Raw genomic sequence first — 144,179 nt, 5'->3', positions numbered from 1 at the left:
ACCCATATGGAAGCTATGGTACTGTTAGGGATGTGGCTAAATCATGTTTCCTGTTATTCAAGATGAAATCCTGGGATACTGTCAGGATCCATTGATAGAGTAGTTTTAGCTTTTGATAGCACTTTCAGGATTTGATCTTTTCCTACTGCTGGTAGCAAGGCAGTGTCAGATATTTCATGTGAGATGGGAGAGGGTAAAGTTTGAGCTGAATTTACCAGCCATTAGGTTAGCTATATCTTTAGCTTTGGTGTAGGTATCATCATTTATAATCAGCTCAATACACTGTTGCATTGTGCTCCTGAGATTACAAACATAACTAAAAAATGTCTTGGGACTGTCCTTTGCTTTGCTTGCTGTTTTCACCTCAAACTTGGCTTTGATAGATTTAATTAAGCACTTGAGTTGCTTGTTTAATTTAATGATAAGGGCTCTGTCATTCTGTGCATTGCTCTTCTTACTTTTAACCAATAATCTCTTTCTTTTATTGTAAAGCTTGTTAATAATAAAGTTTCACCAGAGGTGTTTGTTTTTGTTCTATGCCCTTCTCTTGTTTCTACTGGGTGCAACCACATCTAGGCATCTGTTTACGAACTGGCATAGTTTAGTGGTTTATATTTCCACATACTCATTTGAGATAACTGGGTTTGGTGGGAATTTGAAGTTTGCCAGTCTATCACTTAGGAGTAGGTAGTTTGTCTTGAAGAAAATTTGAAAGGTACCAGGAGCTGAAGTGGTACCTAGATTCAGTGCCACAGATGCCTGTGGACTGCTGAAACCCTGAAGAGGGCACATGTAGGGGCTGCAGTTCTATGACATGGTTACTCATTAACTCATTTAATCCTATATTCACTCTTATTATTATTTTTTATTACTTCTCTAGCATCTTGGAAGAGCGTACTCCTCAAGGGAAAAGAGGACCCTTGAGTCTTGAGACCATTATACTAGTCATTAACGTTGTGTAGCAATAAAAGTTCGAATACCACACACATATACACTGCAAATCATTCTGTATTTATTGTTTTGTCTGTGTTAAGTATGTGTAGTATTTTAAAAATACATGTTCTAGCCCCCTACCATAATGCAGATGGATAAAGCCCTTACTGCAATCCAGGCAACCCATGTTTGTATAGCAGGTACATCAGCTGGGGTGAGAGGGGCAGGGGAATGGGAGTGGAGTGACACATGGCTCACCCACCCTTAGGTGAGGGAAGCAGCTTGGCCTGTGGCTTGCGTGATACCCAGTGGGAGCTCTTGGTGATGCAGTCCACAGAGTCTGGGTTAGAAGGACATGCTGCCATTGCATAACAGTGTAAATCAGAATGGAATCACATGAGGAAAGCTCAAGTGCACCTCCCCTTAATTTAGCATCATTCAAAGCTGTTGCAAGGGTGGTAGGAACTCCAATGGTTTGGGGGAGGAGACTCCTATGTATCCACATGAGTGACGACTGTGACTGACTCTCACAAGGATCGTGAAGGGATGTCAGAGGCCTGCACACCTGTGAATGATTGGGCCAATTGGTCAATGGAACTGATGGCTGGCAGTGAGTAGCTGTGCTTTTACTTTCAAAGCAGTACATAAATACTACTGTGCTGAAGCAGAAGAGGTAAGACTCTGGCATTCCCCAGTTAGGTCTGTTCTTTGTGCAGATCTTCATTTTCTGGTTCTGTGGTATCATTAGTAGAACTGAGACTGACAGGAGATCACGCTACTAATTAGACAGGCTGGGTGGTGTACAGGAAAAAAAACAGAGAAAAGGCTGGAGCAAACAGTGTGTAGGTCTGAATCAGAATCCTAGAAATAATAAAAGATGCAACTTCTTTTTAATAAATAGACATTGTAATATGTATTTTGTACCATTACAATTTTCATAGAATGTATTGTAGGTTCCCTCTCTGCAAAACACAGCAGCTTAAACCAATCTGCTGTAAATCAATTATGTTTTCTTTTATCTGCTGACTGTGTTGCACTTTGTTGAAACAGTGGAAATGAAAACTATGTACTTAGCAAGGGTCTACTTCAAAACATTGAAATCTCATAACATTGAAATTCAAAACACTGAGAGTATAACATCAAAAACCCAAAACACTGAAAACCCAAAACAACGAAAACTCAGAACACTGAAAGTGTGCATTATAACATAGAAAACTACAGTGCACATGTAAATAACATCCCCTCCACCTATAACAACACCAAAGTAAGAAACAAACTTTTTACTAAGTTTCTGCAGGGGGCAAGCCCCCCTGCACCTCCCATGTGGGGGGCTCTGCCCCCCCATAAATTAAATATACTAACTCCAAGATCGCACTACAGTGGAAAAAAAGTTAATTTCCTAACTCCACTGTATTGCGATCACCATAGAGAGAGTCACCCTGGAATATCCCCCTTTGGATTTTAAACTTCTTATTCTTTCTTTTATGCATTTAGCATCATTGTTATGTTCCGCAGGATCTTCATAGACACTTCTCCAAAATGTATCTATTGATTCTTTTTTTGGTGGTCTTTCAATTCCTTTTACCTTACTTCCCAATTCTCTATAAATTTTTTTTGGGTCATCAATAAATTGCTTATTTTCGACTTTTACTTTATATTTATTTATGTACCTTCTAAGTTTTTCCCCCTGTGCTGAGATTTTTAGTTTATTATTTGCGATAGTGCATGATAGATCCTGATCTGTTCTAATACTGCACATTGCTTTTATCATGTCTATCTTTCTGAGTATTTTTGTTCATCTTTTCCATCTTCTATACTCTTCTAATAGTCACATTTCTTGTCTTAGTTGCTTTATAGTTTTTTTCTATTCGATAATTCCATGGTGGTATTCAATTTCTCCCCTTTATCTCCTTCACTACCTTATGTTCTTGTGGTAGACCTTTATCCATTATTATTTTAGCTGCACAGTAATATATTTTGTTTACTTCTGTTACATCACATGAATCTCTATGGACAGTTCTAATTACTATGTTCATTTATTTTATTAAACTTCTGACTTTTTGGGTTTTATAAACCTTCCACAGTCTATTTCTTTCATTGATCTTAATGTGTCTATCTATCTCTTTTAAGTCAACAACTCTTCTCTTAGCTTGATTTCTTGTAGACTGAAGGCACACTTTTTTTGTTGATTTCCATTTCCTGCAGGCATTCTACAGAAAGTTCTATTACATCTTCCTGTGGCACATTCTCTTCAATTTCATCCTGTGCCATCCGTTGCTCTGTCATATGAGAACTCAATGGCCTATTACTCCTCAATATTAACTGCGTCTGAGTTTCCACAGTTTCCCATTCCTTTCCTTATTGTCCAGCGTCAAATGGATGTTTATACTGTTTTTTTGTGGAAGGCTCCAAAATATCTTCATATGGCACCTGACCAATTGCTTCCTGTTCCACTGGTTTCCCCTTAATTTGGAGGGCCATTACTCTATCCTCTTTTGGTGGTTTCTGAATTAGATTTTCTACACTGAATCCTTCATGTTAGAGGTACTTCATAACCTCAATTTCTATTTCTTCAACTTCTCCATTACTAATCAAACAGGAATCAGCGTCCCTAAAGTCGTTCCAGGACAAAAAGAAAACCGGAAGGGGATATTGCGGGCATGCCAAGCACAAAGAAGGTAATGAGAACCGGAAAAATAACTTAATTTGGAATTTATCATCCTATGAGCTAACAGATACAGAAACGGATGTTTTAAAGAAGGGATTGTCATTTATACCTACTTAAAACTCGGATTATGTGGCGGTAATCCTAGGTATAAAGACTTTTACTAGAAACCTTATGTTGAAAATTAATTATAAGACTAATTCAGTTGTTGAAGATGTTTGTTCTTTTAGAAAACCCAGTGTGTATGTTTCAATTTTAAGTCCACTAGTAAATGCCTTTGAAAAGTTATGTATAGAGGAATTATATAGGATGAAGATTTTGAGAAGAAATGTGTTAGACATTCTAATTTAACAAGGGAAGAGATTAAAGCATTGCAGAATTTACAGAATAATACTGACATTGTTATAAGACCTGCTGACAAGGACAGGCCTATTGTTATACTTGATATTGAATGGTATGATTTTGAAATGAGAGCTATGTTGGCTAATAATGACTTTTATGTTAAGATCCATAAGAGACATAATGACCTTATGGTTAATTGTTGCTGGATGAAATTGGTGTATGGAGCCTTTGTCCATTTATATAGAAAAGGCCCTTAGACCTATATTAAATTTAAATACATATTTTTGAGTGATTTATTTTCTTTCATTCAGGAATATCAGTAGCAAAGGAGTGTGTTGTTGGTTACTCTTGATGTAGTGTCTTTGTTTACGGTAATACCAAAATATGTTGGTATTTCTGGCGTTAAACAATTTTTGAATTTTTATGCAAATTTTACTGAGGACAACATTGAGATGTTTTGTGTTCTTCTGAAATGTATTTTAGATAACAATGTGTTTGTATTTAGGGATGCGTTTTATTGGCAGAAGAATGGCATAGCTATGGGCACATCATGTGCCAATAGCTACACCAATGCCATTGTAGCTGTGTGGGAACAAGATTATATTTTAAAACGTCCCTACAGTAAGCATGTATTGTTTTATCGTAGGTTTGTGATGCTGTGTTCCTTCTATGGGATGGCTCTTGGGAAGAATTTCATGAATTTGAGTAATACATTGCCACAACCACAACATTTTTATGTTTTTCCTCAGTGATTTCAAATGAAAGTATTAACTTTTTAGATGTTAAGGTTATGACTGAGAGTACAGGTAGTATATCCACCAAATTATTTAAGAAACCATGTCATTGTAACCATTTGTTATTTCATAAAAGTATGCATCCATCCTATATTTTCAAAAATGTGGTAAAGAATCAGTTTTTTTAGGATGTCTAGATTGAATGTGCATGACAAGGATTTTCTAAATCAAACAAATGACCTTCTAGAAATTTTTGCCGATAGAGGGTATGAAGAATATAAAGTTGGTAAGGCCATAGAAGAAGTCACACAGCTAAGAATTAGTAAGGCAAAACCATATTTTTCAGAGAAGTGTGCCACCAATACTGAAAGGAATGTGCATAGGAAGGCAGGCAAGTTAAAAGTATCCTTGTATTATTCCAACAATGTTAACTTGTATACGGATGTTATTAAAAAGTATTGGCATGTACTGACTACAGATGAAGGATCAAAGAGATAGTAGATTCTCAACCTAAGTTTCTGTTCAAAAACATGAAGTCTTTGAAAAGGTAACTTTGCTATCCTAAAGGCAATGTAAGTTCAAAGCCAATACTAAAATTACTGTGCCGTGTAGCAAATGGTTAACCTGTAAGAATATAGATACTTCAGGTACTTTCATACATCCAGATCAAAATAAGACTTTCACTTTTAATACCTATGCCACATGAGTCTGCACACATAGTATATTTGGCTTGTTGCTTAGTATGTCATAAATTCTATGTAGGCAAAACTGATAGAGCCTTAAGAGATAGGATAAAAGAACACATATATCATACTGGCAAATGTAGTAGCGTCAATGCTTTAGCCAGACATGTTATTGAGACAGATAGTACACATAGTTTTAAATTCATGGCCACTGGTAGAGTGTATGGGAATATTCAAGGGGGATATAAGGAACCTAAAAGAGCAGCTTGAGGCTAAATGGATTATTCGGTTGAGAGGTGATTTTGGACATGGTTTAAATGACAAAATACCCCTTAAACCTATGCTAAAAGCTAGATCTCTGTTCAGGTAAAGAATACATATTTTATGTATATACATATAAGATTTCTTTTTCTTATTATTATTATTTTATTTTTATCTTTTAGGATACATGGTAGTAATGAAGTAAATGAATACACATTTTTACTAGAGTTGAACTTATATATGTGTATTTCTTACCTATGTTTGTAAAGATTTTTATGTTGTGTGGTGCTTTTAAGTTGTGTCTGTTATGTGATTAGTTAATTGTGTAGAGCATTAGGTATTTAATGGATTTTAGCTGAGTAGTGCATTACATCTGAAGAAGCAGTCTAACTGTGAAAGCGCTCATGTTTATTTGTTTTTAATAAACAGAAGTTTTACTTGGAATACTGAATCGTCTGGTTGTTTCTGAGTCCACTTGCTTATTTGGAAATGCTTACTTGGTTATATTCTGTGGACTTGGGGTCTGGCAACTGTTGGTGGCTTTTTGTTTTACTGCTATTCTTATTTTTTGTATTTTAAAGATTTCCATGTCTGGAATGCCTTTGCCTGTATTTCTCTTCAAATTTCTTTGGTGCTGCTCTTTTTGTATTGATTAGTTTTGCTTTCTCCTTTGCATAGATATTACACCATATTAAATCTCTTTCTTTCCCATGTCCATATTTCTTCTTCAGATGTCTCCTGATCTTCCCATTTCTCCTTACTTTGGGGACTCGTTCCATCGTGCTGTGATGTAGTCTGTGTTAGACTTTCTACACCAAATCCTTCACTTTGCAGGTATTCCATAACTTCACATTCTATTCTTTTAACTTCTACTTTACTAATCTTCTTTTCTGCATTCCCTTTTTGATATTATTTTATTTATTGTGAAATTTTCCATAGCTGGATGCCTTTGTCTGTATTTCTCTTCAAATATCTTTGGGGCTGCCTTCTTTATCTTAATTAATTTGGCTTTCACCTTTGCATAAATACTGCGCCATATCAAATCTCTCTTTCTTTCCCATGTCCATATTTCTCTTTTATACTTTTCAAAAATATCTAGGTTTTGTTGTTTATATTTTTGCACTTCTTCTGATGCTTCTTTTTCCAAACAGATCAAAGTTTCTTGGTCTGTATACTGTTTTTCACAAATCTGTTGTATTAATAACCACAAATTTTTATTTGAAGCTTCTGACAGTTTTTCTTGTGGAAGTGTTTTTCTTTCCTTTTACTTCTCTCAATTTTTTTATATATCTTGTGTCTGGAAATTATGGGCTTTTTGCATAATAGTAACAATGCATAATTTCTTTCTTATCCTCAATAGTCCACTGGTTCAGTGTGGGTGATGCCATTTACAATAAGTTCTGTGCCTTGTTGCATATATCCCTTGAGGTTAAGGACATAGTTGTAAAAAGCTTTGTGGTTGTCTTTTGCCTGAGAAGCTATTTTTTCTTCAAATTTAGCCTTTGAAGTATTAATTACCCCTCTTAGCTGGCTGTTTAGATTGGTTGGGGAGGTGTTTGTATGTTGGGCTTTGTTCATCCTGCACTTGGACAGGATGTTTTTCTTGTGTTGTATAACCGATTGATATTGTGATTCAACCAAGTAGCTTATCATTTGAGTTTGTCTTATTCTGAATATCATTGGGTACAGCTCGCTCTCTACAGCTATCAATATGGCTGTACAGGGATTTTGTAAATAACTCAGCATATGCTATGGTATTTACTGGATTTTGGGGTGCTTGGCATTTAGCCAAGGTGTCACTTAGTAGAGAGAGGTTAGCTTTGGAATAGTTCCTAAATGTTTTTGGTTTCTCTGGGTCCCTAGATTTAATTTTTATTTCAAGCAATACTGCCTTATGGTCAGATCTGATGAGTGAGGACATTACATTGGGTGAAGAACATCGCTTCCCCACGTTTATGAATATAGGATCAAGGATGTTTGTATCCCTGATAGGAAAATGGACCAACTGTTCCAGAATGTTGATATTAATGATGTTTAGGAATCACTGATCTTCTGCATTACAAGGAGCGTAGGATTCCTAATCTACAGAGGGGTAGTTGAAATCCCCCATGAAGATTATATTGGGTTGAACAATGAGGGACTCTAGTACATTGAGAAAGGTAATATGGGTTTCCTGGGACATGGAGAGGGGTCCTTTAGGTGCAAGGACATGATGTGAGACCCTGTTTATGGTGAGTAGCACATTTATGAGTTCCAGTGGGTCATACACTTTGTTTTTAATATGTACTGAGACTCCTCTGCATTTAGTTCCATCCTGTGCAGTAGCTGGTCTAAAGATGTGAAAAGCATTATAACCCTGCACTGTCAGGGTACACTCCATGTCTTTAAACCATGTCTCCTTTACTACACAGATGTCTACACTTGGCAGGAAGAGGCAGGCTTGCAGGGTGTGGGGTTTCTTGTTAGACTTATAGCACTGAGCAGTACCAGCTTCAGATATTCCTTGATAGATTCAGTTAAGTCAGGGGGTTTATCAATTTGGCATTGCCTAAAGAAAGCACTATGAAGGTGAAAAAGGACTTTGCCAATATCCAAACGTCTATAGGGGATAAGTGCAGACCATCCCTGGTAAATCAGCATGGTCTGTCAATCATGCAGCAGGGTCTCATATGTCCGAAACGGAGATAGTCGAAACACACAATATCCCCCCCTTTTTGACCCACAGTAGCTCTTGTTTAGGTGGTAGAGCAGTCGGAAATGTCGCATTTGGTGTTTTGTACAACATTCCGACTGTTCGCTACTTTAAAATTCAACATTCTGGTTTGGAAAAACTAATGTTCAGAGATTGTTTCAGCGACTAAATGCATGTATACCCTCATTCCTTACTTAGTCTGGTGGGGGAGACATTGGTGTGCCTCACTATAGAATCACCAATGACCATGAAATTTGACGGTGCGCTGGTTTGCCTAAAGGGCGTAACAGCAGAGGCACTGGATACAGTGTTACTATGTGTATCTCTGGATGGTATTTTAACAAAGTGTTTACATGTTTGCTGAGGACCCTTTTTCTTGATTGTGCTGTGCAGGAGGTCTTAGTGTTTTAGGAAGGTTACCTGTAAGTGCCTCAGCATAAGCAATTTTATGTGTAGGGTCATAACTCTGTGCAGTAAGCTTGGTGCAAGTGACACTAGCAACCTCTATAGGATTAGTTTTGGTTGTATGAGAGAGTTTTGCCTCTAGTGTTAGTGTATTTGCACCTCTCGCATACTTTATCTGTTTTATTAAGAATAAATGAGTTGTCACTTGTCAGTGTACATAAGGCAGTTGCTACAATGTCTCAAAATATTCATCCCAACCAGACTGGCTACAGAGAGAGAGTCGGGAAGTGCATATCCATGGCTGCTGATCTACTACGGAGGAGTGAGGGAAATTTAAATATTGAATAGATCAATAACACAAGGAACTTGATGAGTAACACTCAGATATGTGCAAACTAAATGTTGTAGTAGTTAAAAAAAATCTATCTAGACATTGAGTACTTTAAGGGAAACTTACACTGTGAGAGATCAGCATCTACACAGATTACAAGGGGGAATTATGATGAGAGATATCACCATCTATACAGATCACTCTAGGCGCTGCTGCACAGAGAGCAGCAGTTCTAACTAAAGACTGTAAAAAAGGGTATAAAAGGTGCAGATATTCAACACAGAAGCACTCAATTAACACAGTTGTGACAAAAACAATGTGAAAAACAAGTGCCAGAACAGTGGATATGGTAATGTTAAGTCTTAGCTTGCTCATAGGTTATGAGACAAGCATTGTACAACAGAGATTATTAAATAGCAGAGGAGAGTCAATTAAAAAAAAAAAACACAAACAATCCCCTGTGGCCAATCAAAAACACCATACTCTTCTTTCCTTTACACAATCCCAGGCCAGAAAATGACTCCGGTTCCCTCTGCTCTAACTAAAGTGGAACCAAGGCAGTTCTAACTCAAGTCTGTAAAAAAAGTTTAAAAAAGTGCAGATATTCAAGACACAAACACTCAATGCAGCAAAAAAACAATTGCTGAAATAGTGGATATGATAATGTAAGTCTTAGATTTCGCAAAGTTTCATAGAAACCAGTAACACTCTTCTTCTTAAGTAGCGTGGTCGTCAAACATCATCAAATGCCTCAGGCCCAGATATTTATTTATTTTTATTTATTTCACACTTGTTTATCAGGATAGTCTGACTGGCATCAGATATTTATTTATTTTTATTTATTTCACACTTGTTTATCAGGATAGTCTGACTGGGCAAGAGCCCATTTTCATTTGAGGCCCAGGGAGAAAAGCTCCAGTGACAAACTTCAAAAATGACAAAATTGCAAAATTACAAAACAATTTTAACAAGAAATTATACACTTCATGAAACATAAGAGATGCATAAGAGATACACAGATTAATACAAACTGAAATATATCACACTGTGAGCGCATAATAGTGCAAATTAATTAAAAAACAGGAAATATATACATCATAAAGTGAAGAAACAGGAACTATATACATCATGAGGTGAAGAGGAACATTGTTAAAGTCATATAATTGACATCATAGTATAAGCCCATCTTAATTATACAAGGGGATGAGTTGAATGCAGGTAACAGATATGAGAATAAGTAAATGCTTGGTCAATAGTTCAGACAATGCCACTGGATGGACAGTTATAAACATGTCTGAGAGGACACAAAGATTCGGGTGCATTAGAGAGTTGGTAAAAAAGGTTAGAGAGTAGCGTACAATGTAGAAGGGAGGGGGAAAGTAGAGAAGAGAGCAGTGGGAGAGGAGGAATAGTATAAAAGAGGAAGGGCAGTAGAAGGGATAATGAGGAGCAGTAGGAGGGAGGGTTATTGGAAGAGATGATGAGGTAAGGAAGTGGGAAGTGGGGGATTTAGAGGGGAGGGCTGTGACAGGGGATAAGAGGTGAAGTAATTAGTTAAATAAGTACGTAGTCTATATATGGTAGACATTAAGTGGAAGAAGAGTAAGCTAGTGTGAAGACAGATGAGGAAATGGTTTAGCCAGGAGAAGTACAAGAGCAGAGCCAGTTGTTACTGAGAAAGACCCATAACAGGTTTTTGAATTGGTATGGGTCAGTTGTATTTATGATGGGCTGAGGGATCTTATTCCATATTTTGGAGATGTAGTTGGAGAAGAGGGAGTCTCCAGCTTTATTGTTGGATTTGGAGACCTGCAATAATGATTTGTCTGAGGAACAAAGGAGGTGAGTGTTTGTGTAAGATTGAAGCAAAGGTTGAAGGGCAGATGTTTTCCTGGGTAGGTGTACCAGTCTTTTTGTGAGAGTGAGGTGAGTGTAATATTCATAAAGGGAGTCAGTACTTCTGCTGTGGCCTAAGTTGTAAATTCAGCCCACATAGAACAGTACATTTTCCTGGTGCCTGGTCTTAGCACTAGTTGGAATCTGGACCACCTTTGTAAGGTACAAATGGTCCATTGCCATCAATGAAGGCGGCGATAGGAGACATTGTAAAGGGAAAGGGCTTTTAGCCTATCTGCATAGGACATGTTGTTTTCACTCTGTATTTTCTTTGTGAGGAGCCTTTACAGTTACTTCAGCTGTTGAAGGTGTTTGGTCAAGTATATACCAAATGGCACATTGTAGTCAATTATTGTTCTAATGAGGGCTTCCTGAATCTGGAAGGCATACCTTTACTTATAAGTTGTGCCACACAGAATGCCTTCCTTACCAAAGTGGATACATGACAGTCAAAGTTAAGGCTACAATTTACCTGGGTACCCAGATCTCTTACCCCTGGGACTACTCTTAAGGATGTGTTATCAATGCTGAAGTTAGTAGGGGCATTTGTTTTCCCAAAGGCTACAATAATGCATTTTTTGCATTTAGCTTCAGGTCATGGTTCTAACACCAATCATTTGTCTAGTTTAGACCTTCCTGAAGTATATCTACATCACAGGGGGATTCAATGATAGCCCCCAGCTTACAGTCATCTGCAAATTTTGTCATCTAGAGGCCCTCTACATTAGCCTTGGCATCTGCAAAGTAAAGTCTGAACAGGAGTGGTCCCAACACTGAGCCCAGTGGCACAACACTAGTAACTGGCCTCTTGCTGGAACATGAATCACCCACTTTGACCACACGTGTCCTGTCTTCCAGCCATATGGCTATCCATCTAGTGACGGGATTTATGCCCGGTTCTGTGAGTTTATTTATAATACCTGAGTGGGGCATTGTGTCAGATGCCTTAGCCAAGTCAAGGTAGCAGTATGCACTGTTTACCCTCATTCATGCCCTTAGTGACCTTCTCAAAGTAGTTCACCAAGTTTAGCAGGCATGACCTACCCTTAATAAAGCCGAATTGGGGCAGGACCAGTGTTTGGTGGTTTCCTATGTCTTTGTTTATCAAGTCCATGATTATTCTTTCCATGATTAGTCAAGCTTATGGGTCTGTAGTTACCCGAGTCAGTTGACGTTCCACCCTTATGCAGGGTTATGACCATAGCTGTTCTGCACTCTGTTGGAATGAAGCCTGTCCAGAGGTTATGGTTAAATAGTGATCCTATTGGGCCTGATAGGTCACTATTCAAATTATTTAAGAGGCAACCTGGTATATCATCGGGCCCCAGTGATGCTATGTTTTTAGCTTTGAAGAGTGCTGTAGCGACCTGTTCCGGAGTGATAATTGGCAGAGGAGTGATGGAGTGTATTACCTTGTGGAGAACAGGGGGTGATTGAGGAATGAAGTTTGAGTTAAATTTATCACACAGCAGATTAGCTATATCAGCTGGCTGAGTGTAGGAGATGCCATTGATAACTAATTCTGCACATTGTGGGGTGTTGCCGTTAAGACTGCGGACATAGCTGAAAAATGCCTTATGGTTATCCTTAGCTTTAGAGGCTATTTTTACCTCAGCTTTCAGAGAATATAATAGCTCCCTAATCCAATTATTTAAACTAATGAGGGATTTATTGCTCTGTTATGCACATTCACTCCTATTTCTTGACAAGCTTTTCTTTCTTTCTTTCTTTTGTTATACAGTCAATTAAGACCAGGGGTCCACCAGGGTGGCTTGTTTTTGCGATTTGACCTGGGCTTATTTTGGTTCAGTACCACTGTTTCTATACAGCTGCTTATGTGATCATTTGGGGATTTAGCGTACTGTTCTACATAGGCTGCTCTGTTTTCAGGGTTTGGGGTTCTTGAAATCTAGCAATGCCATAGCTTAATAGGGGATATTTGGCTTTAGAAAAGTTTTTAAAGTTCTTGGGGTTCAGTGGGGGGTGTCTAGTCATACCTTAATTTCCTGGGAGACCACTTTGTGATCTGATCTTACCAGTGAAGACATCACACATGGGGTGGGGGGGGCAGTGATCTCACATATTTGTGAGTATCAGATCTAGGATATTTGTTCAACTGGTGGCAGTGCAGAACAGCTGCTTCAGGGTGTTTGTGTTTACAAAGTCTAGGAATCTTTGGGCCTATGTATTACTGGTTGTGCATGCTTCCCATTCAATAGAGTGGTAATTAAAATCACCCACAAGTATGGTATTGGGCTGTATGGTGAGTGATTCATGTAGCTCTATGTGGGATGTGGTGGTATCTTGGTTCATGGAAGGCAATGTAGCTAGCAAGAATTTGGTAGTTTTTTCCCATAGATAGTTAGACATGGAGCAGCTTTAGTATACCATATTGTTTGATCAATCTTGAGGTGTGTTTATCCTTTATGTAGATAGATATACCTCCTCCTTCAATTCTTTCATATTCAGTGGGTTAATGGAAGCTATGATAGGCATTATAGCCATGCACAGCTGGAGTGCTTTCCGTGGTTTTAAACCATGTTTCTGTAACTGCACAGATGTCAGCTTTCTTTAGAGTGAGAAGAGCTTTCAGTGAATGCAGTTTCCTGTTGAGACTCCTAGCATTGAGCAACAGCACCTTCAGCTTGTCCTGAGTATTGTTTGTTATCTTGGAAGGTTTTGTCTGTTTGGCAATGCCTAAAAAAGCCAGAATAGGGCTGGATAATGTTTTAGCCAATATTTGAATGCCTAGAGGCGATAGGGGAGACCGTCCCAGGCAAATCAGTGTGGTCTGTCGACCATGTCCTCCCAGGCTGACAAATTCTGGACCCATATGGGATGTTACCAGTAGCTAAGCCAATTGTTAAAGCCTATCATTTTCTGTCTGTATTATAGCATCATCTTTAGAGATGGCAGAATGCTGCTCAATGTTAGGCTCATACCTGCCTGTGACACATATTCTTAGAGTTCAATCATGTCTCTCTTCATGTTGTCCAGGGAGGTACGTCTCAGGTCATTCACTACCACATGGACTATGACAGACTCATACTGGTACTTAGGGATGTGTGACCTGAGTGCATGCATGATCTACTGGATCCTGGCCCTTGACAGGCAACTAACTGTAACCATCTCTTTATCTAGCCTTGTAAGGGGGACATCTGTGTGTCTCACAATGGAGTCACCTATGACCAGAATGTTGATTTGTGAACTGTTTCACCTTATGGGCTTGGTAGTTGAGACATGATGAGATGTGGCTGTTTGTGTTGTATTGGTATGTGCCTTGTTTATATGAATGTGGGGCTTCTGATGACTGTGCCTGTGAGGCCTTTGAGGCTTAGGAAGATATATTTGAGAACCTCCACATATGTAAGTTTAAGTTGGTGGTCTTTAGTGAGTGTAGTGAGTGGTGTTTGTGAGTTATTGACAACCTGTTTGGTGTATTTAGTGTCTGTATGTGAGAATGTGTATGCACATATCTCACATTCTGTATTTGTCTGTTTAAGAATTAAGTGGTTGCCAGTGTGCATGAGGCAATTGCTACATTGCCTCAGGATACCCATGTCCACTAAGATGGAAACAGAGATGGTAGGAAAGCACCCATCCATGGATGCTAGTCCTAGTATACCTACAAGGTATATGAGTGGTGGCTGTATATAAATGGAACAAGGTGGGGGGTGCCTGCTTGCTGTAAGTTCAGCTGACCTAGTCTGCAATGCTGCCCAGCACCAAAATTAGCTGCTCACTGCACAGTGATAGTCCTGGGTGCTAAAATGAAGTAATACTAACTAAACAATTCCTAGCTGAATGCGTAAGTGCTGCTGACTGTGCAAACTTGTCACTTAGTGAGTGCCACAGAACTGAGATAAAGTTCTAAGACAGTTTTATGGGGAAATTTCAATTTTTGGCATTTGCCTATATACAGCACACCTTAAATATGCTTAGAAAAAAAAACAAATTTAACGCTACCTAAGCCCACAGGCCAATCAGATAAGCACACAATAAGTTCTAAACCAGTAATTTCCAGTTCAGATGAGTGACATCAGCTCTCTCCTGCTGAAAGAATTCAGACTTATACTCTCTTAATATAAAATGACTGGTTAGGAGGCCAAATGTTGGAAACAACAAACAGATGAATAAGCCAAGACTCGAGCAAATAACAGGCTCATATACTCTCAGAAAAAAACAAGTTTAACACTACTTTATCCCATTGGCCAATCTAATAAGCACACAGTAAGGTTTGTACCAGCAATTCCCATCTCAGATGAGTGAAATCAGCCCTCTCCTGTCTCAACAGTGCAGACTTATACTCTCTTAATGTAAAATGACTGGTTAGGAGGCCAAGTGCTGGAAACAGCAAACAGATGACTGAAACTAGCTTTACAATTCAACTAGTACTCTGTAGTTATTTAGAACAGCAGCCTTACAGCAGAATGAAAAACAGGTGGGATCTTCAAAAAAGTGTAGAAAAACAATTAAATGATGTGACAGACTTTCACAGTGGATGAGAATAAACAGTGCACGTGCAAATGTATACTTATATTTGTTTTCTTAGCATTGGATGGCTTCTGAAGCTTGTAAAATCACTCATCACTCAAAAGTATCTGGTATTGTCACCAGATGATGAACTACTCTAGGTAAATAAACCTGTCCTTTACAGACCCACCAAACAAAGAACCACCCAAAGGTCATTCATGAACTGATTCTCCACGTTCACTGGAAAGTCCAAGAGGCAGAGACAGGACTGACGCCCAAGGGTAATGCCAGTATCTGACATCCAAGCAGCTTCATCAGCAGTACTATGCATGACATGGGTGGACTGATTGATGATGGAAGCTGAAGTTACTAAGCAGGAAAAGAGTTTTGTTTTGGCTTCCAAGTCTGGCATAACTTCCAGAGTCTTGTGCATTTCATCTAAGTCCCTTTGGATCCTTAGGATATGAATCTGGTAGTTTAGTACCATGTTAAAAAAGTACAGGGTGTGAACACCTCCTTCCCAATTCATCTAAGGATCACTGTTCTCAAATAGGAGGGTAAATGTTCTTAGTCTGAGGCTCATATGACTCCTTCAATGTGGCAACTACCATCAGAGTCCACCGGGTTTTGAACCCAGCTGGGAGTATCCTTGAGTGGATGTAAAATTTTGTTGGACCTTTTGGGGATTGGGGCCACCACACCCAGTTTTTTAAAAACATTCTCTAATACCAGTGTAATCATCTTATCTGTAGGTGGAACTACACAAGTGGTAATCATGGGTGAGATGAGGGCCTTCACCAGGATATATTTAGAATCAGAGGGGACATCTTGTGACTAGTTTATTCTAACCCTGATTAATTTTAATATGTCCACAAATTTAGGGTCATCATAAGAATCAGTCTCTGGATGCTCATCATTGTCAGGGATGTCCATGTGCTTCATCTTACATGTAGCCTTCCTGCTCTTACCTGGGTGGGGAGAGTCCAAAGTGAGGGAAGACTGTGCCACTGACAAATGCAAGCCATAATGTGAAGGTCTTGTGATTCCTCTTTCCGGGAAAGGAATGGAAAGCAATGCTGATCCAGGACCAGGATTGCTGTAATTCTATGATGTGATTATATCCCATGTCTTTTATTTTCTGCTCAACAAACAGTATGTGCCTGAGTGTGTGTGCATGTGTGTGTGTGTGTGTGTGTGTGTGTGTGTGTGTGTGTGTGTGTGTGTGTGTGTGTGTGTGTGTGTGTGTGTGTGTGTGTGTGTGTGTGTGTGTGTGTGTGTGTGTGTGTGTGTGTGTGTGTGTGTGTGTGTGTGTGTGTGTGTGTGTGTGTGTGTGTGTGTGTGTGTGTGTGTGTGTGTGTGTGCCTGTGTGTGTGTGTGCACATTTGTCTGTGAATATGTTTTGTGTGTGTGTGTGTGTGTGTGTGTGTGTGTGTGTGTGTGTGTGTGTGTGTGTGTGTGTGTGTGTGTGTGTGTGTGTGTATGATCAGTCAGTTCTGTAAGGGTGAGTTGTCATTCAGTTAGTCAATGCAGCTGGTCACTCAGTATGCCTTTGAGTTACTGCTGGGAAGTACTGCCTGCATTTCATTTTTAAGTGTGAGGAGTAAATTGTAAGGACTAAAACTGCAATCCACAGGAAGGCACAACTACTGGTGCACACAGGGGAGTATATATATTAAGTGCAAGGCTGAATTACCTTGGAGCATTCCACATTACTCAGAGGTACTGTAATCTACAGGTGCATGCAGGAGAATATATACTAAATACAAGGCTGCAGTACCTCAGGGTGGTCTTATTTCTCACTGGTACAGCCATCTTGGAATTAGTATGTATAAGTAGTAAGTCTGGGGGCAATTTGATGCCAGTACTGCAAGGTGCAGAGTTCACTGTCTATTTGATATTTACATTTTAAGTTTCATACTGGTAGGACTGACAGTTTAGGGTCTCACACTTCTGACTAGGGGAAAGGATTGCCCCTATTCTGCCAATTCTTTATTCTACTATCCATTCTGCTTGGAGAATCTGTGTGCTTGAATATATTGGCTAGTAATTTCCTATGAACCTATAAATAACCTTTAATACATAACTATATTGAATGTTGGCTCATTATCTCCTAGTGTGTATGTTTCTTCTTTTTTTTAACAAGAAACATCTTTACTAAATTATCACATATGACTTAGGCAATCTTACATTTATATAAATGAAAATAAACCATACCTACACAATCTCATTTGCAAACATTCTACATTACAAACTATGCCAACACAACTGTAGTTGCAAACATTATACATCACTTATAATATATCCAGTCATTGCCAGTTAACCATTACATAGATCATTCAAATCCTGCCTTCCTTTAAACCCCGTTCCTCCTCTGCATGTATTGATCCCAGAATTCCCATTTTTACTATGTAATTTGCTCCTACCCTTTTCTAAAGATCCCAATTCCATTTGTTTTATCTCTGTTACTATCTTTGCTACTTCTAGTTAAGTTGGTTTAGACTTTGATTTACATTTTCTAGTAACTGCCTTTTTTCCGATTCTGTATCATACCTCAAAAAATGTTTTCCTTAGTTACATCAATTTGCTCACCCTGCATCTCTGACAGAGCAGTCTGCAGGGAATCTTTAGTCTGCCAACTCATTACACTCCCAGAAAATATGTTCCCAGTTAACCTCTTTCTTCCCCATCACACCTCCAACATTTGCTGTCTACCTGAGGAAAAAATGATGGAGTCTACTTGGGGTATAAAAATAGGGTCTATGTCAGAACAACGAAAACGCAAAGTCTCAAACTCAAAATTGGTATTGTGGGGGGCTGTGCCCCCCCCCCGCTAAATATATATTTCTACTCCGAGATCGCACTACAGTGAGAAATGGGCAAATATTCTGATCTTCACTCTACTGCGATCCCAAAATACCAATTTCGAGTTTCTGATTATTCGCTCATGTGAGCGTTCGAGAGTTTGCATTTTCATCGTTCTGAAGTAGACCCTAAAAATACTTATGCAAACACATCCAAAAAAAGATCCTAAATTGTCTAGACTTTGTTGCATATTTGGAAGATTCTTAAATCTTCCTGATCTGCTTTTTGGCACAAGCATTAGTCTAGCCATACTGAATTGATCAAAATATTGATCAAAATAAGTAATTCACTTCAATTAAAAAATGTAGACCTCTATTAACACATATAACTATAAATTCATGATACATCTTAATCTGAATTGTGCAAATACCATACATTCTGGTTGCTTTATTGTTAAGTCAATTAAGAATGCTTTTTCATATTTTTCCCTATGTAAACTTTTCTGTGGAAGTTTTATCCCCTGACCTCCTTTCCCAATATCTAGCTTCATTAAATACTATAGTTAATACTAGCACTACGGTATAGTGGGATAAAGATTTGACTATGACCTAGACAGAATGGGATTGATTAGCGTTTGCAGCTGAAGAGGTGGGTCCAGGAAAAGAATAAGGGGCTAAGCCTTCTTTTTTCTGTTTAGGTGGGATGAGATGCATTCCTTAGAATTTATGCCTTGTCTGAGTTTCTCTGTGGAGACCTGGAGAGTACAAAGCCAAGAGAGGCATTTGCCTCAGGGTGGGCTGTGCAATCTACAGGTTTTCTTCACTTGTAGAAATAAGTGACAGTTCTATGCAATGTCCATTGCATGCCCAACCCTTCAGAAGTATCATTAGGCATACATAAGGAAACATGGTCAAGTAAAAAAAATGCTCTTTCATGTGGATAATGGAACCACTCCTTCATGCTTGGTATCACTAAGGGAGTGGATGGTAAATAGGTTCATAGGTTCATAGGTGTTTACTCGGCTAACAACTACAAGGGCCTTTATAGGCCTAGCCATGCATCCCAAATCTCTGACAAGTTCTCATACCATTGATAAGTGTAATCAGGGGCCTGGGAGATGAACCATTTATAAGCTGTCTGTGTTCATTAGCGACATAGGTGACAAACCAAGGATGAATTTCCTGTTCCCCTTCCAAATTCTCCAGGTTATACTTGAATTGGGTTAAGGAGGAACTTTGCTTCACATGGATGGGGAGCTTGTTCCAGAGAAAGTGTCATCTCTGGGATACATACTTGTCTTTCCAGCAGCTCCTATTTATATCACAAGTAAGGTTTAAGTCTTTAGAATGGGCAATTCTGGTACTGTTTGTATTGTGGATATGCAGGAGGTCCAGCAAAGTGGGGTCTGACAATGCCTTGTATGCCAGGTATAGATCTACCCTCAACAGCCTGTAGGAGACAGAATATAGGTATAGGGCCTTGATGCGGTCTGCATAGAACATTTTACTTACTCCCTGTATTCTTTTAGTGAGGAACCACTTTGGACATTCCAGTTGTTAGATATGCCTGGTTAGGTAAATACCAAAGGGGGCATTGTACTCAGTGATACGTCTGATGAATGCCAAATACAGTGGAACAATGATTTCCTTGGACATAGATGCCATACCTTTGTTTATAAGTTGTGCAACATACAATGATTTCCTCACTGTTGTAGAAATGTGATGGCCAAAGGCTAGATTACTGTCTATATGCGTCCTCAAGTCCCTGACTACTGGGTCATCTCTTAGGCGTGTGTTGTCAATATGATAGTTACATGGGTGGATGACTTCCCAAAGGATACTATTATGCATTTCATGGCATTTAGTCTTAGTCCATAGCTCTGCCACCAGTTATTTGTCAATGTCAGCCCTTCCTGTACAACATTTGTGTCAGTGGGGCATTCATTGATAGCTCCTAATTTCCAATTACCTGTAAATTTAGTCAGCCAAAGACCATTGACATTGGCCTTGACTTCAGAGAAGTTAATACCAAAAAGGAGCAGTCCAAGGACCGATCTCTGAGGAACTCCACTTGTGACTGGCCTCTTTGTAGAGGGGGACTCCCCATTTCTAACTTCCTGGGTCCTGTGTCTGTGCCAGCTGGCTATCCATTGGGTGACATAAGGGTTTGTACCTAACTTCCCGAGTTTGTCAACAATGTCCGAGTGGGGAGAAGAATGACTTTTTTAATTTTTGAAAGAGGATGCAGTTGCGGAGCGTATCACTCTTATTATTAACTCTAGTAGTCTTACGTGACTGGTAGTAGTCGTTTTGAATGAAACCCCAAAAAGATTAGCCCATATCAGAAATTAAACCCAGGCCACCTGGGTGAAAACCAGGAATCCTAACCATTAGACCATATGAGACATCCAAGAAGTCAGCACTACCCACATCTGTGGCAAAGTACAATGGTGTGTCCTAATATAAACAATCACTCAATAATCCACCCTTTAAAGTACACTGCAGTAGCAGAAGTCCACCTACATGATATGGGAGTAGAACCCACAGCCTTCTGCAGCAAAAGGAAGTATGATACCTGCTGTGCTACTAACACTAAATAGAACAGCTGGGGTGGTCAGAAGAGAACCAGAGCAAAAAAAAAGCAAAAATATTCTATTTAATCCTTTCTTTATTTCCACTGAAATTGGATCTGTTATCTGCAATTACCTCCTGTCCTTGTTTTTGAAGCACTGCAAACAGGGGTTCTTCAAGAATCCCAGGTGTAGTCATATGATCCCTAATATTTGGGATATACAGAAAAAAGGTCAGATTTAGTTTACTGTTAGCTTTGAATCTGTAATGAAAAAAAATCACTTCTCCCTTAGTCAAAAATTAAAAATTTCAGACCTAACACATCTAATCCTCACCGTGATAGCAACTGTAAGTTTCATCATCCACAAATCTGTTCTATACTAATAAGCAAGAACCCCTTGTACTTTCCTAATGAGGGTTTTTATCCCCACATCCCCATTTGCTAAATATGCTACCTCTGAGGTTGCACAAACTCAGAGACAAGGGAAAGGTTCAAAAATAAATAAAAAAACAGAAGCTCACCTTTTTCCTTTATCTCTAAGTCATCCAGCCTTGGAGATAGCATTATATGGCATCTATAACAAAGTAATATCCAACGTATTGAAATGTCAACAGCACAGACAAATTCACTTAAAGATATATTACACTTCAAGATTCAACAAAACATAATGCAGCAAAACTGTTTTCCCGGTAGTGTGAACTCGAAAGTAATACAAACATATTTCTTTTCTTAATGTTTAGATTTGTCATGTTTAGGCTTTACTTTGTCAGTAAAATAAAGCTGTGAGCCAGAAAGGAAGATTAAACGTGGACAATATGATATATCAGACCTGTGTATAACCTCCACTCCATAAAATGGCACTTGCATTGATAAAGAGTTCTTCACTGCTAGAATTACGAGACTCATATCTACCAACTTTTATTAGTTTCCTTTCTCCTTCAGAATTCAGTTGCCAGTTTAATAAGTCAAAGAAAAGAGGTCCATCTCCATTTCCATCAAAAAATACTTCTTGGCCAGCTTTATTCTTAAAGAAGACTTTCTTTACATAGTGAAAAAGCTAAAGTATTACAAGAAAAAGAATTACATTCATTTCATTATTATTTAGCTTAGCAATATCTGTTTTGCTTGTAAACACCAAATTATACATATGCATTTCATATATTTTTAGTCACTGCTGCTGACTTCAGGTCCTGTCTGCTCCTATAGTTCCAATGCCCACAAGTCCCATCCTGGCAACTCCCTTGTGTGACTTGCACTTGGAGGGTCTCATTGGCCTGACAGCACCTAAGTATAGAGTCCTCCTTCTTTATACACAAGCTAATGGGGGTTAGAGGTTTGCCACACAAGTGGAGCAAGACAGGCAGTGACCATCATTCTGTGGCTTTATGGGGTTTTCCATGCCCCAAGTCCTACTACATAGGTGCTGGTGACATTGTCAGGCTGGGTGGGCAACAGGGAGTAGCTTGAGTGCATGTCCTGCTCTAACTTCCCAACCCCCAGCCTAACATCATCTCAGATCTCTGTTAGAGAGATGTCTGACACAATCCCTCCACCCATGGATAGTTTATCATCTTACCTTTTTATTAGAAAATAAAATCTGGAAAGTTGATTCCTACAAATACTAGAAATAAAATATATATCAGTTCAAAATTATCTGAAGTTCATTTTAAATCCTTGTGAGAAAATTAAATATTGTTAATATTCTTGTATGCATTTCTAAAACTATATGTAGCACTAAATTAGTACATATCTGCTATTACAACACTCTGTAAATTGAAAATTTAGGCAAAAAGCATTGTTTAGATTTTAGAGTAATATTTATGCTGACAAAAGAATGCAAATGTTAAAATAACAATTGGCACACAAAAGAGATAGTTTGGGAGCAGTCCATTTTGTTCTGGTCTCCTACACTCTGTAGGGAATGATCGACAAACTGGCCCAGCAGAGAAAGAGAACTGAATACAATGGCGGTGAGGAGGTCAGACACTGGTGAAGTGAGAGCCAGTAAGGAAAGGGAAATTTGGTTCTTTTGGATGTATAACTGAACACAGACCAGTCAGGTCTCTTTAGTACAGAATCTGGCAAAGTGAATAATCTTTGTATAAAATTCCATTTTCTCTATAGATCAGAGAATTCTGAGGCAGGACTTTTACTGGTAAGGCTTAGTCTAATTAAGAAGGTAAGACAGGTATTCAGAAATGGCTAGGAAGGGAGGTAGTAAGCATTACTAAATAACTTTAAGAAAGTTGACAATACTGCAAGCAGTTATTGGTAACGTTTTTTTAGGAGCAGAGAGGGCTGATTTTCCAGCCAACTTGAAGTAGACATTTCATGAAATATATGCTGCCTTAGGGATATGGCTCACCCGTGGAGTTTGCTAGAGTCGGTTATATAACAAAATATTTGAATTGTACATTAGTAAATACATTGATATATTTATATTATATTTTGGAGAGGTTAGTGATTAGATTTATTGCGTGTGAAGTGGGTTAGTTAGCTTGCTCTTTTAAAAATAAAATGAAATAATAAAAAAGGGGAAAGGGAAGAAAAGAGTTAGAAAATATATATGGTTTGAAAACAAATGTAGGGGAAAATAACAGCATAATGAAACAGAGAGCAAGTATTGTCATAGGACAGAGCCATTACTATGAGTGTTATTTACAGTACTGTGCACTTCCCCTGCAGTACTGTGTATTATAAACTGTGAACATGTGATAGTAAAAGCCAGACCTGGCCTACACTCACATACACATGTGAACAGGAAGGACTACCATTCCCTCTTCTGCCAGATACTGTGCAATGACAGGGGATAATCCCAAATGTGTATATATAACATCCTAGCAGTTACCATGATTCCCATGTTTGACATGGACTGTCTCTTCCAGCAAGTTGCCTTCCCTCCAGGGCTATTTGGATGGTAAATACAGGCTTGTTGTGTAAATAAATGCCTTTTTTATATTATATATTGATTGTTCCATTTTACAGCTATAAAGACAACTGCTTCCTTTTCACAGATGTTATAGCAATTCAAAATCCTTTCCAAAGTGTGTACAGTTATTTAAACAGGCATTTTCAAACTTTAATATCAACACGTATTCACTCTCTTTAGTTATGTACATTATTTCAAATATATGTCTATGGCCACTTCATAAGAATGAGTTTCTTTTTTTTTTTGTTTTGTAAATACTTTTACAATTAATCCTGATATATTAATGCCAAAAATAAAATTATTGTCTATTCACCTCTGGTAAAGGTGTGCTGTTCAATGAGTTCGTCTTTATTAAGTGTAGAACTTTAAAAAATGGGTTTATTTCATAGTTTCTTGAGAAAGATCTACAATTTTGTCTCTTTAACTGTTGCTTGTTTCGACAGAAGAATAAATGAATTATATTGAGGAGTGCAGATTCTTTTCCAATTTCTTGTGAGGATTTTTTTCTGCAATGCTATAGTCTTGATCTACTTTTAAATTGAAACAAGCAGAAACATTAAATAAAACCAATTGTTTGTTGATGCAAATTTTGTCAGACCATAACATTTGAATAAAAAGTTAACTTCCCCCAAAGTTCTTTCAGGAATGTACAATCATGCATAATATGCTTCCAATTTATTTTATTTAATTTATTATTTATTCTTTGTTGACTGGGTTAGTCCCACTAGGTTAGTGACCTCTTTTCAGGGGATACATGAGGTGGTATTTATATTACTAGAGGAAATCAAGCCAGGTCACCTGGGAACTTCTACTCTTTGGAGCTGCTAGATGGTGCTGGAGGTTTCCTACAGCAGCAAGGAAGAGGCCTGAGGGAAGCAGCAGTAGCAGCATCATGGAACTGATGTACTGGAAAAGACGGTGTGAGAAGATCCATGTAGGATCTGTGTGAAACTGTTGATAATATTGTGAAAGTTAGAGATGAGAGGAACTGATGGAATGGAGGGTGAAGATTGAAAATGGTTTTAAAATGTGAAAACAACATGGTGAAACACTTGCCAATGTTATTTTTTGTTGGCTGGTCATAGAGGGGCATTAAGATATTGCTAGCCTAAATCATGTTTATCTTGTGGGGACTTTTCTCATTTAATTAATGATTACCACAATGTACAATATAACCAGTGTGGAGAGAAAGGACATACTGCAAGAAGGTATGTGCCAGAATGCAGGTTGTGTAAAAAAGGGACACTTTGGGATGGATTGTCAAGAGCAAACAGTAAATAATGAAAAAGAAGGGGAAAGGGAGGAAGGCATACACAAGGAAGGACAACAAGAGGTGGGGGAGAGAATGAACTGGGTGAAAAAGAAAAAACTATGGAGGGGAAAAATGAGGAGACAGAGCGCATGCAGGAAGAGAGGTCAGGAGAAGGGATTGATATTAATAATATTTTGAAATTCTAACCAGTGAAAAATCTGATTCTGAGGATCAAGGATTATTTGTACATAAACTCAGGAGATATATTCATTTGTGGAAAGGGTACAAATAAGAAAACGAAAATTTGAAAATATTTCCCCTAAACATAAAAAGAAGGAAAAGCAACAATTTTTTAGAGTACTTTCAGCAAATGTGAACAGTATTATTAACACTGTAAGAAGGATAGGGATACTGGAATAGTGTGTTAAATGTGATGTGATGTTATTCTGTTAGAGGATGTAAGATTCCTGACCAGTGAAGAAAGACTCTAAACAGAAAAATTGTGGGGTGGAAATATAAAATGTAACTTAGGAAGCGAACATTGTATAAAAAACAGTGAAACTACTAGATGTAAAGTTGGCAAGGATAGGACACTTTGCTGTTGTAGATGTGATTGTAGGTGTGAGGTGGATAGAACATGTTTATAGAATTATAGCATTATATGCATGTATAACTAGCAAGGAAAGAGACAGATAGCCTGTTTCACCAAATATTAGAGAATGTGGTGGTTAACACGATAATTATAACTGCAGAGGACTTTAATTGTGACTTCAGGGAAAAAATGTAAAAAAGAACAGGAAAGATGTTAAAAATACAGAACGTGATAAAATGTAAATTAGCTGTGTGGAACAAAAGTCAATGGACTTATAGAAGAAGCAGATGAAGCTGAACTTAATTTTGTTTGTATTATCAGAAGGTTTTGGGGGTAGCAGATGGTGATACAGTTTTGACAGGTTTTTCAGACCGTTTAGCAATATGGGTGGAGGTGATGAAAAAAATGGAGTATATTAAATTAGGAAAGGGAATAAAAAGAGTAAATGAGAAATTATTGGATGAAATTGGAGAGTGTGAGGTTTTACAATTATGGAAGGATCATATAACCATGAAGAACTTTTATAAAACTGGTCTGAATGGTGGATTGAATTTAAAAGTAATTATAAAATGTGTTTTTTTTCCAATGGCAGGATGATGTAAGAACGGAAGAGAAAGTGAAGTATGATAAAAAATATAGAAATGTATTATAGAATTTAGAGAATAATACAAGAGAGTACTATGGTATGGGGAAAGAAATATATAAAAGAAATCAAGAAAAAATTAAGGCATTACTGTTTAGGCAGACATTTTATTTAAAGGGGAGAAAGGAGGAGGTATTTGCATATTTGGGTAAAATAGTAAAGGAGGATATTAATATAAGGGAAATTAAATGCAAAAAGAGAGGTAAAAATAACACAAGAGCAAATGATGAGTATTGTAGTACAGTATGGGGAATATATATCTATGGATCTAGGACTTTTGAACGAAAGTTCAAAAGCCCAAATCCATTACCACTGAACACACTTTAACGAAAGCACTTTCATTGAAAAAGCACTTTCATTAAAGTATGTTAAAAAAAACACAAAATCTACTTGAATGCAGGGGGGCAAGCCCCCCTGCACCCCCCACACCCCCCTACTTTAATATTCTCACTCTGAGGTTGCACTACAGAGGAGAAAAGGGAATTTCCCCTTACCGCACCGTAGTACGACCGGAACAACAAGCATACTTATGCAAAAGTGCTGCTTCGGTGAACAGCACTTTAGAGCATCTTCTTCTTCTCTTTCAGCTGTTCCCATTAGGGGTCGCCACAGCAGAACATCTGTTTCCATTTCTTCCTGTCCTCTCCATATTGCTGTGTCACACCAACCACCTGCATGTCCTCTCTCACCACATCCATAAACCTTATCTTAGGCCTTCCTCTTTTCCTCTTACCTGGCAGCTCCATCCTTAGCATCCTTTTCCCAATATACCCAGCATCCCTCCTCAGCACATGTCCAAACCAATGCAATCTCGCCTCTCTGACTTTGTCTCCAAACTGTCCAACCTGAGCTGACCCTCTAACATACTGATTCCTAATCCTGTCCATCTTTGTCACACTCATTGTAAATCCTAACATCTTTAACTCTGCCACTTCCAGCTCTGACTCCTGCCTTTTTGTCAATGCCACCATCTCCAATCCATACAACATAGCTGGTCTCACTACCCTCTTGTAGATCTTCCCTTTCACTCTTACTGGTACCCGTCTGTCACAAATCACGCCTGACACTCTTCACCCATTCCACCCTGCCTGTACTCTCTTCTTCACTTCTCTTCCACACTCACCGTTACCCTGAACTGTTGATCCCAAGTACTTAAATTCATCCACCTTCACCAGCTCAACTCCCTGCACCTTCACCATTCCTCTACCCTCCCTCTCATTCACACACACATATATTCAGTCTTAGTCCTGCTGATCTTCATTCCTTTCCTCTCTAGAGCATATCTCCACCTCTCCAGGGTCTCCTCAACCTGGTCCCTACTCTCACTACAGATCACAATGTCATCTACAAACATCATAGTCCATGGGGCCTCCTGTTTGATCTCATCTGTCAACCTGTCCATCACCATTGCAAATAAGAAAGGGCTCAGAGCTGATCCTTGATGTAATCCCACCTCCACCTTAAACGCATCTGCCACTCCCACTGCAGACTTCACCACTGTCACACTACCCTCGTACATATCCTGTGCCACTCTTACATACTTCTCTGCCACTCCTGACTTCCTCATACAATACCACAACTCCTCTCTAGGCACCCTATCATATGCTTTCTCCAAGTCCACAAAGACACAATGCAACTCCTTCTGACCTTCTCTGTATTTCTCCATCAACACTCTCAGAGCAAACATTGCATCTGTAGGGCTCCTTCCCGGCATGAAACCATACTGCTGATCACTAATCATCACCTCCCTTCTTAACCTAGCTTCTACCACTCTTTCTCATAACTTCAAGCTGTGACTGATCAGTTTTATCCCGCTGTAGTTACTACAGCTCTGCACATTACCCTTATTTTTAAAAATAGGTACCAAAACACTTTTTCTCCACATATGCGGACAACAATACAGCACTTTCGCGCAAGTATGCTCACCAAATTGGGATTCGGTGAAAGATGCAGTTGAGCATCTGTACGGATCCGGAATGGAAAGTAAAACAAAAATTTCCAAGATGAGTTAAGGAAACATTTGAAGAAGAAATTATTATCAGTGAATTTGATTACTTAGGAAAGTCAATTCTGATTCAGTATCAGGCCCAGATGGTATAGGATATGGAATGAATAAGAAATGAATGAATTACAAAGTGAGTATTTCATAAATGTGCTGAAAGAATGGTTGAAGGAAGGATTTGTTTATGAAGGGTTATGTAATGGGATATTAAAATGTATCGAGAAGAAAGATGAGAAGAATGAAATAAAAACTTGGAGACCCAATCAAATTAAATAATGCGAAGAAGAATGTAAGGGAAGCTGATGGATTTGACGGAAGAAAGTATACATATATGGTATAAAAGGGAAGGAATGTCAAGAATTGTTATTGGTTGTGAGAGAAATTGTGGATGATATTATAAGTAAAGGGGAGGATGTGAAACTTATGGTATGTGATATTAGCAAGGCATTTGATGCAGTAGGACATGATGCTTTGTGGGGTGTTGTGGAGAGGTATGAAAAGGTAATGGAGTTAGGGGAGTTTGTATGTCACCATATCAAAATAATAGAGTGAGTTTGTTAGTGAATGGGTGGCTGAGTAAAGAAATATGCATGGAGTGTGGTATAAGATATTGATGTCCCATGACTGGAATATTGTTTCCACTGGTAGTGAATATGATAGTGAGTGAAGGAGTTTATAAATGAAAAGATGCTAGCTATCTGATGCAAAAGGAGTTAGTGATCTCAGTAGTTTTTACATACGCAGATGATTTAGTGGTACTTGATAAGAACAAAATATGGATGAGGGAAGTTTTAGTTTGTCTGAGTGGATGTTTAAAGGAAATGAGAATGACCTTGAATAAAGATAAAAGTAAGGGGTAGGGTGATGTGGTAACAATTGGGGATGTGTACTTTTCAACAAATGAAGCGTATTTGCTAGGAATAAAATTTGGGAAAGTTATGATGCAATTTGAGGGTTTGATAAAAGAAATGAAAGAACTATGTCTTCTGTGGAGGACATATAGATTAGCATCTAGGAAAAAGGTTTATCTGGTGAATTCTGTATTAATGGGAAATAGCATATATGTCAATTGTTTATAAGATCCAAGAAAAATATGAAAAGGAAATTATGTAATTAGTGTTTTCTTTCATATAAAGTTTAAGGTTAAATACAGTGAAAGGAGTTATTTTGTATATAAGTGAAGATGAAGGGGGGATTGGGTACTAAACTTGTACAAAGTATTAAAGTGGGTAAAGTAAGAGAATGAGAAATAAATTAACAGTGTGAATATTTAAATATAAGTACAAAAAATTCTGGGAGATGAGAATAAGAAAAAGAGAAAAATAATATACAATGAAGAAATGAAAAAATATCAAGAAAAAATATTAACATGGAAAACAAAAATTGATGATATAGAGAAAGATAGGAGATGTGGCATAATAATGTGATGAAAACAATATTATTATGCAAGTCCATGAGAAAATTACCAGAAGAAATTATTAAAGCCATTAAAGTAACGAGAAGGTGATGTGCCAGGATAGTAGAGTGTCAGGACTTCCTATGGAGACGGATAATAAACAGGTTACCAGGAAATGGGAAAATTTCACATAAAAAGAAACTTAAGAGTGTGTTTATTTTGTGGGGAGGAAGATACAACAGGGCATGTTTTTTTAATGTAAAAGTGTGGTGAAGGTATGGGAAATGTGTGAAAAACATTTTGAGAATATTAATGACATAAGCAATATATATATAAATATGATCATATATAGATATTTTAAGAACTAGAAGAAAGAATATGTGAAAAGGTAGAAAATAATTTATTTTATGTAATATGGTTTATTTGGAATGAAAGACTGAATTAAATTTTGTTTAATGTGAAATGGATTTTGTCAGATATATAGCAAAAAGTTAGATTATGGTTGTGAAAGAAGGAGTGGGGTCAGTTATGGAAGAATAACAATGAGGATTTTAAAAGAAAAATGCTAAGTAGTAAAACCAGAATTGAGTATATATATATATATATATATATATATATATATATATATATATATATATATATGTGTGTGTGTGTGTGTGTGTGTGTGTGCCTGTAAATATTTACAGTTTGTAAATATGTAAATAATGTTTTTTATGTTGCGTTAAATAAAGGACGCCTACTCTTTGCAATAGATGGTGTGGATCATTTGCATCCTCCTGAGCTACCACCAACACAGGCAGATGGGGCCTCAGTATAACATCTCATCCAAATGATGACATACTAAAGAAGCACAACACCCCTCTTAGATTGCACTGCAATGTCAGTATTGGAAATTAATCCATGTACCTAGGGTAGGTATAGAACCCACTCCCTTTTGACGTTTAAGCACCAAAGGTGAGTTTGCTACCAGTTGTGCCATTGACACTGCAGATCAGCTTTAATTTCTAAATTACATCTCCAATGTTCATGTTATTTTTTTAATGTTAGAAATTATTTTATATCATATTATATAACATCAGAAGTTAGTCTATTATGGGTTGTGTACCAAAGGCATAGGAATAATTTGAGAAATCTAGTAAATTTAGTCAGGGAAATTAAGAGTTTTAATCTGTCTGTGAATATGAATATAATTTTATAAGCAGTGTTTATTAAATTGATCTATAAGCTCAGACGTTTGTGGGGTCTTTGCTTCCTGGGTGATTAAAGAATATTCCCATGAAGGTTGTGTCTTAAAATTAGTCTGAATATCTATTACGACTTTATGAAAGAAATGTACTATTTTCTGTGGTAGAATTTTAAATTATTCAGAAATTATACCATCTATTCAAGGGACCTTTTTTATGATTTTTCTTTATTTTGAATTGTATTAGATATTTCTTTATATGTTATAGGTTCAATTAGTTTATTTTTAGCAATTTCTAAAATATTGATGGGACTGTTTTAATGACAAAATCTTCTAGACCAGAATTTATTAAACCAAAATTATTACTGTTCTGATTTAATGATTTATAGTATTCTATAAATTGTTGCAATATTTCCCCAATTTCTGTCTTTAGTTTTTTTGTCTTTTGTACATCTAATTTCTCTTATTTGGTTAGATCTTTCTTATGTTTTTGATCATTTGATTATGTTTATATATATATATATATATATATATATATATATATATATATATATATATATATATATATATATTCCTTTAGAAATTATTGAATATGATGACATTTTTAATTTCTCTAAGGCTAATGCTATTTTATGAGACAGAATACATTGATAACCCTAATAAAGAACATTTATTTGGTCTAGAATAATTTTATCTCCTCTTGAAATTTAGATTTGACTGAGTGAAGTTTATTCTGAATATCTAAAGTTTGTTTTTCCATTGTTTCATTTTTATTTTACACCAAGTCATAACTCTACCATGTAAGTAAACTTTTAATGAGTCCCAAATATCATTTTGCTTACTTCTTCTTTAATATTGCTTTTCATAAAGTCATCAATTTCTTTTGCATACCAAGTCTTAAAGTAATCTTCACTAATATGTATGTTGACATTTTAGAGAGCAAAGCTATTTTCTTGAATTTAGTTGATCTCTTTAAAATTAAGGCATTCCTTTCTGAAAAGGGACACAGTATTATTTTAAAGATTTTGTTTATCTCAGAAACCATTTTATATCATATAATATCAGAAGTTTGTCTATTCTGGATTGTGTACCTAAGGCAAGGAATAATTTCAGAAATCTAGTGAATCATTATCTTTAAGGATAAATTTATCTTTAAAATCTAAAGAATTCAGTCTAGCCAGTTTTCAGTACTTTTGTCAAACATGATATCCTGGGTTTTCTAATTGTGATAGTTTCTGCCTTGTTAAAATGCAATTAAAATACCACCCATAAGTTGGCTACCTTACATATTAAGTTCAAATTCAAGTTTTTTTTTTATTTGCAACTTTAGCTACTATACCAGGAAACCAATTTAAGTTAACTAAAACACATTGGTACCATAGTAAATATGCCATCTTGGCCTTCTTTTTTATAAACAATCTCAGCAAAATTAGGTCCTTTTTCCACATAATTAATAAAACTCTTCTTTTATTTATGAATTAAGTTTGTGCTAGGCCTTAATAATGTAAACATTTCCATCTATCCTTTCTTAGTTGACTTATGTAGGTTTCTTGTAGAACATTTATCTGTGGTTTGTAAATATTCATAAAACATCAACAAAGGGTGCATGTCCAAGGTGGGGCTTACCTTACTCTCAGTCTCTTTGTGACCTTAATGTTGGGAAATAATCCATTTTCAATACTTAAGTACACTGCCCGTTAAAACAGGTTTCAGCAGGCCAAGACCAAGTAAATGCAGAAGAGTTAAGCAAATAATCTATCATTATTTAACCCCATATAAAAACAAAAAAGAAGGTAAGTCTGATGATTATCAAAAATAAAGACAGATTACATGAGAAGAATATCAATGCCAGCAGATGTAAAGGGGATTGCAGGCCATGTTTTTAATTGACTGGAATATTGTCAGAGGTGCTTCTGTCCATAATGTAGCCACAGCTGAAATTTGTGTAACATAAACTGTGAAAAGATTCGTCCAAACTTAGCAGCTCACATATGTATCTAATAAGATAAGTTTATGTACAGAAGAGTTCCTATGTAGCTATCATTTGTTCAGTTAAGATAGATATAATAGGACCAAAAAGAAGCAGAGTGTACTTATTACCTAGATTAACATGTGCTTTGGTTTATTTTATTTATTTACTTAACATTTGTTTACTGAGAAAGTCTGACTTGGCTATAAAGTACCCATTTTCAGTGAAGGCCCGGGGAGAAAAGCTCCACAATCACAATCTTATAGTGTTACACTACAAAACATAGGAGTAAAATATGTTTCATAGTAGAGTGCAATGAAAAACAATAACATGAGATGGAGAAATATGTGAGAAAAAACTCATTTGTCATATTATTAGATATATAGATTAGTATGTGATAAATGAGACCTAAGACAATTCTAATAAGATATTTAAAAGAAATATTAAAGATTACATGATTACAGAGAGTGAGGGGAAATTGGGTGATGTTTCAGTATGAGAGAAGGTGTTCATGTTATAGTTATAGAAGGAAGAAGGATGGAGAGAAAAGAAGATCATAAGAAGAGTGCAGGGTAGTGTGTCTTCAGGTAGCTTAGGTGAGTAGGGAGGAAAGATAAGGATGTCGTGGAAAGTTCGGCAGAGATGACATGGATAAGATAAGGTAGTGGAAAAACAAAAGAAAGGAGTGGAGTAGGAGTTTGGATAGGGTTGTCAGGTGTGACTTAGGTTGAAGGGGGTTAGTGAAGTATAATGAGTAACTTCAGCCAGGATTGACACAGGAGCATGTCCATGATTTTGTAAAATATTCTTTTAGGGAACATTTAAAGGTGGGTAGGTTAGAAATAGTTCTGGTGGTTAGAGGTATGGAGTTCCATTTTTTTGCTACTGAGTACAAGTATAGGCTTTGTCCAGGGGATTTATTTGGTTTATTTATGGTGAGAAGATGTTTGCCTTTTGATCTGAGAGTTTTTTTAGGGAAATATATGTTGATTAAAAGGGTAAGTGATGGGCAGGCTAATGGTTTATGTATGATTTAGTGTATTGTTATATAAGTTAAATGTAGGAGAGGAGGAGGGGGAGTTTCTGCCAGCTAAGGGTATGCAGAGCTTTACAGTGATAGGTAAAGGAGGATGAATTAGTAGCAAACTCAGCAATTTTGCTGTAGCAGCTTTCAAGTCTGTTTTTATGGATGATAGTAAATTGGTTAGAATTTGGGGTCCATAGAGTAGTGGGACAGAAGGCAAGTTTTAGCTAGAGTAATTTTTGTGGGTTTGCTCAGAAAATGTTTGTTTCTGTACATAATGCCTAGTTTTGGTGGGTTTTCTTGATATTGCTTTGGATGTAGACGTCAAATTTTAAGATTATCATCTGTTATGACTCGTAATAGTTTGGTATAGCAGACTAATTCAGTTTCAGTGCCATTTGACAAAAAGATTTTGAAATATACTTTGTTGGGCATGTGTGTTTTTGGGGTAAATAAGAGGAGTTTGGAGTTTTGGGGTTAAGTAAGAGCTGTGCTCTTGTGAGCTTGGAGACAACAGCTTGTTGAGTAATTTCTTGGAGGTGATTTAGGGTGTTTGAAGAGCATTTGATGATAGAGTCATCAAGGTTCCTTTACAAAAAGATGAATGTAGGTTATTGATAAAAATATTAAATAATAGATTGCCAAGGATGGATCCTTATGGGACTCCTGTGGAAGTGGGAAGGTATGCAGAGATGGGCCCTTGCCATTTTGCAGCTTGTTGTCAGTTGATAAGGTAGCTAGACAACCATTGACAAGATAGAGATGATAGACCCAGGTGGAAAGTTGATTGAGAGGCTTAATGTGAGAGACCATGTCAAAGGCTTTTGGTAGATCTAGAAATACTGCAAATACAAGTTTGTTAGAGTTGCAAACTTTATTGACAGTGTCATTAAATTATAATAATGCAGTGGAGATGATGTGGTCTGGCCAAAATCCATATTGCATGTTGATGATTAACATATTTTGTAAGTGATAGCAGAGAAATTGTTGATATATACATCTTTCAAGGATTTACAGAGGGAGACTTGATGGCTAGGGGACAGGAATTTGTAATATGTGCCATTTTCCATACGTTAGGGACACAGGATTCTGTAATTGATCTATTAATAAGAATGCTGATTGGATATATTATTGTATGTGCAGCTAGATTTAGGCATTCTGGGGGGAGGTTGTTTCTGAGGAAGAACAAGGTTTAAGTTTATGTAAAAGCTTTTTTGTGAGAGAGTTATAGAAACTGTTTGAAATCAATACTTCAGTGTAGATGAAAATTAAGCAATGAAAATCCATGTGAAACTGGTATTGCACTACCCATGAGACATGTAGACAACAGTACCTACTGATAATAAAATTGCAAAAAAATACACATTATTGGTTTTAAGATCACATATATTGCATATATTCATGTAAGTCTTGTATCTGGTAGCGATATTGCACAAATTTACTCACAGTGTCACTTCTGTTAAATATTGCACAAGTTCATTGGCGTTTGCATAATTTAATAAACAATATTGATCATATATGAAAACATTACCACTGGATGACTTACTGCAGATGATTATCCTTAAAACAGGCTTCCTGACTAGGGAGTGAACATGGCACATGGGGCAGCAGCAGCAGGAAATGGCAAAGGGGGAGGTGATTACATAGTCTGCATTATAATTATTTGGCAGCCTTGCAATGGCTCTGTATGGAGCTGGTTTAACCTCTCCTGATATGAGCTCAGAAAACAGAAAATAATCTATTGACAGACTCCACAGAAAGAGAAGGAAAAGGGGGGGAGAGACAGAAGAGCAAGTACAGTTTGTTAAATACAGGTATCTTTCCAGTCAGCAAGCAGCTAAATAAATAGTACAATAGTGGCTAGTGGAACACGTTCAGAGAGGCTTTTGGATCTGTGAATAAATTAGTCCAAACTATCTCTCAAGAATGAAATATTAGAGTGAGGGGGTAGGAAGAGATTCCTAGCACAGTCCCCACCTGTCAGGTGAGCTCTTAATGAATTATAAGAGAGAGATTTGTGGAAACTATATGTACTTTATTTATTTATTATTTTATTTTACATTTGTTGACCGGGCTAGTCTAGCTGGATACATGTCCATTTTCAGTAGAGGCCCGGGGAGATAAGCTCCAATACAGATAAATGAAAAACTTAGTACTCAATATACAAAATAAGACTAAATAAAATATTCATATTAAACAAGCAGATTACAGGTACATCAAGAGAAAAAGAAAAGAAAAAAAATGACTAAATAGCAGCATTAGTTGTAAACAATGAATATTACAGGTTACAACATAAAATACTGTGAGGACAAAAAAACTTGTAGTGCAAGAATGCTTATACTATACAATATGCAGGTCTAAAATATAGATAAACAGAAAGATTAAGGTCAAAAGAGGAGACAGGTTAATTATATACAAGTATAATGTAAAGAAAAAATATTCTTCAGTAGGAAGTGTATAGAGTGACTGGGCACAGTGTAGTTTAGGAGGAAATCTATATTTATAGGTAAAATAATATGTATTGGTTTATGAGTAGTGAGGGACAGGCAGAGCTAAGTTTAATTAGGTGGATAGAAGCCTAGTCAGGTTTAGTACAGAGTTAAAGGCAAGCTATGCTTACTGCTTACAGGCTTGGTTGCTTTAAACAGGGATCGGGTCTTCACTTAAAAGATAAGATGTGTTTGTTTTTTAGCGTGAGGAACAATTCTTTCTTGAGACAGTGCTTTTAGTTGTGTACTGCTTGCAGATTTTCTTAAATTGTGTTAGGGGGTCTCCACCTAAAGACAAGCTGTGCTTGAGGGACACAGTGCTTGCTTATTCTGTCTATGACAGCCAGTTTTTTAGTCATTTACAACTTATAAGCATGCTTGCCTTAAAGTATTGTGGGAATCCTTCACCTAATGACAGGTTGTGTTTGCTTTTTACTGTGAGGGGCACGGTGTCTGTCTGTTTTGTCCAAAGCTTTAAGTTCTTTTAGTTGTTCACTGTTTGCAGGCTTGATTGATTTAAACTATAGTAGGTATCCTGCACTTAAAGACAAGCTGTGCTTGTATTTTAATGTGAGGAATAAAGCTGTTTATTGCTTGCAGACTTGCTGGTCTTAAACTATGGTGAGATCCTGTACAGCAGCTGATGATTCTACTTCCTTATAAGCTGACCAGGGAATGTGAGGTGTGAGAGGATGTATTAGATGAGTGGCCACCTCATGATTATGTGAAGGGAACCAGCTGTTTTATGGAATTGTGTTCCATAATGCGTAAGGGTGAGCAAACACTTTTTTAAGTGAAGAAAATAGGTGGGAAGGGAGCAGCACAGCCAGAAAGCCCAAAGCTAACAAATGTGTCTGACTGGCTCTCACTGCATGCTAGCACTTTGGCAAATATCGTATCTATCCCATAGTTCTTTACTCAGATAAAGCTGCCTCTCTACCCCTTAAGTTGCAAACTAGGAACAGCCCTAAATGTCAAGGACACACTTGTGTTTCTTTGAGTTTGTCCCTTCTCACAGAAGATGTATGACCCTAGAGGAGGGTTATATTACTAGGGTGGTGGGCATACAGGATGGATGCACCAATTTTGCTTAGAAAAAGTGATGAAGTAGTACTTCAATGAATTTGCCCTTGATATTAAGGCCCAAATCCTACAAAGCCTAGGAAGTCTCACATTGCTAAACATAGCCTTTGGACTGGTTGTTAATGAAACTGTCTTCTCAAAAATTTACAAATTTTTTTAAACACTTTTCCAAAAGAATAAAGACACATAAATCTGTTTAATTTGTTATAAAGAAAACTTTCACATCACTTGATCTCTTCCTCGAGCTGCATAGTATATACATTTCCAGATGGTGACGGTGAGCAGTGGTACTGGATAAGAGTCACTGTTGAGCTTCAGCCTATTCATTTATTTTCAGTACATGTTTAGCCTTTTTTCTTATGAGGAAACCAGGTTGGCCCACACAGATCATGTCTCAGTGTAGTCTTACTGTTTCTTACTCACTCAGTTATTACCTGCTTCCTATCCTCCTGCTTAATTCTTCTGCACGGACATGCATTTTCACATGAAAGGATTCTTAACCTCCTTCTGCATACTCAAATGCTACTTGATTCGGCAGAGTCCTTAGTTTTATATGCTGGGATTCACGCATTCTCAGATGTTATAAGATTTGATTGACTGTACTATTACAACTTTTGGGGTCTACTTTTTAGTGAGCTAAATGAAACTACAGCTCATTTATCTTTATAAGGGATAATTTATCGTATGTCCCTTTTGGTAATTAACGTTGCTACCTTGACTGCCTCAGTCCTGCAGTTCTTTTTGTTCTGAATTTACCTTTGAAAGTTTATGTAACATGTTTCTTTGTAACCCCACTGTACTTTTAAATGATTTGAATCATTATTCAAACTCTGAATTGATGCTTCTCACAATTTATGCTGTACTTTTAACTTTCACCAGTGTATCCACTCTTCCGATCAGGTTGTAACTCCCCATTTGGAATTTGCAGTGCTCATTCTGTTTTTGTTTTCACTGACCCTACTATGCACCGTATATAAATGACTAGCACTACTGCTACTATTATTAACTGTGTGTATGTTATATTTGTATTGCTGCTGTATTTGTGTTTGTCTATGTCTCTGACCGGGTAATGGTTGTTACAAAGGACATCTTACCCAACTACCAAACATTGTTTAATACTTAATAATATTTAGGTAATGAAAAGTAAATGAAATAGTGAATTGAAAAGTGGCAAGATAAATCACAAAATTGCAAATTAATGTGACCAGTACACAGGAAATACAGATCTAATGCTGAAAAATCAAATTGCAGAATGACTAGCCAGCAATGCTTATGCAAAATCTAAGATTCCCCCACAAGATTTTAAATGTCACCTTTGACATAAAACAAATAACGTGTGTGTGTGTGTGTGTGTGTGTGTGTGTGTGTGTGTGTGTGTGTGTGTGTGTGTGTGTGTGTGTCTGTGTGTTTTGGGAGGGAGGGATGCATCACTTCCTGCATTTTGTCTATCCTTTCCTAAAATATTTAACTTTAAAGGCACGGTATATCATTATTATAGTTAAGTCAAAATTTGCATCTGAAGCAAAACCTAGGATTTTTCAGATCTTCTGATTTTTACTCCAAAATATTTAGTGGCTCCTCTCTGCAGGTGGTTGAGGTAAAATGTATCAAGCATCAGTAGCTCAAAGAAAAGAAAGCAGAAGAGCACAGTGTTGATCGGTGTTTCCAATAGGAAATTACTGTCACTGCAATTTCTAAGTGCACTGGCAAAGAGTCACTTATTTCGATCAGTTTCTCCTTTCTCCAAGTTGGTGCGACCATGTAGTTGGTATATATACGTTTTTTGGGGGGGACTTACCACATACATAGAAATGTGCCAGAGCCTTGCCTCCTCCAGCAAAAAATGCTTAATGCTTCTGGTATTATTTTTCAATGTTTCACCTCTTCAACATTGTGGAACTTGACATTTCATAGTAGAACGTTATTTACCAGACCACCATTTGCAAATTTATCAATTTTCCTCTTACTATAACATCAATGTTCCTCAAAACAAGTAGCACAACTTTCCAAATCATATATCTTTGCTGACTCTGTGCTACTAAAAACACTCATCACTACTGTTGGAAAAAAAAAGAAGTTATGTACTCAGCATAGCATTCCATGTTTGTTGTCCATCTCGCCATTCATTCTTACTTGGATGGGTTCGGACATGATCCTTGGCTCCAAGTCGGCCGAATACACACCTGGAAGTCTCAAACTTGGCTCGTGGCAGGTAGGTATCCCATGATGTAGTGGTGCAACTCTCCAGATCTTGTTTGCTGCTAACTTAATAATGAGTAATATATATATATATATATATATATATATATATATATATATATATATATATATATATCTATATAAAACCCCATATCAAGGAGACACAAACTGAATCAAGTAGCTCCTGTAAGGAGGAAAGATACCACCAGGTCCTCTAGGAGTCCTTGGACAGGGGGAAGGAGGGAGGGGTCATAAGAATGAATGGCGAGATGGACAACAAACATGGAACATTATGGTGAGTACATAACTTCTTTATGTTATGTTGTCCTAACTCGCCTTCATTCTTACTTGCATGGGAGAGCGTTCCTAGCACCTTTTCCCCAGGTGGCTCATGAGAGTACACCTTTGAGCACAGTGGAACCAAAAGAGGCCCTGTCCCTGGAGGCCAAACCTACTTTGTAATGAGTGATAAACGTATGAGGATTGGCCCACATAGCTGCAGCACAAATACTGTCCATAGACATTCTGGCCTGAAAAGCAGATGACATAGCTAATGCTCTAGTTGAATGACCCCTAATTTTGAATGGCAGTTCTCTATTATTGGAGGTATAGATAAATGGGATACAATTTGAGAGCCAATTAGAAAGGGTAACTTTAGAAACTGGCATACCCTTTTTTGCCTCAGAGAAGGAGATGAATAATTGGTCACATTTCCTGAAATCTTTAGTTCTATCCAAATAGAATCTGAGCTGTCTGTGCACATCCAACTGATGGAGTCTATATTCTGCCTTGTGATATGGTTGGGGAAGAACACCGGGAGTTCAATGTATTGATTGATATTGGCTTGAGAGCAAACCTTAGGTACAAAGGATGGATTGGTTCATAACGATACCCTGTCCTTGTGAAAGAATAGATAAGGAGGTCTAATTGACAGTGCTTGCAACTCTGAGACCCTTCTGGCAGATGTTACTGCTACTAGAAAAATGGTCTTTCAGGACAGATATTTGAATTCACAAGATGAAGAAGCCTCGAACGGAGGTAATGTCTGTTGAGATAGGACAAAATTTAATTCCCAAGGAGGAAGTGGTTCCTTAAAAGGCAGTCTTAATAAGGAAGTGCCTTTTAAAAATGCTTTACGCAACCTGTATGACATTAAATTAGGAGAATGGTCACCAATATGAAAATTTGAAATTGCAGCCAGCTGGACTCTAATAGCTGCTGCAGTAGCACCTTGCTGAAAAAGTTCCACCAGAAATTCTAGAATGGATTGAATAGACGCAGGAAAAGGGATCAATGTTTCTATTCTGAGCCCAGTGAGAAAATCTTTTCCACTTGCTAGTATATAGTTTTCTAGTAGAAACTTTATGAGAAGACATCAGTATGTGTTTTTCTGCTGGAGTAACATTTTCAAGCCTGACTAAATTGGGAAGTGGAGCAGCCTTGATGTTAAGCTAAGGGTGTGGAGAGAAGGATAAAGTGCACCTGACATATGTGTCAACAGGTCTGGAACTGGGTCCAGAATCCAAGGCTTCTTCTGAAGATGAGGCCAAAGGAAGGTGAACCAAATCTGTCGAGGCCAATGAGGGGCAATGAGAATCATCCTGCTTCCCAAGGATTTTGCTTTTTGGATGACTTTGGGTATGAGGGGAAGCGGGGGAAAAGGCATAAAGAAGTCCCGAAGGCCAATCATGAACAAGTGAATCAATCGGTGTCTCCCCAGTGGGGGAATTAGGGCAAAGTAGCTGCTGCACTTGGCATTCATGGGAGTGGTGAAAAGATCACAGCAAGGCTGACCCCATATCCTGAAGATCTCTTCCACTATGTTCTGGTTCAGAGACCACTCGTGAGGCATCAATATTACCCTGCTGAGCTTGTCAGCTATCACGTTGGATTTCCCCGGGATGTGTATTGCTACTAGAAAGTGCTGGGAAGAAATGGCCCATTGCCAAACTCTCAGGGCCTTGTGACAAAGTGGGTATGATTTGGTTTCTCCTTGTTTGTTTATGTACCAAACCATCAACATATTGTCTGACTGTATAGCAATTGTCCCTAGTGGAAGAGAGACATGGAGTGCTTGCAATGCCAGAAGCACTGCTCTCATCTCTAGAACATTAATATGCAAGTGGGCCTCATGTTTCTGCCATATACCTTGGACCATCCTTCACAGATAATGCCCTCTTCACCCTATCCAGGAAGTTTCCGTGGTCACTGTAGCAACAGGTTGCTGTGGAATAAAGGATCTCCCAATGGTCACATAGTTGGATTGGATCCACCACCATAGGTTCCTTTTGCATGACTCCATTATTCTGATCAGGTGGGACATCAGGAGTTCTTGAAGTAACCATTGGGAGAACAGGAGCCACTGAAGGATTCTCATGTGCATTCTGGTGAGAGGAACTAGTATTATGGTCGAAGCCATTGTCTCTAGGAGTTTCAGAACTACTTTTGCCTTTACCTTGTCCTTGGGAAGAAGCTGAAATTCTGTCAGCTGGAAGATGTGCCATCATGGAAACAGTGTCTAGGTTTGCACCTATGAAGGTAATATGCTGACAGGGCAACAAGGCAGATTTTCGTAAGTTGACTGTTATGCCTAACTGAGCACAAATTTCCAAAGTTACATCCCTGGCTTGCTGGAGTAGATGCTTGGTGGTGGCAGTTTGGAGCCAGTCATCCAGATATGGAAACACTTGGAATCCCAGATGCCTCAAGTGAGCCGTGACTACTGCCATTCATTTGGTGAACAATCTGGGGGCTGTAGTGAGACCAAAGGGCAGAGCCCGGAACTGATAACGACTGGCTCCCAGCTGAAACGTAAGTGACTCCTCGATGCTATGTCCATTTTTAGGTGGTAGTATGCATCTTGGAGGTCTATTGGGCACATCCAATCATCTTTTCCTAAGAAGGGAAGTACTGACTGCAGTGTCACCATTTGGAACTTTGACTTTTTGACAGATTCATTTAACTTGCTGAGATCCAATATGGGTCTCCAGTCCCCTGTTCTTTTTGGCACCAAAAAGAATCTTGAGTAAGTTCTGAATCTTTTTAATCTGTGGGGACTTCTTGGATGACTCTTTTGTCCAGCAACTTTTGGATTTCTATAGTTGTTTGCTCCCTTAGATTGGGTGGAACATCCAGGATTGTTCTGATTTGCGGGACAGGGTGGCAAAAGGGAATGGAATAGCCTCTGGATATTATGCTTCGTACCCACTTGTCTCTTTTGATAACTTGCCAGGCTTCTGGGTACAAAGACAAACATCCCCCAACTGCCTCCAGAGTAGAGTAGGTGGGTCTCCTTTCAGGAGCTCTGATAGGAATGTCCGCGAAAGGAATCACGGTCGCCCTGGTTTTGCGGACCTCCTCTGCCTCTAGGATGACGTCTACCATTGTTACCTCCCCCTCTGCCCCTGGGGAAGGAAGGATTCACCTCATGCATCCTGGAAAGCCTCCTGGGATCATTTGAACCACATTTCCCACTCTTCTGACCTTTAGGGTAAGGTCTTGAAGGTATGGAAAAACATACTCCAATGGCAGAGAGAGTTTTCCCTTCCTACTCACATCTGGTGAGTGTGTCTTTTACTTTGGGTCCAAAGAGTGAGGAACCATCAAAGGGGGTGTTAGTAAAGGTAGACTTAAAGAGCTTCACAAAATTGCACAAGCGGATCCAGGAGTGTCTCCTCAAGGAAACTCCTGAACCCACTGCCCTGCTCGCTCCATCCGCTGCCTAAGATATCAGTCTCATGGAGGAGTTAGGAGGAGACTTTCTCATTCACCCCCACAGCTAAGATACCTTGTAGAGTATCTCCTAGCTCTTTCAGGAGATCTCTTTGTAACCTTGTAAAGTGATTGAGGTAGTTAAGCTATTGGAGTGTAAAAGTCGTTGAAGAAAAGACACGCTTCCCGTATGTGTCCATCATTCGAGAATCTTTGTTCAGAGGATGAACAGATGAGGATGTCTCAGAAAGCTCCTTCTTGGTGGCTGCTGCCACCACCATATCATCTACAGGTACACCCTTTGTGAGAAAATCTTTTCCGGTAGGGGCTGACAAAAACTTGTTTGGCCTCTGAGAGACTGGCTCCATAGTGCCAGGTGACTCCCACACCTTTCAACTGACCAAGTCCATTAGTTCATCAAAAGGCGGAGACACCCAGGAGGCTGAAGGCTGAGATTCAAAGGCCTTCAGGTACACTGACTTCTCATCAGAAGGGGTGATGGTTTTCCAGCCACCTCTCTCCTTAAGGATCTCCAGGATATCTGCAAATGAGATATCATCAGAGGACAACCATAGGGACCCTTCTGTTTCCTCGAGGTCAGTATCTCAGGTGACAGACTCATTAGGGGAGTCTATATGCTTCCTCTTGCAAGTTCTCTTCTGAGGAGGCCCCTCAGAGGGTATTCTGGGGGGTCTCAGAAGAGAGGGGTTCACACAATGGGGGATCCTGAAGATCTGGATCTTTGCTGTCTTATGGATGGGATGGTACTGAGACAGTAGCCGGTGCCTTGGGAGGATGAATGCTATGTAGAGCTGTAGAGGGGGACAGCACACTCCGTATCAGCTCAAAAGCAGATCCCACCAGCTCTGAGGATGTCCCTAACTCCAAGGAGACGGAGGATACCCCCAGCCCCAGGGAGATCGGCACCAAGGCCGATGTGGGAGCCAAGCTCACCCAAGCCAATGCATCGAGGAGTAGACTTGGAACTGAAGACATTCGAGCCTGAGCATCCCACCCAGGGCCGGCTGGAGAACCCCAGCTCCCAGACACTCTGGACAGCACCAAGATAGTTGGAGCAGATGCTGGTTCCGTAATGTCTGAAGGGGGTCCCAGAACTGATGGTTCTACAGTAAGTGGTACCAGGCACTCCAGCTCTGATGGTCCAACTTGGCTCAGAGGATGAACAACAATGGATGCAATAGTCTTGGGAGGCTCCAAGACCTGATGGGTGGAAGCTGGGAACAATTTGGCCCAGTACTGACAACTTCAGAATTCTGCCCACCACCCATTCCACATCATCATCAGATAGGCTCCTAGTGGACCTGGAGGATAGAGAACGAGATCTCTCCAAAATGGGAGATCTCAAGATAGGGGAGACCAGTGGAATGTCAATGGACCAGCTCCGAGAGACGGTATCTTGCAGCTCCGAAGATCTTGTAGCCGAAGAACCAGGCTTGTCAATAATGATGACCTCCATCGGTTCCGAGGGCTGTGGAGCCGAAGAGGCAGATGGTTTAGAAAGTTTTGGCAATTTTTCTGGAGGCTCCAACTGAGCCGAAGAGACAGGTGATGGCCTTTTGGATGGTTTGTCCTTCTTTGAAGAAGAAGTCAAAGAAGAAAAAGCACTCTGCACAGCTTCCTCAAAGGTCAGCTTTAAGAGACCCTTGAGAATCAATTTGTTTTTCCTCTCCTGTAACTCGTGTGCACTAAAGGAGTGGCAGAAAGTACAATCCTCCTGTAAATGAATAGCCCCTAGACAGTATACGCAAATGACATGACCATCTGGGATTGACATTTTCTGTGTACATTTCTGACATTTTTTAAAGCCTGAAGGCTTATGCTCTCTCTCTCTCTAGAGTCTTTAGACATGATAAAGAAAGTTCCCAAAAGGATTACAAAGGCAACTAACTCAGAACAGTGATATATAACACACTCTAATCTAATAAACACTGCACATCTAAGTGTAAGATAAATTAGAAACTAACTAACTCTGACAAAAGGGAGAGCACTAGGACCTCTAACTTAAACAGACCTAGATATCCAGGAATAACAAACACACACAGACACTAATAGTACCAGCCCTCTAACTAAAACGGGAGACTAGCTCTCTAATTTAAACGAGCTAAATGACCAACTAACTAACTAACTAATTGCAAGAATATACTAAATAAAACACTACTACAATAAACTACGGGATACAATAAAGCATGCAGAAAAAAATGACTGCCCAATAACAGCAACCAACAGCAGAAAGAGATAAAGTAAGCTACATGCTAAATCTAACTATCTAATTCTACAGAAACACTAAACATGTAAAAATCTTATTAAGGTAACTAAGTGAAAAAAGACAAAAACTTACCCACAGCCAAGAAGAGCACATCCAACCTCGTAAAGTGGCAAACGAGAACTAGAGAGTTGCACCACTGCATCATGGGATACCTACCTGCCATGAGCTAGGTTTGAGACTTCCAGCTGTGTATTTGGCTGAGTCAGAGTCTAGGATTGGCTCCGAACCCATCCAAGTAAGAATGAAGGCGAGATAGGACAACATAACATGTTATTTTACTGCATTCAGTATGTATTCCACTTACACAAGTGTAGTTAAAATTCTGTCAGAAGAGACACCGATATATTTTCGTACCTCTCAACTGTCCAGATTTTTGCAGAAGGTCCAGATTTTATCCTCATATGTTTGGTTTATTTCCCATAAAATTTGTGTTTTTCTGACAAATTATTGAGGACTGAAATCACTAAATGATGACAGACATCTGAATTCCAGACTTCATATCCCTCAGGAAAAAATGCATGCTAAATTAAAAACAGTTATTCTACTAACTTCTTAACTTTATAAGAGCAATATTTAAAAATCTGTCCTTGGTTTTGGGTCTTTGTCCCAAATAGTTTTGGCTTTTTCCAGATGTCTTGTGCTAGGAGGTTGAGAGGTATGCTATTTTATTTAATAACAAATGAAAATAGATTTAGTTAACCAGTATGCTTTCTTCCCTCAAAGCAATCAGTAAAAAAAGAATGTTATCATCTTATCTTATAAACAAAAGTAATTTCTCACTTGCCACGGTTGAAAATCTTCACAGTCTGCACACGTTCTATTGACAAATGGTCCATTACCATGCAGACATGAGCAGAGATTGTGCAAGGCATGTGCGACTGAATTCACAGCATTATGCATACTATAAGTGTGTCGGAAATCTTCTAATTCAAAAATAACAGGATCAAGTATGCCTAGTGACTCTTTACCATTGCACCAAACAATTTCTCCAAAATTTCCATTTCCTAGTGTGCTCTCATTGCTAACATAACTTGGCCATTTACAGCTAAATGCATTCTCCCAAAACTGTTTGATATAAATATCATTTGGGTACTTCAGTGGATGGATATGGTAAAGGAATTCTTTGAAGCTAGGAATGTCCCCACTTTGAATTGAACTGCCAACAACACCATTCAGTGTCTGCAGTATCTCTTGCTTGGAAAAAATTGAATCTATTATCCACATAGAGCTTGCTATCCATACTTTACTTGTGATGTTCTGTTTAGCAATTTGTTCCATAATTAAATTTACTTGTGTAGAGTATGTATAAAATATGATCACCTTGGCTGATGAGCTTTTAATTACCTGGGGAATGAGAAGCATTTTGTCCCTGGGGATATCCACAGGGAGTATTTCATAAAATGACACACAAGTGCCATATTTCTTTAATTCTTCCATGAGGAGTTGAGTTCTCACTATTGCAAGGTCAGCATCTGTAGAAAATAGTCCCACCCAGGTCCATCCAAAGTGTGCAACAAGCTTTGCGAGGATGTAGGGTTCCATATGACCACTAGGCACTGTCCGCAAAAATGATGGGAACTGATTTTTGTCACTAAGTTTGGGAAGTCCCGCTCCATGACTTATCTGAAGAAGAGAATTGCATTAATACTCCATAATATGGTAAAATAAATTATATTATAATGAGCAGAATGGCATGACTTAATCAGTAAATGCAAATATTTTGCCTTATTCTTGACTTTCATCTGTATACCTGTATTGGTGAACGTATAACATCATATACTGTTTTACACAAAATCTGCATGTTTCTAAAGAGTGGAAATGTGATGTATGAGTGTATTTGTATGTGTAGGTGAGATACAGAAATAAAATCAAAAGAAACTTTCCATGTGGAGGGTGTGATGTTCAGTTCCTGAATTATGTTATGCACTTACTGTACCTCAATAAAAATCGAACTGTAAAAAATAATTATAAAATACATGCTACAAAATAATCAAACAGAAAATAGTAGGCAGTCCACAGCCGAGTTACAAATGGAACATCCTTTATTAAAACACACAAACAAGCAATCCTAGTTGAGTATAATGAAAAGAATCAAAAACATTCCTTATTTATATATAATCAGGTTGTTTGGAGCAAGGGAGTAGTTACAGAGGGTTAGGAGCAATAAAAACATTAAAGTCATTCCTTTAGCCAAGTCCCCCTCCCCCTTTAACACCATAGTGTAAACTGAGGCTGTGCTACCTAAAACTAAAACTGACAAGCTAGAGACAAATTACAATCTGAGACCAGGTTATTAACACTTTGTATAGGTACCCAAACAGAATGAGATACAGAAATACAGCAATGACCCTCACACAGTTTACACATGGTGATGTACGTCAAACGGGGAGCAAATCTGCATTTCTTTGTGAGGAAACATATGCCTAGTGTTGGTTGTTGTTGTTTTATACTGGCAGATTTCTATTGCATTCTTTTATTTTATTTGCTTTTTGTGTTTGTTTTTGCTCAACTGTAGTTTTTCTGACTGGTGGTCGTCACTATGCTTAGTCCTCCAATCTGTGAACTTTAAAGTCAGGAGTATAATGGTGGATATAAATGCATTTAACTGTCATGTAAAAATAAAATAAACTTTTATTAAAACAACCAACAGATGTTTCACATTTCTAGTGCTTCTTCAGGGCTGTATAAAATTCAAAATTAAACCTTTTAATACACAAAATCACTCATATCAGTTGGTTTTAAAAATGATCAAATTAGCTAAAATTCAATGTATTAATGTATTATTGAGAAGAGGCGCCAGTGAAAACCTTTCACTGAGCCCCAGGAGCTGAGGTGCACATAAAGTATTTTGCAACTTAGTTTCATTCACAAGTAGTCTGTTAGATAAACCTTCCCACCATTTATCCACGTATAATCTTCATGTAACACTAAATATAAAACATAAATTGTATTTTTCATAACAGCATATTTTCCCAATACTTGCTTTCTCAGACATTCTTTGTTTTTCCTACACAGAAAGCTTATTATCCACAAATGGCTTCACATACAAGAAGTATACTATCTCAGAAAAAAAAAACAATCTTAAAAAATGTTTTAAAAGGAAAAAAAGAGAGAATTAGATAACTTTTCTTGAAATGCCACCAAGGCACAAAGCTTGGGGGTTGAAGGTGCATCTCAAGTTGCACTCTAGTCCCCTATCTTGACAGACCATCTACATATGCATTATAGGTTCACAGATACTTACTAGGCTATTGGTCTGTGAGGATCTTAAGAAGCCTAGCCTTACATTCCCAAGGTCATTTTTAGCCTTTATATTTTGCATATGAATTATCCAGAAGTGGGCACAACAAGGAAATGAGGAACATGAGTGCTAAACCAGAGGTAAATCTGCAGTTTCCTATGTATTCTCCAAATTACATTTGAATAGCGTAAGGGAAGTATTTAACTCTATGCAGAGTGGAAGGCAGTTCCATAGAAGAGGTATTCCCTGTGATTCATACTTATCACTCCAACATGTTCTATTTTTGCTGTAAAAGAGAGTGAAATCCCTTGAGTAGGTGTTCACACTATATTTGGATTTGCAAATGTATAATAGGCCTGACTGGGTAGGTTCTGCTGAGGCTCTCTATGCAAGGCAGTGGACAGCTGTTAGTAGCCTGTATGATACCAAGTACAGACACAAGGCTTTAAGATGGTCTGCATAGTTTTTATGATTTAGGCCTTGATTTATTTAGTGAGAAAGTGTTGTGGTTGCTCAGGCTTACATGTGTTTGGACAGACACAGACCAAGTGGGGCATTATATTCAATAATCAGCTTGATGAGCTGAGGACAGTGGAATTATTACATCCTGGACCTGAATGTAATACCTTTATATATAAACTCTGTAATGAAGAAGCGAATATGTGGTGATCAAGGGGCAGTTTATTGTCAATGTAGGTTCCCAGATCCTTGACTACAGGATTAACTTAGAGGCATGTGATGTTAATGTGATAATTGTAAGGGAAGTCATGCTTGTTGAAGGATATGATTATACATTAGTTGGCAATTAGTTTTAGTCCATTCTTTTGACACCAGCTATTGATTTATGGAAAGCCCTGTTGAAGGATTTTGATATCCACTAGTGAGTTAATGACAGTACCGTGTTTACAGTCATCTGCAAACTTGGTCAGACATAATGCTTAACGCTTGCCTTGACCTATAGTAATAAAAGCCAAAGGGAAGTGGCCCAAGGATTGAACCCTGGGGTACACTGCTAGTGACAGATCTTTTGGAGAAGGAGATAGAGCTGTATGTTTCCCTTCAGAAAGCATACATCTTTTGCCACCCTAAATTTCCTGGGTTTGTTTGTGAGCCAATTTGCTATCCAACGAGTTACACAGGGATTTACATTTAGCTTTGAATCTATGATACCTGAGTGTGGGATGGTGTTGAATGTCTTTTTGAGGTCTAGGTATGTGATGGGTATTGATATGCCCTCATCCATTGATCCAGTAACCTTCTCAAAGAAATTAGCCATGTTAAGTAGTTAGGATCTGCCCCTGATGAATCCAAACTGGCTTAGGCTGAAAGTTTGTAGGTTACCTATGTCCTTATTTATTAATTCCGTAATGCTCTTTCCACAGGTCTACAGATGAGACTGTTCAGCCTTATGGGTATATAATTATCTGGCTCCATTGATGCCCCACCTTTGTGCAAGGGGATAACTGTGTGCTCCTCCATTAATCCAGCACAAAGCCTATTTGGAGGCTGATATTGAATAACCTCTCTAAGGGGTCTGACAAGTCATGTTTCAGGATAACTAGTATGCAACCTGGTATGTTACTCAATCCAATAGAAGTAATATTCTTGGCCTTGGATAGTCTCATGAGGACTTGTTCTTGGGAGATTTGAAGGGGGTGTCGATGCAGATATGTGATCTGGGAATATAAGAGGGCAAAGATGGTGAAATCTGAACTGCATTTGTCTGCTAATAAATTGGCTATGCCCTCTGGGTCTGAGTATGTGATATCATATACTGTCGGCTCTGTACAATGTTGGGCATCATTTCTGAGATTTCTACCATAGTTAAAGAAGACTTTCTGGTTATCCTTTGCCTGGGTAGCTATTTTTACCTTATGCTTGGCTTTGGTTGATTTGATCAGGGTCTGAAATTCCTTGTTAAATTTAACAAGAGCATTATTGTCATCTTGAGAATAAAATTTACTTTTGCATGCAATGATTTTTTTTCTTTTGTTACAGGCTCTGTTTATATTAGGGTTACACCATAGGGGGATTATTGGCTTCATTCCAGTGTTGGATTGTCAAGTAATAGGACTGTAATCACAAACACCATCTGAAAAGCTTACTGGTCTACCCACTGGCTCCTTGTAACCACTTAAAGGTATTATGATCTGTAAATACAAAGACTTTCCTACCATATAGGTAGGGTTAAAACTTTTGAAAAGCCAAGGTTATTCCCAAACATTTTTTGTTCCACTATTGCATGAGATTCTTCCTTTGGCCTCGCTAAGTCCAGTCCCAGTGAGTGGTTTGAAGTGCCAATCTATATGATATATTTTTGGCTATAATCAAGCCTGGCTGGTAACAGAGGTTCCACTCCATGCATCCCTGAGCTTCTGGAATGCCTGCTCACAAGCCTTGTCCCAATAATCTTATCTGGCCTGTTCTTTCAGGTAAGGTCTGTAAGGGGATCAGCTATGGTGTTAAACTGAGGAAAATATTTCTAAAACAGCTAGCTGTCCTGAGGAGCCCCTTACCTGCATTTAGGTAACAGGATTAGGCCACAACATTATAGCTACTAGTTTGTCAGACTGTATCTGAATCCCACCACCACCCACCCCAGACTGTATCTGAATCCTACCACCACCCACCCCATGACCAATATAAAGCATTTCTGTCATTCCCACCTGACATTTGTTTGCCTTAATAGTTAACCCTATTTTTTGGTCTGCTCATCACCAAATTAGCATTAACATGTTGAACAAAAGAGATACCAGTGGTGTACCACAGGGCTCTGTTTTGTTCCATATCCTGTTTGGCATCTATTTTCTCAGATGTTCAGGTCAGCATTCCTGGTCTATAGTTAACTAAGTTTCCAGACAACTGTAAACTGACTGCTGTTATTCAATCTTCCACTGACTCACAATCGCTCCAATATGAGTTAGACCACATTAACAATTGGTACATGGATAATAGTCTCAAATTAAATGTGAAAAAATGTAGTATAGTTCATTTTGGTTAACAAACATTTTATCTTATCATATAGGTGACATACCCTGCCAGTCAGACATTGTTGCAAGGGATCTGGGCACTCTTGCGGATAATTCCTTATCCTTTGGCTATCATGTGTTTGCAATAGTTCAGAAAGCCTTCTTCTGGGCTCATCTAATTTGCAAAGGTATCTTTGCTAGTTCCAAAGAAGTCTTAATTCCCATTTACTTTTATCTCATCAGACCCATTATTGAATATAATATACCTTTTGGCTTGTATTTGTCTAAACATGTCATTCAACTTCAGAGACCTTAGAGTTTCATTATTAAAAAGATCAGTGCCCTCAAAAATCTTAGTTTTCAGGACAAATTGTTAGCTATCTCTCTCTACTCAGTTGTCATAGACTCCTCAATGGCTATCTGTGTCTAACCTTTCAAGCCATTAAAGATCCAACCCTCTTCAGCCTCCTCTTTCTTCAAGGAACAAATAATTCTTCAAATACTATTTTAAAGGAACTAAACCTACATCAAAAAATACATTAGACAAGTTAGCGTGATAGATTTATATAGTAATGAATCCCCCACTATTGGGGCAAACTAGTGTCATGTGAAAATCAGAGTAGCACCTGTCGCATGCCTCTAATTTTCAAATGAGACACTGAGGCACTGTGATGGGTTTAAGTTGTTTATTGTACATAAACACATCAGGAGCTGGAACTGGAACATATATTTAAGCTAATTGACTGACTCATTACTTCAAACACACTCACATGTGCATCTCCATTCATGCCTGCATTCACTCTGACTGACTGTACAAAATGGCGCTGATCTTGCATGTGGTCAGTAACATGTATGCATGTGCTCTCTAGCTACAGTGGCTGACTTGGTACAATACACAAAAGGATCTGTATCCTCTCTCTTTGTTTTGTTCAACATGCAATAAGAGAACAAAATATTTTACAAGCTAGATATTACATCAACATTTAACAACAAATGAATTCAAGTCCAAGTCACTGTGTATTTCAGATTGGGTCTGGAAATTCTACCTAATCTGGTCACATAAAAACTTTGACTGGGTTTAGGAACAGGGACAGTCTCTTTTACAATTGAAACTTCAGGGATTATATCAGGATTACTTGAAGAAGATACACTTTCCTGTGGAATTTGAATAAGTGTAGAGTCACTCTGAGAAATAGAGTCTCTGGCACAGGCAATCTGCTGCATCACTGGTTTGGAGACTGGTAATATGTGTCTTTGATTCCTTCTGAAATCCATTCCTTCAGATTGTACAATGTAAAATGTTGGTTCTTCACAAATATTTTTCATGATTCCCACTCAGTGATATCCTTTAGATGTTTGCATTGTGAATACTCAGGACTACTAGTAACATGGACAAAGACCAAAGACAGCAAAATTCTTGAAATGCTGACTTGTAAACTGTACACCATTGTCAGATATGAGTGTGCGGACTACCATGAACAGAAAAATGTCTCTTCTATTTTGTAATGTTGTGCTGGCTATCCTTGACATGTTTCAGCTTCTGCAGAATTGAGTCTGAAGTTGTATGATTTCTAAGTTTATCAAGATGTGATAAGGAAACATTTCTGAGTTCCATGACTTCAAAGTCTGCTTTCTCATTGTCATACTGTTCCATTGTTTGTCTGGGCATTCTTGACAAAGCATCAGCAAGGTATAGAAATTTACCTTTTGTATAGACAACATTGACATTGTACTTTTGCAATTTTAACATCATGTGTGCTAGGGCTGTATGTATTGGCTTTTTCAGAATTGTCACTACAGGTTGGTGATCAGTCTCTATTTGAACAAGTTTGCCATAAATATAATCATGGAACTTCGAACATATGAACAGTACTGCCAAAAGCTCTTTTTCCAATTTGTGCTTACTACATTTCAGTTTAAGTTAAAGTTCTGGATGCATAGGCTACTGGTATGCCTTCTTGAAGACACGCTGCACCAAGATCATACTTTGAAGCATCACACTAAAGAGTTATGGGTTTGTGAATATCATAATATCTCGATTTGGGAGGACTGGCAATTTTCTGTTTCAGAACGTCAAATGCTTTTTGATGTTGTTCCAACCAGGACCAGTTTACATTTTTGCGTGTCAACTCACATAACGGTACTGAAAGCTCACTGAAGTCTGGGATGAACTTTCCTAAATAGTTGACCATACCAAGAAAATGTTGTAAAGGTGTGACATTTTCTGGAACTGGCATCTCACAAATTACTGCTTGTTTAGATGGATCTGGTTGTAAGCTAGAACTGGTAAACAAATGACCCACATAAGTAACTTCTTTCAGTTTGAATTTGCACTTCTGAGGATTCAGTTTAAGATTTACTTCACAAGCATGGTCTAGTATTTTCTTGAGGTTTCTATCATGTTCGACTTCACCGCTGCCCCCTACAATAATGTCATCTACTATAGTAGCAGATGGATAACCAGAAAAAAATTTGTTCCATCGCACGATGAAATACTTCACTGGCAGAATTTATCCCAAATGGCATTCTCAGAAATCTGTATCTACCAAATGGTGTGCTGAAAGTGGTTAACAATCAAGATTTATGATCCAGAAAAATTTGCCAAAATGAACTTTTTGTATCTAAAACAGAAAAAACAGTAGCATTTGGCACAAGAGCAGCTACTTCTTTTACTGTGCGCATTGGATAATGAGGACGTTTAAGCGCTTTTTTTAAATCTCTCGGATCAATACATATTTGAATATCATCTGAGCTTTTCTTATGAGCTACAGCCATGAAGGATACCGATTCAGTCTGTTCTTTTCCTGGGGTAAGGACACCTAAATTCACCATTTTGTCAAGCTCTGCTTTTCCTTTGCTCTGCATTGCTACTGGAACCTTCCTTGCTGGTCTGACAGCTGGGCTTACTTCATGGTTCAACTTCATGAAATATGTGATTGAAAGTTTGCCAAGTTCTTCTGTGAAAATATCAGCATATTCACTAAAAATATTCTGTGTAAAATTATCGTAGTTGTTCAGACCTATATGTGGAACTCCATATTAAATGAAATCAGTCCCATTCTCAAACTGTCTTTGAGGCCTAATAATGACTACACATCTTTTGACTATGTAAAACTGCAAGTCATAATTGTTGCCAGCAGAATGGCATGTGAGAACTACAGCACCATCAGTCTGAATATCTTCACCACCATAAGCAACTAGTTTTGTGCACTTTGCTGAATCAAGTTTCTCACCAGCTCTTACTCTGGCAAACATTTGTGCTGCTATACCATTGCACTTGGATCCCGTGTCTACTCTACAGGTTTCCCATTAATTTGAACAGTACAAAATATTTCACTCTTTGCTGCCAACTGATAATCTACTGTGTTAACTATTTTATCAATCACAGCGACACCATCAACATAGAAAGTTTCCTCATCGCTCTCTATCTGATCTACTTGCTTCTTTGTATGCTCTCTTTTAATAAAAGTATATGCCACTTTAGACTTGCAAAGCCTTTCGAAATGCTACCCCTTTTTACATTCATGACACTGCTGATCAAAAGCCAAGCACTTTTCTTGTTTAGGCTCATGACTGCCTCCACAATTATGACAGCTAACAATAAGGTTGGGTGTTGTGGCTCCATTTGGTTTATATTTCTTTTTCGTCTTAGCTTTATGTTGTACATTATCAACATTCACACTGGCAGACACTGCATGCAGATTTTTCTCATTCATAAGCATATTTGTATCTGTTTCTGAAAGCTCATATATTTAAAAAAGACCACAAAATAACAAAACAACTTAAACCAAGTAAACAAAAACATGACAGGCAACCAAATGACAACCAACCACTTAAAGTACTCTACTTAAAACAATCTGATTGGATGAGCAATTCATTTATTTAATCAACTTGCATTTAAAAAAACAAGCACCAGTATCAACAAATCTGTATATTAAAAATAATACAATAAAATCAAATGATTGTAAACTATACTACCATACATACATAAAGCCAAACAAAACGTATATCAGCTCTCCAAGTAACAGCTGTGTAAAACAGACATCCAAGAAAAAACAAACTGCTGTTCCTCCACAGAGAGAGACTCTTATAATTTCAGAACAAGTATCAACACCTAATATTTTAATACAAATAAAATCCAGCACAAGTAAACAGATAAAACAATAAAATCACAGTATAGCAGCAAAAACTCTCTGTCTTCAAACCAACATAAGGATAAGCACTTTGGTTTTATTCTGATGAAGTCTCATACATTTGGGAAGAAAGCACTCAATAAAAAATACATTTAGTGGTTATAGCCTCAGTTCCAGTGCCTGTCATGTTTCTGTTTACTAAGCTCATATATTTGACAAATCTCAATGCCTTTGCTCAATGTTAAACCACTGTCTCAAAGCAAAATCTTTCTCACTGCATCATTAACACCACACACAAGCATGTATTTGTTCAACTCATCTCTCAGATCACCAAATCTGCATGTTTTTGCTTTATTTCTAAAGTCAGTAATATATGCTGCTACACACTCACATGTGCATCTCTATTCATGCCTGCATTCTCTGACTGACTATACAAAATGGCACTGATCTTGCACATGCTCAGTAACATATATGCACATGCTGTCTAACTACAGTGTCTAACTAAGTATAATACACACAATGATCTACAGTACCCTTGCCACCTTCAAGGTAAACCTAGATAATGGAATGAGCAGCTTCAAGTTTTTTCCCCAATCAATCTTGTCTTGCCTTCCTTGAGGCTATAGAGAACTTTTGAATAGGAGTTTGGCTAGGTGTTTAATGGTCTGCTGACTGACTGCCTAGTACTTAGCTATGAATCTATGAACCTGTGAACATATTGCATAAATTGCAATAAAATTTAGGTGAGCAGCAGCATAGTCTCCATGTCCTGCCAGAATGAGATCCACCAGCCTCTGGAAAGTCACTGGGGCATTTTTCATCTCAAAGACCATCCTGGTAAATTTATATAATCCAGATGGTGTGACAAAAACTGACCTCTCTCTTGTTATATGCATGATGCCAGTAACCCTTAGTCAGATTAATAGTAGTCAGTCCCACCTAACTGCTCCAAAGTTTTATGTTTTCTGGGTGCGAAATAATCATATGAATCTGTGTGACTATTTAAGTTCTTATATGCTGCACAGAACTTGTCATTCCCATCCTTTTTGGCACCATAACTACTGGTGAGACCCAGGAGCAATTAAAGTCCTGAATTACTCCTTTTCCAACAATTCCTGTAGTTCCTCCTGCATGGCTTCCTTGACTTAATCAAGAAACCTGTAAGGAACCTAGTTAACTTGCTGTTTGGTCCCTGTGTCTACAATGGCAATCCATCGGTTGGATGTGTTCTGGGTTAGCAGTAAGCATGCTCCCAAGCTCTTTCTTACTGCTCAGATTTCTTGAATGTGGACAGGGGATACCTATTGTGACACCACTATCTCACTGATCGAAATATCACACCGGTCATTACTGAGAAAATCTACAATGAGATCCTACCAACTGCTCTGTCTATTATGATTGGCCTTCATCATGTTAACTTGGTAGAGTTTATGTTTATCTTGCCTAGTAACTACACCATATAATTAACATCACTGTTCCCTGTCATGTATTCTGTTGACTAGGAATAAGATCCATTACCTTTTGTTTGACTATATTCAAGCTGTCTGCTTGCAGCAGACCTTTTGCTGCTATTAAGCATGTGCAAGATATTCCTGTACAGACCCCTTTTAATCCTGAAATTTAGGACATATTTCACAACTGAGTCCTTGTGGGAATCACCTTCATCCTCCCTTAACAGGAATTAAGTCTATGGGCCTCCTCATTCTGTGTCCATAAAGTATCTCCCATTGTAAAATACCTGTGGATTCCTATGGCATCTTTCTGTATGCAAAGGGGAGATGGGGTAGGTACTTGTCCCACTTTTTAAACCGGTAAGTGAATGATCTGAGTATGGTCTTAAAACTGGAGTTAAACATCTTCATCAAATGATTACTTTGTGAATGGTAGAGTATAGATTTTAACTGCTTTGTTCCACAGCATTTCCATAAATGGTTAAGCAGGTATGATGAAGTTAGCACATCTGTCTGTCAGCACTGTCTGTGAAAACTCTCGAACTGCTAAAAGTTTCCAACAGAATATTTACCACCTTTTCTCAACCAATAGAAGACAAGCCAACAGACTAAGGGTACATAGTAACATATAACAAAAATAAATACTGAAATCATCCAACACATCTAGAGCCAAAAACAAAATAAAAAATATTTGTTGATTTTTAATAAAGTGTTTTTTTCTGCTCTACAGATGTTTGGTTTATGTGATCGCACTGAAGTGTGTATTCTGTTACTTGTTTGTTGTCACTGCATTTGGTATTGTCTTGCCTTTCTGGTGCATAGTAACATAGTAACATAGTAACATAGTAACATAGTCTATCACCAGCTGCAGGATATGATTTATCTTGCCAGTGATGCTTCTGGAGCTAAGAGACCCCATGTTATCCATGAATACCCTGTGAAGCAATTCTTCAATACCAGGCAACAACACCAAAGTAGCCTTAGCTTTGTCTTCTGTATTGCCAACCATTTCACATGGCTCATGGCTTGCAGTACCCTCTCAAATGTTTTCAATATCTGCCCAGTAGATATTTTGCATAAGTTTCCATGTTGTGTACTTTCTGTCCATGTGGTCTGAAAATGGATTATGTGGGTTATAGCCAGAACCGCCTGACAGCTGTCCAGTTTTACTACCAGCTGTTGAACCACTTCTCTGTATAGCTTTCTTCAGGAGTACATTCTTTGAACAGCAACCCCTTGCTGCCGTACACAGGTCCACATGCCCCTTAGAACCAGGAGTGTCTTCTGCCTACCTCAAGTCTGTCTTGGCAGTTCTCTCCACTTCCCCTTCCAGAGGAAATCTAGTAACTTTTGACAGTTATGGTTCAGATTCAGGCCTGCTGCTTCTACCTAGACATTTTCATGAAGTAATCACATCACTATTCCTTTATGGAGGAGGGGGCAATGGCTGGTTCTGTCCCCTCTCACCTTTCCCATGCACTTGCCTCCTTGCCTGGCTCCATGGAATTGCATGTACACATGATACTGCATCACCCTCACTCCCTCCCATCCTTCAAAACCATTCTGAAAGACTTTCTAGCAAAAAGCTGGCTCTGTTCTTGTTCAACCCCAGTATAAACTATATCTCTAAATGTGAACAAGTACCTATTCATACCTTACACCTCCTTACTCTCCCTTTTCCACTTACTTCTATCACTTACTGTCCCCTGTCTTTCTCTGTAAATGTACCATAAGCCTGCTTTTCTCTCATGTCATATTGCAATTCCTGTTAGTATTATCCCATCTCACTCATGATTTCTCTATTTGCTGGCTAAATTTTCTCTAAATATTAAATCATTGTCATATAATTGTATCCACTAATAAAGAGTATAAGCACGATGTACACCAATTAGGGCCCTTGATGTCTAATGGCCAAAGGCTAGCACAAAACTACAGCTACACTATTCAATGTGTAGCTATAGTCAAAAAACTACAGTAAAGGAAAAATCAGGAAAGCAAAGTCTCTGAAACTACTGAGCCAAATTAAAAAATCCTGGCTAGTTGTACAAGCCTAAGAAACTTCCAATGATACAGTTAAAAATTATCCAACACCAGTAGAATCAATTTCGCCTTATCATCCTCAATAGGAATTGTATCTTAGTATCAATAAACAAAAATAATGGAAATCTCATTACGATCAACACACTGGATACTGTAGTCCCAATAAACGTTTAATAGCAGATGAACATTGACGTTCAGTGTAATACAAAACAATTGTGTACAGCATAAACTGATACAATCAGAGTTGGTGGGCATGTGGGGGGAATGTTTAGATTATGAGCAACAAAAAAGGTTTTAAATGCCCCAACTCGAAGAAATATTACACTAGAAAATTCTGCAGTAACTGCACCAGTGAAAGAGTAATTTACAGGGCCCAGTGCAACAAAGGCAAAGCTTTCTGTGTATGTAAAACAATAAACAAGCTTAAAACCAGATTTGCTAGGCATCTTACTGATCTCTGCCAAAAGACCAGCAGTAATGCCCTGGTCAAAAATAGTCTAGAAGCACCTGGACATGATGGATTCCACTTTCACATCATTGACAAGATAAATGCCACTGAATTTGATGAAGTGGTGAATGAAAAACTAGAAAAGAAAGAATTGGAATGGCAACTTACACTCATAGCTTAGAAACCCCCAGGTTTGAACAGATTCACTTCCATCAGCAACATTTTGAAATTAAGGAAATTGAATCATAGGACCTTTTATTAATCTTTGTTTTATTTTGCATTTGTATTATGTTATAGTTTGACTTGTTTTTACATTGTTTTATTACGGTTTCTTTTCAGTATATGAACACACACTTTTTACAATGATGCTGTTTGTTTTGTTTAAGGGTCTAGTTTGATATTATCTTTTTGAACTATGCATAGAGTTTATCTTGGTGTTCTATCCCCCACTTTCCTAGTGAGTTTAACTTACTTACTTACTTACCCACCCCCTTTTTGAGTTAATTAGGTAATTTTTGATTTACCAGGGATTCTCCTTTTTTCTCTCATTTTATTTCATCTTTAATACCTTATTCCAACTGTTTTCCCTATTCCCTCAGAGTCTATGCCACCTCTCTACCAGAGCACCAAATAATATTCTGCAAGTGCCCCTCTCTTCACCTTAACTAATTATAGCCTATTACCCAGGCATTTTCCCATTTACAGGATAATTTTTGACCATTTTCTATCCTGATTATAACTACCCAGCACCAATTTTTTTATATTTGATTTTTATGGAACATTTATTTAATGGAATACACTAAATGCTTCTCCGCATGTTGTTTGACCCACTTTTTTGGACTCTACACATTTAGTATCAGTATTATTATATTACCCTCATGGCCCGCTTCTCGCCTCCACCAGCATTACTAAGGAAATTTTGCTGTATTTTATTTTAAAACAAACAAAATGTTACATCAGGATATAATATCCCTTATCCTCATTGTTTTTGTCTCCCCACATCTTTTATTTTCTATTATTTATAGTTCTATCTGATCATAGACCCTTTGCCCATGAAAGCACACAATTCTTTACTCTAGGCAATAAGAGTAGCCCATATTTTAAACCCTGGTCTCTGCACCCAGTTGTTTTTAGTTACCACAGAGGCAGACACCTTTAGGTCATCATTAACCCTGTTTGATCTCTTGGTATAACACTTTTGACTGATTACCTTGATTAATCTGTTTGTTACACTATATCCCAACCCATCTGAGAAAACCAAACTTACATGACTTTTTAACTGATGCTTATTTAGGCTTTATTATTTATTTATTTTTTTGGCAAACCTTTACTATACTATTCTCACAGGTTAATGTTACAAGCTTGGGTTACAACCTGTTTGTGCACTACAAATCGCATTACTGCATAGTCTTAGACTTGCTAAAGGTCTCAAGATAACCTGAGCAGCTAGCTATCAATTTCCATTGTGTACAAGTACTCAGAAATGTGTTATTAAGTTTGGAGATTGCCAGGGAAAGGTTATCAATCTGCTATTTACTGTATAAATTATGTTTATCTGAATAGTCTGTGGTTTACCTTAACTTTGTTAAAAAACTGCACTTGGTTTCTGCATTTTTCTCTCTAAAAGTACTGTTTGGTGTAATTTTAACAAATCCTTGTACTTCCTGCCTGTATCCCCTCCCGCTCAAACTTTCTCTCACTGAACTTCCAAGTTCTCATGCCTTAGTTATATATTTTCTTTCAGGGCTGTTACTAGCCTGTCCTATCCTCCTCCCTCTAATCTACTCCTCTGCACTCTTAACCTTTACTTTCTCCCCTATCTATATTTTTACGTACATTAAGGGCTCCCTCTCTCTCGCTCCCTCTCCATAGGTTGTAAGCTGTTACTATTTGGTACCCTGCTACAATCTCTACCAGTGGAGGGTGACCTAACTCCAGCAATTCAAATACCCCTTTGCACATTGGCACTCTAAGTCTGCTGATGCCCCAAGAATATATGGATGTATGTTTGCTCATTCTCTGCTAACCTTGAGTCCTTAAGGACACTGAATATATCACTGTCTCTAGTCATTAGCTGTACATCAGATGCTAGAAAACTGGATATAGTGGTCCAAGAAAAGAAGACAAAAGTAGCATTGATCATTGAAATCGCCACACCTAGTGACTACAGTGTCTTGCGTACAGAGAGATACAAAGTCATAAAATACCTCGATCTGCAGGCAGAAACAAGAGCCATGTGAAAGAAAGATACCCAGACAGTTCCAATAGTAGTAGGAGCAACTGGTCTTATAAAAAAGAATTTACAATTGTATTTAGATACGTTACCAACTGCGGTGGTGGTGCTGCGGTAGCGTTGTCACCTCACAGTAAGACGCTATCCGGTTCGACTCTCAGCTAGAGTGTCTTCTGCGTGGAGACATGCGTGAATGGGCGTACCTTCGTTGAAGGTTGTGCGTCAGAGCTGGCAACTCGGTACATAAAAATCAACTGCCAATCATTACCGGACCGGAGTTCCGCTGTGGCGACCCCTAACCAGGAAAAGCCGAAAGACACAACATTTAGGTACGTTACTAATTCATGTAACACTGTACAAATTGCAGAAGGAGTCATTACTGGGCACATTGCGGGTGCTGCGAAGAGCACATTTGGCTAACATCAAAGAGTGAAACAATACTAATTTCATGAACTTTAATCATACTTTGACTTAGGAATGGGGTCCATTCTCGTCATGGTATTAGAAACCCAAAAGACTTGGAGAAATTAAAAATGGCAGGAATCCTATTCCCCTGCGATGCCCCACCACTGGCCCTGTAATCAAGGAGTATCAATCCTCAACACTAGCACCAGTGGGGGACATACATTGGGAGGATGATAAGTGCACACAGTAAAGTGCAATTTCTCTTAAGAACACATAGAGACCACAGTTAGTCTGAGGCTGGTTTATCCCTCTTTCTCCATATCCCAAATAAAATTTCCCACTGGAACAGCTTAAGAGTTTAGATCTCAACTGAGTGGCCAAGCCAAGACTTCCAGCACCCTCTTTGTCTAACCAATGCTTTGTGTCCCTGTCCAAGTAGCTGACACACACACTCTTTGAGATTTGTGAGGATAATCCCTCCTGTCATATAAACTTACATGGTTTTACTCAATCCATTACCACTACAACGAGACTTAATAAACCCAGTAAGAAACAGAGTATCTTAGATTGGATACTTATAAACAAAGTCAACGTCTCATACAAAGTAGGAACTTTGCCTGATGACCTCAGTGACCACTGTCTAACCTATATCTCTAGAGAAAAGACTGACTATCAAAACCTCCCTAACACTAGAATAATACGTTCAACCAAACACTTTAAAAGTGACTTATTTCAAAATGATCTCAAAGCATGCAGCTGGAACCTCTTGAAATCACTTCCTCTTAATGAAGCAGTATCACTCTTTAATTCAACCTTCCTTTCTATTTTGGATAGACATGCCCCTGAACGTTCTATCAGAATGAAGTCTAATATAGCCCCATGGCTCTCAAAGGAAACAAAGAAATTAATTCACACTAAAAATAAAGCTTGGGCCAAATGGAAATACCATAGAATCAGTTCTGATTTTCTCCATTTTTGCCAACTTAGAAATCTTACAAAAAAAGCTATAATCTCTGACAAACAAAAATACTACTGTGAACTGCAAGAAACCCATTTAAATAAACCCAAACAATTCTGGACATCAATCAACAAACTCCTTAAACCTGGAACAGCTAAAACCCCCTCCCCCATAAATGCAGACCCAAATACCCCTAACCAAACTGCTAACACTTTCAACTCTTTTTTCATAGAAACCATCCAATCTCTTGCTAGACAACTGAACACCAACAACTTTTACCCTCCAAATAATCTTGTTGATTCCCCCCATAACTTCACTCTTCATCCTATCTCTACCTCTTTCATCTACAAACTTATTCTCAAACTGAAACCATGCACCCCCTCTGCTGACAAACTCCCCTCTCTGTTTCTTCAAAAGGCTGCCAAACAGATTGCATACCCTATATCTATTCTCATTAATAGGACTATCCAAGAGGGAACCATACCAGATATATGGAAAGTCTCTCATATCATCCCCCTTCACAAAGGAGGTAACTCTTTAGACTACACTAACTTTAGACCTATTGCTCTTCTGTCACCTCTAGCTAAGATTATGGAGAAATGTATCCACCAGCAACTTGTACAGTATCTCTCTTTACACAACATAATAGCCAGTTGTCAACATGGCTTTAGACCCCACCATAGCACCTCCACTGCCCTCCTTTCCTTTGTTGATACCATCAACAACTATCGTAACTCCAATCTTTTCACCTCTGCTCTATTCATTGACCTCTCCAAAGCTTTTGACATGGTGAACCATTCTTCCCTTATTAACATCCTTGAATCCCTCTCATTTGATAACCTGGCTTTAAAATGGTTTACTTCTTATCTTAGCAACAGACATCAAGCCGTTCGTTGGGACAATCATATTTCTTCCTTATTGCCTGTCTCTATTGGAGTTCCACAAGGCTCCATTCTTGGCCCTCTTCTCTTCTCCCTTTACATAAACGATTTCAACACTGTAATCCCTCAAGCTACCTGCATCCAATATGCTGACGACTCCACTATTATCTGTTCAGCATCTACCTCTTCAGAACTACTGTCTCTAACTCAAACTACTTTCAACACTGTAGAAACTTGGTTTACTAGACGGTACCTCCTCCTCAATGCTAAAAAAAACAAACTTCTCCTTTTTACTCCTACCACACGAGCCTCCCCATTAAACTTCAACATCCTATCTAATGACACCACTGTCATCTCTCCTGACACAACAACTAAACTGCTAGGAATAACCATTGACAACAATCTCACTTTTGATCAACACATCAATAACATCATCAAAACTGTTAACAAAAAAATAGGATCATTATACCGCATTAAACCATTTCTTACACCTGCTACCAGAGCAACTATCGCCCACTCCCATCTGATATCTACTCTCTTTTACGCCTCTCCTATTTTCACTAACCTTAAAAAGGCTAACCTAAATAAACTAGCAACTTGCTACAATAGTATTGCCCGCTTTGCTACTAGTAACCCTTTTAGAACACATCACTGTCATAACCTAAAACTCCTAGGCTGGCTTGAGCTACAAAACTGCCTTATGATCTCACAACTTACCATTGCCCACAAGATACTTTACCAACCTGACAACACCCCTATGCTTTCTCAACTTTTAATCCCCTATAATAACCTTACCTCCCTACGATCTTCTTCTAAACTCATGACCAAATCTGTAAAATCCTATAACTTAGCTGGTGACTCTCTGTTCACCAATACTGTAGGTAGGACATGGAATCAGCTACCCACTGATATCACTCTAATCCCCTCCTTACCACTCTTCAAACAAAAAATCAAACTGCACTTCCAAAATCACTGGCTTTGCTCCTGTAGGACTCCTGACTAAGCTTCTTCATTCCCCTTCTCTACCATAACTTTTCTCTGTTTTTACTAACCAGAAATATACATTCTTCTTTTCGCCCTGCTGCTCTCCTCTTATGCTCTGTCCCACTTCACCTTTTCTCTACCCTGTCCTCTTTTCCATCTCCTTCTCCTCTCCTTACTAGACCTTTGCGTCTCACTCTTCTCCACCCTTGTATTTCTTCTTTAATCTCTTCATATGTCCTGTACTAATTCTTTTTTTTCCAACAGTTTATCAAAAAATTTGCTAATCTTTAGCTTTTTATTTGTGACGCTTCTAATGACCTAGTATATATATATTTTTTTTTATTAGCATGCCTTAGCTATTTGTTATTGTGATTCTTATTACTAAAGGTATATCCTTACTGTACTTTTATTATATGTCTCACTGTAATTGATTTATGTGAGGAGCTTTTCTCCCCGGGCCTCTACTGAAAATGGACATATATCCAGCTAGACTAGCCCAGTTAACAAATGTAAAATAAATAAAATAAATAAATAAATATACAAACACACACACCTGGGAAAGGCTGGCACAGGTTTACTAGCTATGCCCCCTTCTGCCCAGACTATAAGGTAGTTATTACTGCCACCAGCCACATCCTTATCAGCTACTTTAAGGCCCTTAACAAAGGGTGTCCAATCCTACTGTGTAATGTTACTGTTAATCCAAATGGTAGTTTGACCAAGAGTAAGGTTATTAAGAGCCCACAGTGTCACCAAATAAGTATGCAAGTACTCTCAGAACTTAAATATGCCTCACAAATATCAGCCACAATGAAAGATTTAAATACATTGGGGGACATACATTGGTAGGATGATAAGTACACACACAGTAAAGTGCAATTTCCCTTAAGAGCACATAGAGACCACAGTTAGTCTGAGGCTGGTTTATCCCTCTTTCTCCATATCCCAAATAAAATTTCCCACTGGAACAGCTTAAGAGTTTAGATCTCAGCTGAGTGGCCAAGCCAAGACTTCCAACACCCTCTCTGTCCAACCAGTGCTTTGAGTCCATGCCCAAGTAGCTGACACACACACTCTTTTAAGATTTGACTTATATACAAATACACCTGGAAAGGCTGGCACAGGTTTACTAGCTATGCCCCCTTTTGCCCAGACTATAAGGTAGTTATTACTGCCAGCAGCCACATTCTTATCAGCTACTTTAAGGCCCTTAACAAAGGGTGTCCAGTCTTACTGTGTAATGTTACTATTAATCCAAATGGTAGTTTGACCAACAGCAAGGCTATTAGGAGTAGCCCGCAGTGTCACCAAATAAGTATGTAAGTACTCTCAGAACTTAAATATGTCTCACAAATATCAGCCACAATGAAAGGTTTAAATACATTTAATAATAAATAATAAAAGAACAAGAAAATTCTCAGTATATAATCACAGTTACATCAGAGTTCAAAGTCACAGGAAATATTTAAAACATTGCAGGACAGTCTTAAATAAATAAAGGAAAACATCTAAAATAAGCTCCGCTATATTCTTGACTATATCTAAAAGAATTACCCTGTTCCCTAGACTTACAGAGATAGGCAAATGTGTGTTGAATGGGTCTTCTTGTCAGGTCAAAGACAAAATACAAAATGCAAAATGCATTGTCTCTGTCTCAGAGACATCTTAAATTAATATTCCAAATATTACTGCTGGGATACTTGCAGAATGACATCATTTCTTGTCATCTGAAGTCAGTTCTCAGGCTCACAACCACTGATTTTAGCATCTACCTGCAAACATACATAGACCTTAGATCTTCTGGCAAATAGTGGAAGTTACATCCCTCCACATTTAAAGACAATACAAAAACTTCTCTAGTACAGACATTCTGTCTCCTACTGCCTGAAACTGAAAGATAACATCTTTTTATTACGTGGTTATAAAGTAATTTAAGTTTTCAGCTATTCTTCTGAAGTTACCTTTGTGTGTTTCAGTTCCTTTTGTTAAAATATATACATCTAAACAGTTGCAATAGTGTATATACATTTCCGCTCAGTACTTTACAAAATATCTCTTCAGCACACGTCTGTACAATATGACATACAGTTCTAATGCATTTGTAACACAGGCATATGAATCATGTTGATATTCACAAATGACACACAACCACTTACAAAATTGCAGATAGCTGGGATGGCAGTATCTCCTTCTGTCACACGTCTATATAAATCATATTAATATTCACAAATGGCATATAAATATTTACAAAATTCCAGATAGCTGGGCTGGCAGTATCTCCTTTTGTTACATCCCCCACCCCAATTTTTTCTCTATAGTTCGTACTATTCTTCAACGAGGTTTCATTGTTAAATATTACAGCCTCATTCTACTGCATATTACAGGCCTTCAGTCCAATCCCTCAGAATCTGTTTGCGAAGTGTGTTAAGCAGACTGTACATTAACCATCTCCTCAGAACCTGCTTACCTGAGTCTGCATATAATCAACATGCCTGTGTAGCTGATTGTTTCTGTAGCCCCCTGTGATATGGTTCCAGGGTCTTCCAATTGGCAATCTATCCTCGACTGGATTCTAGTTAACAATCCCACACTATCTTCCCTTTCAGGCTGCCTCCCTGACAGCCTGAGTGACCATCAGACAACCTTCCTTCTAAGAACCCACATTCACCATAACAACTAAACCACCTACCCCTGAATCAGAAATAAAAGAAGCTTCAACCCAGGCAGGTTCATCTCCACTTTAAAAAGTTGCAACTGGGAATACCTCAGACAGCTACCCCTAGAAGATGCAGTTAACTCCTTCAGTACCACCTTAACTGCCACACACCCCCTAGAACTATTAGAGTAAAAGTTAACTATGCACCATGGCTAAGTAAAGAATGCAGATCCTTACTTAAAGTAAGGGACAAAGCTTGGGAATAGTTTCACAAAAACAAAACCCAAACCACTAGACAGACATTCCTTGAACTGAGAAACAAAGCTAAAATGCTAGTAAAATTAGACAAAATCAACTACTATCACAACAAAAAGCACCACAATAACCCTAAAAAATTCTGGGCTGCAGTTAACAATATATTTATGCCAGGTAAAATTGTTACTCCCACTCCAACAACAACCTTCAACTCTGATAATATTGCAACTGAATTCAATAAATACTTTACTGAAACTATCCAAGTCCTTGCTAATTCTCAGACCATCTCCAACAACTCCATCCCTCTAGAACCCAAGGTAAGCACCAATTCCCAAAGCTGAAAGAGCCACTTTAATTTACACCCGGTATCTGTTAATACCATAAGCAAAAATTATTCAAAAAACTCAACCCAACCACACTGCCTGCAGATAGCCTCCCAGTTGACTTTCTGTAAATCGCAGCAGAAGCACTAGCACACCCAGTAGCCATACTCATAAGCAGATTAATATCAGAGAGCATGGTTCCTGTTATTTGGAAAATATCCCACATTCTACCATTACACGAAGGAGGTAACTCCACCGAACTTAGTAATTATCATCCAATTGCCATCCTATCTCCCTTATCAAAAATCCTTGAAAGAGTCATTCATACCCAGTTCATAGACTACCTTTATGAACATAAACTACTCTCAAACACTCAACATGGTTTTCGTCCCTCCCACAGCACCACCACAGCCCTAATGCCTGCTACTAACACAGTAAACCACTATAGAAATAAAGGACATTTTGTATCTGCAATATTTTTGGACCTGTCTAAAGCCTTTGACATTGTAAAGCACAATAAACTCATCAATGTCCTGTCTACCCTTAACCTGAGTAGCCTGTCTATCACCTGGTTCCAATGCTACCTATCCAGATGACAACAAGCCATCCAATAGCAATGCCACATTTCCCCTCTTGTCCCAGTTTCCATAGGGGTCCCTCAAGGCTCCATCCATGGACCCCTACTATTCTCCCTCTTTACCAACCAGCTCTACACCACCACAGTTCATGCCTCAATTGTACAATATGCAGATGACTCAACTCTAATATGTGCAGCCCCCACCCTACATGACCTACACACCATAACCCAAGATTCCTTTCTATCTGTAGAAACATGGCTCACTAACTCCCAACTCATTTTAAATCCCAACAAGACAAAGATCCTTCTCTTTCACCCGACAAGATCCCACTCATCTTCTCCTTCTTTCAATATACTATCCAAAAATAAAACATGATCTCTCCAATAACTCACACTAAACTACTAGGAGTTGAAATTGGCAATAATTTGACATTTGATATTCACATAGCTCAAACCATTAAGAAGGTCCACAAAAAACTAGGCCTACTATACAGAACCAAACAATTTCTAACAAGAAACACAAAAGCCACTATCGCTCGTACACACTTGTTGTCAACCCTCCTATATGCCTCCCCAGTTCTTACCAACCTCCACAAAACTGATCTAACCAAAATGGAATCTTGTTACAATAAAATTGCCAAATTTGCCACTGATGTCTCCTACAGGACACATCACTGTATCACTCTAAGAGAGCTAAACTGGCTAGAACTTCCTCAACTACTATACTTTAATCAACTAACCTTTGCCCACAAAATACTGCACCAACCTGAAAAAAAAACAGCTCTCAAAAATCTTATACAACCATACACCACTTCCAGAAACCTCTGTTCCAGTAACAAACTTCTCCTAGACATCACCAAAGCCAACAATTAAGCCGCGGACTCACTCTTCTCAAACTTCATCCCTAAAATATGGAATAAACTGCCAACCCCAATAACCTCTACCTGCTCGCCACTTCAATTCAAAAAGCTCCTAAAATCACACTTAATAAGCACCTGGCTCTGCTCTTGCAACTGTCCTGGATAGGCCTTACCTCAGTTAGTCTAACATATTTATTTTGACTGTTACCTAACTCCAAAATTTGACCTCTATGGTACCTAAAATAAGTTTCTGCTGTATGGAAAACATTTTCCTCTCATTAAATTGTTTATATGCATTTACGACAGAAGATGAAAATGTTCTCACTTCAATTTTATATATTTATGTATGATGCATGAGGTAAATGTTTACTTCATAAGAATTGCATTGTCCACTATTAAATAACTTGTTTGTTAATACTTCTGTAAGTCCTTGCATGCTTGTAAACTTCTGCTATGTTTGGATTCTCTTGTAACTGGAGCTTTTCTCCCCAGGCCTCCGCTGAAAAAGGACCAGTGTCCAGTCGGACTTTCCCAGTAAACAAATGTAAAATAATAAATACTAAAAGATATACTTTTTTTTCTCTTAACCATGAGATCCTCTGTTGTTCGTGCAAAAGATCCCGCCCCCCCCATCATTACAAAATCATCTCTTATTTTCAAATCTATTTTCCAAAGCCCATCAGGCACATTGTCCCCACCTTTAATTTTACAGCCACATTAAACACAAACTAATTATCTCCAGATATCATGTTATTTCATCTTTCTCAGCTTATCTAGCAATATACACGAGTTATTCACATATCCTCTTATCCAGTTTGCAATATAATTATTCATCTTCTAGGAAAAAAGTATTTCGATCAAGGTTCCAACTTCTAATAATTTCTTCCACTTTTTTAACATCTTGTTTTACTTGTTTTGTGCTTTATTGTTTTTCTATCCCCTCTAGTTAATTTACCATAGTGTTTATTAGAGACCCTTGACCTGAGAGAATTTTAGCTCACTGTTTTGCATTAGTTGGGGAGGGGAGCCATTGGCTATTTTTTAAAACGACCAAGAGCAATGATCATCACTTATCTTATCCTCTCCCCCAAATACCAACATTCTTAGTTAATAAGCTGAATTTCTTTTAATATTAGTATTACAGTCATATGAAACAAGTTTTTATTTTATATTATAGTGTACTTTTATGTTTATTTTAAGATTCAGACATTTGGAGAAAAGCTCCAGTTCCAAGAGAATCCAAACATAGCAGAAGTTTACAAGCATGCAAGTTCATGAATGTATGTTTATTTACAGACAGAGTTTTGACTTATTTTCACTCAAGCTCCCTTTTTATGTTTATTTTAAGATTCAGACATTTGACACACTTTCAGGACCCCCTTGATCTAGTATATAACTTTAAATCTCCTCCGCAGTTAACTTCTAGGGTTTCTTGTTGGATTTGTTTGTCTCTCTTCATTGTTACTTCTTGAGATAGGCAAGATATCTTGTCTTGGATACCCACAATTCTCCTTTCACAATCCCCACAACTGAGATAATTTTTGTTTATTTTTTATAACTCATTGCAGACCCATTACCCATAAGCCCTCCTTTTACTCTCCTCTAGGCTAATAGCTACACCCCTTCTTAAAACCCAGGCATCTTCGCTTAGCTGTATTTATTAAACATAAATACTGGCTCTCATTGGTCAAATTGCATTTTAGTTCAAACAGTAGACAAATTAAGTCTACCTGTCTGCTTCTCCTCGTCCATGTTTACCCTTATCATTGCATTCCAACACTTCCTTTATAATTGGAATTAATTTATTCTTTATACTTCCTTTCTGGGTACGTTTGTTTTTTTCATGGTCAATGTACTTTTTTAACCCATTTTATTCTTTTTGTTTCACTCGAATGCTCCTGCTCCCTCCCTTCCTGCAACTTCTCAAAATCCTTTCTTATTTTCTAAGTTGATTTCCTAAGCCCCATGAGGCACGTTTCCTTCCGATACAAATTTTTTATATAGTTATAATTTATTATCTATTATATCTGAAGTTGTTGTTTTCATTTGCTCTTCAACCTGTGGGACACGGAACCAGGACGGATCCAACTCAGCAACATTTTCCAGCATCGGATCAGAGATCCAAGATTCTCCCCTACCCATAATGCCCCTATCTCCCTCCTCCCCTTACATCTTGTTTGCCGCACATCTAAGCTAGCATCATGGTCCATTGCTCTAGTTCCTGGTGAGTATTTTTTTAAAAAAATGTGTGCTTTTCTTCTTCTTTCTGTCTTTTCTTCTTTCTTTAGTACCCCTACCCTTATGCTCAGGCATCGGTCCACTCTATCTATAAAAAAAAATAGACTCTTTCCTTTCCCTTTCTTTCTCCCTATCTGTGATAGCGAGTGTGTGTGTGTGTGTGTGTGTGTGTGTGTGTGTGTGTGTGTGTGTGTGTGTGTGTGTGTGTGTGTGTGTGTGCGTGTGTGCGTGTGTGTGTGTGTGTGTGTGTGTGTGTGTGTGTGTGTGTGCTGTTCCTATACCATGGCTGAGACCCCCAAGCCAGGGTTCAGGAAATGCACAGGGCATGGGCAGAAGCTTCCCCCTTCTGATGGCCACACACTGTGTGCAGTGTGCTTAGGTGTACCACACTTAGAGACCTCCTGCTTGAACTGAACAGGGCTCAACTCCCAAACATTGATTGACAGGAGGAACAAATTGATTCTCAGGGGCCTGCTTCCTCCTCCTACCTTGGCAGCCCCTGCTTCAACCGCAACTGCTGCTCCCACTTCCTCTGCCCTGGCCTCTGGGACTCAACCTCACGCTGTGAGGTCCAGGGATGGGGAGAAGCACAAACATAGGCACCGGGACAGGCCCAGGAAGTGGTCCCCCAACCACTCCTCCTTGGCTGAGCCTCCGGCCACATCTTGCCTGGCCACCTGTCCGGGCTCTCCTTGGCTCTGATCACCTTGCTTTTCCCCAGAGCTGGAGGTTTCTTGAGACTGATCCCCATTATCATCCTCTCTCCAGCACTACTCTAGGCCAGTTTTTGTGGCTACCTCCTCCCAGTCCATCTGCAACCTCTTTAAAGCTAGGGTGGACAGGATGATGCAAAATTTCATCTGGACCCAGATCCAGATGGGAGTCTTGCCTGTGCCCTCCCCCTCTGGGGCTGGTGGCATGCAATCCACCTTTATCCCCATTACTACTTCTCCGATCCAACCCCAGGTTTCGTAATTCTTGGGTCCAAGGCCTCTGAGCAATGAGGGGTCGGCGCCGATGGTACCTGTACCCCAACACCAACCATTGCACTGAGCGGCTTGACTCTGATGAGCTTGGAGCTGTCTGGCTCTCAAAGGCATCGCCTCAGCACTGGATCTGAAGGGGTGGTGTTGGCTCTGGGGCTTTCAGAGTCGGCTCTGCCACTTGGAATTTCGGTGCTAGGAGGCTCTGCTTTAGATTCCCCATTGTTGCAGAGAGCTACAGATCTGACCTTGGCCCCAGCTTCCAGGATTTGTTCTTCTTCTGCTTTTGATGTGGTGGAGAGGGTCCCCCTGAGCTCCATTGAGACCCTTGATGCCATCATCCTCAGAGTCCATCCTGGCTCCCTCTTTTTCTGGTCTGGATTCCATCATCCTGCCCCCCTCAGGAACAGCCTGTTGCCTTTCTGCCCCAGAGAATTCCCCCACAGAAACAGCCAGCAGCCTCTGAGTTCTCCCCAGAGACCCTCCCCTGAGGAGGTTCCTCAGAAGCATACATGTAAAAGGAGGCACTTGGACTCCCTGGTAGAGTCCCTCACACAAGACAGCAATTTGGAGAAAGGTGAGGGTTCCCCTTGGTCACCCCCTAGACATCATGGAAATCCTTCACCAGAGTGGGGGTTTTTCTGACCAAAAACCCAACCTGGATGAGTTGGTGTTTCTGGAGTCATTTGGCGTAGGACCCTCTACCTCCTGGGTGTCCTCTTCCATGGATCCACTGGTGGATCTAGTGATATCTCAGGCATGGAAGGAGCCCGACATGATGGAGCCCATTCCCAAATGTGCGGATAGAGTGTTAAGTGCACCCACAGACAAACAGCATGGTCGAAGGGGTCCTGGTTGATGCCATGTTGTTGGCAGCAGCGACCAAGAAAGAGCTCACTCAGCAGAGCTCTATGGTCCATCCACTGGACTGAGAGTCCCAGGCCATGGACTGTTTTGGAAAGTGGGTCTAAACTTCAGCCACATTTTCGGTACGTGCACTGAACTCTATGGCACATGTGATCAGACTTCAGCAAGACCTGGTCAAGGAGGTCACTGAGTCTGCCCCAGGGTCCACATCGGCAGAGGAGCAGAAAGTGTTCTCTTCCCAGATGGCCACCCTCACATCATTTTCCAATACCTCTATGTGGCTCCTGTCCCACGCTACTGAAGGCACAACTAGAGTGGCCAGTACAGACATTGCCATCAGGCATCATGCCTGGCTCTGGCTTTGTGCATTCTCGGAGCCCTTCAAGGCATCCTTTACTAATGCCCCATATGATGGTTCCACTATTTTTTGGAAAGACCATAAGAGACACATTGGTCCAGACTGAGAAAGACAGGAAGACCCTGTCTACCATCGGAATCCGCTTCTCAACCCCAAAATGATCCTTCTCCCGGAATCAGTGGAGGGCGAAGAAGATGTAGTTCCAGAAGTCTAGGGGCTATTCCCATGATGCTCAAGATTCTCCCTCCCCCAGAGGCAGAAGGGATATGACAGATGCTGCCCTCATGGTAGAGGGGTTCTGAGAATCCAAGTGTCTAAGGATTTTTTCCTGGATAAACCCGCACAGCACTCCTGAAGGGCTGCCCAACTGCTTGTCTCTGGAGGCAGGCGGGGGGCACCTTTCACTACACCCAACAGCCTGGGAGTCAATTACAGATAAGTGTTGGGTGTTGCAAATCATATCCAGAGGATATTCAATTCCATTCATCCAAGACCACTTCTGCCCAAACACCCCCTGGACATTCTACCCATACAAAGGGGAGAGGCAAAACTGGAAATTTCCAAGCTGCTCAAAAAAGAAGTCATCCAGCCCATCCCCCAGACCAGTCCACATTAGGCCTCTATTCCAGGTTCCTTTTAGTGCCAAAGTAGACAGGGGACTTAAGGCCCATTCTGGATCTGTCAACCCTAAACCTGCTGGTTGCCAAGACAAAATTTGGGATGGTCACTCTCCAATCTATTCTGCCCCTTCTGCAGAAGAATGACTGAATATGCTCAGTGGACCTCCAGGATATGTACTATTACATCAAAATGGACAGGGAATCTCAGAGGTTCCTTCACTTGTGGCTGGAGGCTAGCCACTACCAGTTCAAAGCATTGCCCTTTGGTCTCACCACCATGCCTAGGTTGTTCACCAAAGTGATGGCAGTGGTGGTGGTTCGCCTGCGGCTGCAGGGGTTCCAGATCTTCCCCTACCTGGACAGTTAGCTCCTCTCCGCCCCCACCAGGCACCTCTACCAAGCCAGGGATCTCCTTCTCCAAACTGTCCATCAGTTGGGCATAACCATAAATCTCAACAAGTCCCTATTGGATCCGGTACAAATTCTAGACTTTATTGAAACTCAATTATACACCATTCACAGCAAGGTTTTTCTGACCCTGAACAGGCTTCAATCTCTCAAACATCATGTGTTGTACATTGATCAGACCCAATATCCCCCTGCAGAATCAGTTCTTCAGGCATTGGGGTCCATGGTGGCCACAATTATCCTCATCCCCATGGCTTGTATGCATCTGAAGGTTCTTCAATGGACTCTAGCAGTTCATTGCTCATTGGATCTCTCAGTGCATAATTCTGGAGTATTCAGCCAAAGAATTATCTCCACCAGGTTGAGTCAAGGCCCATTCTACTAGGTCTATGGCTACTTCAGCTGCCTTTTAGTCAAGATTTTCTTTGGATGACATTTGCTGTGCAGCTACTTGGGCATCATTCCATACTTTCATCTCCCACTACAAGTTGGATCTTCTATCCAGAAGCAGGACATCTTTTGGCTCCGCTGTGCTTTAGAATATCCTTCCATGAGGGCCTCCCAGGAGTTTGGTAGCTAGGGACTCTGTCCCACAGGTTGAAGAGCAAATGAAAAAATCAACTTCAGATAAAGAAGTTATGTACTCATCATAACATTCCATTTGAGTTGCTGCTTTTCATTTGTCTTCAAGCTTCCCTCCCTCCTTCCCCCTGCCTTACGTGGTCTGTGTGGTTGACTGGCCGGAAGAGACATAGCCTTTACTTTGGCATAACTTGTTCTTTCCTGTGGTGTTCTCTGGGTATTTTTGCCAAGGGGTAAGGCTTTGAGTCAGGTTGGGATGCTATGGTTGGCAGCAAACTGAGTCTGAGGGGAGGAGGGAGACAGGGGCATTATGGGTAGAGGAGGAGCTTGGAGCTCAGATCCGATGCTGGAAAATGCAGCCGAGTCAGATCCGTCCCAGATCCATGTCCCACAGCTTGAAGACAAATGAAAAGCAACAACTCAGATAGAACGTTATGGTGAGTACATAACATCTTTTTCTCTGCTTATCCAGGCATAACCATGTTTTACTCTCTTATTCACTTATCTAGTTTTTGCTTAACCTATCCATCCCCCAAGGCAGAATTTTAGGAATTATTATCCTGTTTATTCTGACTTTTTCAAGTCTCATTTCTGAATTTTTATTCATGCTCCTTAATAAATTTGAATGCAGAGGGGCTTTTTTCCCCATAAATGTTGAGGTATATTGCCTGTATAAGATGGCCATTTTCAAAATCATATTCCCAAAATTCAAAATTGTTTACTTTGAACTTGTTTCTCTTTTACTCTTTACATTTGATTATTCTTTGGTATAATTTACCCCCTTTATCTGATAGTTTAAACACCAATTCCCTATTTTAACTTAACTTTAATAGACTTTTCCATTCGTTTCTATTTAAATTATATTTAATTTCTTTCTTGTTTTTATTCACTTTTTCAAGCTCTTTATCTATTGAAAATTGTAAAGCAGAAGAAAATTGCTGGTATAGTTTCATTCCTACACACAGGAATAAAATCACTTTTGTATGTCACATTTACAGTGTTTAACTTACAATAAGCATCAGTTTCTAAATCAGAAACACATGAATGAAAACTCATTTCACTTAAACCATCTTCACTGTCCACATTGTTTTCATGAATTACATTTGTATCTTGTGCAAAAAAGATTTTAAGTACAATTCTCTAATAAATTTAAACACTTCAATTTTCAGTTCATACTCTCTAGGAAAAGCCATGGGAATAAACTTTAAACTTCTATTTAACAGTGCTACATCAGTATCTGATAAAATACATCCAGACAAATTTACTACATAATCATTATTTACAACATTTAACTCAGTACCACTTGCCTTTTTTATATGTCCGGTAGTTGGGGTTATATTCCCCATAACTGTCCTGTCCATGTTCATAGTTTCTGGACCTCTTTTTACCATAATTCCTCTCTGATTCATGTAAATTCTTGACCATATAGCCCGGGTTAGCTGGTTCAGGAAGTCCTAGAAACTTGTTTTCTTCATCACTGCTATCATTCACAAACGAAGGTTCACTGCCTGCTGATGAAATGTCGCCGTTAACTACTTTTCTTCCTGCTTCTTCCTGAAATCTCACCCTCTGCCGTTTCTTTGACTGGCTAGTTGAAACATTAAATGCAGACTTCCATTCATAATCACGTACATCCCTCTGCAGTTTGTCTTCTTGCGAGCAATGAGTTCTTTTTCATAACCTGACAGTCTTTCATTCATTCCAGCCAGAAAACTTTCTAAAACTGAATTGTTAGACTGCTGAATGATGTTCCGACATGCCTCTTTCATCTCAGTCACTAATTTCCTTATTTTAAGGTCGTCTCTCTCAATAAGAATCTGTACCCACTCAGTGCTACATTTGTGGGCAGCAGCTATCCATCTAGCATCTATCCATCTTTTCATGGGCATGTTTGAAAACAAATATGTATATAGTGATGGACTTTTTAGGAAATATGTCATAAGTTATTATAAATTTATAGATGATTTAATATTCATTTGTGAAGTGGGGTGGGAAGAAGTGAATACAGTTGTGCAAAAAATTCAGATAAATCCCTACACTATCAAGTTTGATGGAATACAGACAGGTGTTAAAGTAACATTCTTGATATAACTTTGCAAGGTATTAATGATGGTAGAATACAGACAGATGTTAAAGTAAACTTTCTTGATATAACTTTGCAAGGTATTAATGATGGTAGATTACAAACGGGTTTACATACAAAATTTGAAGGGAGTGGTCATATAACGCATGGGGAAAGTTATTAAATCAATCCCCTGTGGGGAATTTCTTAGAATAAAAAGAATATGTAGTGATAAAAAAAAGAGTGTGAGAAGGAAATAGAAAAACCAGCACACATTTGTAACTAGAGGTTACAAGGAAACAGTGGTGGAAGAAAATAAAAGGAGGGTAGTACAACAAAATAATACTAAAAGCAGGTATAGCATGCAAGGCAGAGTGCATCAACAGGATAAACAAAACTGATGGTATGTGACCAAATATGCAGTGTTTACAGAAGTTTTAATAAATTTGGTAAAATATCATTGGGATATTTTAGAAAAAAATAAATTCCTTAGTATAAGAGCAAATGAGTATCCCATGTTTTTTTTTATTCGAAAGGTAGAAGTATAAGAGATTTCTTGGTGCATGGCAAGTTTCAGCTGCCTGTAAGTCGTAGGAGTTTGGGGGCAGGTGCAACAGGTACTTTCCCTTGTGGAAAGTGCAGTTGTTGACAGTATGTAGTAAAAAGTTTTGATAAAATTAATGAGAAGTATTTTACATGCAAGGGGAGATTTTCCTGTGACAGTACTGGAATAGTTTATGGTTTGAAATGTCCCTGTGGTAAGGTATACATAGGGGAAAGTAAAAGAAGTTTCAAACAAAGGTTGAAGGAACTTGTTAGGGATGTTAAGAAGGACAAAGAAAACAGTCCTGTTACATTGCATTTGAAATATACAAGGCTTGCAAGCTACAATTTTGGGGCAAGTACAACAAATGAATGACTTTGATATTAAAAAGACAACTTTGGAAGTTAGAATCTACTTTAATTCTGAAGTTTAACACTTTAACTCCATATGGAATGAACCAAGAATGTCATTGGAAATGTTTTCTTTAATTAATTTGTCTATGATTGGTTAATTGTTTGTAATCATGCTGTTTAAAGATAGAATATGTGAAGTAGGGATATACTCTGTAAAGGCTGAAGAGCCGAGGCACTAGAAGAGTCTGCATTTTATGCCTTGTATTTGCTGCTAACCAGATTTTATTGGATCCAGTGTGTGCTTATTTTACCTGTTTTGTGGGACTACATTGTGGATCTACTACTGGACTGGACTATAATTTTAATAAAATGTAAAGGTAATCACTGGGTTCTTTCCTTGTGTGGTGGTGAAACATTATGTAAGTGTCTCAGTATACTGTTAGTGTGATCCATAGCTGATCTGTGATCCATAGCTGATCTGTGTCTCTGCCTCCTGTCATGACTATGGAGTATACTCACATGTTGATGTTTGTGTGCCATTTTAACCTACAGATAACATCATCACAAGGTCTGGAAGCTACACATAGAAACAGAAGAGGTAAGGTTGTCCAATTTGTTAATATGATGTTGCACTTTTTAGCACACCTGTGCTCTAGGATATACATGCTGCTATGTTCCAAACATCTGGATGACGTGCACTGTTTGTCAAGTATGTGCCTTCATATCCTGTAAGTGTGAGCCATATTTGTTCTGTGGCTTTGCCTTCAGTCATGACTGTGGAGCATGCTCACGTGTTAATGCTTGTGGACCTGTTATACTACAGGATACACATTATGACAGATGATACACTCACCAAACAGGAAGGACATACCTGGTAAGGCTTTGTATCTCATTCCTACATTTCTCTGTTGATAATCACATCTGTGCCCTTCTTGACTACTGGGTTCTTGTTCACCTGCCTAGGACATCTACAATATGCACATCATGCACACCTGTCTGGTATGTGTCTATATTATCCCCAGTGTGTTATACCTCTGGTGGAATGCTACATGATGTCTGGTATATGCTTAATGATGATAATGTTTTGTCTATCTTTTTACATGACAGTCGAATTCTACCCCTTACCTCCAGTGGTGGAGTCACATAAGGACATGACAGGTATGTTTTATTAGTTGTATAACCTTCATCTGTCATATTTGTTTGATATGTAACATGCATGTCACCTCTTTGTTATATAGGGTCCCATTCCTTACTGATGTTCATGAACCACAGATGCTGGCTCCTGTTAGTTTAATTATAATTATAGTTAGTCAGCTATGTAAACACCTTTATGTGTAACTGTTCCCTTTTTCCTTGTCATCTAGTATCATAATCCAGAGTTAATATACTTATAATTCTCTAATATAACTGCAGCAGTTTTCATTTTCCTGGTTTCTGTAAGAAACCTATACCCACCACCTCTTAGCCTATACTCTTGTGATCTATATATTTTATCATATTCGTTTTTCGTTGTTTGTTTGTAAGCTTTCTTATACCAGAATTATTCTTTTCTCCTTGCTGATTTTCCTGAATGGTCCCACTCCCCCTCTCCCCATTACAATACTTTCAACCCATGTCTTCAGCTGAGGTACATGCCTAGCCAGTTAACCATATTTTCATATTCCCATGCAAAGTGCCAAATGCTTGATCCTTTCTTATCCCTTTACTTTAAAAGTGTAACTTGACCTCCTCTCAAATTTATACTAAACTAAGTGGTCTGTTTTACAATGAAATTACTGACACTGACTTTTGCTTTCTTCCTGAGTTCTCTAAACTTTTCTGAATAAGTTTTTTTAATGAGCTTAAATCATTCTAAAAGAACACTCTTTAATTTGTTATAATCAAGGCAGCCAGAGTCAGATATTGTACTTATTACATGCATAGCTTTAGGTGTTAAAAAGCTCACCCGTTGTCCCTGATCACGTTGAGACTGATTACACACACATATTCAAATGCTGAATAAAAGCTACCAAAGTCATTCTTCTCTTTGTACTAAAAAAGTAATACAGTACTGATCTTGATATCGAATTCTGTGATGTCACCCCGCTATTCATAGGCACGTGACAAAGACTGTGCATCTCCTTTTTGTGCTCATCATGTTTTTGTTCTTCCTCCTTGTTCATTCCCTTCTGTAGCTTCATGCTGATTTTTCATTTTTTCCTCTGTGGCTTCACTCTGTCTCATTGTCTCTGATATTTTGATGTTTCAGCTCTAACTTCAGTTTCCACAATTCCGGCTGCATTTTGACACTCTGAAGTTATACTGAGTTGCTTTGTTAAATGTTCTGCCTTTATGCCCTTACAACTGCTATCAGTCTGCCTCCATGTTCAGTACACCAAGTTTCAACTGCACCCAAGGTGGGTATTTTCTCACTGTTGGTCATGCTGATGAGTGTTTCCCTCCAATTTGCATTCATATCAATTGCAGCATTCATATGTTGCTAATGTTCTACAAAACAAAAACTGAAGAAATGTGTCCAAGGCAGCAACACCAAAGACTGTTAGTAGCAAACAGCTCACAATGAGGTAAATCCAAGGTAGAAAACAGTATTTATTTTAAAACGCCACAAGACTGATTACACGCTTTTCGTCAAGTTATGACTTCATCAGAAAATGTTCTACAAAACTCTTTTTTGCCTGCTTTCTAACTCATTTTGTATAGCAAATAAAATAAATACTGTGTAATGAATACTTTAATATCTTTACCTTGTATATGTAAGAGTACACAAGTTACTGGTGAAAAATTTTTTGCAGGATATACAAGTCCAATTAACAATAGCACATTGCTGTCACTATTTAATATAAAATAGTCAGGGGTATGATCTCATGATCCTCAGTAGTGCCACTAATTAATATATGAGACACAGGTTAGTATGTGGGCAAGATTATTCTTAAGAGCATATAGCAAATGTGCAGGGTTGCCTTGGGTTATGATATTACCTAAATACACTTTACCTTGAACAACTGCAGAGTAGCATTCTAAACACTGGCTTCCAGGACTTTCATCACCTTGTTTCACCTCAATACCTTTCAATGCTATCTTACCAGCAGTAACTGAAACTTAACCAAGATAATGTGTATACACACACACACACACACACACACACACACACACTGTTTCCCATGAGGGGCTAATTATTTTTGTTCTATTGCCAACACCCATTTTTCCATCTTAGCAATAAAGTTGCCACTACCTTGACCAATCTAAGGCACCAAGAACACAATTACTGTCCATTCTTACTATAAGCCAGCCGTAATATAATAATTTGTTAGCTATAGCTAAAACAATCACTCTTAGAAATATGAATGCCAAAAGTTAATAATACACCAGTTCTGTGTGCATACCCTTGTACTGACAAAACCAGCAACCAGAAGCTATTAAAGTTGAATAACTAAATATACTTGTAGATACACAATTACACAGAAAATGCAAATTACAAGGCTTGAACAAACAGATAACAGAAAAACAGATATGAGCTATTTAATTATGTAATGCACTTTGAATACGGAATATACTTGTAGATGCATAATTACACAGAAAATGCAAATTACCAGGCTTGAAGACACAGATAACAGAAAAACATAGATATGAGCTATTTGGCTGTGTTACTATCACTAAATGAAGATTTACTGTAACCTATGCACCATTGGCTTTTGAGAGTATTTAGAATTTGTAGAAGACTCAGAGGCAATAAATTCAAGACATGAGCTCTCAGTTCAAAAAGCCCACTGCCCACTCCAGAAGTAAAACAGTCCAACTTTCCTCTTCCCAATTGATTTAGATTTCAGACCTAAGTATCCTGTTTACACAGTCACTCAGTTTTTAGGGATCTGCATTCAGTTTATGGCAATAATCTTTGAAAGGAAGTGGTAGGCTTAGGGGAAAATAACAGCTTTGCTGTACGTATCTGTTTGCTATAAACACATCTGGCAAGGAAAAAGCATTCATTCCAAACCACTTATTCTGTCAAAGACTGCACTGGTAGCAAGCCAAGTTATATAGACCAGACATTTTTAGCCCCAGATTTTGCAGGCAAGCTGAGACATACAATCTCTTCCTCCTAGTGAGCCATTTCTGGTAATCCTGTCATGGGAGAGACCCAGGGGATCATCCTTTCAACATAACAAATGCACTTCAAGTGCCTCCTCTCGATGTAGAAGAGCAGTGGCTGCATCCTGACATATTCCTTGATTACTGAGCTTATCACAGTGAATAGAGAGTGAGCCCAGCTACCATGAGAAGGAACCTCATTTCTGATACTTATATCTGCGACTCATCCTTTCAGTCACTACCCAAGGCTCATAATAATATGTGAGACTGGGGAAATAGCTTGACCAGTATTCAGAATTTGAGTTTATCATTTAACACCATGGCCTAGAAAAAATACCCAAAAAACTGTAGCTTCAGCATTCACCTCCAAGTCAGTTTCATGATCTCCTCTTCATTTATAATTCCCTCCTGAAAGCTCTAGTTCTCCCTCCCCCACTTGCAGAGAGCAATCCAGTATTTTTTTTTCTAGAACAGAACTATGATTTATGAATTAGGGATGCTGATCTTCATCCCAGAAATTTCATACACAGTAATAAATCACTTTGATACATGCTGAAAATCACAGTTACTTGAGGCTAAGAGGACCACATCATCTGAAAAACAACAAGGATATAACCATCATTTTTAAGACAGTTACTCCCCAGTCCTTTATTCTGCCTTAATATCATAATCATGGAAGACACAAAGAAGAGGGGAGACAAAACATGCCCTTCTGCATCTACCTTGGGCATTGTTAATGCTAAGAATATGGGCACAACTCTCACTCCTCAGATTCAGTAACCAAATGCCATGTAGAAGAATCCCTCAGACCCCATATTGTTGTAGCACATCCCATAAGATACTTTGGGTACATATGCTCATAGGTTGGTACTAGGTTATCGGCTCTAGGGCCTATACAAGCCTAGCCATAACAATTCCCTGGATATTTCTTCCCACAATGTTTACTTCCCTGGACCCCTGTCTAGCAGGGCGAATGACGTGATCCCCGAGGTGAATTTCCTATCTCCCATCCAATTGTCAAGGTTCCTTTTGAAGAGGACCAAGGAAGCACTCTGCTTGACGTGTATGGGCAATCTATTCAAGAGTATGGGGAGTCTCTGGGTCAGGAACCTTTCCCTCCAGCATGTTTTGTTCATTGTGATGACAAGGTTTAGATCCCTGGAGCATGTAGCTCTGAGGGATTGGGATTTCTTTAAGTGGAGCATGTCCAACAGCTCAGGGTTTGACATGGCTTTGCATGTTAAGCAGAGATAACCTCTGAGTAGACGATATGCCACAGAGTATAGCTGGAGTTTTTTTAGATGGTCAGCATAGAGCATCTGCTTTAGGCCTGTGATTCTTTTAGTGAGGTATTTCTGTGACCTTTCCAGCTATTGCAGATGTCTTGTGAGGTACATACCAAATGGGGTGTTGTACTCTATAATGGGTCTAATGAGGGATGAGTACAGTGGGACAATGATCTCCTTTTTTCTGGATGAAAAGCCCTTGGTGATGAGGTGTGCCACATAGAAGGATTTCCTGACTGTTGTGACAATGTGGTTATCGAAGGTGAGACCACTGTCCACTTGTGTCCCTGAGTCTCTCATCACACTTTCTGTGTTTAGTGTACTGCCACCTATGTGGTAATTCATGGGTACATGTTTTTTCCCAAAGGGGATAACTATACATTTCTTGGCATTAAGCTTGAGCCCATGGCTCTGGCACCAAGCATCTGTTTCTGTAAGGCCCTTTTGTAGAATATCCACTTCATTTGGGGATTCAATAATGGCTCCCAGTTTGCAGTCATCTGCGAACTTTGTTAGCCAGAGTCCCTTAGTGTTGGCCTGCACTTCAGAGAAGTAGATGCCAAACAAGAGCGGTCCCAGGACTGAACCCTGAGGTACTTCACTTGTCACTTGTCTGGAGCTGGATTTGGAGTAGGCTACTTTTACAGTCTGGGTTCTGTCAGTAAGCGAGTTGGCAACCCTTCAAGTGACATAGGGATTTATGCTCAGTTTAGTAAGTTTATCTATGATTCCAGAGTGGGGGTTGGTGTCAAAGGCCTTGGCGAGGTCCAGATAGGCTGTGTGGACCTCCTTACCCTCGTCCACAGCTCTGGAGACTGATTCGAAGAATTCAATCAGGTTCAGGAGACAAGATCGGCCTTTCATGAACCCAAACTGGGTGGGGTCCAGTGTTTGAAGGTTGCCAATGTTTTTGTTTATAAGTTCCATGATAATGCGTTCCATGCCCTTGCAGATCAGGTTCTTCAGACTGATGGGACGGTAGTTCCTGGGATCCAAGGTGGATCCCCCTTTGTGGAGTGGGATAACTGTAGCTGTGCAACACTCAGTGAGCACAAAGCCTGAGGTGAGGCTATGATTAAACATGACACTTAGGTGAGGTGTCAGTTCATATTGTAGTTCATGTAGTACACAGCCCAGGATGTCATCTGGTCCCATGGATGCTGTATTCTTAGCTTTGGAGAGGGTATGGTTCCTACCTGTGTGGCCATGATTACCAGAATTTGGCAATCTTTTGGTATTGAGATGGGTCCTTTAGCGGGTGAGAGGGGGGGGTTAAGTTGGCACTAAATAGATCTGCCAGGATATTGGCAATATCGTTGGGATCAGTATATTTAATGCCATTCTGTTGTAGCTCAGAGCAGATCTGAGATTTGCCATTTAGATTCTTGACATATCTATAGAATGCCTTGTGGTTGTCTTTGGAATCTTTAGCAATTTAATTTTCATAACTTGCTTTGGAGGATTTTATGAGGGATCTCAGCTTCTTACTGAGGCTGGTAAGGGAATTTTTTGCATCCTGGGATTTTCCTCTTTTCTGCAACAGTTTCTTCCTTTTGTTGTATAGTTTGTTTATGGCAGGGGACCACCAGGTTGGCATCCTTTTTTTGGAGGACAGCGTCTTGGTTCTATTTGTGATGGCACTATTCATGCACAAGTGGATGTGTTCGTACAGTGCTTTAGTGTAGGATTCAGCAGTCGAACTTTCAGCTCCCATCTGCATGGGTGTCATGATGTTTGTCACTTCTGACTTGAGTAGCATGAAGTTGGCTTTGGAGAAGTTTTTTACAGAGGTTTCCTTACTGGGGGGGTGGGGGTGGGATGTGGATGTCAAGGGTGATTAGCTTATAGCTAGACCTGACCAATGAGGGGGTGACCACTGGTGTGGAGCATCTATCTTCCATGTTGGTAATGACCAGGTCTAGGATACTGGAGCCCCTGGTTGGACAATGGATTAGCTGATTCAGGACATTGCAATGTATGAATTCCAAGAACCATTGGGAAAAGGTGTTGGTACTCAAGTGGTTTTCCCAGTTAATGGCAGGGTAGTTGAAATCACCCAGTATTAGGGTGTTTGGTTGTATCTTAATATTTTCTAGTATGTTTAGAAAGGTGTAGTGAGAATCTTGGGGCATGGTAGGGGATCTGTAGCAAGCTACAATTTGGATTGTAGTCTTACCTAGTGTTAGTTGAACCTGGAGAATTTCAGATGCATTGTGTCGGGCAGCTAGCCTGGAGGTGTGAATATCCTTAGTGAATATGGACACTCCTCCACCTTTAGTGTTTCGGTCTTGGTTTGCTGGCTGAAAAGTGTGGTAAGAGTTGTAGCCTGGTATTGCAGGGGGCGCTCTCTGGAGCCTTGAACCAGGTCTCAGTTACTGCACAGATACCAATGTTCTCCATTTTTAGGAGTGCCTCAAGAGAGTGCATTTTGAGGTTTAGACTTCTAGCAATGAGTAGCATTACCTTCAGATTTTGCATGCTTGTTACGGTGGTGCTTTTGTCCTTTGAACCTTGCTTAAAAAAGGCACTACAGGGGTGGCAATATGGATATATGCCTTTTCCAAGTCCAAAACAATGTAAACATTATCAAATAATTCTTTATAGCAACATAGAAAGATAGACAGATAAATAGACAAAGTGATACATACAGATATAGATTGTGCCTGTGCCTGTAGATGCATGTATACCCATTCTTTGTCTTTGTCTCTCTCTCTCTCTCTCTTTCTCTTTCTCTTACATGTGTACACACACACACACACACACACACACACACACACACACACACACACACACACACACAAACGCACATACTTACTTGTGGCCATTCATACTTGAATGAAAAAAGAGGAGCCCACCCTACAAGTGGTGAGAACAACATTATGGAAAATGAAAATAGCAGGTTCAGCTGACTGGAGAATAAGCATACTAGTGCCAGTATACAAAAACAAAGGGGCCATCCACAACTGTGGGCAGTACAGAAGTCTAAAACTCCTGTCACACTGCATAAAAGTTATGAGGAGGATGATTGATAAACAAATACTCAAAATAATAGAAAGTAAGATGGGAGATGAGCATTTTAGATTCAGATCAGGATGCAGCACAACTGACCCAATGTTTGAGGTGAGACAGGTAGTTGAAAAGAATATAGAGATGAGGAAAGAGTCCAGCTGAGCATTCCTTGACTTGTAGAAAACACATGACAAAGTCCCAAGAAAGCTGATTTTGGCAATTCTGCTGTGGTTTGAAGTCCCAGATACACTGGTAGAATTAGTGCAGGTTGGTGTAAACCTTGGCTCTAGACAATTGTCACTTTTGAAGTGACACCCTGACCCCATGTGCAAAAATGGGAAAAAAGGATTGTAGATGGATGGATGGATGGATGGATGGATGGATTGATGGATGTACAAGGACCCATTGACTCAAGTACGAACACATTCAGACTCACAGAGGTGGTTCCCAGTAAGAGTGGCTGTGCATCAAAGTTCATCTCTGAGACCACTGCTGTTCATACTGGTGATGGACCTCATAAGCAAACAGGTTGGTGGGGTCAGAGTAACAAAGTTGCTATAAGCAGATGAAGTGGCATTACAGGCAGACTCAGAGTAAGAATTTCAGCAAAGGATAGGGGAATGGAATGTAAAACTGAAGGCACATAGGATGAAACTGAGTACAGAAAAGACAGTTGTAATGGCAACAAATAAGGGAAATCAGAAGAGGTTGAGAATTAAGATAGAAGGGGAAACAGTGTAACAGGTTAACTGCTTCAAGTATGTGCATGGGCTGTTTGAGGACAAGGGAAGTCTGAATGAGGAGATCAAATATAGAATCAGAGGGCTGCAGCCAACTGGCACAGAGTGACAGGGATAATGTATGACAGAAGAATGCCAAAGAAGCTGAAAAGTAAGATGTGCAAAACAGTGGTGCAACCAGTACTACTATATGGTACAGAAACCTGAGCAGTAAAGGTAGAGCAGTTGAGGCAGCTAGAGGTGGAGATTAAGTGCCTGAGATGGCTGGTAGGATGCACACTATGGGACAGACAAAGAAATGATGACATCAGAGCAGATGCCAAAGTTTCTCCAGTTGCAGAGAAAGTCTAAGAGAAGCGATTACAGTGGTTCAGGCACATGTGCAGAAAAGCCAAAGACAATCAGGTGAGGGAGATGTGGGACAGACAGGAAAAAGGCAAGAGGAAACGAGGACATCCAGCAAAGAGATGACTGGATTGTGTGACAGAAGGCCTGTAACAGTCAGGCATGATTGTTGAAGAGGGTAGGGGAGTGACATTGAATCGAGAGATGGTGACAGTTGACACAATAGTCTGTCTCCATGTAGAAGATGGGGGTAAGGGAGCTGATGATGATGATTCCTACTCCTACAGAAAAATACCCATGTGAACACACATATATACATGCTTACATAGACCCTACCACTCCCTCTCTGTTAAACTCCCAATGCCTACCTCTAATGTGGTCTTTCCCACTGAAAAAAATGGGTGAACTGGCCTTTTGGCCATGTTAATTAAAGTGGCTGGCCATGTTAATTTACACAACTGAGTAAGTCTATGAATCACTGGACTGTGTAAATCCCTTACTGCAGTCATTTTCAGGGGAGAACACATGGCTAATTATCATATGACACTTCCCCTGGAAAACCTCATTAACACTGAGATAAGCTGTGGAGACAGCACGTAACTGTGATTCTACAGGCCATGTAAAATTACTGCAGTAGGATTGTCTATGAATCAGAAAGGGCTACCACCAGTGTAAAAATGGATATGTTAGGGCTTACCACTGGCAGTAGCTATTTCTGAATCCCACAGAATGTTTGAATCTGTTGACATAACCAGATCTGGGACTGTTTACCCACTGGTCTAGCACCTTTAGAAAAATGCATGAAATAATAAGAGCGTAGACTTTCAGATGTTTGTAAAAGGATTGAATAATTGGTAAACATGCTATTAACTGTGACATTTATGTGTGTGTGTGTGTGTGTGTGTGTGTGTGTGTGTGTGTGTGTGTGTGTGTGTGTGTGTGTGTGTGTGCACATGCTTGGGTTCTTTAGGTACTAGTCCCTTTTCCTGATTAGTCTCCATGGTGGGGATGCATGGTCAAAAATGCAATCCATCACCCACATACATTACCACATTGTATTGTATTTTGTCATTGCCATCACCATTTGGCATTAGGATACATTTACTACAAAAATTATTCCATACCAAACTGCTGCACCAGGATTTGCCAAACACGAGTTAGGTCTCATCTCAATGTAAACCAAACAAAGCAATTACTAAAACTGTACTAAAGTAATGTATTTTGGCTTTTCCCAGTTAGGGGTCGCCACAGCAGAATGCTGGTCCGCTTATGATTGGCAGTAGATTTTTACGGTGCCGAGGAGCCAGCCCGATGCCCAACCTTCAACGAAGGCACACCCATTCACGCACACACCTACCTGCATGTCTTTAAACGTCATTCAACCATGGGGAGGACATGCAGACTCCACACAGAAGGCGCTCCAGACGAGAATCGAACTGGAGAACCTCTTAAAGTTTATTGATAAGGCATGCTACACAGTACTCAGCTTGTGTTACAAAGAAGCAGTGTATTCTGCAGGCATGAATGAGTCACAGCCAATCAATATGCAGGCAGTGCTGGGGGTTATTGCCATATTGTGATGCACAGGAATCTGGTACTTTGCAAGCTCCTAGCATCACTAGGGGAGTGGATAATTGGTTGCAGGTTTGCTTGCATTGTATGGGACTCCTTCAGTGGTAGGAATTTTTATTTTAATTTTTTTATCAGGTGAGTCATCTGGACAAAGGGTGACCCAGGAGCACTGTCTGATTAAATGACTTGGTGAAAGTTACATAGTAAGTAAATGGATGTGAAAGGAATCAAACCCTGTACCTTTGACTATAGGAAGCAGTGTATTAGCAGTTTAGTGCCTTAATTCTCTGTGCTAACTGCCAGAGAAATTTCAGATTTCCTGATGCTGCAGAGATGTAGGATTGTTATATTGTATCAGTGCTAGTATATTGCTCAGCAACTGCTGAGGAACTTGCTAGCTGGGGAGGGGGGAAACAATGCAGCCACAGGTGTTCACCCACCGATTGTCTGCTACTGGTGTACCATAGCTTATACCATGGGGTCCAGTTTGTATAATACTTGTCAGGTTTGTGAATGGTGCATGATTGTGAGTTATGAGTTCATTAGCATAGGGTGCTGGGATATAATGAACTAGAATCTTTACACAGTGTCTTTCCAGTGTAAATGTTAATAGAAAATCCTAAATTGAAAAAAAAACTGACTCATACGAACAGTACTAGGCTATTAAACGGAGTGGTGGAGTTTCTGTGAACTTGTCTCGGTACACTGAATTTTGGAGAGGTGTGGTTTCGGTGATTCGGGTGGGAGCCATATACATATGTGTGTGCGTGTGTGTGTGTGTGTGTGTGTGTGTGTGTGTGTGTGTGTGTGTGTGTGTGTGTGTGTGAGTGTATCGCACACGCACACACAAACACACACACACAAACTTGGAAAAGATTGTTATAGAACAGGACAAAGACAACCCTTTCAGATATATATATGTGAAGATTTTAGTATTTATAATTTTTGACCTGTTTTATTGACAAGAGAACACTTTAGACTCTTATCAAAAGGAATTAAATTTATACCACTAAGAAAGGGAGATCTGGCAAAAACTTTGATGGATGTAAAGGTTTTTATGAGAAAAATCAATTTTCAAATACTATTTGACCATAAATCAAATGCAGAACCTGAAAAACTGGTATGAAAAAGCACCTATAACCCACAATTACATCCCCGAATAAAAAATTTTGAGGCATTGGTAGAGAAAGAGATTAGAAAAAAATATGGCAAAGTGAAATATAGAAGGAATTTAGATCCAGCTGAAATTAGTGTCCTGAATGACCTCAGAAATGATACAAATTTAAGAATTATGAAGCCAGACAAGGGAGGGGAGATGGAATTGATGGATAGTTTTAGTTATGAAGGGAAGATGAATGATATATTAATAGACGCAAATAAATATTCAACTGTTTCTAGGAATGAGATAAATATAGCATATAGAAGAATTAATATGATACTTGAAGACTTATTAGTTGATGGGTCTATCGACCAGAGAAATTTTAATTATCTCAAGGTGGAAAAACCTAGAATTCCTACAATTTTTGGGATCCCTAAACACACAAAAATGGAAGAGATCCCCCCTTGAGGCCTATTGTATCAGCAGAAGGTTCTAAAACTTTACCTCTTGCCAAATATGTTGATAGTAAACTGAAAATATTATGGTTAAAAAGAAAGAATATCCCAAGAGATTCATGAGACTTTTTAAGGGATCTCAAGCAGGAATTATACAAGGAAGATTTATCCTTCCTGACTATCGACATAGTTGACCTCTTTTCTACCATACCACAAAATGAAGCTTTAAACCTTCTGGAAGAAATTATTTAAGAAGAAAATTGCTTAACTTTGAATGAAAGGGTGGTAGTGATGCAATTGATCGATTTGGTTTTAAAATATAATTTTGCTTGTTTTAAAGGTGAATTTTTTCACCATATAAAAGGTGTTGAGATGGGTCCGGCTTGCGCACTCACCTATGCCTATTTAGTTTTGGCAAAATGGGAGGAAAAGATGGTGTTAGAATCTATGTACAAGGAGAGCTGGATTCTTTACAAGAGATTCTTGGATGATATAGTAATATTTTGGGTGGCCCCAGAAAGTGAAGTCACTAGTTTTATTGATTACCTGAATAAAAGTACCAATTTTTTGGAATTTACATACAAAATAAGCAGTGAGATATTATAATATTTAGACATTGAAATTTATAAAGAGAATTACAAATTCAATTCCAGGGTATTAGAAAAACAACATATTCAAATTCATATTTGCACTTTGATAGTGCACATCCCAGACACTATAAAAAAAAAAATAGTAAAAGGACAATATATAAGAGCCTGTAGGATGACCTCTAAAAACGAAGATTTTAACAGTGAAACTGAGTTTTTAAGAAGGATGTTTAAAGCAAGGAAATACCCTGATTATTTATTGGATGAAGTGGAAAAAGAGGTACGTGAAGGAAGGATAGGAAAACACAAGCCTATTCTATGCAATGACATTAGGGATGAGATACCTACTCAAAGGGGAAAAATAGAAATTCCAGAAAAGTTTGACAAGGCATTAGTTATAGAGTTCAACGCTAGTTCAAAAATGGTAAGAGAGATTGTAGCTAGTGAGTGGGACAGGTTTGTTACTTTCACTGATTTGGATAAAATAATAACAGACAAAATTAAAATTGTATACAAAAGTTCCAGTAATCTGAAAAACCTGTTAGAATCCAGTCATGAAAAGGGAATTGTCAAGAACAAAAAGAGGAAAGGAACTTTTAAGTGTGGGCATTGTTCGCAATGTGGATATGTTTATAACAAAGAGAGTATTTAGAGTGTAGAAACACTGTGTTGGAAGGTAAAGAATTTATAAATTGTGACACTAGTGGACTTGTTTATTTGGCAAAGTATCAGGTATGTGATGCATTCTGCATCAGTTAAACAGAACGTAGACTAAGAAAAAGAATATATGAGCACACATATGATTTGCAGAACAAGAAAGACACTAATGCCTTATATAAGCATAGTCAAGAATGTACCAATGCCCACTACTTATTTTTTGTCCTTGAAAAGGTGGACAAAAATGAACAAGGTGGTCTGTGGGAAGAGACTACTGAATATAAGGAGCTCTGGTGGCAGATCACCTTTGAAGGTAACAAAAAACCATGACTGAATGAATATATATCAATACCATCCATTTTAAAGTTAAGGGCAGCTAAATTAGAATGAAGGGTGTTACAGCAATCACCCAACAAAGTGATTTTTATTAATACCTAATTAATTTCTAACACCTTTTTTTAACATGGTATTTATAGGTTTTGAATCTATCTGAATTATGTTTTAAAGTGTGGTATTATCAATATATTTTAGTCTTTTTTCCTTGCTATTAAAAATAATCCACAAGATGGAGCCAAATCATCCTTTTTAAAAATGGTTGTTTAATGCAATACTTATAGCAAAGGCAGTTCTCTATTTACTTTGCAAGCTTTAATTTTTTTTTTTTAATTTTTTATAAAGTTTTATCTAAAATGAGTTTCAAATGTGTTTACATGTGAAATTCAAAAAACTATCAGGATCGAACATTGCCAGTAACATATACGGACTTTCCGTACAATTTCTGTATAATTGTTTAGATGGTTCTTCCTATTAATTGATGTAATATGAGATCAGTTGTTTTATTGGATCTCCCATTGATTTCTTTGTATTGTGAGGGATACTGAACTATGAATGGTTTAGTCAAGCCCACATCTGACAAATTTATTGTAAAACGAAAATGTATCTTGTGAGCATTAATAGTGTAGTTTTGTGGAATAAATATTGTGTCTGTGCGTCTAGTTCTCAGCGCTTTATTGCTTCACCATCCATTTGGACATTTTGTTGGATTTTATTAGTTTATATTGAGCCCAAGTGGTTATTTGTGACTTCAATCTGCCAACTACTTAAGGCCCTTCACAAAGGGTTCCAATCTTACTGTGTAATATTAATATTAACACAAAAGGCAGTTTGACGAAGAGCAAGGCTATTAGGAGTGGCCCACACAGTGTCACCAAATAAATATGCAAGTGCTCTCAAAACTTAAATATCACTACACAGATCAGCCACAATGAACGGTTTAAATATATTTAATAATAAATAATAAAATAACAAAACAATACTAAATATACATTCACAGTGACATCAGAGTTCAAAATCACAGGAGATATTTAAAATAGTATTGCAGTACAGGCTTACACAAATAAAGAAAAACAAAATCTAAACTAAGCTTCACTATATTCCTGACTGCATCTAAGAGAATTATACTATTCCCTAGTAACTTACTTCATTAGAGCAAAGCAGATTATGTGGTGAATGGTTCTTGTTGTTGTCAGGTCCAACACATAATGCAGAATGTCTGTCTCACTAACATACCTCTCAAAATAATATCTAAAATATTACTGCTGGTATAGTTTACAGAATGACATCATTTCTGGTCATTTGACTTCTAGTACTCATGCAAACCCCCATTCCTGAAGCTGGCAGTATTTAGCATCTACCTGTAAAAATACTTATAGAAGGACTTCTGCTGAGATCTTTGGCAGATACTAGAAGTCGTAAAACAATTACATTCCTTCATGCTTCCAAAGTAACAACTAGTTAACCATAAAAACAATATAGGAAGCTTCCCAGTACAGACTTTGTGTCTCTAGTTGCATTGAACCCTGAGAGATAGCCTATTATATAGCCTAGCCTATAAAGTAATTTAATTTCAAATATTTTTTTAAAGTTTGCTGGACTGAGATTAACCCTCCAGTTTCCTCTGCTAACGTATACATTTAAACAGTTACAATAGTGCAGGTACATTTCTGTTCTCTTCCAGTAGGACACAGCACTTTACAAATACATTTTCAACACAAACATGTGTACAGAGCAGTTTGATATACACATGACATACAGTTCTAATACATTTGTAACACAAGCATCTTGTATAAATTGGTTTGAAATTCACAAATGACATATAATTATTTACAAAATTTCAGCTATCTGTGCTGGCAATACCTCCTTTTGCCACAGCAACTTATTCCATAGGCTGGCAACATGTTGACTTTATGGGTCTATATTAGCAAATTGAAGGAACTGAAATGTGAATACCATTTCATTGACACATATGTGTCGAACTCACAGGTAACCGAACGGCCACACCACTGATTTTTTTTCCTAGGGAAAAAAATTGGTAGGCCAACTACACAAAACACACCAGTGCAAACATTATAAGGTGGGGGGCTTTGCCCCCCATGCCTCCAAATGTGGGGGGCTGTGCCCCTCACACATACCCTAACTAAATATACTAACTCCGAGATCACACTACAGTGGGGAAAAGGGCAAATTCACAGCAACGGCCAAATGATTTTTTCCCTAGGAAAAAATCAGTGATCTGGCATTCGGTTACCTATGAGTTCAACACGTGTTGAAACGGTATTCGCATTTTCATTCCTTTGATTTGCTAATATAGACCTGAGTTTATTGCTGTAGATTTTGGTCTTTAATGCAGGTTTTCTACAGCCTCTGTTTTTTCAAAGAGCTAAAAGGACAAATCCTATTTCCTTCTTAATGTAGCCCAACAAAAAGAAATGTCACACCAATATTTCTTCAAAGTAAAATCAGAAGAAATGGGACACACACACACACACACACACACACACACACACACACACACACACACACACACACACACACACACACACACACTCATACACATATAACAGCAGTAAAGAAAATAAAAGCAAATACTTGTATGTTCTATGCATCTGAGTATATCTAAGATTACTGCAAGAGAATGTTATAATTAGATTAATTACTGGAGCATAGGCTTCTGAGAAAGGATATAGATATTTCATATAACTCTTACTACTAAACGAATCAGAAAATAAAAAATGCATCAGCAATTCTTTTAAAAAACCAAACTAACTTTTAACAGAGTTTGCACCATCCTCCCTGCAGGCATATAGATTCTTTTTAATAACTCATTTGTCTCCTGCACCCCTATAATCAACCACAGAAAAGACTAACAATCTTTAGTGGGTAAAAATGTACTACTCAGCAGTGTTAATTGCAAAAGTCAAGTCCAAAGTCAACTTAAAACAAAGTTGCAATGTCTTTCCTGCAGGTGCATGGCTTCTCACAGTGTGACTTGCCTTCTTCCAGTATCCTAATAGTCTGGCATAAAAGGACTGACAATCCTTATTAGGATTCTTTTGCCACAAGTCACCTCCAGCATCAAATGGACTTTGCAATATTAATTTTCAGTGGACAAATGTACTAAGCTGTTGAGTAATGAGAAATATATTTTCCCATGTTTCCCAAACCAATATGTCACAAGGTATTTCCAAATACCTTCGAAGTATGAAATGAAGATGGAACAGTGATTGCTATTGCTGTTGCCTGGAGCCTAGTGATAAGATTGAGATGAAAATACGGAAGTCAGTACAGGTAGTAAAAAGTAGAGGAAGCCCTTTGCACCCTAGGTGTAGCAAAACAAACCCTTATCCACATAAATGTACTAATGGTAGTAAAAAGCAGTTAAAGCTATTTCCACAATCAAGTGTATTGCAAAAAAAAAATAAAAGACATTCTTTCACCTGCTTTTATTATAAGTATCAGTCAAACCCTCAGACAAGTGGCATTCCAAAAATCTGGTGACTTGCAATGATAAAAAAATAATTTATAAGCTGGTCACAACACATACAGCCACAGCTTATGGCATATCTATTTCTAAGCCCATAAGGCAAACCACAACAAAACCAAGTATGTGTCCATAGGAGACTCCATTGTGAGACACATAGATGTCCCACTCAGCAGGCTGAGAAAGGAAAGAGTCATAGTCAGTTACCTATCAGAGACCAGGATCTACCTGATCACACACAAGCACTCAGGTCATTGAACCACTAATACCAATATGACTCAGTCAAAGTCCATGTGGATGTAACCAAACTGAGATGTACTTCCCTGAGCTACAGAGAGACATGATGGAGCTTTCAGACTATGAGTCCTACGCTGGTATGAACCTAGCATTGAGCAGCATTCTATCTTATCCAATGATGATGCCACAACATGAATACAAGATAATTGACATTAATAATTTACATAAATTTTGGTGTCATTTGAAGGGGGTACAATATTCAGAAATATAAAAAAAAAATACTATAAAAAACAAGCATAAAAAGCAATCATAATGAAAATATAAACATGCATAAGAATGCATTAACTATATTGTACACATCACAGTGCTCTATGCTAATGCAGTAATCTTGAAAAATCAAATAATCTGTTGTACCTTCCCAATCCCCTTCCCTCCCTCACCACTTTTGCATAGCTTACCATATATTGCTGTCCTATAATCATTTTAAAATTGTATATGTTGCTTTAGGACACAGCAGTCTTCAACAACACAATGCTGCTGCTGTAAATGTAAAACAAAATTAAGTACCCCTCTAGCTTATACAGGTACAATTGCTTGCCCATCTTATCTCACCTATTCTGTTGCACACAGCACAGCTTTCTAAGTTGAAGTGAATTCGTACAATATCCCAAGAGTGTATTACTTACAAAACACTTTTGTATATGTAACTGAAAGGTTACAGAATTAATGCAAAGTCAAGATAAATTTCTTCCACCACCTTATGTATGATTTGAGGTAAAGTTTACGTCTGTTTTTAAAGAGAAATAAGGAGGTGAGTGAGGTGAGATGGGATTTTTCCTATCTGTATTTTGAGGGTTTGGTGTAGTGGATTGACCTGGGTGGATGGTGACCCCTAGTAGTTTGGTGGTGAAGTCTGGAGATATTATTGTGCCATTGGTAGATGCCACAGAGAAATGTAGAGGAAAGGACTTTTGAGTTGGAGTGAAGAGGAGGAGTTTGGTTTTCTTTGGGTTCAAAAGAAGGCAATGCTGAGTGAACCATTGCTCAACTATGTTTATTTTTTTTTGGGTGAGAGAGTGAAGGTCATGGGAGGATGTAGCTGAGCATAATAATGTGGAGTCGTCAGCATATTATATGCAAGTGGCTTGTGGGATAGCTAGATGAAGGTCATTAATAAATATAGAGAAAAGAAGAGGTCCAAGTATGGACCCCTGAGGGACACCTAAGGTAACAGGTAGATGGCTGGATAAAGATTTATGCCAAAGTACTGCTTGCTGTCGTTTGTCAAGGTAGGACTGGAACCATTTTATGAAAAGTGGGTCTAAACTGGGTCTAATGACAGAGATTTAAGTATGTTAATGAGAATCTGGTGGTTTACCATGTCAAATGCTTTAGACAGGTTGATAAACAGAGCAGAAGAAGGATTATTCAGGTTTTGGTGCCTGTTAATGTAGTTAGTAAAAGAAAGGAGGGCAGTGGTAGTACTGTGTGAGGGTCTGAATCCATGTTGACAGTTGGAAAGTAGATTGTTTTCGATTAAGTGGTGGAGTAGTTGTTTATGGATACATTTTTCCATAATTTTCACTAAAGGCGAAAGTAGGGCAATGGGGCGATAGTTTGATAGCTCAGTGGAATGTCCACCTTTATGTAGGGGGGGATAATATGGGAAACTTTCCATAATGTGGGGATGTAACCTTCAGTAATAGTTCTGTTGATCAGTATGGAAATAGGATAGGCAACAGCCTTGGATGATAGCTTTAGATATTCAGAAGGCAGTAGGTCTGCAGAAGGGAAGCATGGTTTCAGTTTATTCAATAGGGTTTGGATAAATGTGGTTGGGACAGGTTTGAAATAAAAAGTGTGGGGTGGGGTAGAGGAGTATGAAGGTAGTGTGAAGGTATTATGTGATAGTTGACTAGCTAGTGTTTGGATAGCATCTGTAAAGAAGGTATTGAAGGTATTAGCTGTATGGATGGGTTTTTTCTGGTCTGTATTTTGAGGGTTTGGTGTAGTAGATTGACCTGGGTGGATTAACTGCTTAATGCTAGCCCAGAATTTCTGTGGGTTGTTGTGATTAGGTTGTTGATATTGTAAGTAGTAGTTCTGTTTATCAGAGAGTATGGCCTTCTTAGTGTCATTTCTTAGCTGTCTAAAGGTTTGTTGGTCAGCGGGGTTTTTAGTCGTTCTCCATTTGTCCCAATATTTATTTCTGAGATGAATTTTGTGTTTGGTTTCATTAGAAAGCCATGGGGCAGACTTGGCCTTAATTCTAATGGATCTGGTTGGAGCGTGGTGGTTAAGAATGGTGAGGAAGGTAGAACTGAAGTAATTAATGGCTTCATCTAATAGAAGTTGTTTTAAGGGAACCCGATTGCATGCTCTTAGTTCCATTTGGAACAGATCAAGGTTAAATTTCTTTTGGATCTAATTTGTCTGATAGAGATTGGTGTAAGGGTGTTTGCTTTTAGTATGATGATGTAGGTAAGTGAGTGGTCATTTATATCATTAGGGAGGGTTCCAGAATCATAGTAGTGAGTGGGATTGTTTGTGAGAATCCAGTCTAGTATGCTTGCTTTCTTGTTGGCTTTATTTATTCTGGTGGGGGAGGTAATGGTTTGAGAGAAACCATATAGGTTTATGTGGGTGGTAGGCAGAGTACTGCTATAGGAATTCCAGTCTAAATTTATATCGCCTAGGATTATGGTTTATTGAGGCAGGTGTTGGGATAGCCAGCAGATGATATTTTCCAAGGTGGCTATGTTATTACCAGGGGGAATATACATACAGATAATATAGATTGATTTAGCATTGTTAAGTTCAAGTTTAGAGATGAGAATTTCAGTATTGGAGTCTAGGAGTATATTACAGTTGTAAGTTGTTAATTGCAAGCCAGATTTAAATAGAATAGCAATCCCACCACCTTTCTTAGCTACTCTGCCAACTCTTAGGATATTATATCCAGGTGGGATAATTTCATTTTCTTTAATGATAGGCTTTAGCCATGTTTCTGTTAGGCAGATAATATCAAAGGAATATACTTCTAGGAGAGCATGGAGTTCAGTCACTTTGTTGTTGATACTACATATATTAAGATGAGCTAGTAGGAGAGAGTTCAAAGGTTTGGTAAGGGGATAATTGCAAGACTGATTATGGTTGTGAAGAGAGATAGGGGTTGCTGTTGGGCCAGGGTTGGGATGTATATCACCATCCTTTAATGTGAGGAGTTGTACAAGATAGCTTGGGTTAGGGAATTTGCTGTAAAGAGGTAACACTCTTTTGAGATATAGTGTATTATATTTAATGTGCAGTGTTCTGTGCTACTTTGCATGTAGGTAGCTAGGTGAGCATGTTATGTTTGCATGGTCATGCAGGTGTGGTAAGGGTTGAGAGTTGGTTTGTTGGTTGGGGTAGTTAGTATGTGGCTATACTGAGTGCTCATATGAGGAGAGTAGATAGGCACTCATATGAGGAGAGTAGATAGGCACTGGTTAGAAGTGGTAGTGGTATAATAGTGAAACTGAGTAGAATTAGAAAATGGTTGGTTGGATTAGCCATTGTGAAGGATTGGCTATTTGTTCTATATATGTGTTGATGTAAGTATTTAAGGTGGGAGTATGTAAAGATAGGAGGGAGTGGAGATTATGGAGGGGAGTGTATTAGGGATAGGAGATGAAAGAGAAGATGGCCAATAGGAAGTGTGGAAAGGGGTAATGGTAAGAGGTGTGGTTAGAGACTATAAGAGTAGGACCCCTGGGGGCGTGTGGGAATTGGGGGCAGGGAGGGGAGTGGAATGAGCCAGCAGGGCGAATGGAGTGGGTAGACACAGAGACTGGAGCAGTTGTAGAGGAAAAACAATCAGCAGGACTAATATGTGAAGGTAAGCTTTAAAAGTCAGATGAGATGAAGGCTACAGAGAAGTGTTCGTAGGAAAGGTAGTAGTAGACAAGGAATAGAAAAAGAGTAAGGTGGGAGAACAGGATAGCAATGCAGGTACAAAAGGAGAAATAGGGTAAGAAGCTATGTAATAGAGAGGATGAGAAGGGGGTGAGGCTGGGTAAAGGGTGCCACCTAGTGGACAGGCCTAAAAATGCAGGCAGATGTAAGAAGGAGTCAGATGGAGAAATCAAGGGAAAAGTGGGCGCTTAGTCAAAAGGAGGGATTCTAAAGAGGATGGGAGAGAGAGAGAGAGAGAGTGATTTATGTATAGACTGGGGGGGGGGCTGCTGGCTGCCTTAGCTCAATACGTAAATTACCTCCTGTTGCAGAGGTACACTAGTAGAATGACAATTCAGGCAGGAGTTGTTTAATACACATACTTTTCTTGTATCCTTGTTATAGGGTTTGTAGAGCAGATCGGCTGTGAGGTGTATCACAGTTAGTTGCAGGGGTTCCTTTAGGTTCAAACTGATTAGTGCTGGAAGCACAAGTAGAGCAGGGTAACTTAAGGAGCCAAGAGAGACATGGTAGTTATAAGAAACAGGAGTTAGCACATAGCAAGTTAAGAGTGGGTATATTATACTAAACATTCACCTATACTTGGATGTAGATACCAAATAAAACAGTACAGAGTATATTATGCTAAACATTCACCTATACTTATATGTAGAGAGCAAATAAACAGTGCAATATCCTTGTATTATAGATGGAACTAGTCATTCACAGAGGCAGTTAAGTAAAAGTAGCAGTTACACAATAACCTAACCCTGGTAGCAGCAGATGTAAAACATTAGTCAAGCAATTATTTAAATGATGCGTGGCAATAAAACACTTTCTGCAAGAGTTATATGTCCCTAGAATTAGTAGTAACAAGAGGATACAAGTAAATGTTGTTCCTACCTATTTAATGGCAACAATAGTCAGTCATCATTAAACAAACACTAAGGAGGACTATGCTGGGTCAGGACAGGCTTAGAAAGATCGTAAAATTACACAGTAACAGCTAATCAGGAATAGGGTGAAAGAAAACTAGGCTTCAGAGTAAGCGCTTAGGAGGCGCTGCTCAAGAGCAAATTACCAGTTATGGAAAAACAAGGTAAATATGGTCATGCTCAGAGTAGGATCTGCCTGAGAATAGGGATTAATAAACTTGCCGTAGTCAGCTTGTTATAATGCCATAGGCAGTCTGTGCCCTTACTGGCTTGTTATAAAAGCCAGGATTAATAAAATAGCCGTAGTCTGCTTGTTAAAAAGCCAGAGGCAGTCTGTGCCATTGTCAGTTTGTTACAGATGCCAGTGGTAGCCTTTAATACTTATGAAATTTCAATTTACTTTATTGGCTTGTTCCACAAGCCAGGATTTATAAAATAGCCATAGTCGACTTGTTAAAAAGCCAGAGGCTGTCTGTGCCATTGTCGGCTTGTTACAGATGCCAGCGGCAGCCTTTAATACCTATGAAATTTCCACTTTACTTTATCAGCTTGTTCCACAAGCCAGGATTTATAAAACTGTCATAGTCGGCTTGTTAAAAAGCCAGAGGCAGTCTGTGCCATTGTCGGCTTGTTACAGAAGCCAGCGGCAGCCTTTAATACCTATGAATTTTCACTTTACAAGTAACTGCTGCTAGACAGGTAAGCTAACTCTTATTTAGAACTAAAAGAAACACTACGAGGGTGGTGTACTACCAAGGGCAGTGGCCAGGCTAGGGAACAGTCGGTACCATAAAGGTCCATTGTGATCAAAATGATGTAGTGTACTAATGACCAGAAAAACACTGGTTTCAGCGTTGGACACACAATAAAATTGCTTCATCTGTCAAGAAGCCACTAAAACCAGCGAGTATAGCTGGTTAATTACTATGCTCAGGTTACCTTTAGTGAAACACCACGAGGTTGGTGTAGTGGACCGAGCCGTGTCTAGGCTTAGGAACAAGCGATGTTGAATCAATGTGCTGTAAATATGTAGCAGGGTAGATAGCTTACAAAAATGCCGCTATCAGCTTAAACATGCTGCAGGCATTAGATAGAGCATTTTACAGTCTAGGGATGGCTTTGCATCAACAAGTGGTGAGAAAGCTACTATTGCTAGTATACAAGTAGGAAACGCTACTAATGGCTCAAGTGTGCAAGCAATCAGCAGTTAGAGCATTTACAGTCTAGGTAAGGCTTTACGAAGCGCGGGAAAGCAGTCGCCATTAGAGTTGTACATGTAGCAAACTCTAAATAATCCTAAACAGTTTTCTTGCTAGAGTAGCACAATACAAGCACTCCAAAAATATTTTATACCATGAATAAGCCTTAAGAACTCAGATAGTCATTATAAAACTGCTTTACAAAATGTCAAGAAACATGTTGCTACGACATTTATACAATACAAGCACAGTTAGGTTAAGACATCAAACAAAGGCCTGGACAGCTTGGAATATCCAAACCTACCAATAGATACTTATTAAACAAAAACCTTTGTTAAAAAGAGCCTCAATAAAAAAACATACAATAACTACATACCACAGGGGTTAGACATCGGCAGAGGGAGCAGACAGCAGCCAGGGCAAATCCCTAATCCTAAAGATGGCGGCTCACTAAGCCCAGGGGGGTTTCATTGCAAGTAATATGGATGGAGGAGAAGTGTAAAATAAAGAGAAGGTGGAGCAGATGACACCACAGATAAGGGGGAATGTAAGTTAGTGGTGACGTAAAGTGATAGAAATGGAGGTGTGGTAATATAGGGAGAGAGTGAAGATAAGAGGGAAGTATGGATTATTTCAGCCGTATGTGATACAAATACAGCGCTAGGATTGAGAAAGGAAGTTTTTTAAGGAGTGTTTGAATGCTAGTTATTAATTTGATATTCATGGGGATATTGTTCCACGCTTTTGTCACTGTGTTGAATTATAAACAATGTCTGATAGATTTTTGGGCTTAAGAATTGCAAGGAGTTGTTTTTTTGGAAGAGCAAAGGAGGCGGTTTAGTAAGTAAGGATTTAAAATAGAGTTGATAGTTGGGCAATGTGAGGGTTTTTATATCATTCTGTGGGCAAAGAGAAGCTGACAATAATTTAGGTACAAGGGTAGTTCAAGCCATTTTAAAGATTTAAGAGCAGAGCAGTGATGAGAATTATAAGCATGATTTGCTGAAAACCTAGCAACTTTTTTGTAGTGTAGCTGTAGTTTTAGAGTGGTCTGAATATTGTTAAGGATGGGTGAGGCATAAAACAGAGAAGGAAGGAGATATGTATTGGTAACTACAGTTCTAGTGGTCTTAGTAAGAAACATTTTTTGCTTTGTTAAGCATGCCAAATTTTGGTGTGTTTTTTTATGCAATTATAAGTATGAAGGTCAAATTTCAGCCAATCATCTATTATGACGCCTAACAGTTTACTGTGGTAAATTACTTCTATAATTGTCTTTTAATAATGTTTGAGACTTAGGAAAAAATAAAAGCAGTTTGTTTTTTTAGGACTGAAAAAAAGATAATTGTCAGTCAGGGGATTTGTATTGGGTAGGACTGGGTTAGTGGGGAGCTTTATCTAAGGGTCTCTACAAAGTGTATGAAATGGGAGTTAAATTTAACAGCCATTACCATGGGAGAGATGTTTGGGTAGGTGTGGAACATTCAGTGTTTGAGGCTGTAAAATTTTATTTACGTAGGCCCACAATTTTTGATGATTATGCTTTTGGTTAATTTGGAGGTATAAGTAGTACTGTTTGTTGTCGAGTGCTTTTTTGTGAGATTTTGAAGTTTATAACATTGTAAATGAGCTGGGGATCTGTATTTTTGCCATCTTCTCCAAGCTTTATTGTTCTTTTTCATTAGGGTTCTACTTGAATGGGATAGCCAGGGACTCCGATTAGTCTTAATGCTTCTCTTTCTTATTGGAACAAGACCGTTAAGAGTGTCTAGAAATAACGTCTTAAGTTTAACAATGACATTGTTTAACTGTAAGGTATAGAGAGAGGACCAGTAAGGGGATTTGACAGTACTATTGAAAACATCAGGGTTAAATATGGTAAGGTCAGGGCACTCCTTATAAAGGTATTGTTTGATACAATGGGTTAATATTCTCTGGACATAAGTTGGATAATGGCCACTAAAGAAGTCAGGGAGGATTCCAGATGAGCAGTAATGATTTTGGTTAGAAACCAGGATCTAGTCAAGAGTGGATCTAGTGTTGCTGTTTTTGTTAAAACATGTATGGGAAGTTATAAGTTGTGTAAAGCCATAAGGTTAATACTGGCAGAGGGGTTGTCTGTTACAAGGTTTTGCCAATCAGCGTTGGCATCACCCAGAGTAATAGTTTCATAGCGTATAGCATTAGTTATCCAGTGGAGAATCTCTTCTAGAATAGCAATGTTCTTTCCTGGGAGAATATAGAGCACAATAATACACAACGTTTTCTGATTATTTAATTTAAGGAGGTAGATAATGTAACACATAGGTTCATAGGTTCATAGGTTCGTACTAGGCTATCTGCCCTTGGGCATTTATAAGCCTAGCCAGTGTGTGTGTGGCTTTCACCACCCCTTAGGATGAGAATACTACGCCCTTTTAGGGTTTAGTTTACTGTGCCTCTGTCTAGTAGTGACACAGAGATGACCCACGGGGTAAACCTACGATCTCCCATCCACTCGTCTTGATTTCTCTTGAATAGAGTCAGTGAGGGGCTCTGCCTAACATGGACTGGGATTCTGTTCCAGAGTGTAGGGAGCCTCTGGGTTATGAATCTGTCCCTCCAGCACGTCCTATTTATTTCTGTGTTGAGGTTTAAGTCTCTTGCTCTCGTGGCTCTGATGGATTTGGATTTTCTAAGGTGGAGCATGTCCATTAATTCCGGACTGGACATGGCCTTGTACGTCAGGCACAGATCACCTCTGAGTAGGCGGTATGCGACTGAATAGAGCTGGAGTTTTTTCAGTCGGGCAGCATATGACATATGTTTAAGACCCTTTATCCTCTTGGTGAGGAACTTTTGGGGTCTTTCCAACTGCTGCAGGTGTCGGGTGAGATACATCCCAAATGGGGCATTGTACTCAATCATTGGCCTGATAAGAGAAGAGTACAGGGGCACAATGACCTCTCTTGATCTAGATGTGAAATCCTTCATGATAAGGTGGGCAATATAGAAGGTTTTCCTAACCACTTTGGCAATGTGAGTGTCAAATGAGAGGTTACTGTCAACCTGTGGTAATTTGTCGGTACCTTGTTTTTCCCAAAGGGTATGACTATACATTTTTTGGCGTTCAGCTTAAGGCCATGGCTCTGGCACCAATTATCCGTTTCTTGAGGCCTCTCTGAAGGATGTTTGTGTCCGCTGGAGTATCAATTATGGCACCCAGTTTGCAGTCATCTGCAAACTTTGTCAGCCACAATCCTCCTATGTTTGCCTGTACCTCGGAAAAATAAATGCCGAACAAGAGGGGTCCCAGGACTGAGCCCTGTGGTACACCGCTTGTGACTGGCTTAGAGTCTGACATAGCTCCAGCAACTCTGACCCTGTGGGTTCTGTCCTTGAGCCAGTTTGCAACCCATCTTGTGACATATGGGTTTACATTTAAGCTGGTGAGTTTGTCTATGATGCCCGAGTGGGGTATTGTGTCAAAGGCTTTTGCAAGATCAAGGTAGGCTGTGTGAACTGCCTTACCCTCATCAATGGCCCTAGTGACTGTTTCAAAAAAGTCGACCAAGTTCAAAAGGCAGGATCTGCCCTTGACAAAGCCAAATTGGGTAGGATCCAATGTCTGTAGGTCCCCAATGTCTTTGTTTATGAGTTCCATAATGATCCTCTCCATAGCTTTGCAGACCAGGCTCGTCAAGCTTATGGGGCGGTAATTTCCAGGGTCCGTAGAAGCACCGCCTTTGTGAAGTGGGACCACTGTTGCCGTACGCCACTCTTTGGGTATGTATCCTGTAGTAAGGCTAAGATTAAACAGCAGCCTTATGTGTGGGTTTAGTTCCTCTTGGAGTTCATGTAGCACACAGCCCGGGACACCATCCGGTCCCATTGATGCTGTGTTTTTAGCTTTAGAGAGGGTGGCTCTCACCTGGGCATCTGAGATGTTAGGGAGGCTACACTCTACTGGGATAGTTATTTCTCCTTTTGTGGGGCAGGGGGAGGAGAAATTTGCACTGCACCTGTCTGCCAGAATGTTGGCAATGTCAGTGGGTTCAGTGTATTTTGTGTCATTTTGGACTAACTCTGAGCATATCTGGGAGTTTCCACCCAGGTTTCTAACATAGCTAAAGAAGGCCTTGTGATTGTCTTTTGTGTCTTTTGCGATTTTTCTCTCAAAGTTGGCCTTGGATGATTTTATGAGTGATCGTAGTTTTTGCTAGTACTGATCAGAGATGCCTTCCCTTTTAGGGATTTTGCTCTGTCATGTAGTAGCTTCCTCCTCCTGTTGTAAAGTTTGTTTATGGCTGGGGTCCACCAGACCGGGCCTGCCTTTGGGGAATGAGTCTTGGTTTTAATTGGGATTGCATGATCCATGCATTCTTGAAGGTGCCCATAGAAGGCATTTGCAAAGGATTCAGCAGTGTGGGTTGTGGTTTCCACTGGCCCAGGGGCCTTGAAGGATACCACTTCAGTCTTAAGAAGTGTGAAGTTGGCTTTTGAGAAGTTCTTCACTGTGGTCTTTTATTGCAGGGGTGGGGGCGGGATGTGGATTTCCAGTGAGATTAATTTATGGTCTGATCTTACCAAAGAGTGATATACTTCCAGTGTGGAGCATTTTGTCCCCATGTTTGTGATGATCAGGTCTAGTATATTGTCTCCTCTTGTGGGAATGGTGACTAGTTGTTCCATTGCATTTGAGTTTATGAATTCTAGGAACCTTTGGGCTAGGGTGTTGGGGCTTGAGTAATGTTCCCAGTCTATGTTTGGGTAGTTGACGTCTCCCAAAATGATGGTATTTGGAGAGACATTCATACTCTCCAGTGTCTTCAGGAAGGCTGTGTGGGGTTCCTGAGTTTGAGAGGGTGGTCTGTAGCATGCTACAAACTGTAAGGCAGTTTTGCCTATGGTTAGTTGCACCTGGATGGTCTCTGATGCTTCGTGCATTGCCACTAACCTGGAGGTGTGGGTATCGTTGATGAATATGGATACTCCCCCTCCTTTTGTGGTTCGGTCCAAGTTTTGGGGCCGGAAAGCCTGATATGAGGTAAAACCTGATAGTGCTGGTGTGCTCTCAGGAGCCTTGAACCAGGTTTCAGTCACTGCACAGACATCGATGTTCTCCATACTGAGGAGGGCTTCGAGGGCGTGCATCTTGAGGTTTAGACTTCTGGCATTGAGCAGCATTACCCTTAGTTTTTTTCCACTTGTGTTTTCTAGGGAGGTAGGTTTGTCATTTGAGCCTTTCCTAAAAAGGCACTATGGGGGTAGCAAGAGCCTTGGCCAATATCCGGAAGCCCAGGGGTGACAGGTGCAAGCCATCCTTGTGAAGCAGCGTGGCTTGTCAAGCATGTCATCCCAAGCAGACAGACATTGGATCCCCTTTGAATGACACCAGTAATTAAGCCAATTGTTAAAACTGATCATTTTGTCTTTGTACTGTGGCATCATTCTTGGTGAGGGTAAGATGCTGCTCAGGGTCAGGGTCATACCGGCCTGGGCTACATAATCAGAGAGCTCCTCTATGTCTCTTTTCGTGTAGTCCAGGGAGGTACGTCTCAGGTCATTCACACCGGCATGTACAATGACTGAGTCATATTTGTACTTGCTGTGGAGTGACCTGAGTGCTTGTGTAATGTGGCGGATTCTAGCTCCCGACAGGCAGCTTACTGTGACCTTTTCCTTGTTCAGTCTGGTGAGCGGGACGTCAGTGTGTCTGACTATGGAGTCACCTATTACAAGTGTGTCTGGCATGTTGTTTGGCCTTAAGGGCTGTGACTGTTTAGCACACTGACTTTGTGAACTATGTAAACTTGTCACAGAGACCAAATTAGTTTTTCCTTTGTGTTTTTCATTCAGATTTAGACTTCTTTGTTTAGAAGCTTGAAAAATGGAAATACCATTTTTTGTCTGCCTTGTCAATATCAGGTATCACAAAATAGTGCATGTAGAATAGTGCATGTCCAAGAGTAAATACTAAGGTGCTGCATGATTCTTCTCAGGTAAACAGTGTACTAATTATAATACAAGTATGTAAAATAAAGTGAAACATAAACATTGCTTATTTTTGATTTGTACTTCTTAATATGGGGCATCACAGAATAATGCTATCAATCTATGAAGATAGCATTACTGACAGTCAGACAGTCAAAGCCATATTACTGTTTGTTGCTTTTGAACTCTGTACCAATGGCATCTTCTAACATGTAAATTATTTATAGTCACTTAAAATAAGTTGAAATATCTTCTACCTGTCCCTTTGCTCTGCACAGGTACAGTCACACAGAAGAAATGTGTTACCCTTTGCAGTCCTCTATTCCTTTTGATTTTTTATTGTCTACATAATGAAGATTAAAAAAATTGTTTTTACTGTCACCCTCAAGTGGTATTTTCAGTTATGTAAAATAAAGTAAAATCCCTGCCCTCCACTCCACCCTGCCAATGTGCGGTTACACACAGACTGAATGATTGTACATTCTTTGCCAGTGATGCTGCTTGAAATCAATGTACAGAAATCTGCTTCACTAATCCAAGAATAATTTAGCCAGCTACATGATATCAGATCACAATGTTGAAACCTTTCTTTTAACTTCAAAAAAGGGTAAAATGATGAGTAATGGCATGGTCTAGCCTGCTGGCCCCATTCACCAAAAAGCATGCTTGGGCCTCCCACCAATGACCACCAGATGCTAAGGACTGAAATACTAGCTTAGCTTGTCATGAACACCAGAAACCAATATTACCGCACAGCATTTTTATGTATGGTGTTTTACAGGAAGAAAGTCCATGCAGTCTCAAGTGTACGATTTGCAACACCTATGAAGAAGTGCTTACAGCCTGAAAGTAATTTGGCTGATTATTCTGTAGAGCTATTACTGATGGAAATGTTTCTATATAAGCAAACATTCCTCATTTTGAATTTCAGAAACTTCATGTTTCTAGCAATTCCACATTGAAATGGTCTGTCACACATTCAGCATTAAGGATTTTTTAAATTGCTATTAATGATAAGCAACAATGAATTATATTAATTCATCAAAAGAATGTTTTATAACTATAACACATTTTAACCATCATGTGAACTTCCTAGATGAAGTTGTTAGCAAGCTGTTATTAAGTGTTCCACATTTTGCCCATTTCTTCCACATTGTAAGAGGTAGTGTCCCGCATTTTGGAGACAAATTGAAAACAGGACAATCCTGGTGGACCTCTCAGTTCTCAGATGTTGTAAATGCAGTGAAGTTGGATGTTTATGTAGAAACCACCCTATGTAAAAGGAATGCATAGACTACAATGTAAATGCAGCTAGCATGCATTTTTATAAAAAATATATAAAAACCATAGATGTATAATACAAAAAGAGCAGGAAAACAGTGTGTTTGTACAGCTGACTGTAGTATCATGCAACAAGTATCAAAGCAGAAACTCAAAAATTCTGTAAATGGAGTAGCTATAGATGTCTGTAGATTGTCTGTTAGATTCCAGCATGCCTTTCAAACTGTCACTGATTTCATGTCATATTTTGCCTTTTCCTTCACAATATTTTTGTAAACCGGTCAATAATGAACAACATTAGACTTTTATACTTTTTATTGTTCATAAAATGCATGTTAACACAAAACCTGTCATTCTATTAATTTTTTAAGTTAAGTGATTTAGAGTAACATTTAAAAATAGTTCTTGATTGTGTGCTTTTGTCACCCTCCCCTTATTTCTGGCTTTGTCCAGAATTCGTGAGCACAGAAGTTGAGAGCTATGGATTCCAGTTGCATGATGACCTTTATCTCCAGTGAGCTGTTTTGCAAGGACTTACTTGAGCAGCCAAACAAGTCGACTGCAATGATTGTATATTATGGGAAGAAAGAGTTCTCTACTGCCAAGTTTACATTTAATACCAAGGATGTGATGATTATTCAGTTTGTAGGGGATGCAACAAAGTCAGCACATAAAGTAAAAACAGAAAGGGCTTTCTTTACTGTATAGGAACATGGAGCCAGGGACTTTGTTAGTTAAATGAACAGACAATGGTAAAGAATGTGCTGACATAGAAATGGTCGCCTTCTCCCGCTTACAATGGAAATGGCCTGAAGAGGAGAGAAAGCAACTATGGGTTCTGGAGGAAAGTTACATAGAGGAAGGGGTGAAACTCTGTTATGCTGATGTAATGGAGAAGTGGCAGCCTGCAATGACCAGTCTTCTGGGGAAACAGCCTAACTTCATCGTAGCTCAGTGGAAAGACCTACACTTGTATGAACTCAAAAGAAAGTATAAATGACTGAGACAGCGCCAAGGAGGTCAGGCATTTTTTTTTCTTTTTCCGGTATGCTGAAGCAACCCACAATTTAATTTAAAGGGTATTAAATAAGGGAAGGGATCAATAAAAAGCTTATGGCACATTACCCATATAACACCATGGCACTCAAGTCAGCTAGAGCTGGAACATGGTGAAACAGAGTCCTAGGCAGGTTAATGGACGAGCCCTCCACCAGCCATTCCAGTGTCCCATTACCTGGCTCATTTTTTCCATCTACTATTCATACCTGTTAGTGTGCATGCTATTTTCTCCTTTACTTTTGCAATGATTACAGATATTTGGATTTAATTTAAAACTTTTATTTAAAATTTGATAGCATAAACACTGATGGCCATTTGCTAAGCAAAACAAAACAGTCTCATTTTAAAAACAGACTTGGTATGAGCAGCAATAAACTTCTTTTCCCTTGTAACTCACTTTAATTGAAAATGCATTGACACATTCATAGAAAATGCATCTGGGCAGTGGTGGATTCAATGTGCCTTGAGCCCATGATGTTTTCAAACTATGGGCCCCCACCCACATTTTTAAGACTATGCATAAATGCACATATTCTTTGATTCAACTGATTGTTTAAATTATACTATTTATTTAGTACAGCAACTGGTTAGAGTGTGCTTCAGATTTCTAGTTTTGAAAGTTTTTTCAGTAAGCAGTGAAATAAAATGTATGAACCAATTATGTCGAAAGTACCCATTTTAGATCATTTCTATCATAAAAGGCCACTCAAACTGCTGTCATTATAATGCACCAATATCTGTATTCCACAATTACAGCCACTTTATTGATTGTGTGTATACATCATGTCTGATTGAGATAAAACAGTGACAACAAAGTATTCCAATTTGCTTTACAAAAATGTCTTGCAACAGACTAATGACTTTTTTAACTTTATCAGCTCAGCAGGGTCAATCATTTTTATCCATAGACATCCCTCAAACCCAGCAATTATAGCTACATTGTTGACTGCATCCTTCTCAGATGTCTGTGTCCAGTAATAATAATAATAATAATAATAATAATAATAATAATAATAATAATCAAATTCACATTTTTAAACTTGTTTTACACAAATGCAGGAACCAAAGTATTCCAAATTAATTCACACACACACACACACACACACACACAAATTAGCCCTGCAAAGTCAGATTAAACACTGTTTAAAAATGGTCAGATGATAAAGACATAAGAATCTTCCAGCCACAGAGAGCCCCACCAGCAGTTATAGCCTCTTTGACAACTGTGTAAGCCCCTTATTGTATGAAGAAATAAATCACATATACTTTAATGGTATACTTGGATGAACTACAAAAAAATGCATAAAGATCACTAGTATCAGTCTGTAACATCCAGCCATGTGTAACACAATTTAAATAGAAGTGCATTTATGACAGCATAAGAAATATCAACCACCCGATAACATATGTTAAGTAAATGTTGTTGTTCTTGTTGTTGTGTCTTTCGGCTTATCCCGGTTAGGGGTCACCACACTCCGGTCCGCTAATGTTTGGTAGTGGATTTTTACGTGCCGAGTTAACAGCCCTGATGCACAACCTTCAACAAAGGCATGCCCATTCATGCATGCCTCCACATAGAAGACGCTGTAGTTGAGAATCGAACTTGACAACGTCTTGCTGTGAGGTTACACCGCTACCGCAGCAGCACTACCGGTAAATGTTATTGGAATAAATTCACATTAAAGAGAAGTTACTAATGCAGAGGATACTTCATTTATAAATGCAGTGCCTGCTGCTCTTGAAGAATAAATTGTCTGGGCTACATTAAAGTTGGTGTGCTGGTGATATTGCCATACCACTTAGCTAGGGTTAAACTATTCCCAGCACCATAAAGTCTGCTCTTCAAATTTTCTCTTAGAACTAGCCAATTGTTTGGTTTTAGCACACAAATATGTTTCTTTGAGCTCAGCACTTGTTCAGAACTCAGAATTTAGCACTAAATAAACTACAAATTACTACAGCACTCAACTTTCCTCACTTGTTTAGAGGAAAACAGTTTTTAGTACTTAATAAATAAACACCTATCCAGGCATGTCTAAAAGTCAGCTCCCGGTGTTTTCTCCTATCTATCTGATGAATCTGGGCATACTGTGGCAATGCAGCAATTGCCTCATGTACACAGACAACCCTCTCCTCCTACCACCCAACACTACAACCTGTGAGAAATGCACTTACATAGCCAAACTGGAAGCAAAGCTCTCTTCACCCAAGACTGGACTAGACAGTCAAGAGAAGAAGGTAAACACTTGCACCACACCACACTCATCATATAGTCCCTCAAAACCTACACCACCAAACCACACACATAGAAACACAAAATACACACCTACATTCACAGAGGCTGTCAATAAAAATCTGCTCAAACAACAGAGACCTCCAAAGCAGAAACGCAAGCAACCTCCACTCCCCCAACACAACCCAAATGACACATAGCCCACAAACACAGTATGCCACTCAACCACAGCCCATAAGGCATAACAACGTACCCAACACTCTAGTCACAGATGACTCTATAGTCAGGCACACTGATGTTCCACTCACCAGGCTAAACAAGGAGAAAGTTACTGTCAGCTGCCTGTCGGGTGCCAGGATCCATCACATAACACACGCACTAGCCCTGAGTAGCATCCTGCCATCACCCAGAATAATACCACAGTACAAGGACAGAATGATTGACTTCAACAATTGGCTAAGCTTCTGGTGTCATTCTAAGAGGATCCAGTATTCTGTCTGCCTGGGATGACATGATCGACAGACCATGATGCTTTGTCAGAGATGGCCTGCATCTGTCAGCCTTGGGATTCTGGATACTGGCTAAAGATCTTGCCACCCCTATAGTGCCTTTTTTAGGCAAGGTTTAAATAACAAATTCACCACCGTAACAGCTACAGGGGAAGCAAAATCTGAGGGTAATGCTACTCAATGCTAGAAGTCTAAACCTCAAAATGCACTCACTTGAGGCACTCCTTAAAATGGAGAACATCGACAGCTGTGCAGTGACAGAGACTTGGTTCAAGGCTCCAGAGAGCCCCCTGCATTACCAGGCTATAATTCATACCACACCTTTCGGCCACCTAACCTGGACAGAAACACTAAAGGCGGAGGCATGTCCTTATTCATTAAGGATATCCACACCTCCAGGCTAGTTGCTCAGCATAATGCATTCGAGATTATGCAAGTGCAACTAACTTTGGGCAAGACCGCAATCCAAATTGTAGCTTGCTACAGATATCCCACCATGCCCCAGGATTCCCACTCGTTATTTCTTGATACACTGGGAAATTTTAGGGTACAATCCAACACCCTAATAATGAGAGATTTCAACTACCCCACCATTAACTGGGAAAACTACTCATGTACCAACTCTTGCTCAACATTTTCTGGAATTCATAAATTCCAATGCCTTGGATCAACTTATCCACATCCCCGCCAGGGGCAGCAATATCCTAGACCTGTTCATTACCAACATGGGCGGCCAGTAGTCTAAACCAGAGGTCAATTCCTCATTGGTCAGATCCGACCACAAGCTAATCAGCCTAGACATCCACATCCCATTCCCCCCCCCCCATTAGGAAAACCACCGTAAAAAATTTCTCCAAAGCCAACTTCACGTTTCTTAGACAGAAGTGGCAAACTTCACGACACCCATGCAGACGGACAATAGAGGTACAACTGTTGACTCCTACACAAATGCACTTTATAAGCATGCACAAGTGCATGGATCATGCTATTCCTAACAGAACCAAGATGCTATCCTCCAAAAAAAGGAAGCCAATCTGGTGGTCCCCTGCCATAAACAAACTCTACAACAGAAGAAAGAAACTGTTGCAGAATAGAGTAAAATCTCATGATTGGAGGAACTCCCTGGTCAGCCTCAGTAAGAAGCTGAGATCCCTCATAAAATCCTCCAAAGCTAGCTATGAAAACAAAATCGCCACTGATTCTAAAGACAACCACAAAGCATTCTATAGCTATGCAAGAATCTCAATGGCAACACTCAGAGCTGCTCTGAGTTATAGCACAATGACACTAAATATACAGAACCAACTGATATTGCCAACATCTTGGCAGATAGGTTCAGTGCTAACTTTACCCCCCTCTCACCCCCATAAAGCACCCATCTCTATACCGGAAGAATGCAAAGTTCCTGTAATCACAGTTGCACAGGTAAAAAACACACTCTACAAAGCCAAGAACACATCATCCATGGGACCTGACAACATCCCAGGCTGCATTCTACATGAACTACAGAACAAACTGATGCCCCACCTAAGTACCATGTTCAATCATAGCCTCACCTCAGGATTTGTGCCCACTGAATGGTGCACAGTGAAGGTCATCCCACTCCACAAAGGGAGAGCCACCATGGACCCTGGGAACTACTGCCCCATTAGCCTGACGAGCCTGGTCTGCAAGGCTATGGAACATATCAGCATGGAACTCATAAACAAAGACATTGGTAATGTCCAAACTCTGGACCCCAAACAGTTCAGGTTTGTAAAAGGCAGATCATGTCTTCTAAATCTGATAGACTTCTTTGAAGCAGTCACCAAAGCAGCAGACGAGGGTAAGGTGGTTCACACAGCCTATCTGGATCTTGCCAAGGCTTTCGACACCATCTCCCACTCTGGAATTATAGATAAACTCACTAAACTAGGTATAAATCCCTATGTCACAAGATGGGTTGCCAACTGGTTCACTGTCAGAACCCACACTGTCAAAGTAGCAGACTCCAAATCCAACTTCAAACTAGGGACAAGTAGAGTACCACAGGGTACAGTCCTGGGTCCTCTCCTGTTTGGTATCTACTTCTCTGAAGTACAGGCTAACACAGAAGGTCTTTGGCTAATGAAGTTTGCAGATGACTGCAAACTAGGAATCATAATCAAAACTCCTAATGATGTGGACATCCTGCAAAAGGGCCTCACTGAGACAGATGCCTATTTTGGTAAAAACTCTGTACCCATGTACTACCACATAGGCGGTAGTCTACTTAACACCGAAAGTATGATAAGAGACCTTGGGACACAGGTGGACAGTAGTCTCTCCTTTGATAATCACATTGCCACAGTAGTCAGGAAATCCTTCTATGTGGCACACCTCATCACAAAAGGTTTCTCATCCAGGAAAAAAGAGGTCATTGTTCCCCTCTACTCGTCACTCATTAGACCCATTATAGAATACAGCACCCCTTTTGGTATGTAACTCACAAAACATCTACAAAAACTGGAAAGGCCGCAGAAATACTTCACAAAGAGGATTATCAGTCTCAAACAGATGCTCTATGCAGACCATCTCAAAAAACTTCAGCTTTACTCCGTCACATATCACCTACTCAGAGGCGATCTCTGCCTAACATACAAAGCTATGTCAAACCCAGAGCTGTTGGACATGCTTCACTTAAAGAAATATCAATCCCTCCGAGCTACATACTCTAGGGACCTAAACCTTGTCACAACAATAAACAGAACATGCTGGAGGGATAGATTCCTGTCCCAGAGATTTCCCATACTCTGGAACAAACTACCTATCTATATCAAACAAAGCTCCTCATCAGCACTCTTCAAGAAAAATCTTGATGATTGGATGGGAGATAGGAAATTCACTCTGGGGATTGCTTCTGTGGCTCTGCTCGAAAGGGGCACAGGAAAATAATTTTCTTGGGTGGCGAAAGCCAGGATATCTTTTTGGCTAGGCTTATATAGGCCCTAGGGCCAATAGCCTAGTACCTACCTATGAAATTATGAACCTATAACAATTAGTATAAGTACTCCTCTTTTCCTTCGTCCATGATACACTGCTGAATATCCCTCCTGAAATCCTTTCTTTATCAACTTCAAATACACATTTCTTTCCAAGTGTGTCTTCTGTAGTGTTGCTATTTGCACTCTGCATTTTTTAATATAATTCAATATGCTTTCCTTTTTGTCTATACCTGTGAGGCCATTCACGTTCCAAAATAATATTTTTAGTGTAACCATTATGATAAGAATGTATTATTAACACCGATTATATATGATAGCTTTTCTAAATTTCTTTTTCCAGCTTTTGTGTTACATGCACCCACTAATGTATGTCAGGTTGCTCATTTATACATTTATTTCTTGTCATCTCCATTTGAACCTATGTCACATTTTAAAATACATTTTAGTTTTAATGAAAACCCTCAAACAAAACTGCAAACACACCTCCAGACCACCCCCATAACATATTAACTTAAAACAGACATACAAAACTATGTACATCTTCAAATAATGAAATTTCACCCTCTTGACAGGAATAATTGTCCCAGATTGACAACTGCTTAGACAGGCTAAACCTAACCTAAAATTAACAGTATTTATGCTAAGATGTGTTATAGCTAGGGTTATCACGTGTCACACTTTGCGAGGGACAGTCCCTCTGGGCAGTTGTGTCCTGCAAAAAAATTGAAAAAATGGCAAATGTCCTGAGATATTAGGACAAAAATATTTCCTACATTTTCTTTAATACTTGCATAAAACAGTTATTTTGTATCTGAAACACCTAAATGTTATAAGGAACAGAATAAGCAACTCAAATGCTACAATAAGCTTTTATTTTGGCAAAAAAGTGAAGTTCTGTCCTTTGTACTGGCTATGGGTATGTTTTGCCCTGCAAAATCTGACATTTCTACAAAAAATGTCCCACTTTGGGCATTTGAAAAGGTGGCAACCCTAGTTATAGCCTGTGCTTCTGCTTAAACTAATTGCTGTCTGTTCTTGTCTTATCTTTATTCCTCTTCCTGATTTGAAAAACAGCTTTGTATGTTTTCAGAAAACATTAACATTTAGCCTTTAAAAGTGCTGTACTGCAGCTTGCCTCCATGGAAACCTAATAAAATGTACATCTGTCTCAGTTACAGACTTCTCAAATTGAACATTTATTTGCTAAAGGAAAACTTTTCATTACATTCAGTGTTCTCTTATTTACTTGTTTGCACAAAAAATGTTATTAGATTAAGCCAATGGCCTTATTCCAGTCATTTAACTATGCAAAAATCAAAAACGTATTGTCTACATATATTATAATCTTTGCACTTCTACACCCCCACCCCCCATCTCAACAACTCAATATTACGGCATATTAACTTAAACATTTTGGCCCAGTCTTTCTTCTCTTTTTACACTATAATGCTTTCATTTCTTAAAACTGAAAAAGGAAAAAAAAAAAGGCATTTGCTTAATTTAGTATTTGTATCACATACAGCAACAACTGGAAATGCTTTACTTAAGATCTTCTTGAGCAGTCTCATATTCAGTGAGCCTTGTCTTCATTTCAGCCTCTTATTTTTGCAGTTTATCAATTTATCTGAATAGCTGTTTAAGGTTTCTTCCATTGTTTCCAGCCTTTTGTTATTTGAGTTTATATACTCCTTTAGTGTTTCTTTTATTTTAATCATCTCTGAGCACAGTTGATTTATTTTTTTCCTGTAAATTACTGGAAGCCACATTTTGCACCAAAGCTGGAGCTTGAACTGTTTTTTTGCTGAACAGCTGCATGATTCTTCCTAGTCAATGTTTTCTCTTCACCTTTTTTTAGTTTATTTTCTTTCATGCTCTCTAAGTTTAACGTTTGCTGGCATCCAGGAAGTGTGCTTACTATCTGGTAACTGAATTTACTAAATCTGGCAGAGTTAATAGCCCATATCTCTCAGTTTCTTTTCTCACACTGGGAAAGCTGAAATTAAGCTGTTGATCAATATGCAGCCATCTTGGAAGTGCCTGGAAGAACTGTTTTGCTTCCAGAATATAAAAATAAAAAAAAATAAAAAAAAAAATACATAGTAACAGAAAAATACAAAATAATTTAACATATAGCCCATTTTCTAAGCAGAACAATGACCCTCAGGGTTGGTATTAACAGAGAAATATCACTCTTCCAGTGGTGATAAGGCCCTCTGTCTCTAGTATTGGGCCTTATATCATCCCTGAATGGGCATTAATTCCCTCTTAACACAGGAGCTTTTCTCCCCAGGACTCCATTGAAAATGGTTTCTTTTGGCCCAATGGACTATTCTGGTTAACCAACTGCAAAAAAAATAAAATAAATAAACACTTGCTGGGCATTATTGTTTGCTCAGTAACCTAATGCATTTTGTAGATTAATTAGTCAGATGTTACTATTTTCCAATGGCATTTCCTAAATATAAGTAAGGAGAGAAAATTTATGAATGTTCTAGTGTACATGCCTAATTCTGAAATGTCTAAGCACACTCAGCAAGACAGCACCCTTCCATACATTACAAACAGCAGTAAACAGCATGCAGCATCTCACAGCTTAAGCCAGATAAAATAGTTTTCATAAGTTTTTATTTCTGAAATTTAACTAAAGAGTGTTGATTACTCTTGTTGCTTATATAGGTTTTGAGCTTCAAGTGTGGAGTTTGACTCCTGAGGCACAGAATACAAGGTGTTGTAATATTTGCAAATTACTCTAGGATGTCTGTAATACTGAAACTGTAATATTACTGTTTGGATACATCAGGGCCTCCAAAACATAACCTACATGGAAAGACTGAAAGTCCTGTCACTGTACTCTGTATCCTACAGGCTGCTAATAAAACATATCTATAGTCTGTAGCAGTCACACTTTGTTTTTTTACATTAACAGAACATGCTGGAGAGACAGCTATATCTTCCAGAAATTGCCACTCCTTTGCAATAAACTCCCAATTCACGTAAAGTAGGGCTCCTCAATAACCCTATTCAAGCACAACCTAGAAAACTGGATGGGAGACCATAAAATCAACCTGGGGGTGGCACCTATGTCCCTCATGGACAGGGGCAGTCAGTGCTGGTCATAGACCCACTCTGCGAATAATGACTATCTAACCAAGGTCAGTTAGGGAATATGGGTACAACATGGCTAGGCTTGTAAAGGCCCTAGGGCTATTAGCCTAGTAACCTGCTATGAACCTGTGAACCTATTATAATACTGAATCTTAATCTGAGTGTTTCCAAACATCTTTAATGTGCAGTGATGACATTAAAGACTTTGCCTTTAACAAAATACAACAGATAAAACCTGGTGTGCCATGACTCAGTGATGGTATGTGGATGTGATGGGTGCTAATCCTGCATACCAAAGACATTAAATGCAAGTAGTACCATTCTTCCTTATTTTCATACATGAGAACACACATGCACACACACACACACACACACACAGACGCACACAGACGCACACACACACACACACACACACACACACACACACACACACACACACACACACACACAACCACACACACACACACATACACACACACACGTGCACACACACACACACACACACACACACACACACACACACACACACACAAACGTGACAACGTAACCTAGTACCAAAAAATATAGTTTTGCAGCCTTAAGGATAGTGCACATTTTCCTTAAGGAAGAACAAAGCAGCAGAAATGGAAAAATCTTGATATTGGCATAGAAATTACTAAAATAGACCATTGTCACAACTTTTTATGCAATATCCATGTCAAACATCACTTTGCATTCTTATTAAAAAATAAGAAAACAGGATTCAAACTGGTATTGTTTGTTTAAACTTTAAACCATGGTTTATTAAGTTAAAACAAGAGGTGAACACTTTCTCGCTTCTCAGAATTTTATCAGATCTAAGTTATACATAGCAGTAACAAGTAATATATACTTTTCTATTTTCCATATAAATAGCGATGTACATTACAATGAAGGCTTTACTTCAAAAAAATCAGCAGTATTAAAATAATATTTAGAAACTGTCCCTGATTTGGTATTTTTGTCCTTACTTGTTTTTTGTTTTTATACCTGATTCTGGAGATAAGAGGTTGAGAGTTATGTGGGACATATAGCTATCAACCTTCCATCTCCAAAATATGCAACACTATCTCTCATAATATGTAATAAATGGGCAAAATGTGGAGCACTTGCTAACAACATCAACTGGGAAGCTCACAAGATATTTAAAATGTATCACTTTAAACTTAAAAGTGTTCTTGTGATGAAATAATATGATCCAGTATTATATACCATGGCTATTAGTGACAGACCTTGTCAGTGTGGAACAGTGAGAAACATGGACTTTTTAAGACTCATGTGATAAATATTCCTCGTAAAGGGGTACACTGGAGATGTATGGTGAGACCTACTTGAAAGCGAACATAAATGAACAAATTAACTAGACTGGAATTTTCCTTCAAAGAGACACTGGTACAGTGTTGTAATGATCCCAGAATTTGAATGTAATATAACAGCTGAGTTGCATACCTAAAATGCAATGCTTCACAATTACCTACTATGCCTAATTAGAATTTATTTCAAAATCTAGATGTGCAAACTAGTTTTCGTGAACTGATGTTCTATACCAGTTTTCTTACACTGTTATAGTAAAAATATTTTTCATTACCACATTCTTAATAAATAAGAATTATAGCATGAAAGACCCTTGCAGAAACTTCTGTAATACACTAGCTGGGTCAGACTATTCAGTGAGAAAAACACTTCAAAAATTTTTTTGAAGTCTATATTTTCAAGAAAAAACATCTCATTTGGACGTTTTCTTATGTTTACAATTAATTTCTATTCATTGTCTGATAAAGTTGAAATTGATTTTACAAAGAAAAAAATGCAATATGCTTTTTAACTTTGTAATTTCACTGTTTACTCAGTTTTTTCTCTATAACCACACCTATACTATGATGCCATGGTAGGTAATTTGCAAAGATTTATATATCATTGTGAAACATCGTGGGCAATAAAAAAATACCTTAACCTTTGAAATAAGCTGCATCTTATTTACACAGTGTTTCACTACTAGAGCATAATGTGTTAAATTTGAATGTGAGGTTCCATCTGCAAGAACTAGTTAAGAACTTGCCATTCTAGGAAGAAACTGCTTCTGATGCATTTAACGTGGAAATGCAGTAGTTTATACATTAATTTAGGTAGCTATTGTGGGTTCAGTGTTTCATGATGTCATGGCAGGAATTTTCAGCTGTGAGAAAAAGTTTTAGGAACTGTCCTTAGCAACAAAATAAAATGCAAATACAACACAAGTTATGCTCCAAAACTGTATAATTTGGCATTACATATGGTAAGGAGGTCATGTCCAGTTCCAAAGATTTTTACTTGGCACTTACATTAGAACATGACCAATACACTTTAATGTAAAAAAAAGGCTGCTGAGGGGATAGCAAAACAAATTAGTACTGGATTTCTTCTTTGAGAAAGAATATAACTTTTGATAAAATGTGGTTAGTCAAAATAATACTTTCCAACTCGATAGTTATGAATGGTGGGTTTTCATTAGGTGCGCCGGTATTCTATCCCATTTCAAAAACGTGCCCTATAGGAACTGATAAAATCTTCCACATGTGTGGTTGTAAAGCAATGAATTGAACTGACAATCTTCTACATTTATCTGTGTTTCATGATGGCCTGAACTGGCAATCTTCAACATTTGTCTGTGTGTCATGCAGAGGGCTGGTAGGCACACTGTTGGGGTAAAGTTCCTCTGCCTTGTGCTTAATGAGTGCAGGGACAGGCATGAAATGAAGAAGTGGATTACCTTACACAATATTATGTCCTTGAGGGTGAGTTGCATATATCACATGGGCCTCCACTATGAGAGGTTTAAAGGTTTAATGTATTACACAAAGGCTTATCTGTGTGACCTTTTGACCCATTGAGATAATATATATATATATATATATATATATATATATATATATATACACATGGGTCTACTTCAAAACACTGAATTCTCATAACATTGAAACTCAAAACACTGAGACCATAACATCAAAAACCCAAAACAACGAAAATTCAGAACACTGAAAGTGTGCATCATAACATAGAAAACTACAACGCACATGTAAATAACATCCCCTCTACCTATAACAACACCAAACTAAGAAACACACTTTTTACTACATTTCTGCAGGTGGGCAAGCCCCCCTGCACCCCCACACCCCCGTAAATTAAATATACCAAGTTCTAGATCGTACTACAGTGGAAAACAGTTAATTTCTTCACCTCACTGTATCACAATCAATTTTTGCATCTTTTACTGAAGACATTTTTATAGCTAGTTGGCACTCATCAGCAGATAACAATTATTCATAGCCTGTTTCCCACTTTTATATTTGAGATACATAACCCAAAAAAGTTGAGGTCCTAGCAGAGAGCACTGTGTGACATCACTCATAACCCCAGCAGGCTAGACAGGTAAACCTCCATCCCTCCCAGAATTGTTGTGTCCTGATGCTTGAACAGTGTTTTACCAATTGTATTACAAAATGATTAACAACCATGTCTTTCAATTTTCAATGATTCTTTATTTAGAACAGTGCTGTATGTATCAGCAAATGCAAGTACATTCATTCTGGACTTGCAAGCTGCTGTGTCTAAACATGTTTCATTTTAACAATATATTTTTGCAGTACCTTCTTTATGGCCTCTAGAACTGCAATGGAGAAGACATTTGTCGGGTGATACAGTCTGCATTATTTGGACAGATGATCAGAACTGTCTGATCATCATCCATTATGTAGTCATTTTATTTAAGTAACACATTTCCAGTTAATTTAATTTAATTAATGAAGTCTCAAACGGCATATTTCACACCTGAATTACATATTGCTAGGAGGTATCCAGTAAAAATAAAAAGCTGTATGTTAACCAGGCATAATCTGTGTGCAGAGCGCCGTGTTAATAGAGCGATTGCACAGTATTCGGATTCAGATAGAGAAATTATAGTTAAATTATAGCTAAACACAGTTTCAGATGTCAAGAAAGAGGCTGGAGTATGATGTATATCTTTTATAAATAATTTGTTAACCCCCCACACACACACACACACACTATGACCATCAAGCCTTCATCCCATATTGACCCATTCATTCCACCATCAACCTTTGACATTCTAGGACAATGGGGGGGCAACAGCTGGGGATGGTAGCCATCATTCAAAAGGGTTGCAAGTTTTCTATATCTTCCTAACACTCACACCGACCAGACAATAGGATACAATGCCCACTATACTCAGCATGCTTCTTCAAACCACAATGCTCGATTAGAGTGCTGTGCATTCTTTGGCAGGCTTGTAATCCATAAACATCCCTGTTACAAGAGCTATTCTACTAGACTTGCCACCAAATGGCATTCCTGTGGTAGGATTCTGTCAACCTGCTCCTTGAAATGGGCAAACAAGTGCTAGCTACTCATTCCATCCCACTATGGCTGGATCTTCCAGCACCCAGGTCACTAACAAGTCCTGGGTCATCTATAGTGAAGTTAGAGCCAAAACCTTTGAGTGATATTGGAGAATACTGGACCATGGAAGTGACGTTGCATAACTGTCAGAAATGTATGGTGGTGCTGGAGTTTGATAGTTGCCTGCTACTTTCTGATGGTGATGTATATGTGAAGAGTAGTAGATAACTGGCAAGAGCCAACAATGGATTTAGCACATAATTTTCTTTATCTTATTAGAAAGCTCTGTCTGCAGTGAATATGTGCTACCTACTCTAGGTCTCTGTTCACTACATTCATTCTATTTCGTCACTGCATCACTAAAACTGACAAAGTTAGGGACATAGACTTAAACCCTAGGGCGACGAAATAATTTGTTCTGTTATTTTTTGTAAACTTGTGTTGGTGAGCTCATTGGCATTGGCCTTGGATTTTTACATTATAAGGCATAGCACCTCTCTTTTCTTCTTCTCTTTTTGCTCAGTTTTGTTGTTACATAAGATAGACATCCCAAAGAAGCAGTTATGTTATAGTTTATAACCATGCATTGAAAAGGAGAGATAGCTACATAATAGTTAGACAGGATACCCTATCCATATAACATATTTACTAACAATAAGCAAATAGCCCTCCATATAAACAAAGAAAAAATAAAGAGCATCTTAGGTGCTTACAATAAAGGGTGGTGATTTTTTTAAATTTAATATAGTTTATTCTCTATACTAAATTGATAATAATCATGAAATAATTTGAGAAGTCTTACCTACATTTAATTAAGGAGTATTTTTAAGTTTAGTCAAGTAATAGGAAAAACAATTTGATCAAAACATTTTACACAATGGTGCTTTCTAGACTTCTGTAGTTTCCATAGAAATTCTGTAAAACAAGTTATGAAGTCAACTTGGTTGATAAGTGTTGGCAGTGGGGCTGCTTGTGATTTGGACCATTTATCAGAGATGTACATGCAACACACATAATGAATTATACTCATTTTGTGGGTTGTGGAAAAAGGAGTACAGTGTGCATGCAGTTTGAAAACATTTGTATATGATGATTATAGATGCTTATGGAGCTTTTGGAAAAATATATCTAGAAACATGTATTCACGCTTTTGAGTTATATCCACTATTACCGTTCATATGAATACCTGTGGAAACCTGATGAGTCCCAGTAGTCTAGCCATTGACACAGACGTTGAGGAAACTAAATCTCCAATAATGGCTGTTACCTTCTGTGGCACTTGGCAAATGTAATTTGGAACAATTGTCTGACTTCCAGTTAACAGCTGCAAAACACTCTGAACTGCAACAGCTTCAGTAGCACAAGAGTCAAAAATTTTAAAACCAAGAGTCAGGTTTGGAAGTAAGTGATTGTTGGAATTGATTTCCTGAATCGAGAAAAGCAGAGCCAAAGTATCCTGGTAGGACATTATGTTAAAACTGCATCAAAGTGAAAAAAAGTTCTAGATTAGTGTGCCTTGTCAATGAATAATCCAATGAAATATAGCTAACAGGAAAAGTAATTAACACATATTACAACATTTTTGGACCATACAACATAAACTAATAATGTTCCCTGTACAAAAGAAAAATAAAACAGTGTGTCTAAACTAACATTTAAAACAGAATAACCAACTCTTTGAAACAAGTCATTTTATGTCATATAATTTGTGTAAATTTCATTTTGATTGGTACAATCTTACACTCTTTTTAAAGCAAATGAGGATCGGAACTAGTTTCAGGAGTGAGCAATGTTACTCTTTCTTCCTTTTACCTCATCTACCGTGATCTGTAAGGAATTAACAAGGGCAAATATGTAAAATGTGCAGCTGGTACAGAACGTTGCATCCCTACTAAAAAGCAAATGCACAATCTACTCAGCAACCAGCACGCAGGAGATTGAAACGTGTTCAATACACAGGAGCCTAGAACGTTGCATCATGTCATTGACAAGTTTGCTGAGTTCCAGGTAAGTCATGTCGGTACATCACAACCTATAAATGCACCTATGAATGGCCACCTTCAAGGTTTCTATCACCTATCTCACTTGGACATGTAAGTTTGGAGACAATCCCTGATACAAAATTGTTTGGACATTGTGATATTGAGTAATTTGGTTCTGATAAAAACATGTCTCAGAAAGCCCAGTTCTTTATGCTATCCCTATAATAATGTTGCATTACCAGAACTCAGTGCTTCCTTGCTATGTAAATATTCTCCCTCTGAGGTTACACTCTAAGTACTGAATATAACATACTGTGTGTTTGGATATATATTCCTATCCAAATGTACAGAGCTCTGCCAAATAAGCACAACATGCCATGCATCGCTGTAGTCAGCTGTTGACCATGTCATACTAAAGGCATGTGGTTCATTGAGAAGTATGACAATGGAAGTAAATAAGCATGGTTTCAATAATCATGTAGCTCCTAATTCTAGATTGGTTGAGTACATATTAAATGAGTAACACTTCACATTCAGAAAATTTTCCATCTGAATAATTCAAACAGTTGTTGAAGCTGGGCTGTTAGACAGTACTTTTTTTTTGATGGCTAACCTCCTCCCATGTGAAAGTACATATGATAACACAAAACTACAACTACAATTGTTTACCAATGTTGTATAGGTGGCAATGATTTATATGGTAATGATGAAAGTACACATGGTGGTGTGTTGTTGTTGCTAATAAACAGTAACACTGGTACTCATATCCCCATGTTCATTTACTTTAATCTAATAACATCTAGTCTAGTACTTTCATTCATTAATTCATTCATTAATTTCAACTGTTGATGGGTTGTGCTGTTAGCTAAACTGAAGAGTGTACCAAAGAGATGTCTTCTCAGCAACTGTCTCTAACCCACCTTAGGATCCCAGAGTCCCACCCTCAGAAGCATAATAGTCTTTGGCAGCTGAAGGCATATCACAGATCTCAGATCCTGATCTTCCAGCTGGTCATTATATTTCACGATCCCCTCAGGCCTGATAGAGATTCCCACCAAAACCACAAAAGGCAGTCAAAAAAGAGGAAAAAGACTCCAGTTGGTCTGGATCATCTTAGAAGAAACAGAATGAAACTTGGAGAAACATAGGCTAAATCAGTGAGGAGAAGGATTGAATAAATTCTAAGAGGGTTTCTTTCATTGCTTGTACATCACATCACAATCCACAAGATCAGAGAGAAGATAGACAAAGGGAAGATTGGATAAACTGAAGAGAGAGGAATATGGGACTGGATAGAAAAAATCAAAAAGAGAAAGTTATTCAGAAATAGTAACTCAAAACCAATGACTCACACAAAAGTCAAAGCATTGCAAAAATAAACCAATGAGGAGGCAAGAGAGCACATGAATAAAGACAGAGAAGTTGACATAAGAGAATGCAACAGAGTTTAGGTTAAAGACATAAAGTCAAAGAAGCTCAAAGAAAAAGAGAGGGAAAAAAGGAATACTAGTTGACAAAGAGGCTAAGAGAGGAGTTGAAATAGCAAGGAACAAGACATCAAAGCCACTCTACCAGCTTCTGGAAAATGACTCAGTAAATGACACAAAGAAACTCTATTAAGTTGCAAGGCAAAGACAAAAAGATAAAGGAGATAGTCATCAGACACTCTTCATAAGGGATGCCAGCAACAACCTGCTCACCAGTCCACAGGATATCAAAGGCAGATGAATGGAGTACTTCTAGCAGCTTCTGAAAGAAGAAAACCCCATAGAAGCTGTACTGCCCCAGTCACAGCCTACAATGAAATAAGAAGAGGGGCCCACCCTAGAAGAAGTAAGAACATCACTTAAGAAAATGAAGTCATGAAAAGCATCAGGCTCAGATGAGGTCAAAGTAGATATGATAAAGATGTTGGGTGAGATGGGAGAATTGGCTCCTGATGGTACTCATAGCAGTATGGAGAGAAAGGCATATCCCAGATTATGGAGAACCTGTGTAACAGTGACAGTGTACAAGAACAAGGGGGCATTACAACTGTGGGCAGCATAGCGATATCAAACTCTTGTCACACTGCATGAAAGTTCTGGGGAGGGTAAGTAATAAATGAATATGCAGAATAGTAGAAAGTAAGATGGGAGATGTGCAGTTCTGATTCAGATCAGATCAGGATACAGCACAACCAACCCAATGTTTACAGTGAGATAGATAGCTGAAAAGGTGATAGGGATGAGAAAAGAGTTCAGTTGGGTATTCTTAGACTTAGAGAAAGCATATGACAAGGTTCCAAAAAAGCTGATTTTGACAGTCCTGTGACGGTCTGAAGTGCCAGAAGCACTGGTAGAATTAATGCAGGCTTTGTACAAGGATCTAATAACATAAGGACAAACAGTGTTTGGACTCATAAAGGGATTTCCCAGTGGGAGTAGGTGTACATCAAGTGTCAGCTCAGAGCACACTGCTGTTCATACTGGTGATAGCTTACATTAGCAAATGATATGGTACTGCAGGTAGACTTTGAGCAAGAACTCCAGCAAAGGCAAGGGGAATGGAATGCAAACCTGAAGGCATATGAGTGAAACTAAGTATAGGTAAAACAATTGTTTGTACTGGTGACAGACTACATTAGCAAACTGGTCAGTGGGAATAGATCAACAAAGCTGCTGCTATGCAGATGATGTGGTATTACATGCAGGCACAGAACAAGAATGTCAGCAGATGAAAGGGGACTGGAATGCAAAACTGAAGGCACATTGGATGAAAATGAGTACAGATATGACAGTTGTAATAGCAGCATATGGGGAAATCTGAAGAAGATGAAAATTGGGATAGAAGGGAAAATAGTGGAATAGATTAACAGTCTCAAGTGTCTGGGAGGGGTGGTTGAGGAGAACTGAAGTCTGAATGAGGAGGTCAAAGCTAGAATCAGAGGGGCTGTTGCCAGGGATAGTTTATGACAAGATTGCCAAAGAAGCTAAAAAGGTAAGGTATACAAAACAGTGATGCTTTCACTAGTACCATATGGTGCCGAAACCTGGGCAGTGAAGGCAGAGCAGATGAGGAAGCTTGAGGTGATGGAGGTGAAGTGTGTGAAAGGGGTAGTAGGATTCACACTGTGGGGCAGTTGAAGAAATTAGGACATCAAGTCAAAAGCCCGGGTAGCAATAGTTGCAGAGAAGGTCAAAGAGAACAGATTGTGGTGGTTTGGGTACATGAGCAGGAAAGCAGAAGACAATCTGGTGAAGAAGATTTGGGATAAACAGGAAGAAGGTAAGAGGAACTGAGCGCATCCAGCAAGGAGATGGATGGATTGTGTGAGACTGTCTGTTGAAGAAGGTAGGAGTGTGACAATGAATCAAAAGACATGGCGATAGTTGACATGACACCCTTACCCCATGTCGATAAATGGGGAAAAGGAGATGATGAGGATGAGGATGAGGATGATGATGATGATGATCAGACTAGCTACCCTGCCAAGGAAGTTAATTTCTGCAGCTTGCAGCCACAATCTTGTTTGTTTCAATCTCTACCCAAAGCTCATGACCATACTTGAGGAAGGGAGGCATGGACTCAGTAGACTGAGAACTTTATTGTATGACTCACCTCTCACTTCACTACCATAGTTTGATACAGTGTCTGCAGTACTGCTGACACTGTTACCATTCACTGGTCAATCTCACAGTCTCATTTACCTTTAGTTGTGATTCCTAAACTTTCTCCGGCAGCTGAGGTATCAATTCCCCCTCATCTGCACAGATCAGTCCATTCTTTTAAGGAAGGGAACCATGACCTTTGATTTGAAGGTGATTATTTTCATTCCACCTGCTTCACGTTAAGTAGCAAATTGCTCCAGTGCATGATACAGATTGTAGTGTCCTGAACCTAATAGGACAGTATCATCTGCAAAAGCAAAGATTCAACTCTCACATTCCCAGATGGGACGTTTATAAAACCTTGGCTGCATATTGATGTCCTTTCCATGAAAATCATAAACAGGATAGGAAAAAGAAATACCTTTGGTGAAGTCCTACACTCAACGTAAACATGTTTGACTAAATGCCAGAGATAAGGGCACAACTCTTATTCTTGAAGCACGTGTATTGAATGTCATGCAGCAATGCCCCTGAAACCCCATACTGTCACACTACTTCCCAGAAGAGTACTTTAAGTCATATGCCTGCTCTAAGTGTAAAAAGCACATGTAATCAGTACTGTCAAACTTGACCCCTCTAAAATCTGTACAAGGATAAATAAATGATCCAATGTGTTCCATAGCCACAGTTTGCGTTGTTCCTCCTGAATCAAATGCTTGAATACTGGGCAAAACTTTCCTTTCAGCAACAAGGCATAGATGATATCCCAGGCAGACTGAGGAGTGGGATACCTTGATAAATGGAACACACCCCCTGGTCCCACTTTTTTAAAAATGGGGATTATTATCTTAGTTGTCCAGTCCACAGAATGCCCAGCATTTTCAACTTTTCCAACTGGATCTCATGTACTCCCAGAGCCATGTCATATTAGAAATATTTGATTGCCACAGTAACCTCATCAACTGCAATGCATCCAGTTCCATTGTCTGATTCTGACACTCACTCCTCAAATAAAAGCATGTCCACCAAATTCAGAAGTTCTTCAAAATACTACTTCCACCTCTTAAAGGTGTCCCCAGTTGAAGTAGAAATTCACATCCATGCTGAGAATAGCCTGGTCAGTATCCTACCATGCCTTCTGAATCATAAAATAGATTGTCAAAACTTCATTGAGGCTATCCAAAAGTCATTGTCCATGGGCTCACCAAAGTCCTCCCACACTTGGTATTCATCTTGGCTGACTGTTTCAGCTACTACTTTCCTGACTTGTCAGTCACTTCTAGAGTTCCCTCTGCTAGCATTGCAAAGAGGTCTAATTTCTTTATTCTGACAGATTCTATTACCTCTATCTGATATCTGTCAATGGCTCCTAAATTTACCTCCATGATAGGTGTTGGCCATCCTTTGGCCATACCTCCTTGATACTGCCCCAGCTACTGAGGAATGAAACAGGATTGATTTGGATTATATGTCCCTGACCTCTCCAGGTGTAATGACAAAGATCTTTTGGTGTGTAAGTTGAGCTCATTAAATTCAGAAGCATGGGTTGATGTTCTTAGGCTGCCCTCACTATACAGTTAGGATTCCTGGGCCTGTACATTCACTCTTCCAGCTGTCTGTCCTATCTCACTACCAAAGTTTAATCTTTTGTAAACTCAGTATCTCTCTTAAACTGACTATCCAGGACATATGATGTCACGTCTGATGACATAATTTATAGAGTGAGTCACTGACCTTTAACCCAAGGTGTTTTGGTACCAAGTACACTTATGAGTATCCCTTTTGTTCAAACATGGTTTTGAAGACAATCTGTGACTAGCACAGAATTCCAAAAACAACCACTCAGGTTCAAGTCAGGTAAGTCACTCATGTCCATAATGCTCTGTGAAAAACTGAAAAGCTGCCAGCCCAGTTAGATAGAATTTTGTAGATAATTCTATGTCATTGTAAATATTAACATAATCCACAGGCTGCTTTACAAATGTAAGAAAAATAATGTAAGAAAAAGATGATAAAGTAAAGCATTTTATGACTGTTTGATCTCAAAGCTTGGAGACAGAATGTCTGAATGAAGGAATTCCTTCTATTGTTTTGAGACCAGAGTTAATTCCAAGGTTTTACATCTATAATGTCTTTTATTGCTGTGGCTTCCTGGCCAGGTGCAAGCTTACTAAGAAAACTAAGAAATGTAAATTTAGAGTTTCTGGTAGCCTTGGAACAAGAAAAGTGTCAAGAAAGATGTAAGCTAAAATGAGTCAGCAGTGATGCATTATCAATTTAAGAGATCTCAGAGAGAAAGATAGAGCATTTTGGATTTTGTCTGAAGAAAATCCACAACACCAGCACTTGCTTTACTCTGTATGTAAGTAGAATTGAGAACAGTGATTTATCTTAGAGATAGGTAGAAATAGCCAGATTAGTCTAGCTGTTTTCTATATTTATGTCAGACTATTCTACAGTATTATTTTAAAGCATTTTCCTGTAATTTCTGAACTCTGTAATGTTGTGTTGAAGTAATAAGTATTGTCTTGTGTTTCTATTATTATAAAATATTTTAAACCTTTCAACTGTGGCTGTTTTGTGTAGAGATAATTTAAGCTCTAGAGTACATGCATGTATTTAGTGAAACTGTACTAAGCCACTCCAGAATAGCCTTAGCCCTGGGTTACACTTACTATTTGGATAACAGTAATATTACATGGTGAAATTGGTCACCCTTTGGGAAGTGCCTTATTAGTAGCTGATAAGAGCAGTTGGTGGCAGTGATTATTACCTTATAGCCTGGCAGGAGGGGGCATAGCTGGAGAACCTGTGCCAGCCTTCCCCAGGAGTGTCTGTGTGTTTGCATATAAACCAAATCTCAAAGTGTGTGTGTGTCAGCTACTTGGACAGGGACATGAAGCACTGGTTGGACTGAGAGGATACAGGAGGTTTTGGCTTGACTACTCAGCTGAGATCTGATCCCTATAGCTGTGCCAGTGGGGATCTGAAGAGAAAGGGAAAAAACAGCCGCAGACTGACTGTGATCTCTGTGTGCTCTTAAGGGAAATTGTATTTTCCTGTGTGTGTACTTGCTATCCTCCCAATGTGCACACCCCTAACTGGCGCTAGTGGTGAGGATTGAAGCTTTTTGATTACTGCACTGGTGTACAGGCATCACATGCTCCTTCGGGTATCTCAGTCAGTGTTCATTATATTGATCACTGCTGCAGTAGCCTTAGCTAAATGGGTTATATCATGCCAAAGATATAACAGTCGGCCAACTTTCAAATCTTCAGGGCACCTACCACATGCCCAAACTGAAAGGCAGCTTGAGCTGAGCCGACTATAGAACAAGTTTGGACACCAAGCCCTTCAGAGCTTTATTGCTGCTGAAGAGTAAGCACCTCTGAGACTTTTGAAGCTCGAGGGTCGGCTTGTGCTGTTCATTTGCTGAGCAGATAAGTTCCGTTCTGGGAAAAAGCTTCCAATTTTCTAAATATTTTTGTTGTTTTTTCACTTTTCTCTTCAGAAAAGTTATTTTAAGCTAGGAGTTTTGTGTTTTAACAGACTGTCATGAGACTGTATTGTACTTCTAAGTGGGAGCGCTCCTTTTTTCTGTCAGTTTAAAAGTTGTGTAAAGTAACTGAAATCCATTTTTTTTCTGTGAAAAAAATGTGTCTATTGCGGGGCTGGCAAAGTATTTTAAAGTGCTTTTTATTATATTTTTCTGTCAAAAAAGTGACTTTTAAAGACTTGTAGATTTTACTGGCATTTGCTGCCTTGTCTTCCTTTGGAAAGAGGCACCATTTTTGGTTTGACCATGGAACAAACTACCAGTCCCATGGTCAGTCCTTCTTCCAGCCATAAAAAGAAAAAGGTTAAGGAAACATCCTTTGTCACGACATCAAGCTAGCAATTTGCCTATACTGCAGGTTGGTGACTCTGCTGTGACCCTTTATTGCACCTCTGACCACTCATCTGTTACCCCGGATCTCTTTGGTGCAGCATTTACAGCCACTATGTACCAGGGGTTAGCCATGTCCTCTGTGGCTGTTGGGGAGCTCTCAGTGGGCAAGGAAGAGCCAATCTTGTCAGTCCTGGGAAAGGAAACAGAGAAGGTTTCCCTGTCATGTCAGAATGCTGTGCCCATCCCTGGTGAAGCAACTGCTGACATTAGTAGCATGTCTGGCCCCATTTTTCCTGTCAAAGAAACAGAAAACTAAGCATGTATCTACTCCTCCTCAACTTTCTTTCAACAAGAGTAGTTTACTGAGTCTATCTCAGGGTTTAATTCAGGTTATTGATCCTTCTCGAAAGAGGGATACCTCTTTTCCTGAAGAGATTCAAGATTCTGAATCTGAAATGGAAGTTGAAGGGACAGATTCATTTCTTTCCCACAGACTTCTGATTGAGACTCAGAGGAGAGCTCAGTTTCTGATTCTCCCTATGTGTATTTCTCTTTCCCTGAGACTATGGCTAGAATGTGCCAGTGTTTTCAGTGAGAAAACACTGAGGATTCTCAGTCCCTCAGAAAATGCTATGAGTTGTTACAGAAGGACTTTCCAGAACCTACACCCATTTCTCCTATGCTGTCTGCTTTGGAGGATGTTTGTGTCACTGACTGCAATATTCCTTATAGTCAGCCAACTGCCTCTAAAAAGGCAGATAGGATGCATAAAGTTCCTTAGTTCTTTTAATTTTTATACACTCTTCCCAAACCTGACCCAGCAGCTATAGATTTAGTGCATCCCACTGTTGCTAAGTACTTAGTTAATTCCATTTCTACTCTTTTTGACAAGAATGGGACATTTATTAAGTATAGGACAAAGTGTGTACTTCTGCAACTTTGATTTTCAGAATTGTGAATTGTTAGGCTCATATGTTAAAGATGTTTCTGACTAATTGTGAAAGATGGAGGGATGTCTTATCTACACTTTCATCTTGTGAGGAAAAATCTGTTTTTAAAAATTTAGTCTCTTCTGTTTCACAGGTCACTGCTCCTTGTTTGCAGTGTGGATATGACTCTGTTGATACTTATTCCAGGGTTATGGCCACTGGTACTGTTTCAAAGAGGTTTGTATGGCTGCATTCTCAGAACATTCCAGATGATGTTAAAAATCAAACTTTAAATTTACCATTGGACGTAGATTTAGTGTTGGACCCTCTGCTGTAGAGGTGATAATAAAGTGTGATAAAAGGGGCAAGATGATCCAAGGAATCTCTTGAGATTTTTCAGCCTTCTTTTTCCAACTTTTCCAAGGGAATTTCTAACTTCTCATCCAATTTTGGCACAAAGCAGAATAAAGAGTCTCAGCAAAATACATGTAAACAGTTGTTTAAGAAGAAATGGCAAGGGGGCTAAAAAAAGCCTCATACCTCCCAAAACACAGGAAAGTTCAACAAATCTGAATGACTATTCAAGAAACCTTGTGACCCCCTTTCACCCTGGCCCCTATTTTCTTCCAGAAAGTCTGAATCATCATTTTTTCTCTTTGGTAACAGGTAGTTTCGGACAAATGGGTTCTGAAAATCATTCATCAAGGTTACAAATGGCAGTGGGAGGAAATTCATCCTTTCCAGTGGGTTATTCCTTATACCCTAGATCAGACTCTTTTGTTTCCACTGTTTCTTCATCACATGCTGTCCCAATGAGTGATAGAACTGTTCCTCCTCCCCAGGTAAGGAGGAGTTTTTGTTCAAGGATATCCCTAGTACAAAAGAAAGAACATACTTGGGGACTAGTTGTGGATCTTTTTTTCCTAAACCTTTTGTGATAGTGCCCAAATTCAAAATGATGCCACTTCATAATCTGTTATATCTTCTTCCAGTTTCAGTTTTCTTGGTAACACTAGACTTAAAAGATGCTTATCATCACATCCATATTTATCCAGGCTTAGATGTCTCTTAAGGTTTTTGTTTGTCTGGATCACATCATCAGTTCTCTACATTGCCTTTTGGACTAATCATTGCACCAAGATTGTTCACAAAGTGTCTGGTTCCCATTATAGCTTATCGCCGACTACAGGGTATCAACATTTTTACATATTTAGATGACTTGCTTATCTTTATAGTCTTTTTCAAAGTGTCAGGAATATTTCTCTTGGATGAGAGATCTAAAAAAAGATGGTATTCCAAAAGAACATTCAAAAGTCTTTCTTGACTCCTTCACACAGGATTGTGTTCCTGGGATGTCAACTAGACACCTCAATTCAAAGAGCTTTTCTTCCACAGGAAAAATAGATCTACATCTACATATATTTCTAAGGTTTTCCATGCAGATTTTGGTCACTATGAGAGAATACCTCAGGATTTAGGGTCTTATGGCTTCTATGATTTGCATAATACCCTTGGTGAAACTACACATGAGAAAGACACAGTGGTATCTGAAGTCTCTTTGGCCCCAGCACCATACACACACACACACACACACACACACACACACACACACACACACACACACACACACACACACACATACACACACACACACACACACACACACACACACACATACACACATATACCTACATACATATCTATATATATATAATATATATTAATTAAGGATATCCACACCTCCAGGCTAGTTGCTCAGCATAATGCATCCGAGATTATCCAAGTGCAACTAACTCTGGGCAAGACCACAATCCAAATTGTAGCTTGTTACAGATCCCCCACCATGTCCCAGGATTCTCACCCCTCATTTCTTGATATACTGGAAAATATTAGGGTACAGTTTAACACCCTAATAATGGGCGATTTGAACTACCCCACCATTATCTGGGAATTCTATTCATGTACCAACTCTTTTGCTCAGCATTTTCTGGAATTCATAAATTCCAACGCCTTGGCTCAACTTATCCACACCCCCACCAGGGGCATCAATATTCCAGACCTGGTCATTACCAACATGGGCAACCTGTGTTCCACACCAGAGGTCAATTCTTTGTTGGTCAGATCCGACCACAAGCTAATTACCCTAGACATCCATATCCCACCATTAGGGAAACCGCTGTAAATAATTTCTCCAAAGCCAACTTCACGCTTCTTAAGACAGAAGTGGCAAACTTCACGACACTGATGCAGACGGACAATAGATGTACAATTGCCGAATCCTACACAAATGCACTTTATAAGTACTTACATGAGTGCATGGTTCATAGGTTAAAATGAAAACCCCAAACAAACTGTCCACACAACCAAGACCAAGAAATGTAAAATCCAATAGCCACAGGACCCGGAGCTAATAGTGTAATGAAGTATCAGATTTTATTAATCCACAAAGATCAATACATAAACCAAGCACTTTCACCCAGCTCCTGCCAGGCTTTATCAAGGAACTAACACTTGCCAAATGCATTCTTACATCATTAAATAGTCATCTCTAATCTGCTAATGAACAATTAATTAGCAGCATCAATTGCATTAATTAACCCCTGATATTCCTTCACATAATTTCGGCACATGTATAAAAATCTACCCCCCTACTATAATGCCATGTATACTGTTAAAACCTACTAATGTGCAAAATTATGTTTAAAAATGTATTATATGTATAAACTTTAACCTACCTAACAGGTTTACTAAAACATAATATTATACATCAATCAACATAGAAGAGACCATTTCAGAGCCTGGCACATTTGTGTGTACCCACCTTTGCTTTAGTGTTTTTCACCTCTGCCTTCCTTTCAAAGAGCTCTTTCAAATTCCTTCCTCTTTTCCTAATAAAATGAGGTCTTTCAGTGAACTGATGTGGCAATTGCAATCAATGTTTTGCCATGTTGAATCAAGGCATAGTTAGGTTACTGAGTAGAAATTTACATTTAGATCAACTAAATATTTAATTGCGCTGCAAAAGAAGTGGTGTATTTAGGAGTTTGTACACGTTGCCTAAGTTTTTACGTAGGCAAAACGGAAAGAACATTAAGAAAGAGGGTGTACGAACATTTTTATGATATATCCAAAAACAAAGAGAGCAGCGCATTTTTTAAACATTCTAAAATTTGCAAAAATATGAACTTAAAGTTTATGGTACGTGAGCAAATTAACCCTGAGACAAGAGGAGGGAGTTGGGAGACTCACCTTGAATACCGGGAACTATTTTGGCAATAAAGATTGGATGCCACTAGATCCCCAGGGTTAAATGATAGCATAAACATTGGTTGCGTTTTAAAATTAAGAAGGGCCAGGCTCTGAAATAGTCTCTTCTATGTTGATTGATGTATAATATTATGTTTTAGTAAACCTGTTAGGTAGGTTGAATTTTATACGTATAATACATTTTTAAACATAATTTTGCACATTAGTAGGTTTTAACAGTATACATGGTATTATAGTAGGGGGGTAGATTTTTATACATGTGCCGAAATGATGTGAAGGAATATCAGGGGTTAATTAATGTAATTGATGCTGCTAATTAATTGTTCATTAGCAGATTAGAGATGACTATTTAATGATGTAAGAATGCATTTGGTAAGTGTTTGTTCCTTGATAAAGCCTGGCAGGAGCTGGGTGAAAGCGCTTGGTTTATGTATTGATCTTTGTGGATTCATAAAATCTGATACTTCATACACTATTAGCTCTGGGTCCTGTGGCTATTGGATTTTACATTTCATGGTTCATAGGTTCATACTAGGCTATCTGCCCTAGGGCATTTATAAGCCTAGCCAGAGTGTGTTTGGCTTTCGCCACCCATTTTAAATTAATTTTGCTATGCTCTTTTTCAAGGTTAGTATACTGTGCCTCTGTCTAACAGTGACACAGAAGTGATACCCGGGGTAATCCTACGATCTCCCATCCACTCATCAAGATTCCTCTTGAAGAGAGTCAATGAGGGACTCTGCCTAACCTGGACTGGGATTTTATTCCAGAGTGAAGGGAGCTTCTGGGTTATGAATCTGTCCCTCCAGCATGTCCTATTTATTTCAGTGCTGAGGTTCAAGTCTCTCGAGCGCGTAGCTCAATGGGATTTCGATTTTCTGAGGTGCAGCATGTCCATTAATTCTGGGTTGGACATGGCTTTATATGTCAGGCACAGATTGCTTCTGAGCAGGTGGTATGCCACTGAGTAGAGCTGGAGTTTTAACCGGGCAGCATATGGCATCTGTTTGAGCCCTTTGATCCTCTTGGTGAGGTACTTTTGGTGTCTTTCCAGTTGCTGCAGGTGTCTGGTAAGGTACATCCCAAAAGGGGCATTGTACTCAATTATGGGCCTGATGAGGGATGAGTAAAGAGGCACGATGATCTCCCCTGATCTAGATGTGAATCCCTTCATGATTAGGTGGGCTATATAAAATGTTTTTCTAACCACTTTGGCCACGTGGTTGTCAAATGAGAGATTGCTATCAACTTGGGTCCCCAGGTCCCTAATTACTTCTTCTGTACTTAATGGATTACCACCTATGTGGTAATTTGTGGGCACTTTGTTTTTGCCAAAGGGGATGACTATACATTTTTTGGCGTTTAGCTTGAGGCCATAGCTCTGGCACCAGTTGTCTGTTTTTATGAGGCCCTTTTGGAGAATGCTTGTGTCAGCTGGAGAGTCGATTATGGCGCCCAGTTTCCAGTCATCTGCGAACTTGGTCAGCCACGGTCCTTCCGTGTTGGCCTATACCTCCGAGAAGTATATACCGAACAAGAGAGGTCCCAGGACTGAGCCTTGTGGGATGCCACTTGTAACTGGTTTGGAGTCTGACATGGCTCCAGCAATTCTAACCATGTGGGTTCTGTCCTTGAGCCAGTTTGCAACCCATCTAGTGACATAGGGGTTTATATTTAAGCTAGTGAGCTTATCTATAATGCCCGAGTGGGGTATTGTATCGAAGGCTTTTGCGAGGGCCAGGTAGGCTGTGTGGACCACCTTCCCCTCGTCAATGGCCTTGGTGACTGTTCCAAAGAAATCGACCAGGTTTAAGAGGCAGGATCTGCCCTTACCAAAGCTGAACTGGGTAGGATCCAGTGTCTGTAGGTCCCCAGTATATTTATTTATGAGGTCCATGATGATCCTTTCCATAGCTTTGCAGACCAAGCTAGTCAGGCTTATGGGGCAATAGTTTCCAGGATCCGTTGCGGCACCACCTTTGTGGAGAGGGACCACTGTTGCTGTACGCCACTCTTTGGGTACATATCCTGTAGTAAGGCTGAGATTGAACAGTAGTTTTATGTTTGGGTTTAGCTCTTCTTGGAGTTCATGTAGGACGCAGCCCGGGACACCGTCTGGTCCCATTGATGCTGTGTTTTTTGTTTTGGAGAGGGCGGCTCTTACCTGAGCATCTGAGATGGATCATGCAATCCCTAACAGAAACAAGATGCTATCCTCCAAAAAATGAAGCCAATCTGGTGGTCCCCTGCCATAAACAAACTCTACAACAGAAGAAAGAAACTGCTGAAAAAAAGAGTGAAACCCCATGATTGGAGGAACTCCCCGGTCAGCCTCAGAAAGAAGCTGAGATCCCTCATAAAATCCTCCGAAGCTAGTTACAAAAACAAAATCACCACTGATTCTAAGGACAACCACAAAGCATTCTATAGCTATGTCAAGAATCTCAATGGCAACACTCAGATCTGCTCTGAGTTACACCACAATGGCACTAAATATACAGAACCAACTGATATTGACAACGGTTTACTTGTAGTTTGAAAGCCGTATGTGTGACGTGCAAAACGTCGAAAGTATGGCTGCAAAGAACCACAATGCCGATCACCATGTGTTTGAATGGCAAATAAGCGAATGCTTTTTTCCAATTCAAACACATGGATCAAATGTCAGAAATGGATTTCCATCCAACATTTTCGACATTTGATCCTTCAATGGTGTCCGTATTTCAGCATTAAGGTTCGTGGAAATGACCGTTCGCATAACTGCAATTCAGTCATTCAAAGGAAAACCATTGCCAACATCCTGGCAGATAGGTTCAGTGCTAACTTTACCCCCCTCTCACCCCCCTAAAAGGCCCATCTCTATACCGGAAGAATGAAAAGTTCCTGTAGTCATGGCTGTACAGGTAAAAAACACACTCTCCAAAGCCAAGAACAGCCTCCATGGGATGTGACAACATCCCAGGCTGCACTCTACACAAACTACAGAATGAACTGGCACCCCACCTAAGTACCATGATCAGTCATAGCCTTACCTCAGGCTTTGTGCCCCCAGCTGTGTGCTACACGAACTCAATGAGGAACTAAACCTGCATATAAGGCAGCTGTTTAATCTTAGCCTTACCACAGGATACGTGCCCAAGGAGTGGCGTACGGCAACTGTGGTCCCACTCCACAAAGGCAGTGCCTCTATGGACCCTGGTAATTACCACCCCATAAGCTTAACAAGCCTGGTCTGCAAAGCTATGGAGAGGATCATAATGGAACTCATAAACAAAGACATAGGGGACTTGCAGACATTGGACCCGACCCAGTTTGGCTTTGTCAAGGGCAGATCATGCCTTTTGAACTTGGTCGACTTCTTTGAAACAGTCACCAAGGCCATTGATGAGGGAAAGGCAGTCCATACAGCCTACCTTGACCTTGCAAAAGCTTTCGACACAATACCCACTCGGGTATTATAGAGAAACTTACCAGCTTAAATGTAAACCCATATGTCACAAGATGGGTTGCAAACTGGCTAAAGGACAGAACCCACAGGGTTAGAGTTGCTGGCGCCATGTCAGACTCCAAGCCGGTCACAAGTGGTGTCCCACAGGGCTCAGTCCTTGGCCCCTGTTGTTCGGCATCTACTTCTCAGAAGTACAGGCAAACATAGGAGGACTATGGCTGACAAAGTTTGCAGATGACTGCAAACTGGGCCATAGTGGAAAGTACATCGGACACAGATATCCTTCAGAGGGTCTCACGGAAACTGATAACTGGTGCCAGAGCCATGGCCTGAAGTTAAATGCCAAAAATGTATAGTCATACCCTTCGGGAAAAACAAGGTAACCCCAAGCTACCATATAGGTGGCAATCCATTAAGCACAGAAGAGGTTATCAGGGACCTGGGGACCCAGGTTGACAGTGGCCTTTCTTTTGACACTCACATTGCTAAAGTGGTTAGAAAGACCTTCTACATTGCCCACCTGATCATGAAGGGATTCACATCCAGATCAAGTGAGGTCATTGTTCCCCTGTACTCTTCACTTATCAGACCAATGATCGAGTACAATGCCCCATTCGGGATGTATCTCACCCGACACCTGCAGCAATTGGAGAGACCCCAAAAGTTCCTCACCAAAAGGATAAAGAGACTCCAAAATCTGTCATATGCTGCCAGACTAAAGAAACTCCAGCTCTATTCAGTCGCATACTGCCTGCTCAGAGGTGACCTGTGCCTGACATACAAGGCCATGTCCAACCCAGAATTAATGGACATGCTCCACCTCAAAAAATCCAAATCTACCAGATCCACTAGAGCAAGTGACTTAAACCTTAGCACGGATATAAATAGGACATGCTGGAGGGATAGATTTGTCACCCAGAGACTCCCTATGCTGTGGAATAAAATCCCGGTCTATGTGAGGCAGAGCACCTCGCTGGCTCTGTTCAAGAGAAATCTTGACCAGTGGATGGGAGATCATAGGTTTACCCCGGGAATCATCTCTGTGTCACTGCTGGACAGAGGCACAACAAACTAATGGGCACAGTATTTTTTAACATAAGGGGTGGCATAAGCCACAAAACTTTGGGCTAGGCTTATAAATGCCTTAGGGCAGATAGCCTAGTATAAACCTATGAACCTATGAACCTATGAATGGTGCTCAGTGACAGTTATCCCATTCCACAAAAGGGGAGCCACCATGGACCCTGGGAACTACCGCCCCATTAGCCTGACGAGCCTGGTCTGCAAGGCTATGGAACATATCATCATGGAACTTATAAACAATGACATTGGTAATCTCCAAACTCTGGACCCCATCCTGTTCGGATTTGTAAAAGGCAGATCATGTCTCCTAAACCTGATAGACTTCTTTGAAACACTCACCAAAGCTGTAGACAAGGTTAAGGTGGTTCACACAGCCTATCTAGATCTCGCCAAGGCTTTCTACACCATCACCCACTCTGGAATTATAGATAAACTGACTAAACTAGGTATATATCCCTATGTCACAAGATGGGTTGCCAACTGGCTCACTGACAGAACCCATACTGGGAAAGTAGCAAACTCCAAATCCGACTTCAGACCTGTGACAAGTGGAGTACCACAGGTTTCAGTCCTGGGTCCTCTCCTGTTTGGTATCTACTTCTCTGAAGTACAGGCTAACACAGAAGGTCTTTGGTTAATGAAGTTCACAGATGACTGCAAACTAGGAGCCATAAACGAAACTCCTAACGATGTGGGCATCCTACAAAAGGGCCTCACTGAGACAGATGCCTGGTGTCAAAGCCATGGCCTCAAGCTCAATGCCAAAAAGTGCATTATCATCCCTTTTGGTAAAAACTCTGCACCCATGCACTACCACATAGGCGGTAGTCTACTTAACACCAAAAGTGTGATAAGACACCTTGGGACACAGGTGGACAGTAGTCTCTCCTTTGATAATGACATCGCCACAGTAGTCAGGAAATCCTTCTACATGGCATACCTCATCACAAAAGGTTTCTCATCCAGGAAAAAAGAGGTCATTGTTCCCCTCTACTTGTCACTCATTAAACCCATTATGGAATACAGCACCCCTTTTGGTATGTCCTCACAAGACATCTACAACAACAACTGGAAAGGCCACAGAAATACCTCACAAAGAGGATTACTGGCCTCAAGCAGTTGCTCTATGCAGACCATCTCAAAAAACTCCAGCTTTACTCTGTTGCATATTGCCTATTCAGAGGTGATCTCTGCCTAACATACAAAGCTATGTCAAACCCAGAGCTGTTGGATATGCGCCACTTAAAGAAATCCCAATCACTCCAAGCTACACGCTCTAGGGACCTAAACCTTGTCACCACAATAAACAGAACATGCTGGAGGGATAGATTCCTATCCTACAGACTTCCCTTCCTCTGGAACAAACTATCTATCTATATCAAACAAAGCTCCTCATTAGCACTCTTCAAGAAAAATCTTGATTGGATGGGAGGTAGGAAATTCACCCTGGGGATCACTTCTGTGACTCTGCTCGACAGGGAAACATAAAAATAATTTTCTTGGGTGATGAAAGCCA

Source organism: Protopterus annectens, chromosome 2.part2, assembly GCF_019279795.1.
Source record: "Protopterus annectens isolate FY-2018-M chromosome 2.part2, PAN1.0, whole genome shotgun sequence".
Taxonomy (NCBI): domain Eukaryota; kingdom Metazoa; phylum Chordata; order Ceratodontiformes; family Protopteridae; genus Protopterus; species Protopterus annectens.
This window is presented reverse-complemented; position numbering follows the sequence as displayed.